At 47.5% G+C, this 144,179-nt stretch overlaps 1 protein-coding gene across 7 annotated transcripts; it reads right to left on the minus strand.

Moving 5' to 3' along the window:
• Positions 1-2,353: 2,353 nt before the first annotated feature.
• On the minus strand, positions 2,354-81,178 carry G6PC3 (glucose-6-phosphatase catalytic subunit 3). 7 transcript variants are annotated; one of them, XM_069634334.1, is made up of 7 exons: positions 81,087-81,178; positions 62,334-62,421; positions 56,574-56,680; positions 55,522-55,612; positions 6,530-6,648; positions 6,215-6,356; positions 2,354-5,415 (listed from the first exon to the last, which is right to left on the minus strand). In XM_069634334.1, exons 1-7 carry the CDS (start codon positions 81,121-81,123, stop codon positions 5,052-5,054), a joined length of 948 nt encoding a protein of 315 aa, XP_069490435.1. In that variant the 5' UTR covers positions 81,124-81,178; the 3' UTR covers positions 2,354-5,051. The 7 variants fall into 7 exon arrangements, with proteins under 7 accessions (XP_069490435.1, XP_069490431.1, XP_069490434.1 ...); XM_069634330.1 differs by having other exon boundaries at positions 62,196-62,421; positions 81,087-81,177; XM_069634333.1 differs by having other exon boundaries at positions 81,066-81,166.
• Between the last annotated feature and the right edge of the window lie 63,001 nt (positions 81,179-144,179).

Below are 144,179 nucleotides of genomic sequence, written 5' to 3' on the forward strand. Positions count from 1 at the left end.
TCTAGCTGCCAACTCGCTTTCTGGTCTTTCCACTCTGGACTGGCCCTGGAACTTCCCGCTCCCCGCATGGTGTCTGGTCTGCTTCCTTCCACCTTCCGGCACTGTGCTGGTTCCTGCAGCTCCTCCACGGAGGACTACACAACTGCTTCCTGAGTATTTACTCTGCTTGAACCAATGAGTAGCTGGCAACCACTACACCGTTCATTATGGTTCTTAAGAGTAATCTTCATGGTTATGATCCTCCTCATCTCAGTGGCTGTCAGTAATATATCTTTCAACTCCTCCCTATTCTTCCTCATCTCAGTATTTCTACCCTTGATCTACCTTGGGTCGGTTGTGCTCTTCATAGTCCCAGTACGTTCTACGGAAATGGTAGGGTGACTATAACTCATGACCCTATTAGGGATGGGGTTGGTGTTAGGGTTGAAGGAAGCGGGTCTAGGGTCAGATGATTTGTGGGGATACTGTGTGTGGGGTCACAGGTTCACAGTACTGAGTGAACCCGCACTGGTCGCTGATTACGTGTCGACTCAGCGCAGACACCTTGGGCCGATAGGGTTAACCCCCTCCCTCCCTCTTCTGAGGTATGTGTTAAGTGGGTGATGAGCTGTGCTATGTTGATGTACCTATTTGATTGTACATGTTCTTCCAGAACCTGAGAAATAGTGCAGGGAGTAATTCCGGCGGGTTACACAGTCAGTGGTTTTGAAGCTAATACATGCTTTCCTTTCATGAGTCTTGGTGTTAGACTACTTGTTAATTGTCCCAACGTTTTGGCTATGTCTAGCGTTGCTAGAACTAGTTTAATTGGTGCGTGTCAACAGAGCTCTTTGCTTAGCTTTGCTACTTATTTTAGTTAGGTGGATTGGAACGACACTTTTAATTGACAGTTTTAATTGACCCTCTTTGTGGATGGACTCCCGTCTTTCTTTTGCTTTCCCTCTCGGCTATGCAGAATGTGATAAACGTCTTCAGATTAGACGCTCCCCTCTTTACCAGAATCAAGTTGTATTCATCACATGTTGATATTGATGGTAAGTTTTACTTAGGTTATTTTTAACCTAATAACGTGAATAGAGATACATGAATAACTTTCTTCTCCTGTGTTCTCCTGTTCTTTCTCCTTTCTCAGCTGGTTGTGCTTACATCAGGTTTTCACAATCGAAAGTGGACCCAACATTCAGAATTTATCTCATCTCCACTGCAGTTGAATGACGCTTCCTGTTTGGTGTTTTTTTTGTATGTGTATAGTGGGCATCTTGGATCCCCTGATGAAGTTCATATAATTATAGTTACAAGTTGTGTGAACGAAACATGTTGGGCATATGAATACCCTGTTTATCAACTAAATTTGTGGTTACAGTCACCCTAGCTGTTAGAAGGGTAGACGACTAATGGGTAAACCACCAATAGGTGACCCCTGAAAACTGTTAAGTGTTAACATTCTGAGGTGCTACCAACCATAGTGTTGCTATACACTGGGTATATAATGTTGTTTGACAATTTTTACTATATAGATTTGTATAGGCAGGTTGCCAAGAGTTTTGAGGTGTATACGTTACACCATGGCAGATGGTTTTTATTCATTTTTTTTAGACAAATTTGGAACATTTATGATGGTGTTGTAGTGTATGTTTTAGAAAAGTGCACTAGGTTTTACACTTTTTTTTAATGTGATGTTTGTTTTATTGGTGATATTTAATATTATGTGTTTTTTTGAATAAATTATACTTTGACATTGTCCCAACCAACGACTCGGTACCTATTTGGTTCGTGGACCGGGGTTTGGCAGATAGGACTTAGTTTACACAGGAGAATGACGGTTGGCCCTCTTTTGTCTTTTATTGTCTAGAAGGCTTCAGTGGAGTTAGGACCAGATGTCGTTAAATTGCTCCTCTAGTCTCCCTTAGTTAGTTATTGATACTGTGTTCTCTTCAGGAAGTCATCCCTAGTCCCATAGGGGGTTCCTTCCCCATTAGATCCTCTGGCTGAGTACCACCCCCACCACCCTCAGGGGGACTATCAGTTAGTGGCCTGACCTCCCTGGCCTCATGAGGCGGCGGGGCTCCCCCTAGGGGAGAAGGGACAACATCAAAAGATTTGTCACAGTGGTAAAACTGACAACACTTGGCCCTGGACAGAGCCCAGTCCTGTCTCAAAATGCACATCCAATATTCCCTCTGTCTAGATCCTCAAACAAGAAGAGTTGTTTTTAATAAATGTTCAAAAGGCTGTCTTGTGTGCTGAACAGATTGCAGATTACCTCTGATATTCGCAATACCTTTATAAAGTGATTTATTTAGAACTTGTCTGAGAGAAGAACAGCTTTCATCTATCAGTAATAGCTAGACTGTTTGTTTTCATTTAAATTTGTTTTATTGGTAATTGGTTACAACATACAACAATATATCCATTCACCAGTGTACATATTCTAACAGTACAGTTAATTTCTTTAGGTATCACACAACTTCCTACAATATTCTATGGCGTGTGGGTTCTCAATGTTACCACCCATTGTCTCTACCACTGTTTACCACCCAGGTGGGGATATTCAATTCAGTAAATGTCATGCAGGTGCCTACATTGAGTCTCTCCAAAATTCGTAGTCCACACATTTCGCTCCTGTTCACTTCACAGGGGCGGATAGTTGTCTTTGCTGAGGTGATGGCTTTTCTTTTCTAGTTGTACTACGCTCCTCGACAGATTAGTCTTACTGTTCTTCCTTTTCACGGGGGACACAAATCAGGTGTGTTCATTAGCTCATTCAGCATTTGTCCCCAATCCATACTACTGTCCATCTCAGCACCTGCCAGCGTCGGATCGCTAAGTAGTTCCATCTCTGCCGTCCCCCAACGGTATACATCTTTGAGTCAGAGTTGAGTTGATGGGCCCTTCGGATTCTTCCAACAAATAGCAATTCTGCATTTAACCAATATAAGTAGAAAGGCTGCTCTCTTCCTTTTGGATATTGTTCGTTTTCCCCTAGGTAACAACCCCCACAAACATGTTTCAGGCGAACACACATAGTTACTGTTGGTCCAAGTATTAACCTTATCTACCACCTCTTCCAAAAAAACGTTTATTTTTCGAACAATCCCAGATCATATGCCAAAAACCTGCCGTGGCTCCCTTGCATCTCGGGCATGTATGTGGGTGTTGCGGGTTAATTGTGTGTAATCTAGATGGTGTCATATACACCCTATGGGTAAAGTTATATTGTACCAGTCTAAACCTAGCGTTTCTAGACACTTTACAGATATGTTCCCATATTTTGATCCACTGTTTGACAGGTATCTCCACCCCAATATCCTTCTCCCATTTTGCATTCACGGCTAGTTTCGGGAGTTTCTTCCGATCTATAATCTGTCGATAAAGAGCGGATATCCCCCATCGGCTCAGAGTTTCCTCCCATATGTTGGCTATCCTTTTTACGATTCGGGCATAATTTAGGAAGGACCCTTTGGACATATCATAACGCTGACTCCAGTCCTGAAATGGTAACAATGCCCCCCGCAAACAAGTCTCCCACTGTCGTGCACCCTTTGCTACGTAATTTGGACCAGTCCAGATTAGCTAGACTGTTTAATACCAGCAGCATCTTTAGGTACCCATCATGATTGTAATCATGTCCTTTAATGTACATTGTTTTTTAGGAAATTTACCAAATGCTTCTTGCTGAATAAACACCAGGTGCAGTAATCTCTGTGTCACCTTCATAGGCAACTGCCCATACCAAAACTGACCAGTGACTTGTACATTAATAGGTATTATAATGCTCAAAAGTGCAAAATAGATTTGTTCGCTGTTGTGAAGTGTTTGTGGTGTCTTGTTTATGTGCTTGACCATCCACAGATACTATAGTTTTGCTATGCACCAAACTCTGTTGAATGATGGGTATGTTGAGTGCGGTGCTGAATTGTCCAAGGGAAAGAAATCCCCAACACACATCATGTGTTACAATATGGCTTTTCTGCCAAGAAATGTTTATGGCCACATTGAATTACAGGTGCAAATCTAGACAGTCTATTATCACCAGGTATGTCCTAGGTCTTGCTATCAGGTCTCACACATTAAAATGTACTTTTCGGTGTCTATTCGCCATGGCACAAGCATTAGTGTGTCTGTCAGGACTCACATTTATAACTAGTCCATAAAGGATAGCGCACGTACACATGATTTTAGGCCACGTGTTCACATCAACAGGTGCTGGTTGCTTTTACAGAATGTGCACATTAAAAGTGATCTTGTGCTGGCAACAAACTGTGCACAGTAAAAGCTATCATAATGAGTTACGCATCTGCGGGTTGCAAAAGAACTTTGCCTGTGCCCAACAAAATCTATATGCACAAAATGAGCCTTACGAAACCACTCGTAAAGCATCTTTACCTTTTGTAAAATTAAGTTGTAGGCATTAACCATAGTTTAATAGTGACTCAACGTAGTACCAGAACAAGTGTAGGAATGGATGACCGCAAACCAATATTGTGTTTTGAAGCAAAATTACAAAGCTAGCAACATCATCCCAAATATGTACTGTTAGTTTAACAGTTCATTCAATCCAGCTGTGAGACTGTGCTGCAGTTCGATATACTTTGCTGAAGTTTCTACTTGTGCTACAATGATGTGCTCTACGGGTACAGATAGTGAGAGCATTTGCAGAGTCGGCAAATGGTGTGAGGTTTTCATGCTCCAAGTAGTCCTTATAAAGCTACTTGTGCTTAATAGTCATTGGTAGCAGAAGTCCTTCTGAAGATGGGTATTAGGTAGACAATCTGTAGAGAAGGCTGTGATGGAAAACTGCCACCGTTATTGGCGTGTCAGGAGAAGACATTGCTTTGTGTGGGTGGTGACTCCAGCACAGTAGAGATACCGGGGTAATCTGCTTTAGGTTTCTTTGGAGAAATACTTGGAGGTTCAGATGTAGACATGATAGTGCTTTAGATTTTCTTGTATGTGTGACCTCTCTGGGGATGCAAGGATAGCAGTGGTATTTGAATGTAGAAAAGATGTCACCACAGCATGTGCATGTGGACACAGTGCATAAATAGAAGCTACTCACATTTTGGAGTGCTTTCTCCGCGGTTGAGGGACTTCATCACCCCAGGGACTATTGCAATGACAATCAGTGGATAAACAGCATTCTTCATAAAGTTTAGAATGTAGAACAGCATATTAAAGGATGTTGGAAGAGGGATGTAATCCAGGGTGTGAAGCAGTGCCACAGACAACCCCATACACCGGACACAGTCTCTGCCTTTGAAGATCTGTTGCTTGACCTCTCTGTAAAGGGGAGAGTGGACTGTTAGCCCCAGACCCAGGGCGTTTCCAGCGCAGCGAGTCACAGAGGAAAAAGGCATGGTGTCCAACCGCACCCACTTGGGATTCGAACACCACTTGCTTGCAAACCGGATGGACCTGGAAGGGTAAACAAGAGATTAGGTGATTTTTAATGTTTGTATTGTGCTTAAAATAGGGATATCATAATTCTGCATTCTTGCTCTTGTGAAACCTGTGGAACTTTCTTCTGTAAAACCAACAAAACGGAATTTAAAAAAAAAAAAAATAGGGATATCCTATTTGTACAAGAATAATGTGGATAGATGGTGTGTCCGATAGGGTGATTTGAAAATAAAGTCTGTCAAAGTAAAGAGTGCAACATTCTAATATGTTAAAAAAAAAGATTTCAAAACCTTAAGTCAGAAAAAATAAAGAATTGTTCTGGATAGTGGTGTAGGACTGAAAGCGGTGGTCAGAGGCATATGTGTTACATGTACTCTTCCCCGGTTACTGGAAATCCTATTAAAAGTAACAGGTTGGGAGGAGGAGCCGAGGGAATTTTTCCACCAGGTGTACTTAACAGAAATTCTATATTTTCTCCTTAGATAATCACAAGGTTGATATCAAGGGACACTATTTTGCTCCATAGTCTTATGACATGGAAACACAGAGAAAAGGACCAATATAGAGTTGGCAATAAAGCAGTTGTCGGTGGGCGAGGGGGGACTAATGGGAGGTTAATTCACTGTGGGAATTAAATTAACAGTATGTGATGACAAAGAAATAACCTTCCAGCTTGGATGCCCAATACTTTTCTTCCTGTTTACTTGGGCTCCCATGAGGTAAATTACAATCCCAGATTAATCCAGGCACTAGTCTTGTAGGGTGGGCATGTAGTGTTGGCACTTGATTTTAGAGTTTTAATCTCGACTCTCACCAGGATGGATCTATTCCAATGCCAATCATACTCCAGTACAGAAAGCTTGCCCCAACCAGCAGCACAGTGGAGGCGATCACGTAAAATCGAAACTCTTTCTCATCTGGGATGTTTCTACTCAGCACATGGCCTAGAACGATGCCTACAGTTTAAGGAGAAAGACAGCATGAATGAAATGATCTTCTGCAGTATGTCTAGTATGGCACCTGGAATTCAAGGCCAACAAAGAGAACAGAAAACCTATTCTTCACAATACTCAACTGGATCCGATGGAGATTGTTTACTGGAGAAAAGGGAATGGAGTCATAAACTCACCTGCCACAATCCCAGCCAAAACCTGATGTGGAAAATGGGCCAAGATGAAAACTCGAGAAAGGCCCACAGCCAACATAAAGACGAAGTACAGCTTGATGGTGACGAGCCACACCAGCCGGCTGAAGAAAGAAAAACCAGAACGTCAGTTTTATTAACCAATAGGAAGGCACACAGGAATATGTATTTTCCTAGACATTTTTCATTGAATGGGGGCTATATGCACCTTCTAAATGTTAAATAGAATGACCAAACATAACAGTCTCAAAGTGCAGGAATATTGAAGTCATAATATAGCTAGCAGTCTGGGTGGCTGTGTCAGTAGCCCTTTTTGAAATATTAGATTAGGGTTCTACAAGTAAGGTCCTTGACCGCAACACCACCACCCTTTTTTCAGGATTACTACAGACTATGTCAAGAACTCCTAATGTGGGACATTGGATCCAATTGTATTTTGTGTGGTTATCTTGAAAATACAGAATTAATTTGGCTCTTAAGAACTGGAATTGAAGAACCCTTGTTTAGATGATCAGCAGTCTAGTTACAGGAGACTGGAAGATTCTGCAGAAACAAGCCACTCTACCACCACAACACCAGAAGAGTCTGAAGTTCTGCATCGTTCCACTGGGGAATAAGACTTATTTTTCTTTAGGTTCTTTTGATTTATGAAAGCATTTACTTTTTATTTTTTGAATTTACGAAGTGTGGCCCTGACTCCAAGGCATCATGGTGCTAAACATCTGCTTCAGTAGTATTTAGCTGTTACCGAATAAAAACATTATAAAACCCTAAAAACATCATCCAAACAAAAACACAAAAATACACAGAGTACATATAATTAATTTAAACCTGTGTTTTTAAAGCTTTCTGAAGAGCAAATGAAGAAGAAAAAGACAAATGGAATAAGGAAGGGAATTCCAAGCATGTAGTGCAGCCACTGGGAAGTCTTGTTCAGAGAACCGGGTGTACGTCTAAATCCAGAAAAAATCTGCAACTTAGTTGTCGGATAGACAGGTTGTCCCAGCCCTGCAGTCCTTGTAAATGATGTCCCAGATCGTGTGCGCATGTGAATAGGTAAACGCTCAAGAGAAACTGAAGGGGGTGAGATGTGGTCAATTTCTGTGCTCAGCTAATCAGTCGGGCTGCTGCGTGCAATACCAATTCTAACCCTTTACTAGCCCCTGAGACATGCACATAGACACGTCCTAATTTCCACAGAAAATCATTGAAGGTGAAAGGATTAAAGAGCCTGGGAATATGCTGTCAGGCCTGATGAGACAACATTAACTTCATTAAGCCTTAACAGAACTATGGCTTATACGGCCCTATGCAAGTTTGAAGGGGAAATACACATTTCAATTAATGAAAACTGAAAAGACAACATTTTGTAATTTGTGCAATATGACCCTTGAAGTTAAGATCAGAGTCAGGGAGGAATCCCAGATACGTAGAGGACACCAGGATAGGCACGATGCCTACACAGGTCAGACAATAAAACTGTGCTTAGGTTGTCAGAACCAGATGATGTAGAAAGATCAGAAGAAACTCTATCTTAATGGTGTTACGTTTTAACAAATTTAAAGAATTACAGTCATGTATTACCTTAAGGCACTCCCACAGGCAGAGGACTTCCACCAGTGGTAACACCAAGAAATCATTGAGGGTTGTTGGCAGACTGGTGTACGGAGAGGCCTGAGTCAGCATCCAGAGACTCCATGTAGATAATAAAAAGTAACAGTGACAAGCTGGAACCCTAGGGAACACCATGGCTCATAGGGAGGATGCCTGACCAAGGGGTATCTATCTCTACAATTGCACGCGATCTTTCAAAAAAACAAGGTAAGCCAAGATAGTACAGATCCGGCCAACCTCATACAGGTGGATAAGACGTTAATACGTGCCCCAGGATTCATCATATTGAAAGCTGCTGTGAGATCAAGGAGTATCAGCAGGTACCTCCATTGTTCAGGATATTGTCCAACACCTGCAGAGTAGTTGTCGTGTTAATATCTCTCCACCTCCTGGTAAATCTAAGGCGGTAATCCCTAAGGCTGAAACACCAAAACCTATTATACTAAAAGAAAGAATCCTTTTGGTCCCTAAAAGCAAATGTCTTCCTCAATACCAAGGGTATACTACAGGGAATAGCGTTGCCTTCTCTACACCATCTTCCTCTGATAAAGTTAAAACCTACAGCCCGTCTGTTAAAATGACTAGGGACATTAAATCTACCCTTACAAATACACAGGAAGTAGAAATACCTGACTTTGAGAAAGTAAACTACATGTCCCAAAATCACATATGGACTGAGACGAAGAAGAGGGCTGAAGAAGCATGTAGATGTAAAAGATAGGCAATTAGGCCTAAGAGCTTTGGCAAGGGTCTGGCAATTGACATAATGGTTTGCACCTGAAACCCATTGCCCCACCTATGAGGCATTAAATAATGCAGCAGGAGAGGGAAGAAGGAAGGAGCTGGAGCAGGAGCTGGAAGGCTGGTAGTAGTAGCAGAAGGAAAACAGCATGAGGATGGCAGTTCACAAGGAAGTGTGATCAACTAAAGGACGCCGGGATGCGGAGACAGCAGATTTCACCTGCAAGTTCTGAGAGGTTCCTGTGTTCACAACCGTTGCCTTGCCATGGCTGAACTGAGAAAGACGTGCTGAAAGTGTAGATTTTTCCAGGTGCGCCTAGTGGCTGTAATTGCCGTGACCGTGCTGAACCCTGAGGCCCATAGTAGAAAGGAAGCTGAGGGACAGAGGAGTGAAGGAGACTCCCAGTTGGCATGGCCAAACCTGAGACACCCGTGCTGCAGAAGGGTATGGGCCCCAAGTGTGCCCAAAGCCATACTAGAAGTGTAAGAAGTCGGGAATGTGAAACAGGCTGCAACCGCATTGTTCCTGGAGCCGGTGACTGAAGCTTGACGTTCAGGTTCACTATGAGACCCTTCCTGGTAACTGTTACCAGCTCTAAAGTGGCCCGCGTAAGAGTAGAAGTGAGTATTAACTGTTTGTCATTGCGAAAAGTATTGATAACAATGGAAATGTATCACGCGCACTTCTAGTAAAAGTCATAGTGCTCGCCTAAGAAGAAAAGCATCTTGTTACCCATTGGGTAACTATTAACGTTGCCGGAGTGGTGGTGTGTCCCTAATTAAAGAGGGAATGCTTGCTAAAACATTCTGAAAACCCTATAGTTGACTTTAACAATTGTTACAAGTGCTTACAGCATCAAAGGAAGGTCACGCGTGGCCAATTGTGATTCCCGACAGGCGTTAGAAAGCAACTACGTGATAATACGTGGAAATACAAGCACTTGCAGTTGGTTAACGATCTATCTTAAAGAGTGGTCCCGTGGGCCTACACCCTTTTTCTCATTTGAAGACAGAATATTGTAACATTAAGTACTCTTTAAACCCAACATTAAGTACTCTTTAAACCTAGAAGTTGTTGTACTAATGAGAAGAACAAGCAATACCCAAGCCAAGAGGCAACCCCTTCCTATGGTGAAGCAAGCCCTGTTTAAATCTATCCACCTGATTTGCAAAGTTGTCAAAAGTCCAGTGTCCTCCGATACAAATGTTATTACCCAAAGTTGGAAGTACGGCAATACAGCTTCAGGGTAGCTACTGGAACCAAGAAAGTGTGAATAAAGCTGGGGAATGGAGCTGGGTGCTTGTAAGAAGATTGAGCAAATAATATGTAATCCTGGGACTGCTGCAGTTGAGAGAGAGTTAGTCTTGAAGCAGAGGCAGATTATATTTGTGGCAGTAAGACAGACAGAAGAGGCTGCCCTTTTTTTTGGAGTATAGGAAAGAAGAGTGCCTTGCCTACCTGTAGAGGTCAAAGTGTCTTGTCTTTAAATGACTAAAAATACTGAAGTACAAAGTTGAAATTAAAAAAACAGAACTGTGGTTGTGTATAATACTGTCAGTGTATGTTACATTAAAGTTGGTTGAAGTAGTGACATACTGTGGAACAAAGGAGCTTGTTCCCACAGTAACAGTAGTAGAAGGGTGGTTGTCAGGAGGAAAGCAACACCTAATAAGAAGCATCCTCACAATTATACTAAATATACTGCAGTGGTCATAACCACTTGTGAAGTTGTAGAAGGAGAAGGTTTTAACCTATTCGCTGAACTGTGGCAAACCCATCTTTGAAAGAGGATATCCAGGTTTACCATTGGTGCTATTTTCTTGGTGGGAATTTGAAGGGGATCTTTTCAACTGAAAGTTGAAGAGCTGTTACAAGTGGATTTTTGTTTGATGACTTTTTGTATATATGGAACTTAGAATAACTGGTTCAAGACTTTACTTTTTCTTTTGAACATTTGGGGAAGTTGACTTTGGACAATCGTGGGGAAGGGGTTTACCCAGGACAGTTGAACGTCATCCAAATACTGGTTAATTGTGGTTTACTCTTTTATGTTGTTTATGAATTACTTCAAATGTTTTGTTGTGAAGAGTGAGAGCCAGTTTGTACATGTTAGGAGTTATTCGCTTATCCTTTAGATTAGGTAGGGGATTCCCTGAAAGAGTAGGATTAGCAAGGATTTATTTGAACAATTTTTCTTTAATAAAATATTTAATTTTGAGAAAACCATAAGCAGTTGTTAGCCTCACATTACGGACCCCTCACATAGGTCCTAAGAAGATTGTGATTAGAAATGTGACTGGATAGCTGATCTACTGCACACCTAAGGAATTGGCCCAAAATTGGCAGAGGCCAAACTGAACAAAGTTTAAGGACCAGTCAGATCCAGGAGAATTATTTTTAATTGACAAAGCCTAACTAACTTTTAATGCATCAGGGAATATGTCCTTCAATTAGGCATTAGCTAATTGGAGCCTATCCTTTTCATAAACACTTATGTCTCATAATGCAAATGGGCCTCTATATGAACCGCTACGTGTGCTGCTCCATTGAGTCAGATAGTTCTTATCACTCTTTGATTCTTTGAGCATCCCTTGGGCAGCAGTCTAGTGGTACTAGTCTGGAGGTTTTAGGTAATCTCTACATATGTCTAACCCTTTATGCAAGAGACTTAGTGCAATTAGAATGATTCCTCTTTTATGGTTTGGATTCTGGCCCTCAATAGCACATTTTATCCAGTACATATAAAATCAATATGCTCAATATTGTTATCCTGCACCGCTTTCCCACCTTGGGATTACTAAAAGAAGCTTCTGAGACATTACAACAAATATTTAAAAAGTTGAGCTGCACTACTAAACCTGGGCGCAAAAAATGTGCACAAGCCATTGGCTAGTGTTAATTTACTCTTGGCGAGTAAGAAATGGTATGCTGGGCAGGCCAGTCACCTGGAAGGGCAGATAACCCATGATGCATTAGAGTTTAGCCCTTAAGTCTGGTGCACCTGCCACGGCGTGCGAGGACCGCCGCTGGGCTAGGGAGCCGCCACCCCAATGGGAGGCTGGTGCCTAAGGGCCCGGGCTCTGGCCACGACACCTTAGAGCTTTGCCCTCCGTAGAGGGCCGGTGCCCCACCCTGGCCGCGCAAGGACTGGCACTGCGTTTGGGGCCGCAACACCATGTGCCTAAGGGCTGGGCAGCACCCACGGCCATCCAGGGCCATGGGTGGGACGCCTTAGAGTTTTTACTCAGGTGAGAGCTTTACCCTCCTGTGAGTGCCGGGGCACCAGAGATTATGGGGCCACCATCCTGCATCGGAGGCTGGTGCCCCAGGGCTTTGTTTCTGAGGGGTGCAGACACAGAACACCCCAGCTTGCCTCTGGGAGCCCTGGCCAGGACCCGGGACTCGCCCAGACTGCCTTCCTCACACCTGTGTGACCAGCAGCTGGGACTTTCATTCTGCTCTGGCCCTTTGTGTCCGGTCGGGGAAGGAGGAGTGGTGCTCCGGTTTGTCAACCCAGCGGGTCCCGGACTGCCTCGCTGAGCCCTGGTGGCTCTCCCCTATGACCGCCGGAGCCTCACCCCACATCTTGGGGGGTTGGTTTGCTGCCTTCCTGGGGCACTGGTTTGGGTACAGAGGAGGTGTCCACAGCCACGCCGCAGGAAGACACTTCTCGTCGACTATTAAGCCTCCACGAAGCAAGGGCTTATGGGGTACGGCCTGAGACAAATGTAGGAGTCAGCCGGCCACGACTTGGGTCGTCTGGTCCAACTGCCCCAGCTTGTCCACATCGACTAGATGCCAATGCTGCCACAAGGTTGTGCCTGCCTTAAAGCCACTATCCAGGATCTTGGGATTAAGCTGCCAGGTCCACTTCCCAGGGCCGGGATTTAAGCCACTATCTGCAACCAAAGCCCAGCCTCTCTTCCCGGCATCCCACGAGCTGTGTCCTGCCACTCTGCTCCGGCTGGGCCAAGGCCACCTGGTCTGCTAGGCTGACCAGAAATGGATAGAAGAGCATTCCACCGCCCACATGCACCCTCGTGGGTGGGAGTTTGCTGTGTGCCCCACGGTGCAGCAGGAAAGACAGGCACCCTTTCGCGCCACTGCTGTGTTTTTTTTGGCAAAAGCTTGGCTCAGAGGACGACTTTCAATAGATAGCGCAGTGAGGTAGCTGCTCTGCGCCTTATGAAATCCTGACCCAAAATCAGGCCGCCTACGAATGATTTAGCACCCGGTCCCCCACGAACATGCCGTGCACTACCGGTGGGAGAGGTGGCCCCCTTCTGTCCACATTCGAGCCCTGAGGCGAGCAGCTCTACACACTGGCCCAGAGCCTGGCGATCCTGGCCAACAGAGGCTCAACAGCTCTGCGGATCAGTACAGTTTAGAGAGTCGTTAATTCATGATCCCACAGATGGTAGCTTTGCCCCATTGGCTCCTCAGCCAAGCATGAACCTGCAGTTACTCACGTACTGAGCAGGATTACTATCGCAACAACAAATCATAAGCAGGATAAAACAAACTTTCTCACAACAGTTTACACCCATCTCACGTTCCATATCAGTGGTTGAACAATCCAATGCCTGGTGAACTCTGCTTCACAATGATAGGAAGAGCCAATATCGAATGGATCAAAAAGTGACGTTGCTATGAATGCTTAGCCGCCACAAGCCAGTTATCCCTGTGGGAACTTTTTTGACACCTCCTACGTGAAGTCCAAAAATTCATAAGGATCGTGAGGCCCCCACTTTCACGGTCTGTATACATACTGGAAATCAAATCAAGCGTGCTCTTGCCTTTCTGCTATGCAGGAGATTTCTGTCCTCCCTGAGCTCACCTTTGGACACTTGCATTAGCCAAACTCCCCACCTGCCACTGTCCCTGGAGTTTATCGTGCCCGGTGGGCGCTGAGCGCTTGGGAGCCAGAAGCGAGAGCCCCAATGGGCTCGCCCCCTGCCTCACAGGGTAAGTAAAAAATCATAAGAGTAGTGGTATTTCACCTTCAACCCTAGGGCCTACCACTTATCCTACACCTCTCATGTCTCTTCAAACAGCCAGACTAGAGTCAAGCTCAACACGGTCTGCTTTCCCTGCGGATTCTGCCAAGCCTGTTCCTTTAACTGTGGTTTTGCTAAATAGTATGTAGGGACAGTGGAAATCTTGTTCATCCATTCATATGTGTCACTAATTAGATGACAAGTGATTTGGCTATGACCAGCTGGCACGGCGGCTCAGGGGCTGGCATCGGAGAGAGGGGGCACTCAGGGTATCTCTCTGGTGTGTGATTGGGGATGTCCCGGCAGGTTAGCCCAACCCTGACTGACGTTCCCATCCATCTGCTGGGTCGCAGACCCCTCCGGTGGAAGGGATCCTGCTCCCCAATACCTAGTCCCCCATGAGATCCCAGCCACGGAATGCTCTGCTGGCAGCAGCGTGAGGGGCACCCAAGGCTGTGGGTGTGAGTGTCTGGGACACAAACAAGGTCAGGCCTGCAGCTCTTCCTCGGTCAGCTCTGCCATTAATGATCCTTCTGCAGGTTCACCTATGGAAACCATTTTATGACTTACTTCTCTAGATAGTCAAGTTTGATCATCTTCTTAGCGCTCCACCAGGGCCATTGCCTACTCTAGCGGTGTCGATCCGAGGACCTCAATAAACCATCCAATCGGTAGTAGCGAGGGGTAGTTTGTTCAAAGTGCATGGACTTAATCAATGTAAGCTTATGACCCGCACTTATTGGGAATTCCTCGTTCATGGGAAAGAATTGAAATCTCCATTCCCTATTACGAACGGGGTTCAGTGGGCTAAGCACACCTGTCGACAAAGGGTAGACACACGCTGATCCGTTCAATGTAGTGTGCGTGCAGCCCCAGACATCTAAGGGCATCATAGACCTGTTATTGCTCAATCTCGTGTGGCTGAACGCCACTTGTCCCTTTAAGAAGTTTGTTTGTTTATTTATTTGTAAAGCGCCAGACCCGAATGTATCATGGTGCGAAGGATAAGGATAGTTTAAGCTTACATAGTTACAGAATTTGACAATTACAGAGTGTGGAGTCAAATTAATGGATAGCGTTGTTACATAATTGTAGAGAGAAAGAATCAGTGTGTGTTCTAGCCAAATGCAGCAGACGTGAAGGTATTACTGAGGCTAAATGTCATTTTCTTTAAGACAATTGGTGATGTTGGATCTGAAGAGTGAGTAGGATTGGTCAGTCCTTAGGGTAGGTGGGAGTGAGTTCCATAGTTGGGCAGCTTTAACCGGGAAACTATTACCACCTATTGTTTACATTTTGAAGGATGGGACTGATAAGCAGTTAGTGTTGGATGCTCTAGTGGGTCTGGACGTGAGTCTTCTTTTGAATCTCTCTGTTAAATAGAGCGGTGCTGCATTATTAAGGCCCTTAAAGGTTAGAGATGCAGTTTTTAGTTAAATTTTGTCGATAGTTGAAAGCCAGTTGGATGGTCTTCTAATTGAAGAGATAGTTTCTCTTTTGGTCATTCCTAGGGCTGCTCTCGGGGCATTATTTTGGAGCATCTGAATTTTATTAGTGATATGTTTATTTGATCCCAAATAGAGGGGGTTGCAACAGTCCAACTTGGACAGCAAAGTCCTCTTGCCAAGGTGGTGCAACTATTTGTGGAGAGGAAGGGTTTCACTGATCTAATCAATTTACGCATGTATGCAGTAGATGATGCCATTGCGTTCACTTGTTTTGCCAGCATAAGGCTTGAGTCGAGGTAAAAACCTAGGGTTTTTACTTCTTTAGCAACCTTAATCGTGTTGCCGTCTATGTTAAGCGATGAGTAGTCAGGGCTGAGTTTGTTAATGTTTGATATTGTTCCCAGGATGATGAGTTCCGTTTTGTCATCATTCAGGCATGGACCATGTAATGCCATCCATACCTGTATGATGAGGTATATCTTATTCACCAAGGCCAAATCCTGATTGTAATCATCTGAAAGTGGGATGAGAATCTGGGTGTCGTCTGCATCGTTAGTGTAGGTGACACCTAGAGAGTCCAGACCATCAAACAGGGGCTTGGTAAAAATGTTATACATGGTCGGGGAGACACAGGAGCCCTGGGGAACACCACAATTGATAGGAATCGGGTCTGCAGCTGCTGCCGTAGATAAGACCCTCATAGTTCTCTCACTTAAGAATGATTGGATCCATTCTATAGCTGGCTGCGAGAAGTGCGCTGCTGATTCTAGGTGGTTACAGAGTATCTTATGGTCCACCAGGTCAAATGGTGCTGACAAATCCAAGAGAAGTAGTAAGGCACACTTTCCCCGGTCTTGCAACTTGTCAACCTGAACCTAAAGGTCTATCAGTGCTGTTTCAGTACTGTGCTGTGGTCTAAAACCTGATTGTCGGGTACCAAGAAGTTGATTAGTTTCTAGGAATTTCTGAATCTGTAGGTAAGCCACTCTGTTCAGTATCTTTAAAAGGAATGGCACGGTCGTGACTGGCCTGTAATTTGTAGGTATAGCCGGGTCTAGAGTTTGCTTCTTAAGGAGAGGAAGGACCCATGGTTCCTTAAGGTTGCTTGGAATGGTCCCTGAGGTGAAGGACGCGTTAATGAGCTTAGATATGAACGGTGATAAGTCTCATGCGGCGTCTTTTATAAATTGGGCAGGACAAATATCTCCACGACACTTGGAGGGTTTAAGTGATAGTATTATTTTTTCAACCTCCAGTGTGGAAACTTTGGCAAAGTTAAATCACAGTTCTGGTTTGGCAGCAGTGCGAGGTGTGCCAGTTTGAGGAGTAGCCGAAGGTATGTTAGATCTTTTCTTATTCATTTTAGTTTGGAGAGTGGCAATTTTGTTGGTAAGTGCCTTCTGTATGTCTGAGCACCACGTTTTATCTTTGACACAGTTGTCGGTACCGGGATGGGATTCTCCAGTTCCTTTAGTATTGCAAAAAGCTCCTTAGTGCCTGATTTAGCTTGCAATATTCTGTTGTCGAAGCATTCCTTCTTAGCTCGCCGTATTTGAGTTTTGTATTTTGTAGACATATTAATAAGGTTTGCTTTGTTCGTCTCCGATGGATTTAGTCTCCAAGTTGATTCGCACTTAAGTTTTTCTATTCTTAATGAGTTTAGGTATGGGGCAAACCAGGTATTTAGATGTGATCTAGGTTTACTGTTCCTCATTGTTAAAGGAGCGATGGTGTCAAGGGCATTGGCCAGGACTGTATTGTATTCATTAACTAAGGCCAATGGATCAAGAGAGTCTGGTAGCGAATTTAGAGTTGGGATTATCAGTGGTAGTAGTTTGTCAGGCGTTATGTTTTTTTATTCCTTGTTAACATGGGTGGTGCTATAGGGTTATTTTGGATTGAGTGAATTTTGGAGTCTATGGTAAAGGCTATCAGCGAGTGGTCTGTCCATACCTGTGGGCTGATAATGGTGATGGTAGTAATCAGCCACCCAGTCAATCGTCCCTTCTCGTGGGTGGGCTGTGTCACTTTTTGGGTAAAGCCAAGTTCTGAGAGGACATTCGCTATGGTTGTAGCTTGAGCATCTTTGGGGTCGTTAAAGCCTAGATTCAGGTCTCCTAATAGGAGAGCATGTGATGTATTTTTTAGATTATCCAAGAGGATCATGGAAATGGTGTATAGTAATGGTTTGGGAGTTTGAAGTGAGTAGCTTGACTGTCAGAGATTCACAAGATTTAACGTGCAGTGGTGCCGCTAGTCTCATAGACAGACTAGATTTAGCTATGATGGCTATACCTCCTCCGCAGCCATTAGCTCTGTCTTCTCTGAGGATAGTATAGTTGGCTGGCACAGCAAGCATCAAGGCAGGGCCAACTGCTTGGTGTAACCAGGATTCTGTGATAGCTAAGAAATCATAGTTGCTCGTAAACGCTGACCGCTGGGGGTTGCGTAACTAGTTAGCATGGAGGAGTCTCATTCGCTATCAGAATTAACCAGACAAATCGCTCCAAGAACAGCCATGCACCACCACCCACAGAATCATGAAAGAGCTATCAATCTGTCATTCCTTTCCATGTCACAGCCATGTTTCCCGTGTTGAGTCAAATCAAGCCGCAGGCTCCACTCCTGGTGGTGCTATTCCTTCAATTCCTTTAAGTTTCAGCTTTGCATCCATACTCCCACCAGAACCCAAAGACTTCGGTTTCCCAGAAGCTGCTTGGCGAGTCATATGACTAACACTGCAGGATCGCTAGTCGGCATTGTTTATGGTTGGAACTATGACGGTATCTGATCGTCTTCGAACCTGTGACTCTAGTTTTTGATTAATGAAAACATTCTTGGCAAATGTTTTCGCTTTGGTTCGTCTTGCGCCAGTTCAAGAATTTCACCTCTGGGGCACAATACAAATGCCCCCTGCCGTCATCTCTTAATCATGGACCCAGTTCCGAAAACCAACAAAGTAGAACCAGAGTCCTATTCTGTTATTCTTAGCTGAAGTATTCAGGCAACTGGCCTGCTTTGAACACTTAGATTTTTTCAAAGTAAACACTTTGGCCGCTCAGTCAAGAGAATCAAGTGGTGCCGAGAGGCAGGGGCTGGGACAGGCGGTATCTTGCCTCGAGGCGGAGTGCCAACCCGATCCCAATATCCAACTACAAGCTTTATAACTTTAGCAACTTTAATGTATGCTATTGAAGCTGGAACTTACTGTGGCTGCTGGCACCAGACTTGCCCTCCAATGGATCCTTGTTAAAGGATTTAAAGTGCCCTCCTTCCAATTACAAGCCCTCGAAAGAGTCCTTTATTGTTATTTTTAATCACTACCTTCCCAGAGTCGGGAGTGGGTAATGTGCACACCTGCTGCCTTCCTTGGATGTGGTAGGCGTTTCTCATGCTCCCTCTCCGGAATCGAACCCTGATTCCCCGTTACCCGGGGTCACCATGGTAGGCACAGAAACTACAACCGAAAGTTGATATGGCAGACATCCAAATGTATCATTGCTGTTTGTTTGTTTGTTTATTTATTTGATAGTGCGCGCCAAACCCATGGGTAGCCGGGCGCAGTAGGACAAGATAACTTAAGCTTGGTTACAAAGGATAGTCAGATAAGTACATATACATACATATATCATACAAGTAATATATAGTTACTGCACTACTGGTTACAGTGTAGTGGTAAGGCAGTTGGCAAGTCATGTTACAGATTAATGGATAAGGTCAAAGGAGGGTACAATGAGAGGTCAGTGGGTAATCAGGTTAAAAGTCATTTGTTCAAATCCATTTGAGTACTTAACGTATGAATGTGGGGTATGGTTGGTCTATAAGGAGGTCAGTAGGGAGCGCATTCCATGATTGTGCTGCCTTAACTGGGAAGCTAGTGCCTCCAGCTGTAGTACGTTTAAATCTAGGGATCTCAAGGGTGTGAGAGTTGGCAGCTCTTGTCGGGCGAGTAGAGGTTCTCCTGTTTATCCTATTGGCCAAGTAAGGTGGTGCTAGATTATTTAAGCATTTGGAGGTAAGTGAGACGGTTTTCACGAGGATTCTGTCAGTTATTTTTAACCAGCGGATGTCTTTTCTGAATTTAGAGATATGTTCTCTAAGGGGGATGTTCAGTGCTGCTCTTAGTACGTTATTTTGCAGTCTTTGCAGTTTATCAGTGACATATTTATTGGCGCCGGAGTACAAGGCATTACAGTAGTCTAATCTAGACATTATGAGGGCATTGGCCACGGTAATGCTACTTGTGGTGGATAGGAACGGTCTACAGGCCTGGATAAACTTACATGTGTAGGCTGTGGTGGATGCAAGTGAATTCACTTGTTTCTTAAATGTCAATGTAGAGTCAAGATAGATACCTAAGGTCTTAACAGCAGGCATCACCTTAATAGTGTTATCAATATTAAAGGAGCTGTAGCTAGGATTACGTTTCTTGATATTGATTTCCGATCCTAGGATCAGTATCTCCGTTTTGTCGTCATTCAGGCAGAGGCCATGGGATGCCATCCATGCCTGAATGAGGAGGTATATCCGGTTTACTAAAGCCGTGTCATCCGTATAATTACCTGAGAGAGGGATAAGGATCTGGGTGTCATCAGCGTAATTTGTATAGGTGATACCCAGTCTGTCCAACTTGTCAAACAGCGGCTTTGTAAAGATGGTATACATAGTGGGGGAGACACAAGATCCTTGAGGTACTCCCGCAATATATGAATTGGGTCGGCTGAGGCTGAAGGGTAGAAGACTCTCATTGTGCAGTTTGCCAAGAATGATTGGACCCAGGCTATGGCCTCTCCTGAAAAGTGAGCCGCCGACCTGAGGTGGTTGCATAGTACTGCATGGTCTACTAGGTCGAAAGCTGTGGAAAGGTCCAGGAGGAGTAGCATAGCCGTTTCCCATTGTCCCTCAGTTCGTCAATTTGAGTCTTAAGGTCTAACAAGGCTGTTTCTGTGCCACGGAGGGGGCGGAAGCCACATTGCCGTGATCCTAGTAGTTGATTTGCTTCTAGATATTTCTGTATTTGAGTATAGGCTACTCTGTCAATGATTTTAAGAAGGAAGGGCACTATGGTGATGGGTCTATAGTTAGTGGTGATGGTAGATTCTAGGGTTTGTTTTTTGAGCAGGGGGAGGACCCAGGATTCTTAAAGATTGTTCGGCACTGAACTTGTTCTGAAAGAGGCGTTGATAAGCTTAGTAATAAATGGAGCTAGGTCTCTGGCTGCATCCTTTATGATTTGGGCGGGGCAGTTATCGCCCTTAAAATTTGAGGGTTTTATGGAGAGTATGATTTTCTCGGTTTCGAGGATAGAGATCTCATTAAAGCTGAAAGGAAGAGTCATAATGTTCCCTGTCTGTAGGGGTGTTGCTGCTCTAAAGGGGTCAGTGAGGCCTTTTTTTTGGCTATTTTAAGTTGGAGTGTTTAGATTTTGTTAGAGATGGCATTTTGTATTGCTGTACACCATGTCACCGCTGTCATGCGGACGTGCGACAGTCCAGAGGTTATCTAGAACCACCAAAGCGGCACAGCAAGCCTGGATTTGTCTTTTTCTGATAAATGCACGCATTCCGGGAGGTCAGTACTCGTCGGCATTTATAAGCTCTAGAATTACCAGTTATCCAAGTAACAGATGGAGCGATCAAAGGAACCATAACTGATTTAATGAGCCAGTTGCAGTTTCACTGTAGCGGCTGTGTGTATTTACATGTGCCTGGCTTAATCTTTGAGACAAGCATATGCTACTGGCATGATCAACCAGATAGTCGCACCTGCTGGAACGTGGCAAAAGGGGAGCCGCACACCCCTCTCGTGCTGACCACCACACCCTCGGTGGTCTGCACGACGCAAGCATTAGAGCATTCCCCAATGCTTGGGGGCGGGGCGTGGTTGGAATAATGGCCAACCACATGGGCACCGGCAGCCCAGCCTGCTCTGTCACGGCGAGGAGGAGGGGGGGTAGTGTGGAGGGGAGAAGCAGGGCTCAAGCACAACTTAAAGTGGAGGGGTTTTCCATGAACCACCACCGGTGAGGTGACAGGGGGGTTCAGCACCCCACAGAACGGTCATCCCAAACTGCTGGAGAAACGTGCTTTGGGGAGAAGGGGCAACAGCATGGCTTACTGGGCCTGCACCGGGGCTAGTACCACCTGACCCTGTCCACTCTGCTCTGACTACTAGGGAGATGCCAGGCTGCTCAGCCTTTACTCTGCTCGTCGGAGAGAGCCACCCACTCAAGGGGACCATCCCCGAGGGGGCATCCCTTCGAGTCGACACAGTGCCAAGGCAGGCTTGAAACAACGGCTGAGGCCAGCCAAGCAGTTCAACCCTAGATGGATCAAGTGTCCCAAATCAATCCCGTGGAGTGTGGGGAGGCACACGGGCAGACCACCCTGCCATCTGCATGCAAGTCAGCTGTGGTTCTTTTGTTGGCCAGGTGCCCTGCTGCCCAGAAAAACATTGGCCTCTTGTAAGAGCAGCAAAGGTTTTTTTCACTGCTGTGGCCCGGCATGGCACCTTCAGCAGTTCAAGCTCTGCAGTGATATAGCTTGGGGCATGGACCTTGGTCGGCTTGGAGGTGTGGGGGTGTGGTTTCACCAACAAGCACGGTAGGGCAGCAAGAACCAAGTGGAGCGCAGACAGGACCCATACACACAGTCTACAGTAATCCGGAGGAAGATGACTATGCTTTTTTGTAATCTGTGTACCCTGGGTGACAGACGGCAGGGAAGGGGGGGGCTAGGGCAAAAGTGTCCTGCCTCTTTATAGATCCAAATGGGGAAACATTTCAAATTGGCGGCCATCCGGACTTGCAGACCATGCCAGTCATCTGGTCCTTCCATTTATTCTTATGGCCAACTACCAAATGGCCGACTAGGGTAGTGCCATGCATTCCAATGGGCCCAGGTGGAAAGGGCCCCTCATACCCTGGCAAAAGAATGGGAGGCAACTAGAGCTCGCAGGGACGTCTGCTGGGCAGGGGGACGGTCAACCCACGTGGAAGGCAGGCGCTCAAGGGAGGGGGCAGTACCCCCTGCCATCTTGGATCTCTGGCCGGGGAGCGATGGAGCTTTTTCCTCTGGAGAGGGATGGGGGCCCATCCGAACTCCACTAGGCAGGGGGATGGTCGACCCACGTGCGATGCAGCCACCCAAGGGAGGGAGCAGCCCCCCGGCTGTCCTGGAGCTCTGGCCATGGCACGTTAATGCTTTTCCCTCCAGGGAGGGAGGGAGACCCTGCTGGGGCGCCCCAGACCTCTGCAATGTAGTGCGGGGAGACCCACCTGGGAGGTAGGTTGCCCCAGCAGGCCGGCTCTGCTGTGACATCTGGTATTGCCATAGGGGTTGCGACACAAGGCCCTGATGGGACTGCTAGAACTAAGTGGAGCACAGACTGGACCTGACAGCATACTATAAAGGTGCAGAAGTAAGACTCTGACACAGAGGAGTCATATTGGCTGTTACAGACATTTATTCAAGTGAAAAAATTACCTCAACCAAAAATACTAATGTCTCAGTCAGGATGTAAAATTAAGAGTCCAGGGTCCTATGTCGGAATCCTATCTCAGTCCCTCACACTTTACACTAAACTAAATCAAAAGGATATCTTCCTGGTCCAGAGGAATGACTCCCTTCCCTTGGACAAAAGGCAGTTCTTTGTCTGAAAGTTCCCGAAGTTCAGTTTCAACTGCTGGGGAAAAGTCTCCCTTTCCCAGGATTCTTCTGTGTCTCTGAGGGGTCCCAGAACCTGACTGGCAGACCTGGTACCCTTCTGCTACCAGGCACTGCAGAAGAAGAAGAGTGGTTTGGATGCTTCTCCAAACAGTGGTGGGTCCCTGACCCATTTGGCAGACCTGGTTCCCTTCTCTGTTAGGTCTCTTTGCCTAAAACTCAGACTTGGTTTACTCGCCTCCCAAGTTCTAGGTTCATATGTATTACTCTCATAGTTCTCTTCAAGATCTCTTAATCTCACATGCAGAATTGGTTTACTCTCCTGTAAAGTACTGCATTCACAGGAATTATTCTTACAGTTCTCTTCGCCTTCTCTTCTGATATTTGACAGCTGTGGGTCACCTTCTCTACAAGTATTGTCATGAAGAACATTAGGTATTCTGGTAGCATGATATGCCCTTCTCCTGTAAGGGTCTCAGACCCCATTCTTAGCACTTTTCTTGAAGACTCTTTTTTCACTCCTCGCAGTCTGGGTTTCGCCAAGGCTGGGGCACTGTGTGTGTGCTGGTCTCGCCTCCGTGTTGGACGATCTGGCACAACTGCAGGATCAGGGCCATGTTGGTTCTTCAGAGCTACTTGACCTCTCTGCTGCCTTTGACACCCCTGATCATGCAATCCTGCTGGATCGTCTGTCTGGGGCTGGCCTATCTGGGATTGTCCTTGCCTGGTTTTCTTCCTTCCTATCTATCTGGCCGCTGTCAAACACTCTCTCTCCCCCGCCTTTTTGATCACAGGCTAAGGCTATCACTTGTGGTGTTCCTCAAGGGACCGCCATCTCACCTGTTTTGTTTAATGTCTACATTCAACCTCTGACCAAGCTCATCTCCTCCCATGGTTTCCTTTGTTACTCCTACGCTGATGATACCCAGATCCTGGTGCACCTTGCCTAAGTCGGCCTCCAAGTTCAGGGTATGCTTGGAGGCCGTGAGGCTTTATGGACTCCAGACTTTTGCCCACTTTCCTTGGGCCTGGTCTCTGTCCCTACTACTGTAGTGAAGGATCTGGATGTATAACTCTCCTCTACCCATGGTGCACCAGAACAGTGCTATCTGCCAATGTGGCTATTTCCAGCTCAAACTGCTGCGGAAAGTTCTCCCATTCATCCCGGTTCAGGTTCGGGCACCAGTGGTGGCGGCATTGGTTACCTCTTCTATTGCTATTGCAATTCCTTATTTTTAGCTCAGCATCTTCATCTGATGGTGCTTCAGGTGCTTCAAAACTCAGCCACTCGCCTGGCCACTTCTACTCCGTGTTGTGCCCACATTTCCCCTGTTTTACATCTTCTTCACTGGATGCCGGTCAAGCAGCGTGTTCTATTAAAGGCTGCCTGCCTGGTTCATCGGGTGTTGTTTTGTCAGGGAGCAGAGTTTCTGCAGGCTAAATTTACCTGTTTGTCCCGGGCCGAGTCCTGCACTCTGTAGAGGCTTGCCTGCTGCAAGTTCCTAGGGTTAGGCTCTTCCAGATTGGAGGCCAAGCTTTTTCAGTGGTGGCCACCGTTCTTTGGAATTCCCTTCCTCACGCTTGGCATTGTTTGACCAACCATCTGGCTTTTCTCCAAGCCTTAAAAATGTATCAATTCTAAATAAGGCTCCCCTTCATGCCTTGCTGTCCAATAGCACCACGATACCCCTGTGGTGAACGTGAGCTCCCCCAGCCAGCATCTCGGTTCTGTGTCTCTTGGCGTGTTCCCTTGACACTGTGCTTCTTGCCTTCCAGCACTCCAGTCTCCCTCTGCTGTTCTCTGTGGTGAGCGACCACCACGCTCTCGGTTCCTCCAGGGAGAATCTGACTCTGGTTCCACTAGTAAGGAACTCTCCAGCTTATTCCAGCTCTCTGTACTTTGCTGGCTGGCAAAGGTTGCCCCACTCTCTGGTAGGCAGACTGGTCCACAGTCCCTTTCCATCAGAACACAGTTTTCAAGCTCCTTCCTCCTCAAGAGAGAGCTTGACAAAACTTCCTGGGTACCCTCCTCTATTTCAACTACTCTAAGACCAATAGGGAGACTGTAACCACTAGATTGTTCAATGTGGTTCTGATAGATAATCTTCACGCTTCTGCACTTCTACCTCATCACAGTACTGATCTTGCGGTTCTCTTGTGAGTCAATAGAGTTCTTCTTCATCACAGTACTGCGAAAGAGATTTTCATGCAGGTCATTCCTATTCTTCCTCGTTCCAGTACTTTTTAGGGGAATTGTAGGATGACAATAACTCATGATCCTCTTAGGGAAGGGGTTGTTGTAAGGGTTGTAGGAATGGGGTCTGGGGTCAGATGATTGGCGGGTATACCACATTCTCTTCAGATAGTCGTACCTAGTCCCACAGAGGTGGCCCTCCCCATGAGATCTGTTAGGCAGAAACCTGTGCAGTTCCCTTAGGAACCACTGCAAAAGGTTTAGGACTACAGGTGTTGGCAGTAAACCCAATTGGTAGCAGTCTGTACCACCCAGATCTACCTGGTAGCTGTGGCTGAGCAGCCAGACTTCTCTCAAGAAGAGTTAGACAGTATACAGAGTATACAAAATAGGTACAGAGATACAGTAGCACAAGCAAACACTGACCAGAGCTTTGGTATAAAAGTATATATTTATTTAAAAACACACCTGTAAAATACACTAACACTACTATGGCAAGCACGTTCAAACACAGTCACTATCAATATATATACATCCTTGATTACTTATTGAACACGTCTTAGTTAAAACACCACTTATTTGCAGACAGAGGTGAGCGCTTAACCTAAGATGGCACTCCAATAAGTTAGTTAAAAAGGGAGGGAAAAGGTAGAATTAGAACAGCACAATACCAACACTTTTTAAAAGAACCACAGCAAGTCAGAAAAAGGCAGAGTCTACTGTTAGAGCAGGAACGTTCATAGGCCAGGCCCACTCTTGGAGAGAGCAAGGTGGAATGTGTCCAAGATCACACAGTTGAATAATACTTTAAAAAGTATTTGCAGATAGTTCAAAAAGGGTTGGATCAGTTCAGAAAAAGTTAGTTAGCAGGTCCCAAGTCACCCCAGGATAGAGAGTCAAGGATTTACGGGACACCTTGAACAGTCTGTTGCAAGGGAGACCAGGCGGGACACAGTACCTGAAATTGTGAGAAAGCTCCAGCGGGGGCAGTTGTTCCTGGCAGTGGGTGCAAGTCGGTGCTTCGTCCAGGGGAAGAGAAGATCTCGACGTGGAGGAAAGCTGGAGGTTGTTGCACTGCGAGGGAATAAACCAGCCGCAGAGTTTCTCGGTTAAAAGGTACTACCCTTTTATTCGCGGTAGTGGTGAAGCGTGGCTATCCGGCCGCCGGGGCGCTTGGCATGGGCGATTTGACCACGAGACGATCCAGGAAGGCGAAAAGAGGGCGAACTGGTTATCCCCACCAGTTCAGAGGAAGAAGACTCTCCGGGATGAAGATCTTCTCTGTCGTCTGGGAAGTGGTGAGGTGGTTCAGCAGGGCTCCACCGGTGGTGTCGTCGTTGCAGGTCGACTCAGCTTCTCCCTCTTCAGATTCTTTGGTCCTGTGGCGACTTCTGAAGTTCCAGTCCCCAAAGCCCTGCTTTTATGCAGAAAACCCCCATTCATCAGTCCTAGCTGTCACTCAAACATGCTAAGTGGTCCAATCACACAAGAGTGCGACTTGAGTTGCCGAGGCAACCCACTCCAGGATGCCTAAACCCCCCTCCCATACATCCTGTAGACCCAGACAGAGTGGCACCACTTTTGGAGGCTTCTGTGCAGAAGCCCACCAAAAAAGTGGAACAAAGGGCTCGTCTTGGGTTGGAGTTACAGAGGCGAACATAAACGCCATTTTAAAATCGAGTCCTGGCAAAAAGACCCAACCGGGGAATAAATATTAAATAAATAACCCGGTGGTATCTTTAACATTGCACCAAAAAAAGTGGTGCGTTTAAAATGAATGGGAAAATCCCATAGGAAATATTCTGGTGGGATATTTCGCGTGGTAACCACTGCCACCAGCCAGAAACTCGACGAGGGGGGACTGCACAGTGCCCCCTCGAAAAACAGACCCAGGGGCAATCTAATTACCCCTACCAGTACTTCCACAATACGATGGTTTGTACTGGTTCTGTTCACAATTTAAGACTAGTAAAGTCATTGGTGACTTTACATGCCCTGGGAGACAGTAGTCAGTCCCAGGGTATGGAGTCTATGTTTGGGGGTCACTATGACACCCCTGTGTTACTGCACTGAGGGTGCTGTGTAACACACTTACCAAAAACACATGAAACCCTATACAGTAAAAGACCCCATAGCCCATAAAACACATTACAAAGTCAAAGGATATCTCAAATCATGTCTGAGTGGGAGAAAAAGAGTCTCACTCTTAGCAGGAGAAAAAAAATAAACCCCAAAAATCCAGCAAAGCTGCAGGGGGACTCACTAGGTTTGGGAAATTAGCCTTAACAGAGAATTCTCCCTAACAAGATCCTCCCGCAGAGTACCATTCCCACGGGGACTATCGGTTAGAGGCCTCACTTCCCTGACCTCATTAGGAGGGGCTCCTCCTAAGAGAGAAGGGACGACATCCGAAGATTTGTCACAATAACATTTCTTACCAGTGGCAGTTGGTGAATTTCTTAACTGGAGGGGTGTATATATATGTCCTTGGTATGCCACAGCGACCGGGCGTAGCAAGGGAACCCGTACCAGATTTTTTTTTTAAATAATGGGCAAAAATTGTGCTTTTTAGAGCACACTTTTTAGAAAAATTGGGGAACTCATGAAAAAATGCAAGTCACCAACGGTGCACAGGAGCATTTCTTCAACACGTTTTCATGATGCCTTTCCCCACAATATGTGCCAGTATAAAACATTTTCACACTGTCTGTGCCCATATATTTCCATGCTGACTGCACCATTATGCCCTGGTATTCCCATATAAGAAGACACATGTTTAATGCCAGTAATCTATATGTATATAAAAGTCCAGGGACGGCCACCAGGGGGCGCAGGGACAAGCATGCTCTCTGCGTGAGCGCCGCTGCCAATGCCCCTCAAAGTGGATTGAGTCCCCACATGTGGACCCCCTCCCGTGGAGAAAAATTAGGTAACTACTGGCGGAGGAACCCCCCCTGTGGGACAAATCCCAAACAAAATCAGGATAGGAATCCCCAAGAAAAGAACACTTAAAATTAGGCCTGCCAGACCCGGGAAGAGTGACAGCAAGAAAGTGAAAGCACACGCGTGCCGCCGGACAACAGCGGACCCGCAAGAAACAACAGAGTGGTGCAGTCGCCAGCAGCGGAAGAGCCGGAGGAGTCTCAAGCGGCCGTGCGATCTGAGGAAGTAGGTGTCGCTGGCTGAAGGGCACCCAGCCCGCCGCTGCCCGCGTCCGATGCCGTGGGCTGGGAGGACACCTCGAGGGAGAGCCTGACCGCCCACAGCTCCGCTAAGGCCTGTAGCGTAGAGCGCGGGGCGGAACGGCTCAGCGGGTGTGACTGGTGCCCCTCCCCCCGCCCGACAAGGACTGACACCTGCGTGGAGCCCTCGTAGTCTCCGTGCACCCGTCGGTCCCTCCTGCAGCTCCAATAATACGAAGCACGCCGCCGACGAGCCCGCCGTGATCGAGTGGGAAGAAAGCCCAAAACAGACACGAGACAGTGAGTTGCGTCACTGGAGCCCTCTCTAACACCATAACCACTGAAAACAAACGTGAAAATATTACAAATGCTCACAACCCGTCACCCTGAGACGTGCAACATACACGGAAGGGCCCTGAACCCACTATGGTGGCTCTAGGAAGCTAATGGACAGAGTGAGGGTGAGGGGCCAAAGAAGGAACGGTGGCCTCATAAATACGAGTGAGGGGCAGGGCCCTGAAAGTACACCCAGAGGGGAATCACACTGTGCCCTCTTCCAGATGTCACCAATCTAATCACGTGGGAAAGGGTGTAACCTAAACATCCTGACAGCACCAGCCCTTGGAGGCCAGACAGACCCCAGCCAAACCAATTGTTGGGAGAAAAGAACATTGAACACCCTATTACAGCAGGTAAAGTGGAGTGACCGCACTGCGACCCCCACACCCAGTCCGTGTCAATAGACAGGAGTGGGAGAAGGCACACTTCAGGAGCCAATACTTTTTGCACCCTGTCTTCCCCAGAGTGGACAACAAACTAAAACCACTCCAACTCCACCATAAAGACAAGTAAAACGGACCCGACAAAGCCTCACTATTGAATCCAGGTCCTGGAATCATTCTTAAATCATCTTCTAACACAAGTACCCACCGTGATCCCATGGCTCATCCTCCCCTCGAGTAAGTACGGAAAGGAGAAGACCTCACCACATAAAAGGCTAAAAATGAAAAAAGGCAGCAAGGGGAGGTGGGACACTAAGCTAACAGGCTGAAGAGACAGTGAAGAACCATCCTAGTCACTAAGCAGTCACCAGCACAACGGAACACCTCCCTAAACAACACAAAGTGCCTCGGAAAGAAGCAGGACTAAGTGCCTAATCCCTCTCAATGTAGGGGGACATGACACTATCACACCTGAACCTCTACCAGACAAGCAGTCCCGCTCACACTTTGGGAACCACCGCGCAACACAAACGCTACCCCCAGAGGCCACATGAGCACGAAGCAAAAATTAGCCCCATTCGCTTACACCTCCAAACCGACCGGGACTAGCGATCCCAACATGGTAGCCAACACCACCACAGGAAGTGAATCAGCAGTTACAAAGAGTGACATTGCAGCCCTACTAGGAAAAATAAAGAACATGGGGGCCAACATAGGGGGCAACATAGACAAAATTACACAACGCTTGGACAACATGGAGGAAAGGCTTGACGGAGTGGAGAACAATCAAGCATCTAGAGGCACAGCTCGATCAGAGAATGGCGGAATTGGAACAGCATGATGAAGACTTCAAGCTCAAGCTCGATGACTTGGATAACTGAGAAAGACGGAACAACCTATGAATATTCCGGATTCCGGAACGAGAAGGTGAAACTGAAAGAGATCTTAGGAAAACCCTTCATGACATTATTAAACTCTTAGTCGCTGACGACGCAATAGATGAACCCATAACAGAACGGATCCATAGGGCCAGAGGCCCCCCGGGCGGACGAAGATCGGTCCTAGTCCAATTCCATTGTTTTCAGGTTAAGGCCAGGGTGCTCGAAAAGGCAAGAGGCAGCAAGGCGATCACTCTAGGGGGTGCCCAGATCTCAATATATCAAGACCTATCCTCCTTGACGCTGGCCCTAAGGAGGATGTGCAGACCTCTCACAAAGCATCTGGAAGAAAAGAGTGTACGATATAAAGGGGGCTACCCTTTCTCCCTCTCCTTTGAATATGAGGGCACCAAGATGAAATTGCGAACGGAAAAAGAAATCAAGACATGCATCTCCAAGCTCATCGGGCCAAGCGAAGAAGAAGGTCGAGGTTGGCGCATCCAGGGCCCCAGGAGGAAACGTGTGAAAGGCTCGAGGAAATACCGGAGGGGTAATGTCTCCCCGGAGGAAGACAACTGATCACCCACAAATCTGGTAAGATGGAACGAATTCCACTGTACTGAAAGTGACCTGACCTGGGAAACAAGTTTAGAACTATATTATGGTCACGATATGAACACAAGGGGGGGAACACAGGAGGGGCTCAATTAAGACTGAGGTACCACATTAAGTCAAGGGGCGTGAAGCAACGGCCCCCACAGGTGGTTCGATGCAGGACCAGTGCTATCAACCAGGTTCGGTCGGACGCCATCAACTGGGAAAGGGAAAGGGATGCGGAGGGAGGAGGGACAGTCAAAGGGAAGGGATCGAAGTAACATCCGTAGCGGTTCAAACTATTGGAAACAGTGTGTCACTCAATGGGAAAACAATCTACTGGTCATGGAACATAAGCTATCTCCCAATGAGAACAATCTATGGCATCGACTGCTGATCCATGGGGAAGGGACTCTCTAAGGGTGGGAACTCTTAATGTGAAAGGCCTTTACTCACCAACTACAGGAGACAAAGTATGCTAAGGGGGAAGAGCGGCACATCCTTGGGAAAAAGGCTGGAAAGGAGTTCTGGGGGTCTGGTCAACTTAGAAAAGGAGGCGTGGGAATCCTTATCAGAACTGGTATAGACTTTGTGGTGGACAAGACCTGGTCCGATGTAGAAGGGCATGCCCTATTGGTAACAGGAAAAATTGCGAAAGTAAATGTAACGATTGTCACAATCTACTCCCCCAACACAGGACAGACCAGATTCTTTGCTAAAACAATTCCTAAACTAATATTGGAAGCCTCAGGGCATATCATCTTGGGGGGTGACTACAATCAGTGGGCCGACCCAGCAAAAGACTGGAAACCCGGCAACCCTGAGGCAAGAAACCCGATCAGAGGTGATTGTACAGAACTGGCAGACATGATGGACGCATATGAAATCAAAGACGCATGGAGGATCATGCACCCAAATGACCCATGCTACACTTTCTACGCCAACCCACAGAAAACATTCACCCGAATTGACTATATATACCTGTCCAAAGATCTCAATGATGCCACTACGCACTCAGAGATAGTCCTGATTACATGGTCAGACCACGATATGGTGTTGGTGGACATGAGGTGGGAAAATTTACCAGACACGGGAGGGAAATGGCGGTGTAATGAGAGTCTCTGGAAAGATGCAGCCTTTAAGACAGAAATAGAAACTGAAATAAAAGAATACCTTACAATAATGGTGAGGTATCTAAGAAAGTAGTCTGGGAAGCGGGGAAAGCTACTTGGAGGGGCATCCTAATAAGGGAAGGGTCTTCTAAGAAGACGGAACAAAAGATCATTGAACATAGACTCAGAACCGAAATCTGTCAACTGGAGTGGGATATCAGGAAAGATGAACAGGCTGATCCTGACAAAATTAGTGAAACAAAACGAAAAAGGGAGGAACTAAAACTGTTGCAACACGAACAAAGAGCCTGCAAGGTCCGACTCCTAAAACAGAAGTTTTACGAAAAGGGAGACAAGGCTGACACATTGCTGGCCGCCAGACTAAGGGAACAGAGAGCTGAGCGAAAAGTAGCAGAAATAATCGATCATAACCCCAACAGGACCCATATTCCCCCCACCATCCCAGAGTGTTTCGCCAACTTCTACGAGGCCCTATACACCTCTGAAACAAACCCTGACCAATCAGATACAGAGTCTTATTTGTCCTCAATCGAAATGCCCAAGATATCAAGCCCTGACAGAGAACTGTTAGAATCCCCTATATCTGAAAAGAAGTCAAAGACGCAATAAAGAGGCTAACCATAGGCAAATCCCCGGGTGAAGATGGCTAAACGGCAGGATTCTACAATCTTCAGTGCGCAACTAATGCCATTTATGGCAGAGCTCTTTAATGAGCATTGATCACGGTAATCCCCAAAGAAGGGAGAAATCCCAAAAAATGTGGGTCATACCGCCCCATCTCCCTACTCAACCTAGATGCAAAAATGTACACGAGTGTTCTGGCCACTATATTAGAAACACTAATGCCCCAACTTATACACCCTGATCAGGTTGGATTCATACTGGGAAGGCAAGGAGCGGACACAATGCGCAAAACACTCCACCTCATTCACACATCACAGACTGCACCCAATGATCCTGTTCTTCTCTCTATCAATGCAGAGAAAGCATTTGACAGGGTAGAGTGGGGATTCCTTAGAGCTGTCCTACGTAAGGTGGGTATAGGCCCGAGGTTCAGGAAAGGGATACAGGTGGTATACACATCCCCCAAAGCATCCATATTTGTAAACGGAGAATACTCCAGGTGGTTCAAATTAGAGTGTGGAACCAGACAGGGATGCCCTCTCGCCGCAATGCTTTTGCACTTTCCCTAGAAGCCCTGTCACAGATAATGAGAACCAACCCCATAGTAGAAGGCATTCGGCTTGGAGCAATTGAATACAAGGTAGCACTGTATGCTGATGATATACTTCTGCACATAACCAACCCCATGGCATCCATCCCCCAAGCCCTTCACCTATTAGAAGAATATGGTCAACTATCTGGGTTTAAGGTAAGCAGAACAAAATCCACACTATTCCCTTTACAGGGATCGAAAGAAGAAAATGAAACCAGGTTCCTCTCACTTGGCCTCCAGATTGAACACACTAAATACCAGAGCCTTGACTGACCTATATGAAGCCAATTTCCCCCCTCTTCTCCAACGATTCTCCGCCGATCTAAGTAAATGGAACAGGCTAATGATCTGGTTAGGGCGACTTAACGCCATTAAAATGGTATGCCTCCCCCGGTTCTTGTACCCCTTTCAAATGCTGCCTATTGAGATACCAAAAAGTTTCTTTCTCGAGGCCAAAAAAATTATAGTGAAATTCCTCTGGCAGGGGAAGGAGAGACTCTCATATGATACCCTAACGCTTCCCAAAGACAAAGGCGGTGTAGGACTCCCTGACTTCAGGAAATATTATGAAGCGACGCAACTACGCGTCCTAATCCCCCACCTACGTAACCATAAAGACCCCCAATGGATTCACATGGACAATCATTATTTATCACCAGCCCATGGTGTTGGAATGGCTATGGGCCCCCCCAAAAGAAACTCCATAACAGAATCAAACACCACCCAATATTGAGCACCATATGGGGCATATGGAGAAAAGGAAAAGGGATGCATAAGATCTCCACATGGCCATCCCCACTGAGCCACCTTTGGTACCCAGGAATCAATGACCACATCCCCAATGTAGGGAGATTCCAATCATGGTATGAAGCTGGCCTAGAAAGGGTGGAACAACTACAGAAAAAGGACTTATTTCGCTCCCAGTCCTGACAGAATCCCTCGGAATAGGCCCACTGTATACCTTTCAATTCATACAGATAAAAGGCATCCTAACAAAACCTGAATGCAAAGATAAACAGATGAGAGACCTTACTCCCTTTGAAAAATTATTGGACTCCAGGACGGAAATGAAGGGACTGATATCAGCAATGTATAAAGAACAGAAAGGGGCAGGAGATGGGTCCACGGAACCATTGAGGGACAGATGGGAGAGAGATTTGGGGGAACAGATAAGCCCAGACTTGTGGGAACGAATGTGTAAAACGGCATCACAAACATCCATATAAAGCCAATACAAACTATACACAATCAAACTATAACACAGGTGGCAGTATGGCCCATTCAGACTCTAAAATATCTCAAACAGCCAACCCAAGATGCTGGCGGGAATGCGGGGAGGTGGCTGACTAATGGCACATGTGGTGGGGCTGCCCCCGAATATGAGTATTTTGGGAAGAGGTCCTGGGTTGGATCAAAGACATAGACGGTATCCAAAGGGTGGCTGACCCCACCTTATACTATTTGGCCTCGACAAAAATGAAGACGAATGGAATAGGATTAAAGGGCTGGACCCCATCTACTGCTAGCCGCTTGTGCCACACTGGTAATATAATGGAAATCTACAACAGTCCCGAATAAAAATGAATGGATCAATAAAGCCTTCTAACATATGCACAATGGAAATGATAACAGCGTCGTTACATGGAAAATCATCACAAAGTGAGGCTCTATGGATGGATTTTACAAATAAACACCTCTCAAGCGAACCAAAGCGTCAACCTGACGGATGCTCAGAGTAGTAATGCAACCGAGAGAAACTAAAGGGTTACGGATCGAGTTAACGAACACCCATCCAAGGGGAGATCCCCTTAACGATAAAACTGTGACCACCTATTGACACACACAGAAAAAGTTCTTGGGATGTATGCTCGACCAATAGGGGATGGGAGGGAGGGTGAAGGGAAAGTCATATTAATCTGTTGAAGCGAGGGAGTAGAAGCACGTATAAGATCTATGAACATAGGGCAGTACTAAAATGCTCCGATCTCGCTCTGTAAACATGTGTTCGTACTTTTTCATTATGTAATGTGACTGGCAATTAACAAAATTTCATAAAATCAAATTTAAAAAAAAATAAAAATAAAAATAAATAAATAATGTGTTTGTGGCAGGATTTGTGACACACCGTTTCACCAATCTGTACAAAATGTTTGCATAGTTGCCTGTTAGGACCCTCTGGACATTACTGGCTAAATGACATTTGGAGACGCCACCCCTTTTTCCGTATTTCAGCACCTTCTCACATAAGACGGTTGTCTGAAATCAGCAAAACATCTATGTGGTCCTAGAAGGACCGGTCCCAACACGAGGAACAAAACAAGGTCCAGGCCCTAGGATGCACGGTTTCCAAAATATTTGCACTGCAACTAATTGCAACATACCAGGGTAAGGTAACAGGTGGGGGGGAGCACAGAAGGTCCCAGTATGCAGCAGCACACCAACTCTCAACTCCCCACAATGTCTGCTCTGGGGTATGTCAGCCAGCCACACGCACCCATTCTCAGTGCAGTTTACTTCAGGGTGCAAAGCACATCAAGCGATAAGTGAATCGGAACAGCAACCTCTACAGTATAAGAGTTATCTTTTCTTTTGACAGAACCCGTTCAGAGAATGTGTTGTTCTGCCAGTGATGCACAAAAAGGTCTGGGAGCCCTTCTACCAAGAACGAACACTGCCAAATAACCTGTTCTATGGGAAGGTGCCCACTCGGGAGGGTCTACAACGAAGTTTTAGCACACTGTACCATTCACAGAGGAGAAACATCCATTTGCATATCAGTCTTTGTCCAACCCGCAAGGGCAGTCCAGAAGAGTACCAACAGCAACCCCAGACGAGTGTTTCGGCCTAGTCTGGCCTCATCAGTGAGGTGAAGCTGTGCCTCTCTAAGCACAATGAGCAAAGGGTTCCATGTCTGGATCACCCAGGGTAACTTAGGGTGAAACCCAAAGTTCCTGAATATGTACAAAAAGGTCTCGGCACCCCTGGTCTGCTAGTGATAATATCAGAAAACATGTCCATGTTTGTTCTGCCAATATATGGCAGAATCCCCAGGTAAGAACATACTCCAGTTGGCTTTACCATTAGAAATGCATGCCAAAGTATGAAAACATGTCCAAACTGGCTGGACTAAAATGCCAGTCAAGCTACATAGTAATGCTTACCATACTTGCTTTATCAAAGATGCCCAATACAAAATGTCATACCGCAATATGAAATGGCTAGACTGGTTGCATAAAAGTGCCTGCCAGTCTTGCTTCATAATAATACTCATCAGGCTTGCTTTACCAAAGATGCCCAATACAAAATGTCATACCACAATAAGAAATTGACTAGACTGGCTGCATTTGAAACGCCCGTCTAGCTACATATTAACACTTATCATGCTTGCTTTATCAAAGATACCCACTACAAAATGTCATGCCACAGAAAGTATAATACCACTGATCATGCTTGCTTTATCAAAGCTGCCCAATATAAAATGTCATACCACAATAGGAAATGGCTAGACAGGCTGCATTAAAATGCCAATTTACAAAATGTCATGCCACAGAAAGTATAATACCACTGATCATTCTTGCTTTATCAAAGCTGCCCAATATAAAATGTCATACCACAAGAAGAAATGCCAATCTAGCTATATAACAGCACTTATCATGCTTGCTTTATCACCCATACCCAGTAGAAAATGCCATGCCTGCCCCATGGTGCGCCAGCGCATTGCACTCCGACAATCACATTAATGATGAATGTGATTATGTGTGATTGTGGAGTGCTGGGGGGCTCAAGGGACAGATGTGTGTCAGGAGCTAGGGTCCCAGGGTACAGCCATGGCATTTATTACGGGGAATAGACTGAAAAGACTGATGCCTGCCCTCTGAGGCCCCGAACGCCTCACAGGCACAAATTAATTGTGTGCGTGCGAGGTGCCTGGGGGCCCAGTCATGGTATTTTTTACTGGGCATCTATCAGATGCCCATTAATACATGGTATTGCTTCCCCCATTGCCTTCTAGTGCCTGACATGCACAAATAATAAATTATGTGTACATGTGAGGCCCTGGGGGGCTTAGGGGTCAGGCTAGACATGGCATGTGAGGTGCTAGGAATCCCAGCGGACTAGGCTGGCAATCTTTACTGGGCATACCCAGTAAAACATTCAATGCCTGCCCCCCTGGGCCTCAGTGGCGCACACACACACATAATGAATGTGATTGTGTCTATGCGACTCACTGGGGGGCACAGGAGTCAGGCATGGTATTTATTACTGGACATCTATCATAGATGCCCAGTAAGAAAAATGACACACCTATCCTCATTGTCCCTAACTCCTCATACACGCACACAATCAATGTGGTTGTCTGTGTATGCCAGGCACTGGGAACCCAGGGGGCGGTCATGGTATTTTTTACTGGACATCTATCATAGATGTACAGTAAAAAAATACCATGTTTGTCCCTTGGGCTCCACAGCATCTAATGCATGCACACAATGAACGGGACTATATAATAATAATAATAATAATAATAATAATAATAATAATATATGTGTATGTAAGGCACTGGGGAGCCGAGGGGGGCAGGTATGGTATTTTTTACTAGAAATCTATCATAGATGTTATGAGAAACCTGAAGGATACCTAGGAACTCGGCCCCCACATACCTCCCCCACACCCCTTTTCCAGACACAAACACGTTTTCATGGACAGCTCACTGTGAGAGAAAACGAACTAACACCCGAGCCGTATACCTGACATGTCCCAACACAAGGGTCAGGCAGAGTCAGGAAATTACTGATCATTACACACACCTGATTTCCATCACACTTCCCCACACGGATAAAGGGAGGAGCATGAAAGTACACTCTCAGCAAGGCAAAACACACAAGGAAGCAGCAGTTCTGAGATGGCAGTTTAATACGAGGAGAAAGACGGCACAACCAGAAAGGGTTGCAAGGAAGGAATTGCTCATGGCCTTTTCAGAGGAAGAAAACTACTATTTTCATGAGCCCTCGAGAATAAGAATGATAAGACCGGGAATTAAAGCTGAAGAAAGGTACATTGTGTTTCGAAGGCACCCGGGGCTCTCTGGCATCGATAACCGAGCCCGAGAGGAGTGATTGCCGCTGTGGTACTGTCCTTGGCTCCTACAACAAAGCTGCTCCAATAAAGTCTGCATAGCCGGTGAGTCGGGGAGACTGATAGCAGACCAGTCTGTGTTAGAACCAAAGTTGCAAGCGGAAACAATGCATGAAGCAATCTGCAAAGAAGAGAGTGAGAGGCGTATATGTGTTGAGCGAAGCAAACATAATTGAATATCCAAGGAGTGACTGAAATTTTTAAACCAAGGCAGATGCCATATACAGAGTGGTCCGGCGCCATGTGGGTGCTCATTCGAAGTTCTCTGTTAGGTATCCAACTGAGCGTAAAATTGTGAACTGTGAAATCGAAGTGGTCCTACAAAGGGCCATGCACATTCGAAAGTCTTCGATAGCAAATGTGAACTGTAATTGGTCTGAGCCCGGCTGAGGGAGACTAATTATGGAAAGGGACCTGAGCCCAGCTGAGGGGGATCTGGGGTGAACCGATAGTCACCTGAAAAACGAAATTCTATAGGCATTGGAGAGGTGGATCTGAACCCCGAAGAGGGGGATCCAAGGTGACGATTGTGGTACAAAAGGGATCTGAGCCCGGCTGAGGAGGATCCAGGGTGAAGAGTGAATTGCCCGAATCGAAAATTTGCAAATTAACTTTTCATCTGTTTTGTACATCAGACCCTCTGAATCAAGAGACTTTTGATAACTCAAGAAACTTGGGCACAGAAGGCCCTGATGTAAGTAATGGAACTGTGTCCTCATGCCGAAGAAGCCAAGAGTGTGCTATGCTCAAATGAACTGCCTTGTCCTGGGCTGAAAACGTGAAGAAGGGAGGCTCACGGCCTGAACATCCTGGCTTATCATTTTGTGAACACTTCTTTCTTTTTCATGAACATTATCCCACACTATTTGTAACTTAGCGGTAAGGATTGGCAATAGATTTTTTAGTACAGGCCCTTTTATTTTGACAAGACTCCACTAGGACTGCATTATTATTATTTGATGGTCATAGCTGACTCCCATCTTAGATTTAGGTTTAGATAAGCGTTCATCACACCCTTAATGAATTTCAATAAACACCACTGAACGGTGGTCACTTGTGTCTGTCTTATTTTGATACCATGCCTTCCTTACAATGTCCAGTAAAAAAAATACCATCCCTGTCCCGTGGGCCCCACTGCACCTCAGAAGAAGAGCTCACTTTGGCCGGTGGGGAGGGGTATGTGTCATGATTCCTGCCCCTCATGTCCCCAGCCCTCCAAGATGTCAGGCTGGAGCCAGGCCACCATCACCTACATGGCCCTCAAGGGCTTCTCCATCCCTCCAAAGACCCACTTGGAGTCAGACTTGGCGCTTGTGGCACCAGACTCACTCACTCCCTTAGGATAAGATTGGGGATTGGACTTGTAGTGCATCGATGGGGACAAGATGGATGCCCCCACATATTTCGGTTCCCAGAACTGCATGTGCAGTCTAGTCTTTTGGGTGTGGTTCAGCCCAGAGACACCGGGGATACCCAGAGACTATTTAAGCCACGCCCAGGCTGAGAAACATGCTTTCAGGCCGATTCATGGAATTAATGTGCGCTGAAATTTTCGGCGAAAGCGTGCGAATCGCAGTGCAAGTGCGAAAATCGCAGTGAAACCCGCGCACAGCGATTCATGGAAGTTCGTGTGCATGTAAATCCCTGGATGTGCGCTAAAATTCTGCGTGGCGCACGCTGGCGCACACGTCTCCAAACAGCGTGCGCTAAGCGCACAGCGAAAGCGCACATAGCGCAGCGTACACAACAAAAGTAGGCGGAACGGGGGCGTAACACGCGGAATGGGGAACAACGCATGAAAATGTGGGCGTCACGGGGGAAGTACAGGAGGCAAATGCGCGGAACGCCCACACACGCGTCTACAACACGTATTCATGGAATCGAACAGGGCTAATGCGTGCGCCAAAAAAGACGCGCTAATCCGGAAACACGTACGCCAGCAGGAAGCAGGCGTACGTGGACCCGCGCAGCATAAAAGTGCACGCAAACAACAAACAAGCTCAGACGCCAAGATGAATATACCATTCCTAGCAGCAGTGGTCGTGGGATACCGCAGGAGGAGGAGGAGGATAGTCAGGCCCAGAATTTTTACACCCAGAACCAGCCTTTTTGGGATGCCTGATGACCAGGTGTATGGGAGGTACAGGTTTCCACCTCACATAATACTCGACCTGGTGAGTGAGTGGGAGGATGACCTCACATCACCTGCTCCCAAGCACTCAGCCCACTGGAGAAGGTCCTCAATGTACTGCAATTCTTGGCCACAGCGGACAAGTGCTATAGTGGGTGGGGGGTGTCACAGACCATGCAGTCACGCTGCCTACACCAGGTGTTGGCCATCATGACTGCACGCCCATCAGTCCGCAGGCACATATACCTGCCCAGAACACCTGCAGAAAGGCAGTCTGCCATACAGGATTTCTATGGGGTGGCACAATTCCCCAAAGTGCTAGGTGCCACTGACTGCACCTATGTGGCTCTACGTCCCCCCAGGGCATCTGAGCACATCTATAGAAACCGCAAGCATTGGCATTCCATCAACGTGCAGGTAGTATGTGATGCCAAGGGAATCATCACCTCAGTATATGCCAACTATCCAGGGTCCACCCACGACAGTTTCATTTACAGAATGTCAACCCTAAACCGGGACCTAAAAGCTGGGCGACATGGCTGCTTGGTGAGTATAAATGCCACTGCACATGCATGCATGTCAGATACTGAATAATGTCACAACCCCACTAATGATACCCATCACCACCTCCCCAGGGGACAGTGCCTACCCTCTGAGCACCCACATGATGACGCCAATTCGGAACCCCACCACGCCACCCGAGGTAAGATACAACACAGCCCATATTGCAACCCGGGTCATAGTGGAGCGCACATTCGGAGTGCTCAAGTCATGCTTTCGCTCCCTTGACCGCTCTGGTGGGCAGCTGTTATACGCTCCCCCAGTAGTGTGCAGGATCATAGTGGCAGCATGTGTCCTGCACAACGTTGCAACACACCGGGGCCTGCCGGTGGACATGTTGGTGCCCCCACATCCCCAACCACATGCACGCCGGCTGCGCATGGGAGGGGAAAGGGCATGTGGTGAGGTAGCCCATACGCAGCTGGTGGCTAATTACTTCACCTAAAATCACACTCCTGTGGAGTGCACACAGCACTTGCACATACCAGCAGACAATCAATGATGATGACATAAGGGACACTCAACTTTCACAACCATACCATCCTGAGATTGGTCACCTGGAAGTGTTACATTGTGTGCATCCCTACCTACCAAAACACCACCAATGCTGTGTCATCAAAAGACATACATCTATGCTGCGAAATTCTTACCCCCTTGCTAAATACAACATGAGAACACCGCCATGTCACCCAACCCCTCCCCAGCTCCACCACCAAACACACCATGTCATGTCATGCAATGTGAAAGCAAACAAAGCAATGCACAAGAGCGGACACAAGTCTCACAAAGTACACTGTCCCTAATGGAAACTGCCCACACACAATAAGCTCCCAGTAATGTATAACTAACAGCACACATTACCAAATACTTACCACCAACACAATGCTGCAACACACCATGGAAAAATGCAAAAACATGACAGTACTAAGTTCAAGTAGTGGTAGTCTTACAACCTGAATATGCCAGCACATCGACCCCTTACAACTGTAGAGTGTTGCTGCCACGCAAATGTCTCAGTGTACTGCATACACCATGAACTGCATCTGCAAAGTAGACGGCCTTTTCTGAAGACATGAGATAAGGAGGAAGACATGGATGCACAAGCACATATCAATACACCATGCAGTGTACAATACAACAACAATATCCACTAGGGATGTCTACACAGTATTGACTACAGACTGCCCACACAGCTCATGGGAGCCCAACGTCACTGTGTAATTCACTGTCACTTGGTCACACCCTTTGCAAGCCCATGGAAACGGGAAGCAGGAGGGGTGTGTGTCTCACGAACCCAAGCATCTAACCCAAACTCAGGACAAGCCTGCATGTGCCCCGCCAGAATACAGTGGATGCCCACGGGAGCCACACAAGGCAACACACTGTAAAAAGTTGAAAAGAAAATCAAAAATGGCCATGCGGGGGCCAGGAGGGGTTGGGGAGGCCACCCAGGAGGTTCGAGGACAGGGTGCACACCAACACCCAGCTGCGTGGATGTTGCGGAAAAAGAAATACCTCCTTGGGCTCATGGCCTGCATGGCTATGTCATTGTGGGAGAACTGTTGTCGCTCTGCTCATCCTCTGCTGCTGCATTAGTAGGCGGTGGCACTATGGGAGGCAGCCCACGCAAAGCCCTGGTATGGTCCTCCATGGCAGCAACCATGCGGGCCTGGAAGGTCTGATTCTGGAGGATTAAAGTGCAGAGATCCCCATGCAGCACATCACGGGTTGCCTGCATTTCTGCAAGCATGGCCTCGCGTGTTGCCCGGATCTCCTCACGTGTTGTATGCAGCTCAGCTGAGAGCGAACGTGTGAGCTGCTCCAGCTGCTGTTCTGCCCTAACATTTCGGGAAGCCCCAAGTTCAAGCAGACTCTGCCTGAGGTTATGGAGTTCTACCCTCAGGGCTTCCCTGTGGCCCTGGGACTCTATTGATATGGATTTGCGCAGAGTCTCCAGTGCCGCCCGTCGGTCCCTGTTGGACGCCAACATGTCTTCCCTGCTTGATTGGCAAATGGAGTCTGTTGCCTGCTGTTGTTGCTCCATCTGCCTTTCAGGGGGGATAATGGAAGTGGCCACCCTCTCCATTGCCTGAGCCATCATTTCTACTGATGCTGCCTGTTGGGTTGCCATACTGTACATGGAGTTTTCCCATACGGTATTGCCTGGTGGCGCACGGCCACCGCGTCGACGGGCACCACACCTGTTTGAGGCAAGGCGATCTGCACCTTGCTGTGCTGGCACTGCCTGAGGCTGCAGGACTGCATTCCCCCTCTGATCTTCTGGCCCAGGAACAGGATCAGATGCTGTGGAGTGTGACCCTGCATCCGTAACCGCCAAAGGCGGACCTACCAACACTGACATCCCCATAGAGGGTTCTACCCCTAGTCCAGGTGGGTTGGACAGAACAGAATCCCTGCCAGAAACACTTATCTGCGACTGCACATAAGTCTCATCATCCGACTCAGAACCTGAATAGAGGTCTGGGGAGGTGCACCCAAAGGCACCCCTGGACAGTATGGTCTGCAGTAACATTGGGTTTTTACCCACCACCACACCACGTCCCTCACTGGTGCCCGGTCGTGCCTGAGATTCCTCCTGGGTCTGCACCATCTCCTCAACCTCAACAGCACCAAGTGCATCATCACCTGCAAAAACATGAAAGACAACAAATGGAGACAGGCATGAGCACCATAGCACACACATAGGCTGTGACAAACCAGAGATCCAGTACATGAATTACACATGTCCCACATGACTATAACCCTGCCATGCATGCACTGTCAAAGAGTTGGAAGTGGAGTCAAAAAGGCAGACACTGGGGAGAGCAAGATGGATATGCAACACATTTGCAGCATGTTGGGTAGCACTGGCATCACACATCAGGCTGTGAGTGGCATGTCCAATACACATACATGACACATGCTACCACACAGATGTCATGTAGCATAGCCACGTTAAATTACAAAACTACAGCAATATGTCGGTGAATGAGTACTGTCACACATCCATGTCACATTGACATGATGCGAAGATTGATGCTGAATAGTGTTGCAAAATATGCATGTGCCACACACTGAAACACATCCACTGTCCAATAACACAGTCATTGTGGGCTGATCAATGGTTGGTCACTTTACATTACAGGAAACACCTGTCATCTTCCACATGCAAACATGCCGTAATAAAAAAATTCTGCAGCCCAATACTCCATCGGGCTGAATGGTGTAATCATTAACATAACCAGGTAAAAATAGTGACCCAGTGTGGGCTGTAAACAATGACCGAAGCATATCACATATGTTGCAATAGGGCAGAATAGTGTGTACTAAAAATGGGAGAGTGGAAACAATCAGCCTGAATGAAAACTTACAAAATCTGACCAATGTAGTTGCAAGATGACAGTTCAAGGTAAAGTGCACTAATCTGGGCGTAATTGGCAACTGTGGGCAGAAGGGATACAGTCATACCCAAATCCAAGGCACGTGAATGTATGGGAGGAAGCAAATGGGTGACCCATAACACTCAGGAGTACACACCCTCACCTGGCACTCAATCAGAACCCGTCACCCAAACAACATACACATGGATTACACACACACGCATGGGCACTCACCGGACAATGCCTCGTAATCAGGTAGTTCTCCCACACCTTGGATCTGTTCCTCTGTGACGAAGGTCCCAGCAACAGACTCATGTTCAGTGAGTTTGTTGTCCTCTTGTGGAGACCCACCGCCAGTCACCAGAGTAGCGGTATGATTTGAGGCCAGCTTGTTCTTTGCTCTGCGTTTCAGGTCATTCCACCACTTGTAGCAATCATCAGCTGTGCGCCTCACAAATAAAAGGGCACTTATGCGGTCTGCGATGGTCTACCAGTGTGCCCTACATTGACCAGGTGTGGTCTTGCACCCTGCAGTCACCAACATTTTGTGGCTATGTGCCGACACATAGGTCACAAGTGCATCAAGTTCCGGGTCATTAAAGCTAGGCTTCCTTGATGTGCCGGAGTGTGTAGCCGTGTTTGGGGTCTCAGCCTGTTGTGCCAGTGCACCCTTCTTCTTTTTCAAAGGTGGAGCGGAGCCTGAGTGGCTTACGCCGCTCTGGTCAGTAGGGGCAGAAGCTCAGGTGGACTGTGTAGTAGGAGTGTGTGAATGCACAATGACCATAGGCCTTGGTAAAGGCATTGGCAGAAGTGTGATGTTGGCAGGGGGAACGTCAGTTTGATGGACCTGGACCGACACTGTCCTGGCTGCGAGACTCAGAGCTGGGGTGGATGGAGCTGCAGCTGACCCTGCAGCCTCCCCACCCTGCCTACTTGGGGCAGCAGATGACATAGCTGCCCCAGATCCACGTGGCTTGGTGACACCAACTTGCACCGCCACACGTGGCCTAGACTTACTGACCTGGAAGTAAGCCTGGGAGTCATCCTGTGCTAGGTCAGGTGCCACAATGGGCTGGTCCAACAAGGGCTGAGCTGGGATGATGTCAGCCACGTTTCCCTCAACCATGGGGGGGCATGGGTGTCCTTGATTGGTCCTCCACACATGGGGGTCTACGGGCACCCTGCAAATCCCGGCCACGTCTCCTACCGCGCCCACCACGCCCACCTTTTGAAGATCGGCCACCTTTGCCTCCCTTATCGCTTGGTCGCCTCCCAACCATGGCACTGATGTTGTTGTGCGTATGGGAGTAGCAGTAAACTATTGTCCTGGGCAATTGGGGGTGAAAGGGGTAGGGTACTAGATGGAATTCGTACCCTAGTGCTAACAAGGCTGTCTGTGACCCCCTGGGGGAAGATGACGGGTCACGCAACGCACAGGCAGCCCAAAATAAAAAAATAACGTGCACGCAACCCCTTGTAGACCACGTGCGTGAAAAAATGAACCCGCACTACGCTGTGGCACCCAGAAACACAAAAATAAGCGTACGCGTAATACACCCAGCCTACAATGACCTCTGAACGGGTACGCGACACACAGGGCAAGCACAGTTGGTAAATATGTGCGCGACTCACCGTCTGCCTGGAAAAAGAACGTGAAAAAGACGCGTGTGTGCGCGTTGGCAACACCCCCGCCAAAAGAAGAATTGTACGCTGTCTGAGGAGACAGGACAAAAGAAGAAGTGAACGCTGTTTGAGGAAACAGGCCCAAAAAGAATAAAGAACGCTGTCAGAGGTAACAGGGAGTACGAACTTGAAACACTGTGAAGTAATCACGTGTGAACCGACAAGAAGTACAGAATTCACCCCCTCGCTCGCCCCGAAAAGCACGTACAAGGGAATGGGGTCCTACACGTACCTTTTAAAGCGGCCCACACGTACAGCGTCACTTAGGCGTGTACACGCTAAGGCCCTTTCCTCCAATTACACAAGCTGACATTCGGACGTGCAGTTTTTGGACATGTACGATGAACATGCACCCGTATTGATGGAAACGCCCGCGCGCATCACGTCACTTACGCGCCTAGGCCCTTTCCTTGGATTACATGCATCCACACGCGGACGTGCAGTTTTTCCACGCGTGCTGCCACGTCACAAGGAAAACGCCCGCGCGAGTCACGTCACAGAAGCGCTTACACGCTTAAAGGCCTTTGGTCCAATGAAACCGCATACGTGTGCTTACGCGCGAAGGGCCTTTCCTCGAATTACACGCTGACGTGCAAGATTTTCACGTGCCAAATCACTCCGTATCAAGCTGGCCACGCAACAACACACGGAAGACCACGCTGCTGCCCAGAAGGCCGAATTACTGCCCCCCAGAGCCCCGAGCACGCCCCCACCTGCCATCTGCTGCTGCCGGACTGCCTGCTGCCCACGTGCCCTGCTATTTGCTGCCTGCACGTCAGCCAGGGGTGCAGTTGCTGTGACCACCCCTGCTGGAACCGAAGACTCCCGACTGGGATACCATCGCTCCACAGCCCAGCCCCAGGACCCAGTTGCCCACCCACTCCTGCCTCTGGGATTGCCATGTCGGGCACAACACCATCTGGCACCACTGGCAACCCCTAGCCAGAGAGGCAGAGGGCCACCAGCTTCAGTGCCAGGGAAGTTGGTGTCCTGGTGTAGCAAGTCCTGGGGCAGTATGATGCCCTCTTTGGAAGTTTGCGCGCCGACAATGAAGGACGGACCAGGATCTGGATGGACATCGTGACTGCCATCAACGCGGAGGGGGTGGCAGTCCGCGACTTACACCATGTCAAGAAGTGCTGGGAGGACGTCAGGTCCAGGACCCTCAACAAGGCCCGGCGCCTCTTGAAGGCAGCGGATGCCAAGTGGCGCCGGGGCCACCTGTCCGACCACCAGATGAGGTCCTTGAGAGGCAGACCCGTCTGGAGTCGAGCGGTAAGTGTACATGCATACTGATTGGACGCTGTGCGTGTGGTGGTGTGCCAGTAGTGTGCAGGTTGCACATGTGTTTTCGTAGGGCCATGTAGGGATGTGTATGAACAGGGGCGTGAGGCTGCCACATGTGAGTCCTCTTAGGTATGAGACACATCGATGGTGTATGTGTTGGTAAGCATGCTGTGCAAATGCAGGTGTGGTAGCACACATGTTTGAATTTCTGTGTATGTACGTTGGCATGGTTGTGGTGTCACACATGGATGGTGGTTCCTGCTGCATGTATCGGCACTGTGTACATGTGTGTGTATTTGACAAGTGTGCAACTGTGATGCAACATGGATGCACGTGACACTGACATGTAGAAGGCTGAATGCCAGATGTGACATGTATGGCGATCGCATCACTGCGACAGTTGGAGATGTAGACATGCATGTAAGTGTGGTGGCGTGTGTGCGTGTCTAGTGCACTCCCTGTGTTTCATGTGATGTCAGGCTCACCTCCGGCTGTTCATGCTGTTGTATGTGTATGGATGTTGCTGCCTGGTTCAATATTGCTGTGGAAATGCTCATGTGTGTGAGTTGAAATGACATGTGTGTCGTGGAGTGTGATGCCATGTCTGAAGTTTGACACTGCCACTCATGTGTAACTGTCATGTGTGTATCAGTCCATTGTACAGTGCCCTGATGTCTGTGTTTTATCTCTCCCTGTCTGCAGTGTCAACTGATGAAGAGGGCGGAGAGGTTGCTGTGGAGCACAGCGGCAGGGATCGCACCACCAGCCGGAGACGCAAGGCCCGACTCCCCTCCCAGATTGTCATCTCGTCGAGGAGTGAGGAGTCTGGTGCCGCGTCCCAGGCCGCAGCTGCCGAGGGTAGGTCCAAGAGGCAGAGGTTGGAGGTGGACTCCTCGGCAGCAGAAGGGGCAGCTGAGACCCCACAGGGTCCAACGGAGGAAGATGGCACTGAGTCATCCAGGTTGGTGGGGGGGTTTGGTGGAGGAGGAGGCCGCGGAAGGGACACACACGGTGTCTGGAGGTGGGGACTCCACTGGTGCTAGTGGTGCAGTGTAGGGGCAGGGACAGGAGGCAGCACAGGCCGCCGCGGAGGTGCCTGTGTGTAATCCTGTCCCTGATCCTGTCACTGCATCATCTGGCACCAGCAGGGATGCCTACGTCCAGACCCGTTTTCAGGGAGGGGATGAGCGCACAACAACTGGCCTTCCTCTCCCTGCAGACGTGGCTATCTGGGACCGTGTTGAGCCTATCCTGAGTGGGATAGCATTGCGTCAACGGGGCATGCGAGGTGACCTGCAGTCTTTTCGTGGAGAGACTGCACGTCGTCTCGCATGTTTCTTTGACCACGTTGACCTACTGGGACGGGTCACCGGTGCTGGATTCCTCCGTGTGCTGGACCTTCTTGCGACCCCCACCTCACCTGAACCCCCAACACGCCAGTCGTCCTCCATGCCATCTTCCCACCCATGTGTCACCTGGGTACCCTGTGGAGCTGCCCCTGACCCAGCGGCCAGGCTGGTGGAGGACACATCCCTACCACAATCGGGAGTCGGACTTCCAGCAGGGGTGGCCACCACGAAAACTGCACCCCAGCCGGAGGAGGACGTGCAGGCAGCAAGAGCCAAGGTGCAGGCACAGGCACAGCAGCAGCAACATGGTGGGAGCAATGATGGCTCTGGGCCTTCAACATCGGAGGGGCAGGCATCGGCCATAGGGCAGAAGGACCCCGGTTTTCAAGTGTCTTCCATGTGGCAGCGGTTGGGCCACGCCATAGATGCGGAGCGGCAGCGGGTGGAAGAGGCACGGCTCACAATGGTCAGGGCAGAGAACTCCATGCGGAGGGCCCTGAGGCGGGCCGAGTGCCTCGAGGCAATTCGCAGGGAGTTGGAGGTGAACATTTCGTCGTCCCTGCCAACCTTCGGGACCATGGAAGAGGACCGCCTCCAGGACATTGAGCGGGAGTTCGATGATGCCCTGGCCTGGGACATCAATAAGTGATCCGTCGGACTAGCCCGCTGCCATTGTAAATACTTAGTGTTAGGATTCCATTCTGTTTTTGTTTATTTTGGGGCGATTGGACAATGCACCACGTTTTTGTATATAGTTCTTTATTAGGTAGTCTTTTTTGTAGGCATCATTGCATTTGTTGGGCTCATGGACCCTGGATTGGTGATTTGTATATAGTTGAACAGTGGATTTTCTTTTTTTTCTTTTCATTTCACCATGGAGCAATGGATTTCACTTATTTTTTCCCTTGGATTTGCTTTGTTGGACTGAGACTTTGGACACATTTTCATTTGGATTTCTTTGGATTCTGATTTCATATTTTTGATCATTTTCTGGACATGCTGCGTTTTATTTCTTCTTCACATTGTTGTGTGTTTTCTTTTCATTTCATTCATTTTGGATTCAATACATTTTTGTTTCATACCTCAGTGTGTGGTATTCTCTCATTGATTTCATGCATGTCATGATGTGGGTTTTCACATTCACTTGCACCCATTGTGTGTGTGTGACGGACATGTGTTCATTTACATACTTGCCATTCGGGTTGTATCATGTAATGGGCATTTATATGTGGGTGGATGCAATACTTGGTAGGGTCTTTGGGCTGGGGTGGCATGGGGTGTGATGTGGCTGGCCATTAGGCCCATGATTGAGGACCGTCATGACGTGGGGCAAGGGGACATGAGTGGGGGCCTGCTGGCAGGTGCCCCTGACTGCTGGGGGGTGGGGGTGCTGGGGGATATGAGTGGGACATGTGTGGGGGCCTGCTGGCAGGTGACCCTGACTGCTGGGGGGTAGGGGTGCTGGTGGACATGAGTGGGACATGAGTGGGGGCCTGCTGGCAGGTGCCCCTGACTGCTGGGGGGTGGGGGTTCTGGGGGACATAAGTGGGACATGAGTGGGGGCCTGCTGGCAGGTGACCCTGACTGCTGGGGGGTGGGGGTGCTGGGGGACATGAGTGGGGGCCTGCTGGCAGGTGCCCCTGACTGCTGGGGGGTGGGGGTGCTGGGGGACATGTGTGGGACATGAGTGGGGGCCTGCTGGCAGGTGACCCTGACTGCTGGGGGTTGGGGGTGCTGGGGGACATGTGTGGGATATGAGTGGGGGCCTGCTGGCAGGTGCCCCTGACTGCTGGGGGGTGGGGGTGCTGAGGGACATGTGTGGGAGCCTGCTGGCAGGTGCCCCTAACTGCTGGGGGGTGGGGGTTCTGGGGGACATGAGTGGGACATGAGTGGGGGCCTGCTGGCAGGTGACCCTGACTGCTGGGGGGTGGGGGTGCTGGGGGACATGTGTGGGACATGAGTGGGGGCCTGCTGGCAGGTGCCCCTGACTGCTGGGGGTGGGGGTGCTGGGGGACATGAGTGGGGGCCTGCTGGCAGGTGCCCCTGACTGCTGGGGGGTGGGGGTGCTGGGGGACATGAGTGGGGGCCTGCTGGCAGGTGACCCTGACTGCTGGGGGGTGGGGGACATGAGTGCCCCTGACTGCTGGGGGGTGGGGGTGCTGGGGGACATGTGTGGGATATGAGTGGGGGCCTGCTGGCAGGTGACCCTGACTGCTGGGGGGTGGGGGTGCTGGGGGACATGAGTTGGTGATCAGTAGTGCAAGGTGACATGTGGCTTGGCTGGGGGGCATGCCCATGGTGGATGGGCTGCCTGCGGGACATGACCAGGGGTGCAGGGTAGTCCCCTGTGGTGTGGGCTGCCTGCAGGGGCCGTGGAGGGTGTAGAGGGAACACCTGGGAGGACCCACACTGCCAATTCACGGGTAGGACTCCCCGCGCACCCCCGAAATTCACGTACCCCGCTCTGACAGCAAAATCGCGTGTGAAACTTCCTGCGCACCCCCGAATTACACGTTCCCCACTTGAACAGGGCCAATCGCATGTGAAACTTCCCGCGCACCCCCGAATTACACGTACCCCACTCGCACAGGGCCAATCGCGTGTGAAACCTCCCGCGCACCCCAGGAATACACGTACCCCACTCGCACAGGGCCAATCACGTGTGAAACTTCCCGCGCACCCCTGAATTACAAGTACCCCGCTCCGATCGCATGTGAAACTTCCTGCGCACCCCAGGAATACACGCACCCCACTCGCACAGGGACAATCGCATGTGGAACTTCCTGCGCACCCCAGGAATACACGTACCCCACTCGCACAGGGCCTATCGCGTGTGAAACTTCCCGCGCACCCCAGTAATACACGTTTCCCGCTTGCCGTGTGCTGTGTGGCGGCCCTGTATACTGGTACAGAATTAGCGCAGCCCTTTGTGCTGGATTAAGGATTTTGATGGCTTTTCCTTGCGCGAGGGGCGTTCTTGTGGGTGTAACTGGTGCTGCTGCAGGGTCGCTGCGCCACTGTGCGCCACAGCTGGTTTTGGTAGCTAAAATCCATGAATACGCTGTGCGCGGAAATGGATTTTAGCGCACACGGCTGGCGCAGAGATTCGCACACACACACTGTGCGCCAGCCACGTGCGCCACTTGTGCGCTGAATTCTATGAATTAACCCCCTTGTGTTTTCTGCACCTGCAGCGTGACAATCACCGTGTTTGGATCGGTCTCCAGTAGGCCTGCATCTTTATTTTGCGCTCAGCTCCTGCAAGAACAAGAACACCGTTAGAAACAGCCTTACCTTGCGGCACCTCTGCCCATCATTCATCGCTCCTTCTGTTCTGCGGGCATCTTCGGTGGTGTCATTCCCATCCCGGCACGCCGCTTCCTAAGGAAAAGGGAAAAGAACAGAAAAAAAGGCATTAGTAAGCATTCAGCAAATCTTCGCTTATTTTTAAAGACTGTACGAGCTTCAAACGCTTACGTGAATCCCAGCCGCTCTGGGGGAACTCTGTCTCCGGAACTTCTCACCCATCTGCAAAAGGGAAAAGACACTCCAGGTTAGCGTGGAAACATCTAGAGGCGCAGCATACCGTGCTTACTCGCATTTCTTCTTCATATCCGGCATCCACGCTGAAAACGTCGCGGCACCTAAAAGACACAGAAAAAGAACTCAGTTCAATACAAATACGAAAGGGTCGCATTGCGCATCGCGCTCTCACTCACCGTCAGCGCTACTCATCTCAGCAGCACGTCACCATCCCCGGACGCTGGCCATCATCTAAGGAAGGAAAGGAACGAAGTTAGAGAACAGTTCAAAAGACTCATTATACTTACCTGTCGGACTCTTGCCAGTGAAGTAACTAGGCAGCAACGAGCCCGCATCAATCAACGCGCCCCTGCGCTGAAAGCAGGACGGAGAGCACACTTTCCAAGAAAACAAGGTGAGCTGTGGATCAAAGGGAAGGGTTGGACCGCGGGGAAGAAGGGGTTCAAGCACACAGAGACAATAGGGAGTTAAACTCTACCAATCCTGTGTTTCAGGCCCAGTCTCCAGTCGAGTAGACTCCAGGGAAGGGTTCAAGGTCGTAAGAGGTCAGAACAGGCTGAGTGACGATCCCGTGGATACCAGGTGAGCGTTACAGTATGGGGACCATGTCTCACCTTCGGGCTGCTCCTTTTCAATCCCTGAGGACTCTCCACCCAGATGTTGCTCCTTCGCCTGTCCACCCCCAGGGTCTGGATCCAACAGCGATGGCTGTCCCTTGGGCACCTGAGAAGAGAATCCCCAGGGTGTAAGTAAGGAAAAGCCGTTAGGTTTTTCACACTAACCGATAATAGCCCAACCTCCTAGCTTTGGGGAACCATACAACTTCTAAAAGGTACTATGTTTATGTTCACATTCATTAGTTTTATTCGATTTTTGAGTTACATAGAGCCCAATTCACTAAGAGGTTACTGGTAGCAACTCGGATTTCCTCTTGACTTACTCCTAGAATGATACTATTTTATTCACAAAGGAATTACCAGAACTAATTCTGACTTACTTCTGGAAAGAGAAGAGTAGGTCAGAGCGCTTACTGGTAACTTAATTGTATAGCATCTCTCCAGGAGTAAATTGCATTTATTACTTGCAACTTGTTTGTTATATTGCCCCTGAATTTTCTTGTATACTGTGAAGACTGCAATGGAGTCATCACCGATTCCCCGGTGGTAACCTCCTCCCATGTGGCCATGGGATGGCAGCTGCTACCTGATCCTGACCCTGGGGGTGGCTATGTGATGAAGGATGAAATGGGAGGAGACAGTCTACGGGGAGATGTCATGGCTTCATTGAATGCGACATGGTATCGCCCATTTGCTTGTGAAGATGACCCCTTTATAACGAATACCCTCATGGCCTATTGGCATACAAACTTCCATCCCTGGTCTAAACTGTGGAAGATCCAAGACCACCTTTTCCAGTTCTAATTATTCGCCACATAGAACTGAATTATCATTTGGAACTATTGAACATGATTTTCCAAGTAATCTACATCACCCAACAACAATGGACTCCTTTTCCCACAATCACATAAATACTGGGATGAGGGAGAGGGAAAGAGCAATGTAGAATGAAAGGAGCCACAGGGCCTCATTACACCGGTAAACCCATACCGCCTTACTACGAGGTCCCTTTGCGGGACCCGACCTTAACGGCTGCTTTTACCAGCCGTTAAGGAACGGGCCCGCAAAGGGACCTTGGTGCTAATTACGGTACCGCAATTTGCGGTACCCTAATTACCTCCTTCCCCATTCCCATTGAGCCCTATGGGGGCAAGAATGGGATTGGGGAAGTGCCTTGGTGAATGGGGAATTACCGCCCCCGCTCACCTTGGAGTAGGGCGGTAATTCCACCATCCACCAAGGCGGACACGGTAGAATACCGGCGGCTACCATGTCGCTAACAGCGCCATGGTTACCGCCTACCGTGTAATGAGGCCCACAAGCTCGATGAGCGTTCTAGTTGTTTTTAAGATGCTACTGTACGTAGGAGATTTAAACACTGGAGGCCAAGTCATAGAGGCTGTTGCTGTTTGGAAGAAGGTGTGTCATTTATCCGTGAGACTTGTGAAGCCTGGAAGCACGAACCGGTGTGGCAGAGTCAGGTCGCGCAGTAGACACGCCAGGAGCCAGCTGAAAATGCCTCGATGTGCAGCAACCACAGAAAGCAGCATTTAACTACGGGTACCTTGATAGAGACAGGTATGCTGAGGCGGGGCTGCGGGAGACCAAAAACGGGAGCAGTCCGGCGAGGAAGGCAGGCGGTATACATTTACTGCTTGAGCGCGAACGGGCCCGAGAACACCAAGAAGAGCCGGTGAGTCTACCCAAACACAGTGGGGACCCTGATGGGTTTTCAGGGACTGCCATATAGAACTATAATAATTAAATCCACAGAAAGAGAGAAAGTAAAGAGACTGAATGATAAACAAGAAAGTATATTGCGAATAAGCCCCTAACAAGATTTGATTGTAGGGAATCCAAATCTAATGATGTATCAAGAAGATATACAATACCAAAAAGGATATGCACAACTGTGGAAGTAAAAGAGGAACGACGCGTAATTGTAAGAAGTCGTGGCAGTAGAGTAAACCAGGCATTTACAATTGTGTGTCAATATAAGAAGCCTGGCAGGAGAGTATACCAGGTAGTTGCAAGTATACAAGAAGTCATAAGAGGAACAACGTGTAAATATAAGAAGTCCTGGTAGGAAAGTAAACCAGGCTGTTACAATTGTGTGTGAATACAAGAAGGCTGGTTCAAGAGTATACCAGGCAATCACTAGTGACTGAGAAGTCCTAGCAGGGAAATATACCAAGCAGTTGCAAGTCTACAAGAAATCATAGGAAGAAATATAGTACTGTGCTTACCAAACAAAGGAGCTTTTTGAAAGAAGTGAAACTACAAAGCTAAGTAGCTTTGTAAAGAAAAGTAAATAACAGTACTGTTGTCGGCCAAGAAATACACAAAAAACTATTAGATAAAGAATCATTTGTATTGAGGAGAATTCCAGGGGAAGGGAGCCCTCCCCCTGGAGCCACGGCTTTTCATACTTGGAGAACTTTTGTGTTGGAGCTGTTTATTCTTCCTTTATGAACTCTTTTGCAATCACCTAAGGTTGAAGACATTTCCCTTTTTACCGTATAGTTTAGTTTATAATGCAAGAGTCAGAATAGAACTGTTGGATATAAGGACGGTTTTGATTTTGATATCCTGACACCGACAGATCCTTAGTTTTTGGTTTTAGGTAGGGAAATTCCTCTTACAGCAGGCTTAGAGAGGCCTTTTTCCTAACCCTTTTGTTTTCAATAAACGTTGTTCACCAAATGTATGACTAACTTGTGTCCAGGTTTCATTCCTGACTCATCACAGTAGATTGTGGAACTGTTATTTGCATTAACAAGCAACAAGTCTGAATTTCTTATTGTTTCACTGTGAGACGATAACCCATTTAGGGAGTCAATGTGTTAGGGAAAGAAAGTCTATCAAAGAGGGAGTTGAGGAAGCCACGCTTGAAACTCTGAATGACGTACCTCTGAGAACGCTGCCACAGGTATTTGGATGAAGCAATAAGGACAGGCCACAGGGCTGCTCCTGTGATCATGCAATGGCCGGAAGGGCTTCCTGTGATGGGACACAATAAATTAATCACAGATTACAACAGAAGATATTGGCCCACTATCTAAACAAGATTACCTATCAAAAAGATATAACCATATCCTAACTGGTCATTGAGATTAAACATATTCGGTGCAGCTTATGGACTGGACTATGCCTGGGATAACCTAAACATGAACATTGAGGTTTGGCCAATAACGTGCTGGATATCACCTCTCAATCCTAACAAGGTCTTTCAGATCACAAGGATGAACTTTATAACCAAACTGACTAGTTATACTACTGCAATTTGCAAGTGCAATATTCTGCTTTCTATGCCAAGCCATACATGTAGGGCACGATTGGAGAGGGCCGCCACTGGAAGGCAACACTTTGGAGCAAGCCCTCTCAAGACTGGATGAGAGGGGTGTGTGTGCAGCTCCTGCATGTTCAAAGGCCCCATGTGACCACTTGGAGGAGAGACTGTTGCCAGCTGTACCCAGCAAACCCCCAATTCTTCATCACTTAGGATAACATAATCAGGACAATTTCACACACAGTCCGAAAATGAACGTTACACCTTTGAAAGGTGTACACATATTTTTGGGAAGCTGTGTACATGTAGACTTTAACAGCTCTTTAGTTGACCAGAGCAGCACACGGGTCATTAATGAACACGCTTCTGTAAATACTCTCCTGTAAGCACTTCAGTTATTCTTAACAAAAGCAAGATGCACAGCTGTGGTGTGACTCTGGATGCAGAATAACTTGACCACTCCATGGCCGCACCCACCGACTATATTTTGCAAATGCACATAACTAGGTTATCTCATATTAGTATTTCAGGGTGCAGAAGCGCAAACACTTTTAGCTTTTCTGCACACCTTAGTATAACCTATTTGCGCAAAGATAGATGCACACATCCTGTTTTGTGTAACTGCTGCAAAATAATTAACACAGTACATATTTAGATGATTGGATTACTAACCTGGTCCCGTTTCGCAGGTGGAGGGAAACTGACGGACTATGAGGCCATACTTGCTCAGTGCTCCAGACTCATGCATCCACCAATAGGGTCGTTCTCCGAATAAAAACCTGAACGAAAGCAAGGAGAATTGAAAGTTGTAACCAGCCTGGTGCCAAACAATCTCCTAACATTCTAACTCAGTTCGACCACCAGCCATCTCAACTCCCACTCAACACAAAATACTGCCTATGAAGAAAGGGAAAGAATGCAGACCCACTAACAGCGCAAGCCGTAAAGAAGGTTTTATGTTAAAGTAAATCAGGAAAAATAACCCAATATATAATCAAAGAGGGAAAAATAACATTTTACACTGTGAGTGATGAAAAGATGAATAATGAAGACAACATAATGAAGAAAGTAAAAATAACACAATTAGTCTTATGGCTTCTATATTAACTATGAATGTGTGTGCACAAAGATCTGCAAAGTGTTTTTTGAAAACAAAGATATCCCTTGAAAGTAGATTTTTTTTGGGTCGGGGGAATGAGGGGGAGGAGGACACAGAACATGCCATCCAGTCCCTAAAGCTCATCATTAAACACCTCTTCGTTAACGAACATAGTTTCAACGTCGAACTTGGGAATCCCTCCCTTACCCCGCCCTGTACCCACCAAAATGTTCCCTTCAGGCAGTCGTAAGAATGTCAACTTGCAAGCTACCATCAGGCATACAATCTCACTCCGCCACCTCAGGTATTCAGATACACACTACACACCATTTCCTACTCGCAAAGAGTCGATTATCACTAGCCAATGGCTAGTGGCAAGTGCAAATTCTAAGGCCTGCTTCAGATCCACAAAACAAATTGGATTTCCTTTTGCCTTTTCATTGAGCGTCTAGCATTATCAACCAACATTTTATGTCGAAAGATATCAGGATAAATGCAAAACTGTGCTCTCCCCACTAGAAATAACAATCCAGATGCCCTTCTCCAAATGACTCTTTCATCAAATGTAAATAACTAGGCTTTCAGGGCCCATGTTTGATTCAACAGATTTCTTAGGAGGTTACTTCACCGCTCCTGCTCTGACATTGTGGGGTCTAGTCTAAATGTGGGCTTTCTGGGGCCCCTTAGCTCGTGACTAACTCTGGCACCTAGACTTGTGCGTAGACTGGTCCGTGGTGGGCAAGAAGATCTAGAGACGGATCCCTGGCTCTGGCTGAGCGCGTACCCTGGACTACTCCTGTTCGTTTCTATGATCTGGCCATAACCTCCTAGGACACACGAGGCCCACAGGAGCCTTCTTATTTTTGCTGTCTATGCCTACATCTTTTTCCCCCTCTCTCCTTCACTTTCCACCTCTGATATGACGGCTTCAGTGTCACTCGCGGGCCCTACTTTCCACACCTCCATCTTCTACCACCTCTGTGGGTCCTGATGTTCTCATCCCTTCCTCGTTGACCTTCCTCCTTCAGATATCACCACCACTGCCACATCCATAACACTCACTCCTCCTCTTGTCGTATCTGTTTCTATATTAATACCCCTTTCCTTCTGCTTTCTCTTTCTTGCCATCCGCCTTCTGTCACTCTTTCCTCCTGATGTTACCACCTTCTCCTTCACTTTATCTGATCTCACCCCTCTCCTTTGGTTCACTCAGTTCCTGATTTTACCATTACCTACTTTACTCCCACCGCTTCCTTTTGTCGACGCTTGCTTCTTGCTATTACCAACTGCTTTTGTCCAATCATGCTTCCTGGTGTCACCTCCTCGTCCTGGGCTTTCACTGCCACCACCTCCTTCTGCCTGCTCTACCCGCCTTATGTTACCACTTCCTCTTGGGCTTTCTTCACCACTACTTTCTTCTGTCCGCTAACCCATCCTGATGTTACTACCTCCTGCTTAGCCTTCTCTCCAGCCTCCGCTTCCTCCACTAGTCTCCAGCCTTCTCTGAACAAAAGCCTCCTGCTGCCCGATCGCTGCAAAAAGGGCTGGTTGCATTGATATTTGTTTCCATGCTTCCCCAGGATGGACCTTTCATTGAGGGTCTGCGTCTGCGAGTGGTAACCGAGTGAGGGCTGGGATCAGATAGCCTCCGTAGGTCCACTTGGAACTATGTTCAGCTCATGGGGTTGTACCAAACCTATATCTGGTATGACTGCCATCTTGGATTTCGCCTATATCTGGCATGACTGCCATCTTGGATTTCAGACTTGTTCATTTGACCTTCTTGGAGGCTGCCTGCATTCGGCTGAGGGCTGTGTTGTTTCCAGTGTGAGCATTGCAGGCTGGAAATATGCTGGGTAAAGGTTCTGTACTTCCACATTCATTGGGAGTACTGTGTGAGCAAGGAGCATGATACTTTGTTTCCATTGACTACCATCATGCTACTGGGCAATACTGGCATTGGACCACAGATTCCCTTGTCAGATATTCCACGTTTCTGAAATCACAAGCTTCGAACACTATCAGAGGAACCACAATCCTTTTTGTGAGTTCTGCAGATTTCCAAACCTAACTTCTTTGATGAGCTGGGCGAACAGGCAACAGTAGTACTATATCTGCTACCTTTGTAGAAAGTGTTTCCCTCAATGAGAAAGCTGTTACTTTCAGTGTTGGAGATTTGGGTCTAGTTAGGGCAAGCTTTAGGGTCTCCCAATTGGGGAGGGGAGCCTTGGATTCCATGGGTGGTCTACCTTGATGGGCCATTGGGGTGGGGACTGGCCAGCGGTGAAGCAATGTGGTTATCCTCTGCCATGTGTGAAGTAGAATAGTATCCTAAGGTAGTGTATACTTCTGTCCCCTGCACACCTATTCAACTGACATCAGTCAAAGACTTAAGAATAACGTTCAGAATAGTGAGTTTTCTCAATAGAACTTAAATATCAATATGAGATCTAGATATTTGATGTTTATCCTCTGCCATGCACCAGGGACAAGGGCAAGGTGATCAGGGGATCCTCCCTGGATCCAACATCTGCTTGCTTTGGGTGGCACCCAACTACCTGAGGTACTACCTTGGCGATTCCCAGAACTAAGCAGTGGTCTCAATCACAATAATGATAGCTTGGATTCAATATCTGTGGCTGCCTTTAAGCTAGGTCACTCTTTTAATTTAGTTCTGGGAGATCATGCAAATGGCATTGGCGATCGGTATCAATCCAGTAACATAACATTTGAACATATGTTTGATTTTCTATAGTTTCCTGCCCATTTTGAGTTTAAACTCTTCCCGTTGGTACTGTTTTTTCATGGAAGAGCTTTCATAAATATCGCAGATTTAAATTCATGTACTTTTATGTTATTTTAGGCTAACCCACACTTACATTGGGTTGTATAAGTATTGCTGATGTCTAGGGTTACTTCTAATCAGGACACATGACTAATTAGACCGCCTCCTTTTCTTTCTCATTGCCTTTCTTTGCCAATACATTTGTGTTTTTACAGGAACACGGGTAGCAGGGAGTATTTTATTCATGAGTAACTAATCACCCCGAAGGAGCAACTGAGCTGCTGCTTTCAGATGTCTTAAGTGTTGCTTTGGTGCATGCTAATTTGGAGGAAATATTGGTGCCAATGTTACAGTCATAATTAGACAGTGTTCATTTTCTCTGACAGAATGTTTTCTCTCAAATAATTTTGAATAAAGATGGCCCTGATGAAGGATTTCTCCCCTCTACAATAAGAAATAGACGAGGCCTCAAAGTTTGCACTTGTCAATAGCCAATGGCAAGCAATAATTAAGTCTTGCGGAGTAAGACATTGTATGCTGGAGAAGATTGATGTTTTATGCCTTGCAACTTCAAATGTCTACATCCGATTTATACACTAATTGATTTTGATATTGTAATCTGACCCAGATCTACTAGGCAGACGGTCTGTGTTTTTTTTTTTTACATAATATATATTTTTGTAGACAATGAGTGGACTGCTTTGCTTACTGATACTTTGTTTTGAAGAGTTGCATTTGTGGTAGTGTAGTATTATCGACCATGGAAGCACCCTATGGAACTTCCCTGTTTCTCGGTGTGATCTTATTCACATTCTGGGGTTTCTTTCCTTATCTTTGGTAATCCCACAACAACTGGAGTTTTGGTCTATAATCGCACTTTCAAGAGGGACGCTGCGTCCAATTCTTTTATAGTTCTCCCCGTCTCAAGGCTCAAGCTAGTTAAGCAGATTTCCTTATAATGTAGTCTGCCTGTGAGTGACGATCCATAGGCTTTATCAAACGTCAAATGCACACTACTGTGAATTATGACCTTTGAAACGTCTCTTTACATTTCATTAAAGTGGTGTCATACAAACTTCGTTTTATGCCAATTGTCATTTTCAATGCTATGTGTGTACTGTGGGCTATTGCCCCAGTTATTCTGTGTACTGCAGAAACTATCAGCAGCATCTGAACATGGTTCAAGTGGGGAAATACCTACCCTCACTGCTGCCACCAACCATCACACTTCCCGCCCGCTCTCATTCACAGCAAGAACAGAGACGCCCCAATGCACACGGGTAAACCAAACTCAAAGATGGCGGCAGTGAAAATAAAATCAAGCAATCCCGCTAATACTGTTAGAAGCCTCAACTCTCCCGGACATGATCGGAAAGGACAGGGAAATCACACAATCCCAATGCTGATGTCAGATGCCTCAGCCCTTAACTAGGATGTCAGATGCCTCAGTCCTTAACTTGGATCTCCCGAACGTGATCTGAAAGGGTAGGGAAAAACACAATCCCAATGCTGATGTCAGATGCCTCAGCCCTTAATTCGGATCTCCTGAACATGATCGGAAAGGGCAGTGAAAACACACAATCCCAATGCTGATGTCAGATGCCTCAGCCCTTAAATAGGATCTCTTAAACATGATCGGAAAGAGCAGTGAAAACACACAATCCCAATGCTGATGTCAGATGCCTCAGCCCTTAACTAGGATGTCAGATGCCGCAGTCCTTAACTTGGATCTCCAGAACGTGATCTGAAAGGGTAGGGAAAAACACAATCCCAATGCTGATGTCAGATGCCTCAGCCCTTAATTCGGATCTCCTGAACATGATCGGAAAGGGCAGTGAAAACACACAATTCCAATGCTGATGTCAGATGCCTCAGCCCTTAACTAGGATCAAAAACAGATCAATGTGGAAACGTTAAAAAACAGACCATACTACGGAATGTCCTTTCTTGACCAGCTCTCAACAAGCCTCTTCAAAACGACATACCTTTTATACAGTAACCAATCAAACAAGACTCACCTAGTCCTTAATGTATGCTTTTAAGGAGATTTCATACATACTACTGGCAGCCTGCGTTTTGCGGTAGCCCAAATGCTTACTTCAAGCAAAAAACAAGGGTTCAAACAACACTTGTCCAATTACTTGCTCCGGTAGCAAGCCATCCTCTTAAATACACTTATTTTCAGAGTTGTCTTCTTTATTTGAGATTTTGGTACTTGTGAATGTGGTACACACTTCTCAACCCATGCTCAGCCCCACACCAGCATTCACCAAACTGAATATTCTAAGATACTACCTGATGGCTCCTGGGCTCAGTGATACAAAGCTAATGGCTTCCCAATGATAGTTGAATTGGTGCCATAGCTACCTAAGCTGGTCAGCGCACATTCCCTGTATCGCCCACATCTTACCATTTGAACACCAAATTCAACCATTCTGAAATTAATGCTATCCATAATACTGCCACTCCGACCTTCTGGTTCAAAAAATATGCCACTGGGAAGAACATGCAGAAGACTGATTTAGGATCACCAAGAAAAGTAGCCCACAGCCAGAAATTCTCCAGCCACATAAGCCTGTCTTGGAGCACTTCCGCCACAACAATGCCATTCTTGTGTAACGCCTCCATAGAGAAATCTAAAAGAAAAGGAGAAAAAGATGTTAAAATACAGCGTTTGCCAAAATCATTCATACCCAACTTTCGGTTTGCCCCCTATGGTAGTCTGCATCAAGAGGTTGAAAGTGGTCTGGTTTGCTCTTAAAATGTATATAATACATTCACACCACCCATCTTCAGAGCTTGGGGGGCGCTTTTAATGTTATGTATCCGCCATACCCTCTGACCCCCCTCAAGTCCCAACGCGCTCCATACAAATATTCGTGAAGTACATGGGGCAGATCCCCAGAGAACCCGTAGCAGGGGAAGTTTACGCAAAATATCTACTTCCTTTTCCCTGATGAGAGATTATTGTTGCACTTGACGTGGTGCTAAGAAGCCAGCCACATGGTACTGTGAGTACTGCCTGCCCTAAATTCACTGACTCAGTGGAACTCTGTGTGGACTAGCAATACACTTCCTCTGAAGTCCATCAGAGAACGGATGTGCCAGAACTGGTTTAAACTTAATGGCGATGAAATAGAGGTCTTGATCATCGGCTCACCATCTGCCGCTTGCCTCTGGACGCCTGTATTTTTTTAAAACCGTGCTACGGTCAGTCCTTTTAAGTACTGCACTCTAAAGGCCAAGCTGCCATGAGGCCCACCTGAAAAGAGCAGCTATCTCGGTATGGAGCTGCTAATAGATGGAGAATTGCAAATCCAGCTTGCAGGTGCATATGTTGGATTTTATATACTCTGGTGAAATTTGGTTTACAATGTGGATGTGAATGCAATTATCAAGGCTGCTATTGCACTATGCACTTTATGAGTCAATGCTGATAGGCTGCTAATGCACTATGCCCTTTAGCATATTTCCACATGCTGCTGGCTGCTAGTATGCATATTCTGTATGTGTAGTTTATGCACTTTTTCCAATCGTGGCAGTTGATTATGCAACTTAAATTGTCGCCATTGCACTATGCATGGATATGCTGCTACTACATTACGCACGCTATATATCGTGGTATGTATTATGCACTTTAGGACATGTTGATAGGCTGCTAATGCACTATGCACTTTAGCACATTACTATATGTTGTCTGCTGCTAGCACACATACTCCATATGTGTGAATTATGCAACCCCCTTCTTTTTTTTTAAAAGTGCAGTAGCTGATTATGCACTCTATGACATCTCGATATGCCGTCACTGCAGTATGCACTGTCTGGCTAAAGTAGACCAAATACTCACCTCGATATACTGCTATTGTATCACGCACGTTTTTGGCCATTGAAAAAACATGGTGGGCATGTGGCTAATACGATGTCCGCATTATCTTTGCCCACAAAATATCGGTGGACGCAGTGAGTGGACGACCAGGGTGAGCGGATATGTTAAGTTGACTGCATGCAATATTTATGTAAATTGTAGATATTGGGAATGGTGGGGAGAGGGCGAGCTGCAAACTCCTCTGCACTAGTGGGTTTAGCCGACCATGAGCGATAGGAATGCAATCATGCAGACAACAATGTGTGTCTGATGTCAAATTACTTGAAATTGACATAGGAAATATTGATATCCCTGAAGGGGGAGATGCTAGGCAATGAGAATCGACGGGAAACCGCACAATAGTGCAGAGAAAGTTTTGCAGCCCCTATTCATTCCACCACTAACATAGATATGACTGATACCCCACTAGATTACAACCAAATTGGTAAAATGCACTGCACAAAGCTAAGCCCATTAACTATTGCCCATACAGGAAATGATGTAAAGATGGCCAAAGTGTTATACAACATATGTGGTTAGCAAAGCAACTCAGTCTTCTTTCCACCTCTAACCACTCTTGTTTTTAAATGATTCTTTTGAGAGGAGACACTCTGTTGTGAACAAGCTGCAAGTTAGCCGCGAAACGCGTAAATGCCTTGGAAAAATTATTTGCTACATTTTGGGAGGACCGCAATACGATTTTTTTTTGTGTGCCGTGATTTTTCCCTGATTTTGATGTAATAAAGGAAGTAATGGTTACATGAAGTAATGCAAATCTGGATTGGTGATTTTATCCTGTGAAGAGTGCTGCTCACTTTTTCTTTGAACGAAGGAGTCAACACACTTTCTATATGTGTATATGTGTGTATATATATATATATATAAATAATGAAAGTAGAAAAATCCATTTGAGCCGAGTCACACACTCCACAGCGCCCCTAGTAGCCAGCTGTGGAGTGTGTGACTCGGCTCAAATTGATATAATGCCCCAACATGGTTTAGAGGTTTTCTATGTTCTCAGTGCACTCTGAGAGACCATTTTTGGCCTTTTGCTGAATTGCATTCTGTATTTGTAGTCTTCCAGTCAAAATGGGAGGAATAATGCCACAATTGTCAAACATAATTCTATAAGGATTTATATATTTGAGTGACACTATGGTATATGTACTTTTCAAGTTATCTTTATAAAGCATAGTATTGTTCCAATCCAGACATGGGGGTGAGGAGGGGAAATTATGAGAGGTGTTAGGGAGATTTATCAGTTGTATGCGTAATCCCCTCTCTCAGTGAGACCCCCAGCACTTTTTGCTGGACTTCTGGAACTTTTTCTTTCTATCCTGAATGAGGGGAGCCGTTTTCCCCGCATTCATTTTTATTTGCTCTGACTTTTGGAACTCTGTTCTCTGTGTTTTACCTTTACTATGGATTCTGCTTTCCTCCATATCTCTTTAAAGGCATCTGTGCTTAACTTTTGCAGCACACTGCACCCTAGGTGCAGTGTTGCTGGGACCACTTTGGGTTCTCATTTGAGATTTTTTCACTATCCTTAACAACTACTGTTCTTAAGGACAGAGGGATACTTTTTATCCTTCCTAAAGAGTTATCATGTGAGAGATTAGTACACACCACCTTATGTGGAGTTCTCTCTCTGCTTCTGTGACTTTTTAGTGAGTGACAACCCTACAGTTATGGCTAGTAACAGTGAATGTGTTCTACCAACTATGGTGCTTTTTTTTTTTACCGCAGACTGTATTCACAGTCAAGGTTGTGCACAATAGGGTCATCTATGTTCTAACATGGTGGCTGCTTTCTTTTCTCACCATTTCTCATGTGGTTGTCCTTCGTTAGCCCTTCTTCTATAATTCTGGGAGGCGGAGGTCTGTGTGTGTGTTTTGTTTTTGGCGGGAACCCTTGGGTGTCCCTGTCTAAGTTACAGTGTGTCTGCGAAGGCAGGAAGTGGAGGAGGAGTTTAAGACTCCCCTGCCCTTTGTCTGCCACAGTGCCTGAATGGAACCCAAGCCCACTGGGGGAATGTCTGTCCTGATTGGGCACCCACCCGCCCCTTTCTGTAAAATGTAGAGGGAGTTTGCAGAGGAGTGGGAAAACCGAATATAAGGTGAGGTTGCTGAGGCAGACGGCAAGTCGACCACTGGAACAGAAGATCTGAAGCTGAAGACGACCAGAGATGCCTGCAGACTTTCCAGTAACTGTGAAGCGACCACTGCTGTCCTGACCCTGTTTTCTGATCAACTGAGGAGCTCCGAAGAGGACGACTCCTTCCCTTTGACTGGTGGGACCAACTAGCCTCAAGGCGAACCACAGATCGAGACATCTCCTGAGGTGCTGTGACTCTCCAGGGCTGCAGACCGCGAATACTAGGAGACCTCCGACCCATTTGCACTGCAAAGTCTTGGCATGGACTAATCTGCCCAGAACTTTGGTGAGCTCCTCTTGGACCTCCAGAGGCATGATCCCATTCATCCAAGTCCCCTCACCAGAGTGCCGGACGACAGAAGTGAGGAAGATCGACCAGGCAATAACCGTCCTTTGTTGGAGTTGATAAAAAGGTGCCAAAACCGCAGACCGACCAGGGAGACCGAGAAAATCCACGCCAAGGGCCCTCTCTCGAGACTGCTATTGTGAAATCCCATTTAGAGTCCTTCCTTTTGTCACCAGACTGAGGAATCCGGAGACTGGGTCCGTCGCTGCTGCACAGAGGAGAATCCTGCTACATTTGCTTCTTCTAACCTAAAGTACTGTGGAGCTAAAGGTAGAACTTACCTTAACATGAAGAGTCGCTCCAGTGTGACTGGGGTGCATTAAGGTGTGTGCGGGTGGCCACCCTATCTCTGGCCCAGGTTTGACAGCTTGTGTCTTATCAGGGAGTCCTTTGCAGGGTCCCCCTACTTTGAGTTATATTGCTAGACCTTTCGATTTGTGTGACTAAAGTATCCTTAGGAATTTTTAACTGTTCTGCTGCTACATAAGACTTTGGTTCCACTCCTACACTGACTTTTTGGTATAGTTAGGGATTGGACTGTAAAAGCATTTGAAGCCTTGAAAAGTGTCACTACAATGCCAAGAATTGTTGAAGTATCTATAAACAACTATTTTCCTTCCAACAGACTTTATTTGATGTGGTTTTACTAAACAAATACAATTACTGTATATGTTGTAAATCAATGTAAGTGTGCGGTACTACTGATTAATACGGTAGAGGTGTCATTCTCTGTAACAAATGCAACCACGAGCCACTACTATTGAATCAAGCATCTCTAAAAAGTATTGCTATTATTTCCTGTGTGTGTTGGTTAAGTGAAACAAGTATTTATCTATCTTCCTTGTGTAAATAAGAATACATGTATATTTTTAAAATAACTTTTACTGAGTAAGAGTTTCTTTGGACTATTGTATTTACTGGGTTCAGTGTGCTTACCTACAGCTCACATCCTCCTCATAAAATATGCCTGGCTGCTCTGCCATTCTACCACGATCCTTTGGGTAGTACAGACTTATACTAAGAGTTGGTGACCTGTACACCAAGGGATAGTTTTATAGTCTTACCTCAAGTGGACTTACTCCCCTAGCATGAGGACAAGTAAGTCATTAGTATTTGTCCAGGATGTGGCAAGTGAGATTGCAATCCTGAACATTGGTGCAGTTATTTTCCCCTGATTGTGGCTGCTTTTCAGGGCAAAAGTAAAGGACACAGCGCGAGGAATGCATAACTTTTATTCAGAGGGCGGATACAACCCCTTGTTTTAAATGTGTTATGTTGCTATGGGCTGGCTCGAGAGCATTTCTCTAAGGTTGAGTAGGTAAACTAAGTTACTCGACCTGCAGGTCTAGCGGAATAAAGAATTTGCATTGTCTGACTCCTCACTAGTTTCTAACTTCAGTGGTACACAAAGCTGCTGTATTGCTGCTCATTTTATGTCTTGAGTACAAATATCCTCTGGTGACAAAAATATGAGTACAACATTGCTACTTAAATAGGTTTGTTTGCTAGCTAATCAAGAACATTTTAATTAGCAAACTCTGCTAATCAATTTTTGAAAACGAATTTATGCCTTGCATATGCCAACAAAGATTATTTAACTAATGGCACCAGACATAAGATCACTCTAAGTAGTTACACATATTTAGACTACCCTAAGTTTCTACATATATGATTTTAGCATTTTACAATAGTTCATAACAATGACTACATTGTGAAAAATAGTCCACAGCTAGGCATACATCATATCACTACTTCTGAAGCTTTCAATTGTAGTAGTTTGGTAAAAGATGATATCTGAATGATAAGTATGAAGGAGTGAGAGATAGAAGAGACCCACTGCCCCCGGGTGTCTTATCTCACCACCCAAGGTGAGATTAAAGGGAGTAGGACAGTTAAATTGCAATAGAGGACCAAGCGAATCCCACACCCAGGGCAGAAACAGGGCGCAACAACGTCAGAAGCATAGAGTCCAGCATGGAGAGAAGCATAGAGTCCAGCAAAGACACAGCACCAGCTGTCCAAGAACAGGGTCTGCGATTGAAGGACCATCCATAAACCAGAAGAAAACAGTGTACGTGTGCAAGAGTTCTACTCTGGCCGCTGATGAATGGAGAGCTGATGTCACAAGTGATGTCATCAGTGAAGTCATCATTGCAGTCATAAGCTGAGCAACAGGGGGCACAAAGTTAAGGTGGCTTTAGGTGAATTTCCAGGGTTTTGTTATGATACGTTTTTACCTTAACTGAGTAACGTTTTTTACTATATATGTGACTTTGAAGAGTGCCACTCTTCACCTGTTGTTCCTTCAGCAGTTACATATATATATATATATACCAAGACAGTTATGGTGGTTTACAAATGCTTGGTAAAAAAACCTTTCACCTAGATATTAAAGTTGCAAGCTACTAGCCAGGCATAACATTTTCTTTCCCCAAACTAGCATAAATGCCTGTCCTTGTGGGAAATATCCTTTAATAACAAATTGCAGTCAGTCCCGATAAGACCCAATTGGTAACTATACAGGTTGATCCCCATGTCCCCGATTCTGGTGCTGCTGGAGCCACAATTGTGGCCTAAGCCTAAGGAGGATAGAGAAAAGTACGGACCCATTAGAGGCATTTAAAGTGACAATACCCACCCCACCCCCCAAATAGCAGGTAGAACATATAAAAACCCAGCTCTTAAGTTGAAGGGTAGGCCAGGGAGTGGCTCTATTGAATATCATAGCCCTAGAGGGCGCTAGAGAGCCGACCAAGATGGCAGCTCCCTAAAAAGCTCCGTGCAGCTCCTGAAAAAATCCTGAACAATCTGCGCTTCTGTGGTGGCCTCTATAACTTTCATGCTGCTGGAAGTTTGCAGTATGTGCTATCATTCATAACGAGCCCATTGTCATGGCTGATGGTGCTCCCCCTGACGAAAGATCCATTTCGAGAAGGCCACTGTCGGAGCCTGACGGCCCTCACACACAGAGGAGGGGCCTGAGCGTGGTCGCACTGCCGGTGTGGCGGAGGAGCTGCCGATCAACTGTGGGGATCCTAACAGCTGCGTATGAAGGTTCGCCGAGCGACCCCGGTCGTGTCGGCTGTGTCGGTGAACGGAGCCAGCCCAGGCGCCCAGAGGGACAGAAATGTGGGTGCGCCCTTTACTGGAAGCGGGCCTCGTCCGCCGATTCAGCGCGGCGGGGGGAGGAGGGGCTGCCGCTCGCAAGCGAACCTCACAAGACAAGGAGGTAAGAGCATTCCAAGTCGAGCGTGGCGCTGATGGCTGCTCACAAAAACACCTCGAGTGCCGCGTAAGATTGCCTGCAGACCTAGCGCCATGCCTTGCTCCATCAGACGTCGCCCCCCACCACACCCCCTGGACAAAATCTGAGAGATGTCCGTCGCTCGCACCAGGACGAAAAAAAGAACGCAAATCAAAGATTGAAACGCCGGCGGGCGGGCAGCAGAAAACTGCTCCCCACACTCTCTCGCACTAAGCATGGATAACTGGTTGGGTCACCCCTACCTCCTAGATCAAAGTGGTGTGCGGTGGGCAGCGAAGAAAAGGGTACATCACCATCCCGAACCACACGGATCCGTGGCTCCCACTGTCGTCACCCGTCCCATTCCAGACCCCAGCGCCGGTCTTGACAACCGGAACCAACGGCGAACAGTTTGGACACCCCCCCTCTAATGCCACAGGGTTAAGAATCACTACCAAAAACTCGATCCAGGGCCACCAAAGACACCCACCGGAGCAGGGGTAACCCCCCTCACCACTCTGGCATTAAATCTCCGCTTTGGCGATGGCACTGTGAGCCCCACTAAAGTAAAACCTATGGACAACGCCAGTCAACAGGGTTGCAGGCCTCACGGCACCCCCCCTAACAACGATACCGCAGAGCTGCGTACCCTAAGAAACATTCACCACAGGAAAACAAAACTAGCGGCGACGTGTGGCAAAAAATACCCCGTGGGCGCCGAGATTCCTTCAGGCGCCGACCCATCACAGTATTTCGTAATCGCAAGTCGAACCCTCCTGAATGCCCACAACGCATGGGCAGTACGATGTATGGTGCCGACTCCATCGTGCTACCATCACTAATACCCCCAATAATAGACGATCACTACACAGCAGTAACACCTCAAAGCCAGCCATGGGAAAGACCAACAAGTCCCAGCAAAAACTAAATTTCGAACCAGGCTCCTCCACCAAATCAGCCAAACCAAATAGCAGACCAAAGACGCCGGTACAGGAAATTATCCACAAAGAAGAGCAGCCTCAGAATTCTGACATTAGAGAAATCTTACTAGACCTGAAAGCAGGCATAGGAGGTCTTGGCTACAAACTCGATACGCTATCCTCAAAGGTCGACCAAATGCAGCATCGCCTGGATAAACATGCGGATAGACTGAATACAGTCGAACAACGCCTATCAGACCTGGACGATGGTGCAATGTCTCTGGTCTCGAGAGTGTCGGCGCTAGAGACGCAAATGAAGACTGTGTGCGCAAAAACTGAAGATTTAGAAGGACGATCCCGAGGAAACAATATTAGGATTGTTGGGGTCAGGGAGCAACAGCTCGGAATCTGTGGAACTGTTTGGAGCTGAAACCCTCTCGCAGCTGTTTGTGGTGGAAAGGGCGCACAGGGTTCCCAACACTAAACCGATCCCAGGAGCAAACCCACAACCAATTATAGTGAAACTTTTAAATTATAAGGATCGTGACTCGATACTCAAGTCAGCCAGGGAAAAAGGGGACCTCCATTACGATGGAGACATTCATTTCTATCCGGATTTCTCCCCAGCTGTCCAAGCACAAAGAAAGTCATACACAGCCGTCAAACGCCGACTGCATGACAACCAAACATTGTACTCAATGCTCTTTCCTGCAAAATTACGCATCCAGCATGAGGGCAAAACCCAATTTTTGAATTCACCCGAGGAAGCCAGCCACTACCTCGACCGAGCTGGCTGCAGACCTGCTTCTAACAACCCGAGGCCACAGCGCAGAGACCGGATGAGGAGAGATCCACCATAAATTACCACTAGAACATGGCAAGATGTAAAATCAAGGCGCAACCACGACCACAAGAACGCTACCACAGAATCATAACTCTACAATTCAAGGCAGCCCTTCCACTTGGAAGGCTACTAGCACCCCAAGCACGGCACTGTTAACTTTCATGTTCATAAGGGGGGGATTAACGTGGGCCTGTTGGGGGTTGCCTACGCAGGGGAGGGATAACGGTTATATAAAGATGCCTTCGACTATCATAAGTCAACCTCAGGTTCCCACCACGCCACCCAAGAAATCAAACAGTTCCTTACACACCATCATGATACCACCGAGTTCCGCCGTCCACCATATAATCATAACCAAGCATCCAGCCATCATCCGCCAGAACAGCTTAAAGTAGCCACCTGGAACATCCGGGGAGGCAATCAACCAGCGAAAACGCGGGGAATCCTCCAATATCTCAGGAGACACAAAATTAATATAGTCATGCTGCAAGAGACCCATCTCCTCCCAGAATCAGATCCTTACTGGGACAGGCTTTGGGGTTGCCACAGGTACTTTTCATCATATACTTCCTAAGCGAGAGGGGTAGCTATCCTGATTGACAGAAAGGCCAACTTCAGCCTGATAGATTCTAAGAGAGATAGAGAAGGAAGAACACTATTGGTGAGGGGGATCCTCGCAGGGAAAAAGTAGTCCTGGTAAACTCATACACCACCAATACAGACAGCCCAAACAACTTCAACTGGGTCATGTTGCACTTGGCAACGACCAGCTCAGCTACAATCATCTGGGGAGCAGATCTTAACACACCATTGGCCCCCCAAATAGACAAATCACACAACACACTTGGTCGTACTTCCAAGTCTAGTCTCCAGGTTAAAGAAATCTGCCAAACATTTGACCTAATTGACATTTGGAGATACTCCAACCAGGACTCGAGAGAATACACGTTCCACTCAGCCGTCCACAATACCAGTTTGCGCATCGACTACCTGATGGTGTCGGCTCAAAGCCCATTCCGATGGGGACCCAGCCAAATTCTCCCCAGATCCTTCTCCGATTACTCAATGGTAACACTTGAATGTACCTATCTAATGCCAAACCAACAGCACGTAACTGGAGATTCAAGCCCGGATCGCTTTCGGACCATGTGTTCACAACCGAACTACAACAAGAAATTACATCCTTCCTAGAGGTGAACCAAGATTCCGTCAGCTCTGCAGGAACTTTGTGGGAAACACTAAAATGCTATATACGTGCCATATACATGGCGAAGGAGAATGCTATTCTGAAATTGATAAGACGAGAACTGACATGCAGCGAGCTTTGACTAAAGGAGCTTGAACGCAAATGCACCATCTCTGAGGAATCACAGCCCCAAGCCGACCTAAAAGAAGAGCTGCTGAAGTTTAAAGAAACAGCAAATTGAGAGCTAAAGTTTCTGGGGCGCAGACAGCAAATCCGTCAATATGGCAAAGGCCAAAAACCAGGCGCACTGCTAGCCCGCTTAATAGCCATTGACAGAAAGCCTACGCACGTAGAACGAGTCTGCAACGCACAAGGGACTCTAGTATACACAGAGGAAGAAATTGTAGATGCGTTTTGTACCTTCTATCAAGACCTATATAGCTCACACCCCAAATCCTGAGATATTACAGGACTTCTTAAATGAGACTGAACTCTATTGGGTGGCCAGCGAATTTCGTGAACCTTTAAACGCACCAATATCATTGGAAGAAATTACAGCAGCCATTAAAACTCTCTCGAATACCAAGGCCCTGTATGGCCTTACACGTGAATTCTACAAGGCCTTTGCGACCACCATAGCCCCGCTATTACTGCAAGTCTATGAGTAAGCTCTAGACCGTGGAATTCTCCCACCAATGCTGCGTGAAGCCAATGTTACCCTTCTACAAAAAGCAGGCAAACTCCCGGAAGACTGCGCCTCTTATAGGCCAATCTCCCTGATTAACCTGGACAATAAAATACCGGCCAAAATCCTAGCGACACGACTACTCCCTCTTATGCCCGCATTAGTACTAGGCGAACAGGCAGGTTTCATTCCTGGGCGCAGCACAACCTATAGTATCAGAAGACTGTTCGGCGTTATAGGGGCACTCGAACCCTCACAACAAGCGATAGCTGTCCTACTCGACGCAGAGAAGGCCTTTGACTCTGTCGAGTGGCCCCATCTCCTTGCGGTACTCAAACAAATGGGACTGGGGAACTTCTTCATCAAAATGGTCTTGCTGCTCTACAATGAGCCTCGCTCCTCCATCACGGTAGGTAATACGAAATCCTCCAGTATAAAATTAGAAAGTGGGACCAGACACGGCTGCCCTCTAACAGCACTCATTTTTGCTTTAATAATGGAACCCCTCGCCTCACGGCTGCGCGCCCAACAACCCCATTGGGGCCTCACTTTTGGATCTCATAAATTAGTGGTCTCACTTTACGCAGACGATGTGATCCTTTTTGTCCATGATCCCCAGACCAACCTCAGCCCGTTAATGCATGAAGTGATTAAGTTTAATAACATCTCCGGTCTCAAAACTAATCATTCCAAATCAGTGATATTCCCCCTGACACAGCATACTACTAAATTCTCAGATGACCAGGGGTTCAGGTGGGAATGCTCCCATGTCCGCTACCTGGGTATTCATATGTCCCTTAATCACGGCGATATATATAAAGACAACTACGAGACTACACTGGGAGCACTCCAAGAGCGTATACACAGGTGGAGAACACTCCCGCTAACACTCTGGGGCAGAGCCTCACTGATCAAAATGGTGATCCTCCCCAAACTCCTCTACCTATTCACGAATATACCACTACTTCTCCCACGGTCCTTTTTCAAAACAATTAAAAGCCTGATTCTGGATTTACTATGGGCGGGAAAACCAGCGAGAGTAGCCCACGCAACATTGGTATAACCAACATCACACGGCGGCCTCGCACTCCCTGACATCGAGAGATATTTCTGGGCAGCCCAGGCACAATTCTTAAGCCACTTGTACACCACACATTTTATACGACCACACGTCCAGATAGAAAGGGCCCTAGCATCTCCTAATTTACTACGAGCAGTCATCATTGCCCACATTCCGGTACCTCATAACACAATGAACACTGTCCTGTCCACCTACGCAATTTGGAAAAAAATGGCACAGAAATACGGGGTACAAACCAGATTTTCTCCCTTGCTGCCAATCAAATTCATCCCGGGTGTCCCTCTACCAGCAGAGAAGGTCTTCTATTAACGGCTCAACAAGGTCAACGTCCAATCCCTCAGCGACCTTTTCCCCAAAGGCACATTTATAACGCCCCAGATGGCCAGAGAAAAAGGAGGTGACTCATCACTCGACACGTTCATCTACTTTAGACTACGATATACCCTGCAAGCTCTTTTTCCATCATTCCCTCGTCAACCAGCAACATGGGATCTACTGCACAACCCAATCCAAGCGAAGGGCGAAGGGAGGTTAGTCTCACTGATATATGTTAAGACGGATTTCTGAACTCTGTCCTGGTGGCGCAGAAGTTCAGAAGGCCAACCTAATTACTTGGAACAGGGTAACCTCTGGACAAGCCAGACCAATCAAGGTAGCGATCGCGGCGGTCAAGACTAGGTCTCAAGAGGGGTGAGGGTGACTGAAAGCCCGCAATGAGCACACAAAGCAAGAGCGCTTACAAACTACTCCAAACAGTTGTTATATCAAAAATATAAACACATTTATTTTAAGGCCTTTAAAACAATGACCGTAGCGAGAAAATCACAATATCACCATATTAAACCAACACATACCATATCAACACAATATATATACAAATACACAGTCGCAAGCGTTTAAAGCACGAAATATGTAGTCCACCTGAAAGGAAAGGAAAACAGGCAGTGCGATAACGCTTTAGACTCAGTTCGCCTTCAGAGGCACCTAACTAGATGGAAGTCCGAGCCCTGCGAAGAGTGGAGCCTTGTGCTCAAAGTACCTGCCACGCCGGTGCCAACGGGCAAAAGGGGAAGCTCTTCGGAGGAAGTCAGGCAGTTCGGGTTAGTGCACAGCAGAAGGAGAACAGGTTCCGCAACTCAAGCGCAGCCTCCACAGCGGGCAGAAGCAGAGCGCGAGTACGGCCAAAAGGGTGCTGTTTTTACACAGCAGGGAAAAGCAATGGGATACTGCAGGAGGGTGACCAGATCCTAGCTAAACTACTCACCGGTCCCCGAAGCAAGCAGACCCAGGCTTCTCCACGTTAGTTTCAGCAGCTGGCAGGTTCAGAAGAGCAGGGAACGCCTCGTAGTCGTGTAGAGCAAAAAGACGTCCCAATCGACGAAACCAGCACAGTTTGTTGCCGCAGCAGGACAACGGAGCGGCCGTGTGTATTCAAGCCAAATGTACACTCCTCCCTTCAGACTTGGGAACGCCAAGTGTACGAAGCGTGGGAGAGTGACAAGGACTCGAAATACAACACAACCTGGCGGCAGTTACAGAGCAGGACTCCCTTGTAAGCTGGTCAGTCAACTGGATGGCCCAGAGACACTTCCGAAGGCTTACTTGGCAGGAGATGATGAAGTCGCCGGGAATAGCTGTTCCTGCTATTCCAAAGGTCGAAGCACCAGTACAGGCCTTCTGGTTCGATCCAAGGAGGAAAGGGTTTCACAGGACGACAGCAGTGCAAAGGAGGATTCCTTCAGCGGGTCACCAGCGATTCCTCGGTCCAGCCTCTTGGTTGCAGGATACTTGGCTCCTGTATTCCTTCGTTCGTGAGAACTCAGGAGATTGACATGGTAGTGGTGTTTCCAGCTCCCTCTTATCCACGGTTCCCTTCGCGCCAAAACGGAGGGGAGCCAATGGGAGATCCGCTCATCAACACACATACCATACGTGGACCAATCACGGACCACGGTGGTCCCAGGCATTCACACCACCCCAGACTCTCTGGCACCCAGGATGTGTATTGGGACCAGACATCCCAGCCCACACCCTGGAGGCACACAAACGACATGTAGAAGCCCGCGAAAGCAACCACGTTTCGCGGGAAAGTACATGCCCAAATAAGGAAGGCCCCGGGTCGCTCGACCTGGGGAAGGTGAAGGGAGCAAGACGGTCAGTGGACAAGACAAAGGAGCCTCGTGGTCTGGCCATTTTGGGAGCCAGGCCACCATTTTGGGTTCAGTGCGAAAAACGTGCTCAGAACGCCAAAAGGAGCTCAAAATAAACAAAACGATCGCTGCCACCATTCGAGTCCCTGAATGACTTGCACCGATCAAATACCATCCTAAAAGAGTATCTAGGGCCTGTAGAAGGCTAGAGACCCAAGAGAGCTGTAACTTAGCTTACAGTGCCCTCTTGTGTCATGTTGCACTAAAGCCGCAACACGATAAAAGAAACTACGGGAAACAGCGTTCCCCGGTACTGACTGTCTTAAGGGCATGTCAGTTTCCCCGTAAGAAAGGAGCAAAAGCCCAGAGGAGTGCGGCAGAAGGCTGCACTTCTCTGGCAAAGTCAAGAACAAGGTGAAAAACAACAGCAAAAAGTTTAGGGGTTGCCACATGGAAGGAAAATTACCTACAATCATGAAATCTTTCCTAACAATATACAAATCCCTTCTAACAGACACAGCAACCATCGACACTCACATGAAAATACGATGGGAAACAGCCATCCAAGCCACAATACCTGAAGAAGATTGGACCTATATCCTGCGTCAAACCCAAAAAGTAGTGATAAACACACGGCCTAAGCAAATCCACTTCAGTTTCGTGCATCAAACCTACTTTACACCAGCCAAAAAACACAGACAACACCCAGAATCAGCAGCACAATGCGAAAGGTGTGGTCTTGTTGCCGCTGTCTTTTTCCACCTCGCCTGGGACTGTCCCGAGGTATCCCAATTCTGGACGCAAGTCCTAGAAACGACAGCCGCAATAATAGGTGAGGAGCTGTTGCCACTCCCTACAGTCCCCCTCCTTAGTCTGACCAAATACTTACACTCCTCGAGAAGAAAATTGGCGGCCCTCCTCCTGGTACTCGCACGCAGGAGAATCGCTATGACGTGGGGCCAGGGACCAGTTCCCACTCTAGCAGCCTGGAAAAAAGACATTTTGTACTGTCAAGGTCTAGACACTGAATTCCTGCGAACGCTACCTCTGCACGCACGACCCCCGACATATGGGGATCCTACGTTGCATATCTACTCTCGACAGCAGCTAACCCAAACTCACAATTGCAGACCCCATAAAGTCTGAAAGTGGACATGAACCAACTTGAAGCACAACTAACCACGAACTGTGAAAAAAGGGAACGAGCCATCAGAAACGGACATTCGATACACAGGCATGGGTGGGAGGGAAGCATGAGCTAAGTAGCGCAATTGTTGTTGATGCACCCTATTGGTGCATTCTTGTTTGTTTTTATGCAGAAAATCTAAAAATAAAGTTTAAAAAAAAAATGAATATCCTAGCCCTCTGGTCCCTCAGCAGACACCTGCTAATGCATCAACACCACAGGTATTAGAATTGACATATATGGCAGCTGCTGGGGGTCTGGAGGACCCTATGAGGGTCAGGGCGGAGGGAGCATGGGGGACAGATAAGGTGGTATCCCCCTGCCTGGGTGAGCTGCCTGTAAAGGAGTTGTGCTGCACATATATGGGGCTGAGGAACAGGGTGATATGAGCGAGCAGGGCCCCCAAAAGAAATTGGTGCAGCTTGCTCCCCCCAATGATGTGCAGATGGTCCCCACAATACCCGCCCTTAATCGTTTTGATGGACTGAGCTGGGAGGTGGATCTTGAGGATAACCCTATCCCATGGATTAAAGTAGTGAAAAAGCATAGGAGAAAGAGAGCCCCTAACACTAATTTAAGATATCCCTGCATAAAGGCAAAAAAGGGGCAATTCTGCAAAGAGGGTGGATGGGGAGGATCTTGAGACAGATGATCTGACATATGTCAGCTACTGTAATTGCCAGCGTGATATGCTGGCTGTCCTCTCAAACATAATGGCAGAGGTAACTCAGTTAAAAAACCCGGTTGTCAAATTGACCAAGCAGATTGAGGTTGGGGGAGAACAGGGCGGGCTAGACCAGACCTAAGCAGTGCATTGCACCTGAACGACCCCGTATGCCACAAGCAAATTCACTACTTGACCTGCAGATACCCGAGATTAAGGCTATAGACCAAAGGCCTGAGGCGGGCAAATTCTGCGACCAACCCCCCAGGGACAAAGGCCTTGTATACTTTCTTTACTAAACAAAGTGGGAATGCAAAAAAACAGGGGCTGGGTAAACGGGGGTGGTTTGATAAGGACTGTACAACGGCTAAGAATGAACTTGCAAAATATATAAAAAGAAGGGAACAAAGATTGACGAACTACATCCAAGGAACTTGAGGGCTGCCTATAAGGCAGTGCAGGAAAAGAAAAAGGTTGAATTTAATAAGACAAAATGAGATGATCTATGGCTTTGAACCTTATTTTGATTTGGTAGCTCCTGCTTATGCCTGGTGCTTATATATTCAATTATGCACCAGCACTCTTAAACTGGCAAGCTATACGGCAGGGCGGTCTTCTACACCAGAGTTGGGCTGTAAGGTTTGTGGCAACCCTGAGGAGTCTAGCATGAATTTTTTACTATTCTGTCCAGGATATTTAAGCCTGAGAAAGTGTTATCGGCTCCCAGTACTACGCTTAAAGGGTGTCAGATCGTCTACTGAGGCTGTGACCTTGTGTAAGAATGCCACAGACCTGAATTTGGTTTACTATATTGCTACATTTGTACACAGAGCTTGGCTGCATAGGGCTAAATGTTAAATATTGACTATACAATGGGACTGGATGGTGAAAATCTTTGTTCCTGTAACGGATGAAGCTTATATTCTTCTGGATCATGGCTTTTATTAATTGCAATTTTACTCAATTTGATAACTGTGATTCAATGAATTTGCATATGATGATATGTATGTGATTGTTTTTATGCTTTTTTGGCAAAAAATAACAAAAGTACATTGTTCAAACCACAGTTTTGATACTGGCCCTATACAAAGCTTCTCAGATTCTGTTTAAGGACTAGATTGTTTTGTCAAACTATAAGTCCCAGAATTGCAAGCAAAATAGTACTGGATGGCCTATCTCATGCAGTATGCGGCATAGCCACAGGAAACTTGAGAGCAGTCGAATATAAAACGATTCAACCATCAACACAAAATATGGAAGTGGCTTTATAATGCAGGCATTTTAGGGCCACAACTGATGACTTTACAAATAGACGTCATCACCCTTCCATGCTCCTGCCTCTGTGTCCAATGAAGCTGTAGCCACCGAGCTAGATGTGCTATACACTATTCATATCCTATCAAAGTCTGAAATTCTGTTAGAAATAGCTATGACCATAGAATGGTCCATCTTTCAGGAGATTATTATGGAAGTAGACCATTTTCTATTCATCAAGCTAATTAATGCCTCAGAAACGTTCCGAACTTTTCCAACTGCTCTTTTGCATTCTTAAAGAATATAACAGTGAACTATAATCCTGCTTTCCATGTTTCCTAGCAGTCTCAAGCGTCTTGCAAAACAAAAAATCATTGAGAGATGTATCGGAAGAAAAACTCCTGCTATGGCCACAGATGATATGATAGGTTATTTATAACACACTTAATACCCAGAGGTTTCTAAGCGCGGACCCAGGGATCGAACCTGTGTTGCTCTGTCGTCTTGCGAGCACATTGCCCGTGAGCTATCCTCCCGAGGCCGATGTATCCGAATTTTCAGAAAATTAAGAAACGTTGCTGCTACTCATAGAAACATTTCAAATTTTAATATGTATGGTTAAGTAACGTGACACTAAATGTCCAAATGATGGTTTATTGAAATAAATAATAGGTATTTTTTCTCTAGCAATGTCACACAACTCTTGAAACATCCTCTCACTAAGGCATGCTTCCTCATTTGCAAGCGCAACAGAACGCAGACACTTGCGGCTCTATTCTGGACAGACACCCCATGTGCCACTCACCTAAAAACCAACCAGTATACAGAAAACAAGTTATTTCAGTATGCACACATCAACACTTCAGATGCTCAGTACTTGCTCGTGCTTTTCTCTCAATAAGTGAGGGCGCCAAAATGGCAGAAAATGCACTCAACAAAACTACTGTATATTCCATTACATAAACGAAGCGTAATTTCCGCTGTCATAAGCACGAAGTGTCTTTGAATCTTGAGTGGGATAGCCGCGTGGTTTACAAATAAAGTGGATTTTGGGTTATGAATGAGTTATGGGTTATGAATGATGTTTTGTGGTATAAAGAAAGGGGATTTGAAAGTTTGAAGAACAGAACTTTGGTATACGTGTTCAGGACATTATTGTATGTTACAAATGAATACATGAGCTAAGTGTGTAATTCTAATATAATGAAAAGAATCATGCCACGATTTGCTGGGTATCCATGCATGGATATTAGCGACATGCATTATGGAATTTCCTATTTTAAACAAGCAGCATGTTGTAGAGCTTTGAAGGGGGGCATTTTTGCACAGAGAACGATGGCCGTTTGGGGGCTAACGAGTTTATGTGTATGCCTTTTGAAGTATATGCAATTCGATGCTACTTTTGCGTGAATGCACACCCAGTTGTGTGCTGTATATTATATTTTGAGGTATAAACGATGAAGGACATTTTAGGGATGCATCGCATGTTCTTTCGGGGCTAAACTAATTCGGAACTGTCATACACTTCAGTCGTTGCACACTCCCATGATCCGGTGACTTCAGCAGTGAGAGTGCTGACGAGGCGACAGCTCCTCCCCAGGACCGTGACCCAGTGGCCACTTCCGGGGGAAAAACGCAGGCGACATTTCATGAATCCCATTCACCCCCAGTAGTATCTCCATTTACAACTAAAAATGTTACCGGCTATTGCAGACCCCTCACCATCCTCCTGAGACTTTAACTCCTGCCGGTGTACCATCGGAAGATGAAGCCGTTGTGAGTAAATCCGGCAGCCATCTTAGAGGTGAATGAACTAACGTTGATACAAGTGGACTTCTGAGAAAGAACAACCCTTTACATTAATAAAATTAACAAAACCAAAACTACCAGTATTCACAGCCTAGTTTCCAAAATGACTTTAGACTATGTTTACGTGAGGCTAATAATGAAATAATCGGTTAAGGAAAAGCCTACTTAACGTTACTAGAAAACCTTGATTGCTTCAAACATTCATAATTAAAACAGATGTCTTATATTGTCAATTCGAATTTGTAAGCATGGCATTCTGGCTCCCGGTTCAGAAATGTGATGTTATCTTCCGCATCCGGTTTGTTTGTCCTTCTTTTGTATCTATGCGCGTGCACCTTTCCGCCTTTGATGATACTGTGGCAAGAGGTTAAATGAGGACCCACTAAGTGAAACGCACGCGCCATTCCTTTTCGAAGGACTGGAAGCAAAAAGAAACTAGCATTGGCAAAGCCAACAGTTGTGGCTTCTGGATGTTGTGACGTCAGCACGAGCATTGTGGCTCGTTCCAAGCCACATGTTGGGCAAGTGGCCTGCTCTAATAAAAGAGCCGAGCGCTCTGCCACTTGGAAGTTACACAGAGAAACAGTGTCTGTGTTCCATAGCTCTGAACCGTTTGTCTCGCAAAGGCGGGTGAAATCACCCGATTTTGTTTTTGGCGGGTGAGACGACCATTGGAATGAATGGGCGTGCAGGAGGCTTGGCCAAAAGCGGGTGAGTTGAGAGCTATGGTGTTCTTCCTGCCACGCTGCGGAGTGCGTGGATCATGGGCCCATCGGGCCGCCCCACCAGTAGGAGCATCCACATAATGGCGGGGGCCGGAGACCGCAGTCCCATAAAAACATGCAACAAGGGTATCCGGCCCCCAGCAATGCTGCCGGATCATCGTAAAGAAAAAAAAAGAAAGGCATAGCTTTCAATTTACACGCTTTTGGTGTGTGTCACCCGCCTTGTAAAGAGCTGACTCACCTGCCAAGCCTCCTGCACGCCCATTCATTTCAATGGGCTCTCACCCGCCAGAAATAAAATGGGGTGTTTTCACCTGCTTTTGCGACACAAATGGTTGAGAGCTATGGAAAGGAAAGCGGGACGTAGTGTCCCCGCACCCTGCAGGAGGAGTTGGGCCAAGGCCAGCACGGCTGAGAGCCTCTGCCGGTAGTGTCGTCACTTAGGGGGGCAGGGTGTGCCCCCCATCTTAAATCCCTGGCCCCCCCTGCCTGGGCTACTCTCTGCACTGTCTGTAGTGCTGCCTGGCGTCTGTCCACAGGCACACACACACAGCCGTATGCTGCCGCACAACAATGAAAACCAATAAACTTTTAACTTCATCCTGCAGCCCTCCCATCAGAATGTAGTGCACGAAACCGCAATCATATGTCATTAGTGACTTAATGGTTTCGTGCCTACATTCTGATGGGTGGGGAGATGCAGTGGGGTGTGGTAGTTGGTGTGTACAAAACCTTACTGCAGGAGTGCTTGTGACGTCACACATTCCCTTTTTATAGGCGGTCCCATACTTTTGTCTGTGGCCCTCCTACTTTTGTCTTTGGCCCCCTCTGTGCTCCCCCTAAAAATGATTCCTGGCGACGCCACTGTCTGCCGGAGCACATCACATGGCCCCCTGGCATCCCACAGCGGTGTGGATTAGCAGTTGGACATACTCCCGCAGGAGGAGCGTAGAAGCGACCCACCGCCGCACCGAGGGAGGCAGCGTGTGGCGGCAAGAAAAAAGACTACCGCCTGCCTGGGAACGTCAGCGAGCGGCTTTGCCTACGCTGCCACTTGCAAGACAGAGGACTGCCGCCAATCCTCAGTCTTCCTCCTGGGGGACAGAGAAGCGGGGCGCATGAGCCGCTGCCACCGCATGGTCATGGTAACTCTCGGCTCGGGGGAGCAGAGGACCGCCGCAGTGACCGACAAAACTTCTGCATGGGTGAGAGAGCAAAGTGCGGCCTCAGCTGCCACCGCCAGGGGATAGAAACTAAAATATAAAGTAAATCTCCCGCCCGGGGGCAGAATGCTGTCTCCCGCCCAGATGCAGGGAGAGAAGCGGCCTCTGTTGCCACAATGAAAAAAAAGTTTCTCCCTCCAAGAAATGCCACCATCTGTAAGGATATCTCCCGCCTGGGGGAGTGTTATGCTTGAACTAAAATGGCGCTGGTGCGCAGTGCATTCTGGGAGCATTAGGAGCCATGATGGATATTTACTTCATGCCGCAGTGAAAAGCTGCACACATTTTGCTGAGTGTTAGATTCACGGTGCTGAGGAAAACATGCTTTCCAAACCTGGTATGCGGTCAAGGACATTTCTGCTGGGAAAGCTAACTTTGTTATGGTTTGTTACGAGCGTGTTTTTAGAGAAGGGAGGCACTCTGCTCCTTGGGGGTGGCTGTCGATTGACCCAGCTGGCAACCGACGGCTGCTCATCAACTGCGCAAGTGCCATTTCCAGAAGGTTCGAGAACTGCCACCCCTTTTCGGAGTGTTTATATATGCGGAAACCCGGAGGTGTTCAGGTGAGACTTCAGCCGGAGGAGGACGCTTACGTCCGGCACTCCTGTGAGCTGTAGTGCTCTCGGCCTGGCTGTTCCCGGGGTCTTCAAGCCGCTTCTGGGCGAGATGAGGAATCCAGTTATGCTCACGGTTATGTCTTTCCTTTTGAATTCTTTGCTTCTTCTATGATTTATGTCTATGTTACTTCTGTGAGTTATTTCTATGTTATCACTGGTTGCTTCTAAGCTTTGAATAAATAGCCGTATAAGTGCTCATTATTTCTTTAAGAGTGTGTGGTTGCGAGTTATTGAGTCTTTCTGCGTTCAAAGTATTTGCTCTGTAATTGCATTGGTGATTTATGATTTTCCGTGCACTCTGGGGAGAGCAATACATTTTTGGCGTCACAAACAGGATACTTGTGATGAGTTGTTCCGAGTATTCAAGAATCTGTTTGAACGTAGATAGGATTCGGTTATCTTTCAAGTGAAAGTAAGTGGGTAGTGAAGTTTTTGAGTAGTGAAGTTTTTTCCTTTGCCGGTGTGTGCGTGCCTGTGGGAGTGATTGCAGTGTAGAGAGAAAAAATATATAGATATAAAGAGGTTTTGTTTTGTTTGCGATAACGAGTAGTTTGTTCAGGAAAAAGAGCGTTACCGCTGGCGGTGAATGTTCTGATGTTGTTATTCCAGGCTGGACTAAGAGTCCATATGATAACTTGGCCCAGGCGTGGGCATGTGGTGCAGGTCTAAGTGAAACATGGGATCAAGGATTGGGAGATGCCGATCCGTCTGATGTAATGGCATGCTTGCAACAAGTTCCAGTGGAACATGGCAGAGAATGTGCAGCATTAGGTAGGCGAGGTTGGGTTCTTTTGCATGCTTATAGGAAAATACATCAAATGAAGGTGGAAATGAAAAATGAGGTTTTGCGATTAGAAAGAGAGCTGGCTGCAGAAAGGCAGACTGCGTTAATGCAGCAGATTCAAATGACACTGTTCAAAGATAAGGCTGACACATATCAGGCTGTGGCCGAGAGGGCAGCAGTCAGAGTAGCCCGGTATAAGTATAGGAAAAGACGGGGAGGGGTCAACCAAAGAAAGGTGGCAACTGTAATCGCTACCGCTGGTGTGGACTGGTATCCGGATAAGTGGGATGGTGATATTTTTGATTCAACCAGTCTAGACAGTAGTTCCGCAAATGAGTCTGACTCCAAAATGGAAGTGAAACAGAAAAAAGTGGTGGCTAAGCCCGTTAGAAGACGGCGAGCCGGACTCCACCCGCAGAATCCTGCTGGCGGAATGGTGGATTTAACCACGCTGGAGGATTACACACAACAGGAGGTTGAGGAAATTATTACCCGTTTGAGGCAAAAATCAGGGGAAGCTTTATTGACATGGATGGTGAGATTGCTAGATGGGGGTGCTGCAGGTTTGTTGGTAGATTCTACGGATTCACCGCGTTTTTTACCCTTGTCAATTGACACCAATGTACAGGAGGTCTTAAGGGCAGGACCGCCGCCTGACGCAAATGGTCAAGATACACAGGTGTCTTTGTTGCACCTGGTAGCCCAAGCATGTAACCGTAAATACCCCATTACCACAGATTGGCCTAGTAAAGAAACGAAGTGGTACACGTTGAGAGAGGCAATTCAAAAAGTCAGAGAGCATGCTATGAAAGAGGCTATTCACATAGATGCTCCTGATCACATGGGAGCCGTGCCACTCTCAGTTCCAACTTGAAACATGGTGATTAGAACCTCGCCACCCGCATACAAAAGTGTCATTATGACTTTGCTCGTAGGTATGATGGGCAACGCTACTGATGAGGTAGCGGATGCCATTCGGCAACTTGCAAATTTATGGGCGTGGGATAAGAGGGATAACAAGCCACGGGAGAGAGAGGGGCGTAGTGAGAGAAGAACCGAAGGCAGAAGGCAAGATAGCAGAGACTCCCGAGTGTCCCGAAAAGACATGTTTTTGGCTTTGTTAAAAGATGGTGTGCCACACGAAGAAATTGATGGCATTGAAACCAGAGTAATGTATGAATTATACAAAAAATGAGGACTTGCAGCCAAAGAGCGCTATAAACAGGTTAAGAAGTTTGACTAGGGCTTCGGCCAAGCTACGGCAGAGTCTGCCCGCATAAAAGTTGATAGGCGGCCTCATGTTGATGTGAAGATTTTTTGGGGGCCAGGAAATACACAACGGGTGCGAGCATTGATAGACACCGGGGCGGAGGCCTCTTTGATTCATGGCAATCCAACACGATTTAAAGGCAAACAGTTTACTATTACAGGTCTAGGGGGAAAGGAGACCCCAGCAGTACAAACGAAAGTGGAGATGAAAATAGGCAATTTAAATCGGCAGAAATACCAAGTGTTGATTGTCCCGATACCTGAATATATAATTGGCTTTGACATTTTGGAAGGGTTAACCTTGGGACTTGGCGGTAAAACGTACTAATTTGGGGTGAGTGCATTGATCTGTACACCCATTACCGTAGGCAAATTTAAGATGCCCCCAGTGCAAGTGCCGGTGGCAACCAAGCGGGTAGCAATGAAACAATACCGCATTCCTGGGGGGCACAAGGACATTTCAGACGACATCAAAGAGTATGTGGAGACAGGTGTATTACGCCCTATTACCACCGCATGGAACAATCCTCTCTGGCCTATTAAAAAGGGAGATGGGTCGTGGAGGATGACGGTGGATTACCGGGAGTTGAATAAACACACTCCTCCCTTAGTGCCCGCAGTCCCAAATGCCATTACCTTGATTGAGAATGTCCAAAAGGTCGAGGGAACTTGGTATGCAGTGATCGATTTAGCCAATGCATTTTTCTCTGTGCCAATTGCTGAAGGGTGTCAAGAGCAGTTTGCATTTTCATGGAGTGGACGTCAGTATACCTTCACGAGGCTACCTATGGGGTACACACATAGCTGACTATCTGTCACCGGCTGGTGGCAGAGCACTTAGACAAGATACCGTGCAAACCTGACATACAAATCTCTCATTACATTGATGATATTTTGATTCAGGGCAAGGATGAGCACAGTGTGCAAAGCCAGTTAGATGTCATTATGGAAGGATTGAAGAAGGAAGGGTGGGAGATTAACCCGAATAAAATTCAAGGTCCAGCTGAAACAGTGATATTCCTAGGGATTCAGTGGCATCATGGACATCGAGAAATGGTGCCAAAAGTCTGACAGAAAATACTTGAATTCACCACTCCAATGAACAAAAAGCAAGCTCAGCAGTTTATAGGGCTGTTTGGGTTTTGGAGACAGCACATTCCCCATTTAGGGCAGATATTGCCCCCCCTCCACAAGGTGATACGAAAGAAATATGAGTTTCAGTGGGGGGAAGAGCAGCAGAAAGCCTTTGTGCTGGCGAAAGACACCGTGCAGCAGGTGCTTGATTTATGGCCATTGAAGGAAGGCGAAGTGGAATTAAATGTGTCTGTACAAGACAATTATGCTAACTGGAGTGTGTGGCAGAAACAAGACAGGAAACGTGTGCCATTGGGGTTTTGGAGTCGTAAGTTGCCCGATGCTGGTAACTCATACACTCCGTTTGAGAAGCAATTGCTGGCGTGTTATTGGGCCCTTGTTTATACCGAGCAAATGACGGTGGGCCATGATGTATTAATGAGACCAGAAATACCAATCATGCAATGGGTACTGAGCTCTCCTAAAACGCATAGAATAGGACATGCTCAAGAAGCCAGTATAATTAAATGGAAATGGTATATTCAAGACAGAGCCAAATCAGGGAAGGGTGGAGTGGCAAAATTACATGAGCAAGTAGCCAACATACCCCCCTCAAATTACATACCACTGGAAGTGCCTGAAAAACGTGAGTCTTCCGTGAAATGGGGAGTACCTTACAGCGATTTGACCGTGGAGCAAACAGAACATGCTTGGTTCACGGATGATTCAGCTCTATATGTGGGAACTGAGCGGTACTGGAAAGCAGTGTCGTATAATCCCAAGACAAAAAAGATGTTGACAACGTAAGGGAAAGGGAAGAGCAGTCAGTTTGCAGAGCTTCACGCAGTTTACCAAGCATTGAAACAAGAGACCCCTGGTCAATGTTATGTGTACACAGATTCATGGTCAGTGGCGAATGGATTGGCAGTGTGGTTGCTAACTTGGCAAAAGAATGGGTGGAAGATTCATTCAAAAGAGTTGTGGGGAAAAGAACTGTGGCAAGATATTGCAGAAATGTTATCACAAAGTGAAGCCACTGTGTATCATGTGGACGCGCATTGTGCCACAGACTCATTAGAACGTTGGTTTAATTCTGTTGCAGACGAACACACCAAGATTTCATCTGTGGATGCAGAGGCTCAGGAAGACGATTTGGAGGGTTTGGCCAAATGGGCTCATCAGAAATGTGGGCACCTTGGAGAAAAGGCTACTATCAGGTGGGCACAAGCTCGAGGAATCAGTCTTCCTTTAGAAGTAGTGAAAACGATCATTTTGCAATGTCCAGTGTGCCAACACCAACTGCATAGACCTATCCCTCAGATTGTTCAAGGTACCTTGCGAAGAGGAAAATTACCAGCTCAAATTTGGCAGATTGATATCGGTCCCATGCCAATCAGTAAAGGTTGTCAGTATGCATGCACTATTGTGGATACATACTCAGGATATTTAATGGTTTTGCCGTGCAAACGTGCAACACAACTGAACACCATCAGGTTGTTAGATCAGATCATACTACATTATGGAGTGCCTTTGCAGATTCAAAGTGACAATGGGTCACATTTCAAAGGCAAACTAATCCAGGAGTACTACCAGGAAAAGAGCATTGAGTGGTTGTATCACATACCTTATTATCCAGCTGCTTCCGGGTTAATTGAACGAATGAATGGGTTATTGAAAGAACAGTTGCGCAAATCTGGAGATGGCAGTTTGGCAAGCTGGCGTGATCGTGTGTTTGATGCGGGCGCAAGTATTAAACAATAGACCTGTGAATGAGCATGAAACTCCTTTGATGCGATTAATGACTCCTACTTTACAGGTTCAACCCAATTCAGTCAGAGAAACACTATTGTACTGGGAAATTACTCTGGGTTCTTTAGCTCCCTATCGAGCAACTCCAGAGTCAGCAGGGATAAACTTGCATTCCCATGAAGACATCAGATTAGACCTGAGAGGGATGGTTGTAATTGAAACAGGGATTGGAGTACAAATTCCCCCAGAGCATATGGGATGGATTGCCCCTAGATCTGGTCTAGCATTGAAGGGAGTTCAAGTGTTGGGAGGGGTAATTGATGCTGATTACCAAGGCGAGATTAAAGTCATCCTAATGAATAGTGGGGACCAATTGTTATCAATCCACAAGGGTGATCGGGTGGCCCAATTGATCATTATTCCCGTTAAGTTGTCCATGATTAAGAAGGGGGAGGCTCCTACAGTGTTAACTACCCGTGGGATCGAGGTTTTGGCTCTTCAGACAGTATGGTACCGGGTGCAAAGGTGTGGGTGGAAAAGCCAAGTGGCCCACCAGTGCCCGCAGATGTCATTGCATCAGGCAAAGATCAAGTAGTTTTAGTCATGGAGCCTGGTAGAAAGAAATGGGAATATGTGCCCGCAGACAAATGTTACCTGAGAGAGTGATGTACAACACTGATATCTCTTTTCTGGGTTTGACTTGTAGATCCTGTGTCTGGCTGGTGTAATTGTGGTACTAAATGGACTCCTTTTGGGAGAGTTAAACAGCCTGCTGCTACCAACGAAAAATGTCACATCTGTGTCAGTGATCAAGGGGATACTGATAGTGATGAATAATGTTGTCCCAAAGCAGCCTTATGCCGATGCCGAAAAGCCAGCCAGACCAAAGACATGGATTCGTGAAATGCGGCAAACACGTCAGGAGCAAGTGAAAACAACCTTGATGCCAGTCATGCGAGAAGCATTTTCAGGACGGCGAAAACATTCTCCTATGATCACCCAGACCGAGAATATGTGGATATATCTGGCACAGCAGGTGCTCAACATATCGCACTTCTGTATTAGTGATGTGCCCAATGCTGAAGCTTTACTGACTACGTGCTTAGTAGCAGTGCCGACACCTGTTCCGGTTTTAAAGCATATCTTTGGCGTCACACACAATGATTCTTTGGTTCAAGATTCTGATATTAGGCAATCTTTTTCCGTTTATGAGTACTGTCGTTTTTGCCAAGAAACCGATCGCAAACAGAGAAATTTGACACGTGTTATTACTTATAATATAAACCATGGTGATGTATGTTATTTTATGACCTGCAATGCACAAGAAATTGGCAAATGCCAACAGATCGATTTAACCAAACAGCACAATCATACAAGATTTGAGCAGCGACTGTGTCTGCGAGTGCCACGCACATGCACCAGTGTAAATAATACTATGTCTTGTAATCATACAGTGATAGCTGCCAGTCATTTGAATCATGTGAAACTTCCAACAGGATGGCTCTTTCCATGTGGCAACATCACATACACTTATATTCCTGCTAACATTTCCGGAGGTCGATGTGCCTTTACTCGATTAGGACTAATGATGTTTCCTTTACACCCAGCGATAACTCGAGGTAAAAAGTCAACTTTCGAATCTGTGGGTCGATCTCCTGTTTGTGATTCACATGTACACTTGTTATCAGAAGCTGAGGTTCTGGCTCTAGAATTAACCCTTTCATTAGTGGGTGTCTGGGGTTTAGCTGCTGGGGGTTACAAATCTTTGATGAAATTAGCATGTTTAGTAGTCAAAAGCCTTAATCATACTTCTCAGGCATTAGAAGAATTACTCCTTGATTGTCAAGTTATTAGAAAAGCAACTTTGCAGAACAGAGCTGCTGTTGATTATCTATTGCTAAAGCATAATTTAGGGTGTAACGCATTTGAAGGTATGTGTTGTTTCAATTTAAGTGACCATTCACGATCCATTGAAAGTCATATTCGAGGTTTGAGGGATCTCATTTCTCAAGTGTCTCAAGATCGTACTGGGAATGGGTGGGATTGGTTATTCTCATGGATACCTGATATTGGAGGTACACTACGTTACGCTTTTGCTTGCATTTTCATTATATTAGCTATCATAATAGCTTGTTGTTTTTGTATTCAATGTATTCCCAATTTAGTTTTAACGTTTCGTAGGTTTCAGAGACCGGCTCCTTTGCCACCGGGCTATGGAAGGTAAATATCCAAGGGTGTAATTGTTATGCTTGAACTAAAATGGCGCTGGTTCGCAGTGCATTCTGGGAGCGCTAGGAGCCATGATGGATATTTACTTCATGCCGCAGTGAAAAGCTGCACACATTTTGCTGAGTGTTAGATTCACGGTGCTGAGGAAAACATGCTTTCCAAACCTGGTATGCAGTCAAGGACATTTCTGCTGGGAAAGCTAACTTTGTTATGGTTTGTTACGAGCGTGTTTTTAGAGTAATGAGGCACTCTGCTCCTTGGGGGTGGCTGTCGATTGACCCAGCTGGCAACCGACGGCTGCTCATCAACTGCGCAAGTGCCATTTCCAGAAGGTTCGAGAACTGCCACCCCTTTTCGCAGTGTGTATATATGCGGAAACCCGGAGGTGGTCAGGTGAGATTTCAGCCGGAGGAGGACGCTTACGTCCGGCACTCCTGTGAGCTGTAGTGCTCTCGGCCTGGCTGTTCCCGGGGTCTTCCAGCCGCTTCTGGGCGAGATGAGGAATCCAGTTTCGCTCACGGTGATGTATTTCCTTTTGAATTCTTTGCTTCTTCTATGATTTATGTCTATGTTACTTCTGTGAGTTATTTCTATGTTATCACTGGTTGCTTCTAAGCTTTGAATAAATAGCCGTATAAGTGCTCATTATTTCTTTAAGAGTGTGTGGTTGCGAGTTATTGAGTCTTTCTGCATTCAAAGTATTTGCTCTGTAATTTCATTGGTGATTTATGATTTTCCGTGCACCCTGGGGAGAGCAATACAGGGAGTGCCGAGCGGCAAGGGCAACTGCATGCACAGTAAATAAACATATCTCCTGGCTGGGGGAGAGAGTGCAGCTCGGCATGGGCTGGCGCTATGAAACAAATGAAAACGACCTCATGGAAATGTGGGAAAGTGCATAAAGAAGGAAGGTGCACACCTAAGAAATGACTATCATGTCAGAGGAGAGTGCAACCCATGCCCCTGCATCAGTAGTAAGAAGCTCCAGCCAGGGGACAGGCACAGTGACTGCATTAGCTCATGCATGGGGGATAGACAGTGCATGCAGCCAAGTGAGCTCCTGACTGGGAGAAGGAAACACAGCCAGCAGAGGCATAGCCTACATGCGAGTGGTCCTGCCTGGGAGAGAGCAGGCGGCCCATGCTGCCACAGTAACTTTAAGTACTCCTACCTGGGGGAAAGGTACACTGCCCATGTTCTCCTGCATGGGGAGACGAGCGCCAATGCTGCTACAATTGACAAACACTCCTACCTGGGGGAGGACAACAGCTCTGCAAAAACCGATGCCACTGTGGCTTACACAGGAAGCCACCACTGTGACTCTGCCTAACCTTGCTGCCAAAGTGCCAGGAGCAGGTCATGCATCGGGGTACTTCCCCAACAGTCAAGTGAGAAGAGTGGCGTGGCAAGAAGCTCTGCCGCAGTGGCTGTACCCCGGAGCCCACAACAGTGACCTCCCGCCTGGAAGGGAGCCTACAGATGCCGCAATCTAGACCACTGCCTATCCTGTAGGCCATCACCTCAAACTGCTCCCGCTTGGAAGGGAGGCTGCAGATGGCGCGACCCTGACCACTGCCTATCCTGCACCCAAGCACCAGAAATCCCTGCCACAACGCTGGCATGACCACGGCTCTCCCCTATCAGAGTGCTTGTGAAGTCAGACAGAAAGTGAGCGATGAACGAGCACCTGGCCCAAACAGGCTGCAGTCTGCTCCTGAATGAGGGAGGAGAATGGCTCTGCAGGATCCGATGCTGTCGCGGATTACACAGGAAGTCACCACTGTGACTCTGCCTATCCTTGATGCCAAAGGGTCAGGAGCCGGTCATGCAGCGGGGTACATCCCCAACAGTCAACTGAGAAGAGTGGCGTGGCAAGAACCTCTGCCGCAGTGGCTGTACCCCGGAGCCCACAACAGTGATCTCTGGCTCGAGATGTCCGGCACTCCTCTTCTGGCTTTCCAAGACTCCTTTCCCTGGATGGCAGGCACACAGGACTGGCTTCCAGGATACTTCAATGAAGAGCAGAAGCTTTGCACGATGGTCCCTCGTAGCTCGGGAAGAGGTCTCCTTCGCAGGTCCTCTCTGGATCAGTCCTTGGGAGACTCGGCAGCTTTTGGATTAAATTGAAGAAATGCAGCAGCGGATTTCTATTTCAGCTGGGCTTCAAGGAACAGTTTCTTCTTGCTTCAGCTTCAACTTCAGCTTCTGAACAAATTGCTAAGTGAGAGGTCCCCAGATATACACATCCGTCCCTCATTCACTCTGGCTGAGCTAGATTCAGTCAGCCAATCACAAAGAAGGGCATTCGTGCAGGCAGGCAGCCAATCATGCTCACAGGCGTTCAGGCCATTCACTCCACTCAGACAACCATAAGAAAGAATGTGGATTTGGGCAAGTTCCCAGCCTTTCAGCACACTACACTGCATTAATTTCAGTTTCAGTCAGGGCTATCTCATTCATTGTGTCACACACACAGAAACCAGACACCCGCAACAGAGAATGTGAGTTGACTCCCAACTCCATTCCCACAAGTCCCACCCCTAAAGTGTACCCACAACACACAACACCTGAGAAGGCTCCAGTCAGTCTAAGAGGAGGCAGCCCCAGAGCCACATATGGTATTTCCACCCAACATTCATTCAGGAGGAAGGGCTAGAGGCAGGGCTTCCCAGGACATTGGGAAACAGGGTAAAAGGCAATAGAAATCAAGAGGTCACGGGGGCCATCTTGCCTTTTATAAGGAATCCATTGATTCCTATGGCAGGGACTGGGTGTTCCAAACATGGAGGACACTCAGATCCACTGCCAAGTCAGCATGTAGCTGCCACCAGCCCGTACCCTGCTCTGTGGGCAACATACAGGTGCCCAAAAACACACTGAAGGGGTACAAGGGAGTACCCCCACCCATGGGTGCCATAAGGGTATCCCATGGGTGTTCACCAAAAGATAAAACAAGGAGCTGCACTGCAAGAGGTCCAGGCTGGACCTCAGTGGCATAAAACATAGAGTAAACACACACAGAGAAGCAGTAGGGCAAGGACAGGAGGCCCTGTCCCCATAAGGCATTTCCAGCATCACATGCACCCCACCCCCAGACTGAGGTTAGGGCAACTCATCTCCCACAAGATTGTTACCCTCATCCAGATGGTCAATATACCTTCTGGAATGGCCATCTGCATTATCATGACTCTTCCCTGGCCTATGCTCAATGGTGGAGTCTAGCCCTTGCAGGCTAATGGACCACCTGAGCAGTTTGGGGGGTTCACCCTTCATCGGTATAAGCCACTTTAAGGGCTTATGGTCAGTTTGGACCTTAAAGGCAGACCCTGTAAGGCAAGGTCTAAAACACCTAAGTGCCCAAATTATGCTGAAACACTCCTTTGTAACTGTGGCCTACCTACGTTCCCACCCTTAAGTTGCCTGCTGATGAAAATTATGGGGTGCTCTCTCTCTTCGTCGTCTAACTGAGACAAGACAGCTCTGAAATCGGTAGCCAGCTTCTGAAATCTGGAAACATAAGTTTGGACGTCCGCACCACCCTGCCTGACGTCCAGCATAGCCTCATATGAAGCAAAAACCAACTCAGGGCGATCGAATCTTGCTTCAAACTGTTGCGAAAACTGATCAAAATTCTGTAAGACCGGGTCGTTATTAGTCACTAATGGAGTGGCCCATGCCAACGCATTCCCCACCAAGCTTGAGATTAAGAAACCCACCTTCGCCTTATCTGTCTCGATGGTCTTTGGTCTGAACATGAAGTACACCTTACAGGCATCCATAAATTCCTTCCATGACCTGGGATTTCCATCATACTTGCCAAACGACAGGCATCGGTGGGAGGTCACCTCTATCCTCATTGCGGGTGGCCACTTGTTGTCTCAAAGAGTTGTTCTCTGCCTGCATGTTTTGCATTTGCACTGTGAGTCCCTGGATGGCAGCCACCAACTCTTGATATTGTTCTAGGGTAGCCATGGGTGTTTCTGGGCGTTGTATACTGTCGTGATTGCTAACGGCTAGGTCTCTCTCCCGTGACCCCTCCTCACCTGAGGTTCCTGAAGATGTGCTCCGTGTCCGTGAGGTCCCTCTACTTCCTTTAGTAGTAGCCTTCTGGATCTTCTTTCTTTGGCCCTTTACCTTCTTATCGTGGAGGTAGGGATGGGCTCCACTGGAGGCCACCTTGGCAACTGAGGAACTCCCCGCCAAGAGGGACCCCCAGTAAGCCCGTCCTAAAATCCAGGGAAAAAGCTTCTGCGGCACCAAAAAACCCTGCAGCACACAGGCTGTACGTGGAGCTTGATCTGACTGGCGGTAGAGATTCTGCAGGCAGTAGAATTTATCCAATTTAAAGGGGAAGCTCCTTGGAAGGTAATTGTAGATAGGGAAAGGCAGAAAGAAGAGGAAGACAGAACAGAGCGAGGTATAGGGATGAACGCCTAGAGGGGCTATAGTGTGTGCAGAGGCACAGGAAAGGAAAGAAATCCTGCGGCCCGAACAGAGATGACACTGGAAGCCGCAGGCGAGCAGAAGGAGAGCACTCAACCGAAGCCGGATGAGAGAGAGCGGGAGCGAGGAGAGAAGGCAAGGGAAGGAGCCGGGCGGAGAGGTACATAGTGAGGAGGGGCGGAAGCCAGAGAAACTCCCGCAAGCAGGACAAGGACCAAGAGCGAACAGCTGGCAACGCGAACGAGAGTTCCAAAGCCAAAACAGGAAGTGGGAGCGATACAACGCACTGAACGTAGGTTTCAGTGCGTTGTTATAGAAACGCCGCCTGAAGCGGCCATCTTGGAAGAAGACTAGACCGTATGTAACGGTTCTAGCCATAGATCGATCACCTAAGTTGGGAAAGGGACCATCTATGCCAGACCTTCCATGGCCGGAACATAACAACTGTTCTCTCTGTAGCTCCAATTTCAAGAGTTCAAGTCTTAGGATATTCCCCTGAGGAGCAATGCTGGGTTTTGGAATAGAAGTGGCAGGAGAGGTGGCAATCCCATTGGTAACAACTGTGACTTCCCCAGGGCCAAGGTCCTCATCAGAGCCCCCCCATCTTCATCATGAGTGTCACAATCTGTCTGGAAATCCACAAAGGCAGCTATAAGCTCTGCCCTAGACTTATCTTCAAAATCTATTTCTCTCACTTCACAAGCACTCTGGAGATCCTCTAAGCTCATCCTAGTCAATTTACCATTTGCAATAGTTTCCATTGTTTGTAGTGTAGTTATCAGTATACACTAAGAGAACTGATAATGTTGTCCTTGATAGTTCTGGAGGAGCAGTCGGCACCAGTTAGGAGGCAACTTTCATAGAGAGCACAAGTCTAGAGACCTCATCCGGTGCTATGGATGAGAAAGAGGAGAGTGGGAGGGAAGTGGGGAGGGGGCAAAGGGAGGCCTGAGAGTTGGGGAGAGAGGAGGGAGGTTAGTAGAGGAGAGTGAGAACAGGATGTCCTGAGTTTTAGTTAAGAAGTGGGAGGCCAGAAAGGTACAACAGGGCAGGGATGGCAGGGGAGAAGTGGAGACTGCAGAAGGATTGGCGAGTTCCTTGCAGATTTTAAACCGTTCGCCTATGTTGTTAGTGGCTGCAGAGATGCAGACTTGGATATGGACTCATCGTCGAGAGGGCAGAGAGTCTGTATTGCCTTTGAAGCAGGCGGCAGGCCAGTCTGTCAGACTGTGTGCCTGAAGCCTGCCACTTGTGCTCAGCAACTCTGCACTTGTGTTTCAGAGAGGCACGGTCAGATTCATACCAGGTATTGTGCTTGGAGGCAGGCTTCATGCGGATCGTGGCAGGGGCAAGGGTGTCAAGGGAGTTGGTAATAGAGAGGTGAAGATTGGCAAGGGCAGAATCAATATGGGAGTTCGTGGAAGGAGTGGGAGGGTGAAGGAAAGTGGTGGCAATGGCAGCAACTGACACTCACTTAATTAGTCAAATTACAGAGAAGGAGGCTGACAGTGCAGGCGAGAGTTTTAGCAGGGGTACCCAAGAGATCCAGGTGAGAGGACAGGAGAGCATGGTCAAACCAGGAGAGAGGTGTAGTGAGAGGGCTGGAGATTGGGATGTCTGCTGAAATTAGAGCATCCAAGGTATGTCCAGATGAGTGCGTCAGACCGGAGGGAAAAAAAGTCACAGAGGATGCAGAAGAGTCCAGTGGTCGAATCATGAGAGTCAAGGTGAATATTGAAGTCTTTCTTGATGGAAACAAGCTTACTCTCTTCCGGTGATTTGATAGAGATCCCCCCTACTAAAGATCTTTCCTCAGGGCATTGCTTATTGGAATGGTCTGTTCGAAGAGTTGGGAAGTCGTGTCCCAATACACGAGAAAGTGGATCAGCAAGGGTCTCAAGTGTAGCAGTGCCCGCGTGATCACAAAGGCGCAAGAGGCCATGTGTCTCTGTAGTGTTAAGATCTCTCTGGCCTTCACCATGTCCTCTCTCAATACAGTTTTCAGTAAGTGCTGTAACCGGATCCCCCTGGCCAGAGGAAAACAGTCTCTTCCTTCTACTGTGCAAAACTGTACTCCTATCTATTGGAGTTCCCTGAATTATATGGGATTTGCCTTTTTTGATCAGAAAAACCATTTGCTCAATGCTTGGCAAACCATGTCTGATTGCCATCACTCCGTCTGCTGCTTTCACCATCCAATCATCAAGATAGGGGTAAACTTGATTCCCTTCCAGATGGAGGACTGCTGCCAGAGAAGGCAGATGTTTTGTGAACACTCTGGGGTCTGATTTCAATGCGAAGAGTGGGACTCTGAATTGGAAATGGTTCAATCTCACTTGAAACAATAGAAACCTTTGGGAATGTGGGAATGGGTAAAGGGGAATGTGGTAGTAGGCATCCTCAAGATCAATCAATGCCAACCCGTCCCCCTTCTGCCAGAATGATCGTATGCATTGTCTCCTTCTTGAAGTGGCATGCCATTACTAACTCGTTCAGAGCTTCCAAGTCGATGATGATACAGAACTTGCAGTTCAGCTGTGGCACTGGGAACACCTTTGAATAGAATCTGTGCCCCTTCTGTAGCCTTGGGACTCTGACAATAGCTCTCTTTGCAAGTATTTCCTGAACTGCCTATAACATGGCACCCTTTTTCGTCTTGTTTGCTGGTACCGGGGTCTGAATTGTCCATGAGTCATGGGGGAGGGATGTGAATTCAAACTGGTAACACAGGCAAACTATTGTCTTTGCCTGGGCGTCTGAAGCCAACTGGGTCCAAACCTTGGAAATGTGTATCTGCCTTCTGTAAAGCAGATACACAGATTACCCTTCTAAGATGTTTATTAAACTGTATACAGGTTGGAAAAATGCCTAATCTAAACCTAAATCTAAGATGGGAGCAAGCTTCGACCATCAAATGAAAAATAAGGCAGCCCTTGGGTGTCTTGTCAAAGTAGAAGGGCCTATACCAAGAAAATCTATTGCCAATCCTTACGCTAAATACAAAAAGTGTGTGGGCAGGGCTGCCACAAGGTGTGGTGAGGCCCGGGGCAAAACATTTGGTGAGGCCCCCTTATTATTTTTTGTACTGGGCCAGTGGCAACCCGAACATGGTTTATTGCTACAACTGCAAATCAACTACAGCAAAGTTAGATTTCTCTACTGACGAAAGGTTTAAGCCAGACAAACTTTTATATTGTATACATAAATATATATAGGATGGCATGATGGCATGTGGTGCGTGATGCCAGCATTAAGAAGCGCTCTGTCCCTGTGCGTGCATTAAAAAACTCATCATACAGTGACAGATGATGTATAGTGGAGGTTGGTGAATTTTTGAACTCAAGAAGCTTAAATGTTTGTGCTAATTAAGCAGGATCCACAGAGCACAGTGGGGGAGCCCAGTCCAAACAAAGGGTGCTTGAAAGTGTTTCCCACTCCCAAGAAAACGTAGTTTAAAATGGTGCCTTTACAGCACTTTCTTTGAAAAATTGGGTAAAAGCCACACACCGTTTGCAATTGGTGTTGTATGGTAGCCCATGGAAAAACCCAATAGTCGAAAGTCACCAACCGTGCCCAGGAACATTTCCAATGCATTTCATGCTGCCTTTGCCCACAACATATGCCAGTATAAAAATATATTCATGCTGGCTGTTCCCATGTATGTCCAAGCAGGCTGCACCAACATATGCCATTATTGACATATAAGGACTCCCAGCCAGTATGCCACAGAAAGCATACCCAGGCTGGCAGTGCACCACAAGTGTTGTTACTGGCTACACTGGCCTACTGGCATTTCTTCAATTTAATCCAAAAGCTGCCGAGTCTCCCAAGGACTGATCCACTGGCCTACTGTTTCTGCAGCATAAGATGCATATGTATTTTCCCTCATGGCTAGGCGCGTTCCTGTGTACATTTTTTCAAGACAGAGACCCCTTTATCTACACAGTCTCTAACGGCCATTACCCCTGCAGACATAAAGAGCCTGCCCCCAGGCTAGCCAGAATCTCATCCATTTCAACTGCTACTGGAAGCTTCTCTTCTTTACCCTTAAGAGGGTACAGCTTTGCCATGAATCTCGGTATTGAGATGTGCTCTAATTCCTTCCATTACCGTAAGATCTTATTCTTTGTGTCCATGATGTTAAGGAGGTCTGCTTTGGATATGTGCTTGTGCTGTGGTATTTTAAACTCGACTTTTAAGGCAGCCTGTGGTTGTTCTGAGAATCCTATAGTCTTCCGGATCTGTTCCAGAACCATGTCCACTTCCTGCCTGTGCAAGTACTTTCCTGTAGCTTTATCATCTTCATGGGAAGATGGGAAACTAGTGAAGGAAGAGGATGAAGCCCTAGAGATAGAGGCAGGTGAAGAAGAAGTAGAACAGGAAGGTTTTCTTGTTCCCCTTCTTTTGGATTCCCTTTGTGCCTCCAGAATCTCTGCAAGAAGATTTTTCAATTCCTTTTTGGAAACCTTCACAGCCTTATGTTTGCTTTTATGCGACCGTTTCCTTGTCCCAGGAAAAAGTCTGGAAACGTTCGGGTGCTTTCTTTGCTCTGCCGTCTTGCTCATTGTGGAATCAGGATGCTTCTTCCCACCAGAGAGTTGCTATCAACCACCCCCTGTCATGCACACAGTATCTGTGGCTCATATAAAGGATACAGGTCTATGCCACTTACAGGATACAAGTGATGAGGATATTCTCGGATCCTTGCCTAGACAGTAACAGCTTGATTCGTGAATTCAATTTAGACCTTCCAAATGATGTCACTCTCTGACTGAAATTCACAGCCAGACAGAGGAATCACTGGAAAAAGTGTGGAGCAACAATTATACGCCAACCTGTGAGAAAATAAAATATAATGAATGTATGTGTAACGCTATTGAATCTTCAACCTATTGAAGAAAGTTTAACACCACTAACCTGTTGACGTGGAAAGAAAATGACCAGTTCCGCCAGAAACTCCAAGCAATCCAGGAATATAACAACGACAAGGAGGGAAGGTTAGTATGTGATCTAATCCCGAACGGCACGAGGGTCGCACTTGATATCGGGTTGGTGCACCCCCGGATAGCGTCCATCAGTCTTATGCACTTGTGATATTTTGGAGACAAAAAAAATGTGGAGTTTGATGGAAGATTATCTTTGCCCTTGATATGAGGAGTAGTACTGCAGAATAGACATCCAGAACAGAATAGGCTGGCTTATAAACCTATAAGCACAATTTATAATTGGAACCAAAGTCTTGCAATAATTGGACGGAGGTCCAGTTAAACTACCTTGGTGTTCCAGTAAGAAAAAGATGTGTGGATTATGCGGAACCCGTCATGCAGTTATTAAACTGAGTCCAGCTGGGAATCACGCGAGCCTCCAAACAAGTCAAGGAAAGCCGACGTGTTTTGGAGACACGTGCGGCTACACACGAATACAGGAGTAACTGCCGCTTAGGAAATGAACACTGCAATTGGAATCCAGGAAAGCTGCTGCGTGTTAGAGACACACGCGCTGCTACAGTGAAGTCCATAGCGTGGGCATCCCAGTGCCTTGTCCTCCCCCCTCTTTATCCTGCCCCCTCCCTCTTCACCCCCCCCTTCCTCCCGGCATAAGTCATACATTACATGTTGAACCAAAGAATGACACCGACACTTTGTTTGAGATTGGAAGATTAGAATGCCTCAGCAGCTTTATTTTTGCATAAAATCTTGGAGTTATCTTACAGGCGATCCGTAATTCACCACCACTGGTATACTACTCAATGTGCGGCTACCTAGGTATTCCTTGCCCTCCCCCCCTCCATTATCGTCCTCGTCCGATGGACGCCTCAGATTGAGCCCGGCCCTTGCTAATAACCTCTCTCTACCCCGGCCGTTTGTGATTTTATTTTTCCCATGCCCGTGTTTTCCCTAGGCCCCCTTTTTTCTCTAGGTCTTAGTTGGGAATGCCCGACCCCCCCGCTCCTCCCCTGACACTTCCCCTGTGTCCTGGTCTGGGTCTAGCTAAAACCGGCAGCCACGCGGTGCCTCGCTAGTGTTCAGGTTCCTATACCGGCACCACCTCAAGTGCCCCAACATTACACATATTCCATATCCGTAGTTAAGGCCGACACCGCCCTCCGGTGCCGGCCCCCACTTTCTGCCTGCCTAGTTGGTCATCGCTTTGCGACGTCCATCTAACATTTTCCTTTCTAACTCTACTCTGTCCCCCTTATGTCCCCCAGTTGCTGCTGGTACTGGAATCCCAGTCCTATCTATGCTATGCAACCCCCAGGTCTCCCTTCCGTCTTCCCGAACCCACAAGAACTTCCCTGTTCCCTCTCTCCCAAGGCCCCCCCGGTGAAGTTTTACCCAGTGCCCCCCCTGCCAGCGTCATGTCTCTTCCGGATACCCTATCCCTCCTTCTTCCTTCCTTTCCCAACTGGCTCCTCCATTCCCCCGGTCCACCCTCTGCTGCGTCCCGCCATGCCCCCTTTTTCCTGTCCTTTCTGGCCCTCCATGTCCTGGCTCCCTTTCCCCCCAGATATTCTTCCCTTTCTTGAATCCCCCCACCTCCCTCCCCCTCATGCCCCCCCTCCTTCGTGAAGACTTCCCCTTGCTGTTATTTTGTCTCCGTTACCTAACCCCCCGTAGTCTCCTCTTGTTCCCCCCCAACCGGCTTCTCTTGCTGCCCTTGTTTGAGTTTGTTGTTCGTCCCCCCCCCCCGCAATTTTGGTCTTGGAATTGGCTCCCAAGTCCCCTACATCCCTCCCCTTTTTCCCAGGGCCTCCCCCAAGCCTATTGCTCTTGGGGCGCCGTACATCTAATCTATTGGCTGATCATTCTTCATGGGTCTGTCAGTGCTTTGTTCAAGGGATTGACCTGTGACTCCTCCAAGACTCTCTGCTGGCTGCCGGCGGCGGAGAGTCCCCCCCCCAGCTTGCTTGCACAGGGCACTCCCTTTCTTGGTTCCATGGAATTGTGGGTGGGAGCGTACGTTAGTACGGGTGTGAGGGGGGACGGAACCTGCCCGAGGAGAGATAGCCTCCCCCTTTCCGACCCTGCCCGAGGAGAGATAGCCTCCCCCTTTGCCCCCCACCCTCCTGATCCGTGCCCCCTCACGCGCATCCCGCGTTCTTTAGTGCTGTCCTCCATTCTAAGGACATCATGGCTGTGCCCACCTCGGACAGGTGGGTCCTGTCTTTCTCGAAATACCCAGGTACTTTTAAAGTGATGAGGGGATGCCGAATCCATACCATCCCCCTGCTTTTTAGGAAACTCCCCATGCGATTGTTCGTTTTCCTCCTTGCTTCCTCTATGGCCCCGTGGCATAACGCACCCCTCCATTCCTGTCTTGCGATTATCTCGGACCACATCACCTCGCACCCCCTGAAAGTCCTCCCTATTCTGGTTAGTAAATTTCTTAAAAGTTCTGACAAATCCTTCCTTCCTTTAGTCACCAAATCATTTCCCCCTATATGCAACAAGATAATGTCAGGCGAAGGGTGTTGCTGCGCCGCCTGTTCCAATGTCGCCCATACGGACGTGCCTTTCAAACCACCTTTGGTGATCCAACTAATCTGCGTGTTCCGTAGGCCCAGGTTCCCGTCCCAAAATGCCATCCACGCTCTGGCCGCTGCCCGGGCCGAGAAGGAGTGGCCCACGACTCATACCCTGTTGGCTTCTGTGGAGACATGATTGGTTGTATTAGCTTGTGTGGTGTATTTAGTGCCCCCTTGTCCCATATTCTGCCCTACCCCCTGCCCCCCTGGATGCCAACGCGTTGACTCCGTTAACGCACATATAATTTGTATTTGTCAGATGTCCATCTCCCTATCCTTTTGACCCTGTCCTCCCCCAGACCTTCCCTGCTCGCTGTTGTTGCTGCGCCTATGCGGAATGAGTGGGTTGAATATTGTCCCAGATCCACACCCGAACTTGCCAAGGCCCCCTCTAAGACTCGCCTGAATTGAAACTGGGTAAGTGGGGTTCCGTCCTTGTGTCGGAACAAATACCCCGGCTCACCCCCCCTAATTGCAAAATATGCTGTTGTGCTCTCAACCGGACAAAACGCCTCCTGTCCCAGTCTGGCCAACACCAGCTCGCTTCCCTTGGCCTTCTGGTCTGTTTTTGATATCCTGATGTTGACTGATATCCCCCCCTATCTGCCGTACATCCCCCCATAGTAAGGCTCTGAAGCTCTGGTCATTCTTGGCTTTCGCCACTAACTCACTAATCCGTAGGGCCCCAAAAAAGGCCAATGCGAAGCATGCTTTGAACATAATGCTTTCATATTGCGAGTAACACACCCCTGTAGTTGCCGTCATGACCTTCTGTAATAGTTCAAAATCAATGGGTTTCCTCACTAGAGTTGATGAGGTTGTTGCCGTGGCCACCCCGCCCCTGTTCCAGCCTTTTATTGCAGCTCTTACCAGAAAACCTTTCGTTGGGTCTTGCTGGCCTGCCAGCTGGCTATGAAATGCCACTGCGCTAAAATGTCCCGCCAGCCATGATCTTGATTTTCCCGCCCCCTCTGCCCAGAGGACAAAACAGTCCACCCTCTCTACCATGTTTCCCCCCCCCAAATGTTTGGTGTGCTCCAAGAATGTATCATAATTGGCCTTGTATCGACTCCAGGTGCTCCCCGCTAATGCTCTGGAAGCGAGCCTCCTCATTCCTTGACCCAACTCACTAGCTGCCATAGTTCCTTGTCGAACAGAGTCATGATGAGCTGTGCTTGGATGTGCGCTTTCCTGAATCGTGTCATCTGTGAACGAGAAAGTGCATCAGCCGCTGTGTTATCAACCCCCGGTACGTGCCGCGCTTTGACGGCTGCATTCATCGCCAGACATTTGCGAACCATGTGGCGTAGTAGGCACAACGTGGCCGGGCATTTTGCCGAATGCGTGTTCACCGCCTGTACCACTGCCATATTGTCCGACCACACCACTAATCGTTTGTTACACAATTCGCGCGACCAAATGTGCATTGCTGCCACCACTGGGAATAGTTCCAACATGTTGATGTTTTTGCACAGCCCCTTCCTTACCCATGCCTAAGGCCAGTCGGCCCGGCACCATTCCTTTCCTAATATTGCCCCGAATCCCACCCTACCTGCCGCGTCGGTGAACAACTGTAACTGTGCGCATGCCATCCAAGGGGACTGCCATATTCATACCCCATTAAATTCCCTTAAAAAGGCGCGCCATACTTTGAGGTCTTGCCTCACCCCCGCCCTGAGGCGTATCTTATGCCACCCTTTTCCGTGCCTTCCTGTCGCCGCCGCCAGACGTCTTGCAAAAACTCTTCCGGCCGGTATCACCCTGGCGGCAAAATTGAACTTGCCCACCAAAGATTGTATGGTTTTTATGGTTGCCTTCTCCCCGTATAATGCCCTATCTATGTCGCCAATGAATTCCTCTATCTTCTCTGCCGGTAATCTGCATGTCCCTTCAACCGTGTCTATTTCTATCCCTAGGTAAGTTAACTTGGTACAGGGTCCCTGTGTTTTGTCACGTGCCAGAGGTACTCCCAACTCCTCCGTTAATACCAAGAAATTATCGAGAAGTGCTGCGCAAATATTCGTGCCCCCTCTTCCTGCGAACAGAAAATCATCCAAATAATGCGTTTTCCCCCCCCTGCCCTCCCTTTTATGGAGTGCCCATTCGAGGAAGGAACTAAATGCTTCAAAATATGCGCATGAGATGCTGCACCCCATTGGCATGCACTTATCTACATACACCTGACCCTCAAACTGGAAGCCTAGGAGGAAGAAACTGTCCGGGTGAACAGGGAGCAACCTAAATGCCGCTTCTATGTCCACCTTCGCCAAGAGCGCCCCTTTTCCCGCTGCCCGTGCTAAGCTTATGGCCTGGTCAAACGATGCGTAAGTTACTGAGCAAGCCTCTATGTCCAATCCATCGTTCACTGAGCCTCCTTTGGGGTGCGACAAGTTATGTATTAGGCGAAACCTCCCAGGTTCCTTCTTCGGTACCATCCCCAATGGGGAGATGATGAGGTTGCTCAATGGGGGACTCTGGTAGGGTCCTGCTATCCTTCCTAATTCGATTTCTTTGTTAATCTTTGCCCTGGCCGCATCAGCCCACTCTAAAATAGACTTGGAGTTATTCGCTGTTCTGGCCCCCATGCGTCCTTGGTAAGGAATGCGAACCCCTCCACGAACCCCTGGGCTAATGTGTCCCTCCCTAGAGAAGCCGGGTACTGTGCCAGCCATGTGAGCAAGCTATCGACCTTGATGGGGGAAAACCCCTTGTTATTAAGGCCATTACCCGGCTCCCTCTGCCCCCACCCCCTCTTGTTCCCCCTGTCACCATCATTACCATTGCTGGCTCTTGTGCCTGCTCCCGGTGCCGTGAGTGCCCTTGCCCCCTCTTCTCTTGATGAACCAATTGTCGAGGCACCTTAAAAGAAAATTGTTTATTTTAGTATACAGAGTTTGTTTTGATACGAAACGACCGCATAATTGACATCAATCGACCATTGTCCCAGATGTTCCCTATTGAAGCCCCCCCGGCACTTATTTTGGTTGATCGCTTACCGCTGGCCTTCCCCTGCACCACCGTGCTGGGTGACCGTGGGTCCCGCACGCAGAGCAAGCATGTCTGAATTTGCAAGTCGCGCCCCAGTTGCATACCCCCTCATTGTAAAATCTGCAGCAAGCCGGTGTCCTCGCGCTCACGGTGTTTGTTCGCCCTGCCCCAGTTGGCCTTGATATTGCTTCCGTGAGGACCGGCTGTACTGTACTTGTATTACCCCGGACCGGTTGCGGCCCCATGTTATTGGCCCATGCTGTCATTTCCATCCTCCCCTCCCTTGGTGCCACTGGTCTGGGGGCCGTAATTGCACTGTTTAACCCTGCCCCGACAGCCAAGTGTCCTCCCCCTGCCTCTGCCCAGGGAGTGATGCGCCCTCCCGCCAGTATGATTGTCCCATCCGCTTGCTCTATTGTCCCACTGGAAGACTCCAGCCAGTCCTCGACTGACTTATGATTCCATTTCAGTTTGGGATCATGTTCCATTCGTAGACGAAATCGCTGGTCTCTCAAGAACCATTCATTTCCACCCTGTTGATTATATTCATGTATAACACATGCCCTGTATGCCATCAAGTGTGGACCCAGGTCTGGGTCCTTTTGATTGAGTGTCTGGGACAATATCTTAAACGTTGCGAGCCAATTTTCCAGGGTTTCTGCCGGCCTCACTCTTTTCCTGGCCTTGGCTAATTCCCTCCCTCCTGTTCCCTGCAGTGTGTCATTGCCCTTTGTTTCGTGTTCCAAGAGAGATAATATGTCAATGAACTTGCCCTCCCAAATTTCTTGCTTCACCCACTCAGGCAGAAGCCATGCTGAGTAATTGCCGCCTGTTGCTGGCGGTAATTCGGTGTTTGTGCCCTCTACCCCGGTGCTGAATGTGGCGTCAATGGCTGGGGTGCTGCTTATTGCCCCGTCTCCCCCCCCCTGCCAGACCTTGCTTGCTCCCGTGGCGGCCGCCCCTGGTGCCCTGTTTGCTATGGGGGCCGATGTGGCTGTTGCCCCTTGCGCTGCCAACACTGCCCTTACGATTTTTTGTATGAATTCCGACTCACCATCACTGCCCACAGGCACGCTGCCTGGTACCGACCCGTCCCCCCGGTCTGGCGGTGTTATCAATTTCGGTTGGGCCTTTGACGGCGGGGCGGGCGGCTGCGCAGGCGTTGGCACATTTGGCGCGGTTGTGGGTGGTGCCGGTGTCGCCCCCAACTTTGCTTTTAAAGCTGCCAGTTCTTCCTCCAAGTCCCTTTTTGTCTTTTTTACGTGTCGGCCCCCACTTGTTTTCGCCATACGCTTCGGAGGGGGGCCCCCTCCAGACCCCCACCCGCAGGTGAGTTCTCGTGGCCCCCCCGCGCCTTCGCCACTTGTCGAATCCTTGTTCTGCGGCACGGTTCTGCCCCCCTCTGGGTTGCATCCCGGGATGGCAACTATGTTGGCGATTGTCGGGCCCCCCATCCTTGCCATGGCGGCCTGCCACCCCAAGACCTCGGTGAGGGCTAGAAATTCAGCACAAGATTGTGCGTCCATTCCTCGCCCCGTGTTTGATGGTCCGGCTGCTTCCTCCACTGTCTGGCCGTCTTCGGATAACACGAGCTCTACCACCTCAAGCCCGGTGTTAACTGCACTTGCGTGTACCGACATGTTGACCTATGTAAAAACCAAATGTTTAGGTCACTGTGGAGTACATAAAACTTATTTTAGCTGTGCCCCCCTGCGCCAATGCTTGTCCCTTGCCGCCACTTATGTACTAATTACCCCTTTTATGACCCTTTAGCACCCATCCCGCGATCTGTCCGTCTCTGCCACCCATTCATTCCCTCTATGGGACGTTGTAATGGCGTTCCTCCTGCTTCCTTTTTGCACAAGACCCCACAACAACTTTATACTGTGAAACCCAAATGCGCCTGTACCCCCAAGAGGCCCAGAAAGTCAAATTAACTCAACCCATTTTCCCGTGTCGTGTTCCGGGGGCGTTCCTGCGAGCCTTGTTCCCACGCCCTGGTGAAGCATAACAGGTAGCACCAAACCCCCACCTATGAAATGCCCTTTACTCCGAGAGGAAGAACCTTCCCGAGTCCCCGGACTGTTTGGACACTACCTGGCCCTTGGAAAATGCATATTATTCATTTACAATTTACTCATTTTTCAGGCTTGGTGCGGTGTTGCGGGGAATGTGATCCCATTTACCTACTAGGTAGCGAGATAGAGATGGAGCGAGGTAGAGAGAGAGAGAGAGGGGTAGAGAGCCACAGAAAGAGGGATCGAGAGAGATAGAGAGAGAGAGATAGTGAGAGATAAGGAAAGGAACTTCCTCCCCCACAGCTGATCCAACCCTGTCATGCCTCTGCGTACCTTGCGTACTGAGTCACATGCAATGAATTGCTCTAAGTGACTGCAGCTTCCCCATCAGAAACAGATGCCACTGTTTGCAACACAATAAAACCTTGCCTGAGGAAGCTGCTGTATTAACCAAGCCATATGCGCAGGAGCGTGCCAAAAGGCAGTGCCAGAGGCTGCCCACACCTATTTATTTACATAAACCGCACACTGCCCTGCCACACATGAGGGTGTCCCCCAACCTGCTATGGTATTTACCCCTACAACAGTACCATTCTGCCCTCCCTTCCCCCCACCCCACGTAGTCCTTCCAACAAAGGCCTCTCATGCCGAGCAAACCCCTGAGACTCCAGCAGCGCTCGGAATGATTGGGTGGGGAAGCGCGGCACAGGGCAGACCAGCAGCTGTGCCGGCGTGCCAGCCCGCTCACCCCACTCAACCCCGCAAACCTCAACCCCGCAAACCTCACCCAGATAACAATCCCCCGATCCCGAACATTTTTGGGGCCAAAAATGCCCCCATCCGACCACCCCGAACACAGCTAGAATCATCGGAGGCCCTGCGAGTGTGCCTTCAGCTATAAAAACAATGTATAATAAATAACGCTGGGTCGCGTATCATTGCTATGGTGTGGGCAACGCTTTGTCACCATTCCCATGGTAATGCTATTTTTTCCATATTGGCCGGCTGCCATTGCTGGCTTATATATATATATATATATATCTATGACTGTTTGCGATTGTTTCCACTGAAGGCCCCCGGCCGAGGCGCCGCCTCTCGGGTCGCCCGGTTCTTTATATTTGCAATTCTTTGCATTTCTGGGCCATGAAGTCATCGGTTTGCGAGGAGCGTGTAAGTGCGGCGTTTGGCCAGCAGAGCCCGCCTCGCACCAGCCACGGGCTTAGGATCCTCAGGCTGCCAGCCCACACACCCCCCTCAACCCCGCAAACTTTGCCCAGCGCGCCATCCCCGTCCAATATGGCGGCCCCCACAAAGGAAAACACACTCCTAGGCACCCCCCCATTTTCTAATGCCGCCCCTTGCCCCCCCCTCCAACGGACCCACGCTCGCGTCCCGCAGCCTTTAGGGCCTGACACGCTTCTGCCTTCCAGAGGAAAGCGAATACCTGCCCGAGCGCTATTCACCCGTCCCCACGTGCCATCTACTAAGCCAGTCAGCAAACCACAGCAGCATCACCTGCTGTCGGTTCGCCATCCGGCCGCCGCTCAGGCCTCCACACGCAACAATTGTGGCCGCCGCGCCGCAGCAACTCGATGGCCTCTGCCACCACCCCATGGGCGGCCACGTGCAAAAGGCTCAACCCTCGAACACATGGCGATGCAATCTTTAAAAACACATTGTTTAGTACGTTTTTCTATGGATGCATTTTAGTTGTTTAGTTAAATGGCCGCCGTGCCACACTGCGTTGGCAATCATCATTCAAGTGTTTTGATCTGATGACCGTAAAGGGTAGAGAAAGTCACAGCACCCACAATGCCCGGTGATCCATAGCCCAGTCCATAAGCAGATGTCCCAAAAGCCAAGCACCCCGGACGGATCCTACACAAACCAGCTGATACCCTACCCGACCGCTCAGCCTACACGACCGCTCACCCCTCTCAACCCTGCAAACTTCGCCTAGCGCCATCGCGCAATCCCCTGCCAATATGGCGGCCCCACAAAGTAACAACACCCTCCTAGGCACAGCAGCGACCCTCAGTTGATTCATGCCCCCCCCGCATGCAACCTAACAACGTGGCGAGACCACCTAACTGTCCCAACCCGCGCCATTTTCTAATGGCGCCGCAGACCCCCTACCCCCCACACCCACGCTCCCAATAAGGGGCGGCGCCCGCCATGCCAGCTTCCCTGGCGCGTTCGCCCGCCAGGAAAGCTGCTCCGTGTGAGAGACACACGCGCTGCTACAGTGAAGTCCAGGAAAGCTGCCACGTGTGAGAGACACACCCGCTGCTACAATGAAGTCCAGGAGAGCCGCCGCGTGTGAGAGACACACACACGACTACAATGACTGCAAGGTCAGCCGCTGTTGCACGTGAATCAGGATGAGATTCCTGCTGCCAGTGATTTTCTGGAGTGAAAGCAGCAAGAAGGAATCACACTGTTGGAATACCATATGCAGCAATAAAGGAGGAATACCAAAGGTATGCGAGAACGTAGATGACAGGAGCTTTAGCCTCATAGAAACAAGATCAGAAGCAGCGAGCGCGGCCACTCACACTGCTAATAACGTAACTGAGTAATTATGTGACAGAAGTCTGGTCACGTGACTCTAACGGCGTGCATAGTGTGAACGCCATTTTCCAGGTAAAACATAAAATAGTCTCCACTTAGAATACAATGGCTTTGTTGTCCTGTAAGCAAAACGCCTCCCATGAGAATAAGGAGACTTAAGGACGGGAGCAGTCAGACCAGGCATGACATCCCTGAAGAGGCGATCCTAACATGGAGGGATTTTCTTTTCTTTACCTTTATTGTTCCTGGCACGGGCTGCCCTACCCAGCAGGGGGGCCATGCAGGGGAAAACCTTCCTATTGCCACATTGGAGGCCCCTGTCCCATGCCGGCAGAGACTCCCTCCATTTCCCTGCCTCCTAAATACAGGCACAAAACCCATCCCGCAAGAGATGCCCAAGGCAGCGCATGTCCCGTGACATCGCTGCCTGGGATGTAGAGCTGCCAAGTCCCTCAGCTCTGCTGGGGACCTTCATGGCTTCTATGTAATCCAGGCATAGCGATCCCTTCAATTTCCGGACAGCTCACCCGGTGCGGAGCCCGTACTGGATCCCCTCACCCCGCATGCATACTCTAGTCTCTTCATTACCAAGCTCTGCAAGGTAAGGAGGAAGGCGAGGGCAATGGCTTTCCCACCCCCACGTGCCCTGCACAGGAAGGAAGCCTGTGACACCATGTTGTAACTTAAAAGGGAACAAGAACAAAACTGAGAAACATAGGCTACAGGTGAGGTTCCACCTCCCAAGGAGGGGCGGGTACAAAGGGAAGTTGCTAAGGAGAAGTTAAGGCTTATAGGTACGTACCTGGAAGAGGAAGAGCGAAGTGGGAATGGCCATGAGGATTAGCATGGCGATGTGCAGTCAATGGCTAGGTAAAAAAACAAGCAGCAGCCACAAGCTGTGTGTCTCTACTCACATACCACCCTTCCCTCCTATCTGTACTCCAATGCTATATTTTCTTTTTATAGCCACTTAATAGCCAAAACTGAAAACACACCACTCCCATATCTGGGATTTGCCCATATTGGAAATGGATCGCTGATCTCTCCCTAAGCTCTTGCCCTTTGAGACAGGAAGACCTAGATTTGAAGAGTAGGCATTACTATTCTAATGCTACTTGGTCCATTTTAAAAGTCAATCTGCTCCATAAATCATACTCAATGCTTATTTTCAGGCATCATAAGAGAAGTCTATTCAAAACACAGGTTACGCACTAGCCTCTCATTTTAACAAGGAAGAAAAGCCTACTTACGCGCCATACTGATGTGTAAGTAACACATTCTTAGAGCAATTTACACGGGATAAGTAGTTGAGCATTAGAGGCATGGCTCTCAACCTTTTATGTTGCCAGTCCGGGTGAAACCAGGCGATTCTGCTTTTGGTGGGTGAGAGCCCATTGACATGTATGGACGTATTGGGTGCTTGTCGGGAGAGAGAACCGATTACATGGCGGGTGATATCTGCCAAAAGCTTGTGAGTCAAGAATTTTATGAGAGGGCCTGCCGAACAAAAAGTCTTCCTCATCTCATCCCTCTACCTCGTCCCAGTCCTTAATGTGTGAGCCATTTTCCTCCTGCGCGAGCTGGATTTTTATATAGGAACGAAGAGACAGCTGTGCTGATATAACACAGGGTTTAACAGCTAATAGGTTACAATCATAGTGAAAAAAGCTTATCTGCATGATTTGTGGAGTGTTGGTCAGTGGGGAACACTGGCGAAGGCTTCCCCTCCACTACAACTCAGTGCACTGGGGGCTTTTTGTGCACTAGTGTAATGCACATGCGTGTTCATGCACTGCACGCCCCAGCGAGCCTCCATGTCATATAACATCTGATACAGATGCGCATAGAGGCACATGCCATGCTACCACATACCTCACCTTCAATGGAAAGGTACTGAGTCTCTGCAAACAGTTCAAATCATAGTCACTGCACCTTACAACTAATCTCCGTGTTCTTCTGGGTTGGCCTGCAGGCTCATCTTGAATTTCAGGCTCAGGGCATGTGTTGTCAATGGTTGGCTCCACAAGGGGTACCTCAATTTGATTTTGTTGACTTGGACCTCCCGTTGGCCACCGTACTGTTCTTCACCTGCCATTCAATCAGATTCAGGTGCGTCGATTGACAGTTTCCAACCTGACAGGGTTTCTTCAGGAGCTCTTGGGTCGTGTCGCTGTGGGGTGTGGTAGCGCTTCGTCTCATGTTCTCATGACATAGGGCTCCACTTTGTACGTTCCACATGCGTTAGTCTTCTGTGATGATGTGGTTGGTATCTACTCGTTTCATTTTATGGGGGAAGGGATCATTAGTTTGGTTATCCAAAGTCTTGTGATTCTTGTTGACTTTGACCAAGGCTCCCACTTTAAATGTAGGGCTTTTTCCTATTTTCCTCTCATCATAACAGAGCTGTCTGGGTCTTTGCACATTCTTCGTCCTCCAAGGCATGTCCTCAGCTGAGATGGATTTGTCTTGTCTAATGTCGGGCAGCTAGGGTGGAATCAAAGTAGAGTATGCCCTTCTTCCCCTCATCAGCTGGCATGGGGAGACCCCCGTTATCGAGTTGGGTGTGAGCTGATGCGCTGCTAGGTTTTCTAGGGCTGTTACCTTAAGGTCCTTGCTGGACGCAGCAAAAAGCTGCAGGCTGCATATTATAAATCGTTTAGCCCTTTGGGGAGGGAGTTAAAAGTGTGGAGGATGTCATCTCCCATGTTGAGTAAGAGGTGGGACCTCATTTTCCTGGTGGTGATGATGTGCTTGCAGTCCATCACGAGTTCGAATTTCTGTAGCCACTGATGAGGGATCAATGTATGTGTCAAATGGGGGCATCAGGGTCCCAGACTCACTTTGGCCCCATGTTGGGTTGAGTGGGCTGAACAAGGCTGCCAGCCTGGTTGGGTTGGCAGTGCTGGTGGGCTGGCAGTGGGCTGCTGGGCTGTTTGCTACTTGTGTGGCCATAGGTTCACCCGGGGCCTTCACTGGCCTGCGTGTTAGGTGTCTTGATTGCTGGTGGTGGGGCTCTGGGCCAGTTGGCAGCGTGGCTGTGTTTTGATTTGCCTCAGATGGTGGCTGGGCCACGTGTGTAGCTTACTGCTCGTGCTGCTGTTATTGGAGGCTGAGAGCACGGATGAGTCAAATGTGCTGGCTGCCTATCGGATAGTATCTTCCGTTCGCTCTCGCTGTTCGGTCTTCTCCATCGGATCCCGTCCTCCATCGCCAGTGTTGTGTTAGCAGGGGCCGCCCGACCTGTGGCTCATGCTCCCCTGCAGTGCCAAGAATGACACAGAAGGCGGTGGATACATGTGTGACGTGGCCAGCTCTGTACCCTCCCGGATGCCGCGGGTCAGGCCTTTTATTCTCCTGCATCACCATCCATGCTCCTTGACATTTCGGAGTGCTTGGGGAGGGGGTACATTTGGACATAGCAATGTTCCTTCCCCCAAGCATAAGGTCACACGTATTCCTTCTGTTTCTGTGGCAGGGTCGCTCCAAGGCTGTGTACGTGTAGCTTGGCAACTATTCTCTGCACAGGGACCCACTCAAACTCTTGTCCTTTCTTCAAGAGTGTTCGTAGCAGTTCTGTTTTTTTGGAAAATGTAGTCACAAATTTGGCTTAGTACGTAGCTAGGCCTAAGAATGAATTTAGCTAAACTTTGCTTTTTGGTGCTGGGGCAATCATGGCTAAACCGAGGTGGTTGTGCTGGGGAACGAGCCCTTGCACTGAAAGGGAGTAGCCTATGTTCTCTACTGTATCTACATGGTAAGTGCATTTTCCTTTGAACAATCTCAACCCTGCTGGCTTCAGCCTCTGTACCACAGTGTTTAAGATGGTGTTGTGAACTTCTTTGGTCTTCCGTAAACTAGTATGTTGTCCTGAAATTAGGCAACCTTTGACGCAGCTTGAAGCCGCTGAGCAAATTCCAAAGTGCATAAATGTAATTGGAATGCTCCAAAATGTGTGATCAATACTGTGAGGGACTTGGACAGTCGTGAGGTTTCACCTGATGATGGGCGTCCTTCATATCTAACCAATGAGGATATGTTCGCATCAGCAATAGATTGAGCACCAAGATTCGTGGCAGAGGGCTGGTAAAGGTTACCTCCTCTTGGTTGAGGCTCTCTAGGTCTACATACAGGCGCATCTGATTAGATGATGGACATTTCCAAAGGACTACTTGCATCCACTGCTTCCATGGTCCCATAGGTTAATTGCTTGGATAATAATGATTTGAGCTACTCTTTTGTCGTGGCTGGGACTGGCCTCAGATTATGTTTGACTGGCACAATTCCTTGCAAAGTCCTAGCTTGTGTTATGTTTCCCAGCAACCTGTAAAATGCTCTATTGTCGTCAAGGAGGGTTTCTAAAGAATGAGCTTGCATGGGCAGGACGTGTTCTTTGTTTTTGGGGCCAAGAACTATATCCAGCTTCGCTTGGCCATACCTTCCCAAAATGTATGGTCAGGTTCAGCCAGGTATATAAGGGCAGAGTATGAGCACGTTTGGGGAGCAAGCGTGTTTTTATTTACAAACGCCATTTCCTCCAGTGCCAAACGGGTATATAGAACATGACCCCATAACACATTATTAAAAAGCTATGCAGCCTTACATCCTGTAATTCTATATATATATATTTTTATTTGAAAAAAAACTACAGTTTTAACTTAACGTAAAAACGTTTGTTTCAACTTCCTCTAATACAAGTTATTATTTCATCAATCCTAAAAAAAGAAAAACATTTCTCTAGAGCAGAAATTTCACACAAATCGATTAAGACAAATTAAATGACACCATCATATGTTAATACATCTGAATATCCTCTTGTTGTGCACTACTCAAGCGGGAGATTTTAAGAGCGCATCCAGGTAATTCACGATTGCACAGACGTGTTTTACATTATTATCAGAGGAAATTGTACGCCACCAGTCAGCCATATCTTCGTCAATAGAAGCAAATTGTCCAAGATGTATGGAACGTAGATTGCAAGTTTTCTCACACTCAGTAACTAGATGTTTTAACGATTCGACTGACACATAGCAAAAGCGGCATAGATTATCCTTTACCAATTTGTCCTTTCTTTGCCACAAGACTTCCTTGGTTTTCAAGGTGTTTATACGAAGTCTCAGGAATTGCTCACGAGAGGAGCGAGAGGAGCAATGCAACAGGTAATTCGACTGGTTATTAAATCTTTTTTGTTCATTACCTAACCAGTGTGTAGAATGCAGTTATCTCCCGTTTCTCTATATTAACAATCCACGCCCAGGACTCAAATTTCTTTTTTGCATGTTGTGGGCGAGTTAAAAGATTGTATTTACTGATCACCGCTGCATTCACCCATGCAAGCAATCTGAGCCACCAATGGTCTAATAGAGTGGCACTTCTGTCATCACGATTTTTTTATGAATATTTGATAGGCAGGCATCGGACTGTCCACAATCATCTTTCGCATTCTATATAGTTGGCACTTTTGCTCTGCCCTCAAATTGGAGGGTAAAAGCCATGGTCGCGCCTATGCGCTGCTTGACCGTGACGAGGTTTTGCTCTCGTTGCTGATGATTCAATGCCCCATTAGAGGTTAGACGTATCCCCAAGTAATCAAGATGGCTGACCTGCATGAATGGAGCACTTTAAGTCCAAGTTTGATTCCAATAGGCCTACGATGGTGACAGTGAGTTGCCGGTCATTGCTAAAGCGATGTAAGGGCTCCAGCTGTCCCTTGATAACCTCCACCAATTTAGAAATAAGTACCACATCGACAGTGTATAAAAGGATTCCAATTTTCATCCCCCCACCCCCAATTCATAGGCGTGTGGCATGCCATATTGTCGATTAGTAAAGTCAAATTGTTTAAATATAACTAAAACAATAATGGCCCCAAAATGCAACCCTCGAGGACTCCCTTATCAATCACAAAGTCAGTTCAGCTTAGTGCATTCCCCGCCTTGACCATAGCGCATGCATGCAATGTTATTACTATACAGTAATTGAGCCATGTTCATCCAAGCCTCCGCTATGTCCTTGTTTGAGAAGACTTCCAATAATTTGTGTCTATCAACTTAGTCAAACACGGTTTTAAAATCAATTAAAAGCATAAATAAATTAGCTTTACATTGGATTACAACTTTCTGTAAAATGGCAACAAGTAAAGTAAATAACATTTGTCTATGGTACTCCTATTTTTCCTAAACCCTCCATGGAGAGTAGAAATGACCCCTTTGTGCTCTACTCAGTCTTCCAACTTCGAAAGAAGTAATTTCCAAAACCTTTAGCCAGGCAATCAATTCGGGAGAGAGGCCTGTAGTTTGCCAGGATTGCCCTGGCACCTTTTTTTTAAAACAGGCACTATTTTGGCCAAAAGCCAGCTTTTTGGAGTAACGTATGTTTGTTTATTTTGTTAAAATTGTTTACCAAAACCTGCCCCAAAAGGAAAGATTTTTATGGAATTAATCAATTGGCATTCTCCCCGGACCTGGGGCTTTTCCCCTGTGAACGAATGGCAGCTGTAACTTGTAGAGAAGGGACCCATTGCTCCTTGGTAGAATGGACCGTGTAAAGAGTCCCAAAGTGGGTAATTCATTAAATCATCTTTTTTGTAACATGCTAAGCACCAGAGACTAGTCTCAAAGTGCGTGACCAGGATTCAAACCTGTGGTGCTATGCGTTGTTTTGCTTCCAAGACAAACACATTGCCCCTTAGCTATGCCAACGTTGGCCAGTAATTGCCTGATCTAGTTCTCCTGGTACCAGGATAATTTTCTCTGTAGATACAATGTGCCAAAATCATTGTTGGTCCCCATCTCTTGTAGTTTGCATTACCGAGGACCAAAGAGTATCTTGGTAATCTATTTTTAGACTGTATGTAAATATTGTTATTATACATTTTAACAAATTGTATTGCACACTGGTTGGATGATAATTTTATGTATAGTATGCATTTTATAGTAGTCACTCTGCTGACTGGGATTTTGCTTTTTTCTATTCTTGCTTTTGCATATTGTATATTGTTTAAACATTTTATTATTTCTTAAGGCTTGTTCAATAGCAAATGCAAATAAATAAAAGAAAAAAAAGAGACAAAAACGATAAAGTAGCTAATAAGTACCTGATATAGTACAGTAGCAGCTACCTATTTTAATACAATTTTTGCAATTGTAATGTATTTTTTTATAACGGTCAAAAAGAGAATCTCCTTCAAAGCCCCATGCACAACCTGCAGAGCAATACACAGCCAGGGAGCAGACTTTATCCAAAAGAAATTCTCCATCTACAAACCAATAAGAACCCTGAGATCCTGCAACAACTTCTGTCTTGAGCCCAAATGGTACCGGAAGAAAAAACTGGGCGGCTCAGCATTCTCCTGCTTAGCTGCGAATCTGTGGAACTCCATTCCAAGGGAAATTCGAAACGTGGAGGACCATACAAAATTCAGGAAATTGCTGAAAACCAGGGATGGAAATTAGAAAGGGAGGGTCACCCCCAGGCATGCCACAATTAAGGGCAACAAGAGGGTACTGGACCAAACACTAACCACGCCCCTACTAGAACTTAACCCCCAAGGGAATCTAGTTAAAGAACTCCCCACACCGCTGATCACTCCCTGGGCTAGGAACAAGCATTTAATCAGAAATAGGGACTGCACTCAGAATTCAGCAACAGACAGAGTAGCAAAGTAGTGCAAGAAGCCTTCAGCCAGAGGGGACTTTACGGATACAACTAGAAAGGGCACACGGAGGAAAGGAAGATACAACTAATAAACCGGAAAAGCTGAAGATCAGCCACGGCCACTGACAACCCAAACTGTTAACCAACTGTTACCAACAATTAACCCTCCGCATACACCACTCACATACGGCACTAAAACAACCAGAACTCCTCAGCACAGCAAACCGCACACCCTTAACAACACCGCAACAAAAAGACATAGCACACAGAACCGTGCATGACATCACATGACGTCCACCTCCCGAATCTCACACTCAAGTTCAGTGAACAGTGCATCAAAACTGAAGCTGCCAGCAGAACATCACAACTCCCTTGCTCTTTATCCCACTAACCTACCCCCCTTCTTATTTTTCCCAAAACCGCCAGAGCACCGAGAGGCCTGAAAAGGCACTTGTGTGTGGTATAAAAACCTTTAACATTAACATAACACGCTTAATGAGTGGTTTCTAAGTGTGGAATAGGTATTCAAACCTGTGGTGCCCTATATTGTCTTGCTTCCAAGACAAACACGTTTCCCCTGAGATAGCCTTCCTCCCCTGGACTCTTATTAAGGGTTTGAAGTAACCAATATTCTGAAAACTGTATGTCTTAAGTTTATTATACCTTAATGGGTGCTGACAGTAACGCGCTGTATCCTTTCTTATTCACTGCGCTATGTTGTGGGGAAGTAGTGGCAAACCAGCATGCATGCAACAACATACGCTATACATAGGAATGCTAAACTCGTCACATGCATGCAGTATAATTCTTACTAGCAAGCTGCGTAAACTGGCGGCCATCTTAAGTTGGCTAGAATGGTAACGCTGATATAGCTTTCACATGTTAGAATAGAATTAAAGCTCCACCCTAAACATTTAAGCTCTCACTTATCTAAACCTACACTCTTAACGAAAAAAGTAGTTTTTATGATTGAGATTATGAATATGAAAAATACTTGTAACGTTGGATGCCATCTGTATTATTAAAAAAGAACATTGTCTTATCTGTTAACGGTGCTGTTATACACATTAAGTACTAATGTGTACACAGGCTACTTATAGTAAGACAAATGTTGACAATATATGTAATTCGTCCAAGTGTCAGAACTCTCGAGGACTGTATAAAACACACCAGTGATGTAATTAAGCTAGTGGCCACCTTGTAATGACCAAAAAGAAGGAATAATTAGAATCGTGGACATACAGGAGAATAGCAATGTGCACTTTCTATATACCACAATAGCTAGACACGTTTATCTCATGATATGTTATTATTAGATCTTTAGTAGAAATGTAAGTTAGCAATACAAACTGCGCAAGTGTTAATCAGTAATGTTCTAGAACCGGACTAATAGAGCAGTACATATTAGTATCACAGAACGCCAGTGCTGCACGATATTTACCTAAATGACAGCTACCGTGTTGAAGGATCTTAGGTCATCAAGTGATTTAGATGGAAATTCGTATGGAAACGAACACACTATATTTGACTTTCCACTATTTACAGTAAATCTATATAAATAGGGGTCAAACTCACATCAATTTCCTCATGTGAACCAGTCTCTACACGGTTTCTCAGGAATATGATACGCTGTTCGTTCTCATATAGATTTTTTTTTTAAATCCCTGGCAGGATAGCCACTTGGGAACATTTTAAGTAAAATAGTCCACTCAAGTGATTCACTGGTATGGTTCATTGCTACAAAGTGTCTACAAGGGGTGCATTAAGTACTGTTTTACGAATGCAGCTCGTGTGTACTGTGACATGCACCTTAATTTTCCTTTCGGTTTTACCCATGTATATCTTTCTGCAAGGACACCATATAGCATATACTACCATATTGGTGTTGCAATTAGTGAGGGCTCTTTGAGTCCACTTTTTTTCTGAGGCCAATATTTACTTCTTTATTCCTTTTGGTCTGAGCGCAGCAACTAACTTGGCCACTGGCAGTATGGCCGGTATGTTTAGTCAAGCCCCATGTTTCTGTGATACTCAATTGTGCTTCATTAGGTAAATAGATATCGTTTCTGGTTACCAGATCTTTCAAATTCTTGCCTCTTCTAAAGGCATGTATGGGCCAATGTAGAGGTGCTGTGCCTCCTTCTAAAACATGCAAGTTCTTTTTGATGGTACTATTTATTTTATTGGATAGGTGATTAAAGAAACTTACAAATACGATACCGTACGTTTTGGTCTGTTTTCCCTTTATATATAGGCACGTTATAAATGCCCTATCATATATCATATTGTAAGAGCCCTTCTCTGTGGTTTTTACTTGCTCTCTTACGAGCTGTCTTAACTATGGACTTCGAATAACCTCTTGTTCTTAATTTTGCACTTAGAATTTCTGCTTCTGACTCAGCTGTTATGGTTGATTCTTTAAAATTGTCCTCGGGGTGTGTTCCCCCTTGTGTGGCATGGATGATTACCCGAGAACATTACGCAAGGAGTTCCTGTCTGTTGGCTTGTGGTATGGTGTAACTTTTAAGATCTTATTCAGTTGGTCTGCCCTTATCGTAATATCAAGATAATTAATTTCTGATGAACTATAACTGGCAGTAAAATCTAAAAACTGATCTTGTTTGCTAAGCCAAAGGAGAAAAACGTAAAGGATGCTATATCGCTGTTCCATATTCCATGTTACCAGGATATCATGCAGGATAAACCAGAAAACAATAGTTAGAAAAATGCCCTGTCCATTATAAAAAATAAGGGTTTATAGTGCTGGGAAAAGGCGAGCCAAGCAGGGGGGCGTGGGCATTGGTTTGTCCCATGTGTTGGCTCAGGGGGATCTTCGATGGACATGTGTCACTTTGAGCCAGTCTTAAGGGATTGCAGAAGTGAAAAGGGCTGGGAGCACATCTTCTGGGTAATGAGCCTCTTGCTAAACCATCTCTTCAGGGAACTGCGTAGAACAATGACGAATCCTATCAGTGGAAGAGACCTGTAATCGATTGGCAACAGCTCTTCTGCTAGGCTTTCTTTAGTTAGGGTCAGTGGTGAGGATTCCCAGGGGACACGGCACAGTCTAGGGACATTACTACTGAAACAATATACTGAAACTAAAAAGAAACTGCAGGTGTGCCCCATTTCCAAGTGCCCATAAACATTTATATTGTAAAACGCTAAATTATGCCAGTTTTGCAACCACAGTTGTATTCTACTTTAAAGCTTTTTCATAAATTGCAAAATTTGCTAACTATTTAAATGCATTTTGGATGGCTTGCAGGGGCCCAGAGCATGTCCGAAGGCGAGGGCCCAGGCACAGTGGCCAATGGCCATGACTGCATGCCATGACGAGTGGACACTTTGGGTAGCTTCCAGGGGGCCCGGGACAAAGTGACCACTGGCCTCAGTGGACACTGCAGTTGGCTTGGCGGTGGCATGACAAAAACCCATCCCAGCGGCCAAGCAGCAGGCAAGGGAGTGCTCATCGTTTCCACTGGGCTGACATGGCTCCTCGATGATGGACGAGAGTTCTGTTGGGTGGGCGCCCCCTCGCCCTGACTCGCGCCACTTTATGAGAATCTTGCCCAATATCTGCTGAGTTCAGAGATTTTAACACTTATTTTCAGTTAACAAGACACAGAAGAAAGATGATCAATCAGACTTATCTTTTCTTCATCATACAATACATGAATATTCACTCCGCGCACCGCACTTTACGTAACCAAGTAAAATGAAAAAAGCACAGGCATTGTAGGGGAGGATAGGTCAATAGGACGCCCTCCCACTGCATCTCCCACCCTGGTGAAGACTCATGACTCGTCGTCAGCCCACCGGCCCCCGGGACCAGGCGGCAGGGCGGCTGCAGGCCGACACGTGAGGCTGCACCACCACGTTATGTGGCAGAGCACAAGCGCCATCTTGTACTAAGCCAACTCCATTTTGATAGAAACGTTCAGATCTAACCCAGGCAGAGCCAACGTGCACACTGAAAGCTGCAGCTTGACCCCCACTCGACCGCGCTCACAGAGGCCCACACTTCCCCCACCCCCCGCCGCATGGCAGATCCGCTGAGGACTTGTTCTCACGAGCCACCAGAAACGAACAAACAACAAAATAAAACACTGTAGCTGTTAATCTTCCGCAGTACATCATTGCCCCAGCCATGAACGGGAACATTAGGAAGTAACTGAAACCAGCCCAAAACCTGCATGCCCTGACCCTGTACCAAGCCCCCAGCATTAGACTGTGTGGCGCCCTACACCCCTGCCTACCCCGAAAACTCTTGTAATGTGTAGAAACCATTTATGTAATATATGTCATGTTGACTAACGTTCGCTGCTAACGTGAAGAAGAATGGGTAAAGAGTAATATGCAACTGATATTGTTTATAATGTTAAGATGTACGAAGACTGACCAGCTGATGCAATAACATGTGTTGCCCTCTTTATACATACACCTGCCTAACACTACCTCATGTTCGTATGTCAACTATAGATGTGAATTGTTGTGCTAAAGGGTATGGCCCCCAGTTAGTATCCCTTCTAATGCAAATGCATACAAATCATCCTAGAGACCCCAACGTGTTGTTATTCGCCCCTCACCCAAGGGACAATACACCGCCCTGTGCAGGATGCCGCGCACAGAGCTGCAAGGCCATCTCCCCCTCCTCCCGCCCAGGCCCTCCGGAGATAGCTGATGTACAAACAGCACAGCCTCACCTTCCCTCCCGACCCTGCCTGACCCATTTCAAGCATCCGCCTCCCCCATGTCAGAGGCCGCCACAGCCTGACTCCATGATTTACGAGCTACCTGGTCCTAAATCCCACCGTCTCTCAGGCACTAGTCACATGCCCCCCACGGGCCAGTGGTATCTCCGCCGACCCCAAGATAATGGCCCTCAAAAGGGGGGCGCCCACCCTTTTACCAACAGATCGTAATACCATCCCTCACTAAATCTACCAAGATAGGGTGGTCAAGTGACCCCTCCCATGCCCCTGACTATGCACATGGGACCAGATTGTTTGAGCCTAAGGTATCCTCAAAACTGATGTATTGGGACACTTCAGATTGCATATCAATGTTCCTGGCTCCGTATTGATCTAAGGTCAGTGCTTACAAGAGTTACAAGCCAACGGAAGCACAAAGTGTGACGAATGGGTGTGAATGTGTGGCCAAAAGGGCAAATGTCAGTTTAGTTACCAATCATCGCTACAAGGCTTGTCCGGCCCGGCACTCCACCCCGATGAGCCCAGCTGACCTTCCAACCCCACGTGACGCAGCACCAATGTCAGCCAATCCTGGAGGAGCAGCTCTCTACTGTGTATATCCCCTAGACATCACCACCCAATCCCCACGATTATGTGTCCCCTATAGCTTGTGTCACCCATGACGTGTTCTGGAAATAAGTAGGCCTGTCTTTGCTATTGTCAGACAGAGCGCTCTCAGAGTTTGCAGAGTCCTTTGCATGCCCTATATTGATTTATATAAAGCCCTTTTGATTTCACCCGCACTTGGTCCTGGTCTCATTCCCCTCCTGGGGTGTGTCCTTTATTGCCTCTCACTAAAGGGGGGTGCGTTTTTGGAGACGCTTACATTCAGTGGTGACCCCATAGACGCAATTTATTTCTTAACTTTAAACTGTCCCCTTGGCACGAGACGGCCCCGGTCGCAGTGGAGACGCACGGCACGCCCGCTCAACTGAGCCGCCCACCTACGGCAACTGGTACGCAGAGACGTGCGCACGCAGTTAGGAGAGAGGCTAGGCCGCGCCGCTTGGACGGACCATGTCCGGAGAGTCTCGGATCAAGACGGGCACGTGAGTATTAAGTGCGAGTGATACTAAAAGGGGAAAAAATCTAGAGGACAAGGGGAAACAAGTCGGGGACATAGAGGGGACTTTTAACTTCTAATACTTTCTCTTTCTTTGCATATGGCCATTAGGATACAAAAGTGAAAAAGGGAAAAGAGGGCGGGAACCTAACTCTGCAAGGGGGTAGAAGGCGGCACCGCGTAGTACTATCTCGACTAGTGCTGGGAATAAGTAAAAACAGTGAAAGAATAAATTAAGGGTGTCTGAGTGAAGAGACACGGAAAATACGTTAGGACTAGCTTTTCCTTCTCTTATTCTTCTCTAATTCCTCTCCTCTGGGGTAAAATAAGGTCTAAAAAAAAAAATTATATATATATATATATATATATATATATATATATATGACAAAAGAAGCTGTGTGAGGTTTAGAGGGGGTTGCCGTAGAAGGCGAAGGGCAAGGCAGGGAGGGTAAATGCTATATGTGTATGCTGAGGTATGATGAATGTCTGTTGTGTGTTGTGCACATCGTGTGTTTATGGTTTTTTGCAATCAATTGTCTCTATATAATAATACTGATTTAAGTGCTTTTCTAGGGGGTACGGTCAATGTAAGTGTGACCTGCTAAGATTTGACAAAGCAGTGTCTTTTGTTGAGTAAAGGTATAAATTGATTATTAGAACCTGAAAGTGACTAAAGCCCCAAGCACACAGTTACCCACGCATAGTGACAGAAAAGATTGACACAGGATAATAGAGTAACACAGGTCTAAGCATGGGAGCGGAGACACCCTTAGCGCACATTTGTAAATGTTTGCCGGGACATGCGGAAAGAATAACTAAGTACCATGACCAGTGGGTCACGGAACTGAAGGGGGGAGGGTCTCCCCCAGGTTTGGCCACAAGGAGGGTCCTTTGATAAAAGCGTTCTGGACATGGTAGCCACCTGCATATTCCTAAAATACAAAAGAAAACACTTTCATAACAGGAGAGAGATACTAGATCTATGGCGATTATTCGAGGAAATACCTCCACCAAAGAAAATAGACACCACACTTGATCAACCTGCCCTCACGGCCACCCCATCAGCACGAGCAGAGGGTGGCAAGGAGGACGGGGGAAAGAAGGAGTGATAGAGGTGACTCGATTGTACCCACTCCTGAATAAGCCCCCACCTGCTGAAGGATATAGTGATCCCACATACGTGCCCACTAGTACCCCTGCCCCCACAGCACAGCCAACAGCACCACCACCATATGAGGGCCCCCGATCAAATGGACAGGTGAGTACCCCCTCAGTAAACATATGTAAGTTAACAGAAGACTTAGACGCCAGGCTCTCGATAGCCAGAGAAGAGTTGTCGAGGATACAAAGCATATGTGAACAAGGTGAGCCCGGTACGACAAGGTCAGAGCGATTGTCCCGGTCCCACACCTTAGATAAGTCAAATGTGGAAGGGTGGAAAAAAGGGGAGATACTATTCAGGATACAAGAGTAGCCCACCCAGATAGTAGAACTGGGAGCGAACAATACAGGAGGAAGTGTAGAGGGAGGAGAAGTGGAAGGTGATGGGAGAGAAGAGCTACGGTGTGAAATAGAAGAAGACGAGCAGGAAGCTGGGAGAATGGGAATGGCAGCAGGAGATAGTTTAGTGGAATTCGGGGAGACACTGCTGGGGAGGACAATGGAACAGGAGTGGATAGGGAGATTAAAAAACAGGACGGGAAGGATAGCTATGGTGGGGAAGAAAGGACCAAAGGTGAGTATTGGGAAAGCAAGCAAGGGACGATTACAACTCCCACTAATACATCGGGGGGCGGGAAGACCAAATTATATACCCTGGGCACAGATGGATAAGGCAAACTTACTAAAATCACTGCCCCCGCTATCAGGTGGAGCTAGCAAGTGGCTATATGCCTTCGAGAAGCACACCGCAGGAGTGCCCCTGGCCATAGGAGATGTTAAAAGTTTACTTGTGTCAGCAGTAGGAGACCAATCAGACCGGGTGTGGGCAAAAGCACGTTCCCGTGAATAACACTGGATAGTGACAGACATGATGGCGCTGCCTTCAATACAGTGCGCGCGCGTTTGGGATGCATTAAGGGAAACATTCCGCCAGATTTACAGTCAGTACTGCAATGCACTATGAACGATGGGGAAGAGGTTATGGATTACATTTTTCGAGTACAGGAGATGTGGAGAGCGAAATGGGCACACCATATGACCAGGCAACATCGTTATTTTACTTCATAATAAAGACGGGGCTCCCAAAAGAAGTGCAAAAAGCGCTTGACAAAATAGCAGGGATTGAAGCGCAAGGATGGCCAGAGATACAGAGCACAATAGCGCACCATTGCAAAAGAATCAAGGAAAGGCAGAAGGAGGTGGCACAAAAAAGGCTGGCAGATGAGGCCAAGTTAGTACAAACGAAACTGGTGAAGGTCACTGCAGCTGTAGCAGCACTCCCACACGATAGAGACACGGAGGAGGAGGAGGGACTGGTAGCGATACAGGGGAGGATGGCTGCAAATTGGGCAGACAACAGGCAAAGACAGTGGAATGGACAGGAGGAATACAGAGGGCAGCAGTGGCAAGTGTGGCACCCCAGCAACAGGAGAGGTGGGTACAGAGGGCAACGAGGAGGTGGACAGGGATACAGAGGTAATGGTGGAAATGGGGGGCCGGGACCCAGAGGGGGACAAGGAAACTGTTGGAATTGTGGAAGGGGGGGACATTTCTCGCACGAGTGCAGAAGCAGGCCTAACCCAGGTTACCAAGATGACCAATATTACGGGCACCCCCATCCGGGGAGCCCATACGGATTGCCCCGGGACGGGGGAAGAGAACAGCAAGACCAAAGGAGGCAAGAGCAATACAGGGAATGACCACACAGCGTTCAACAACATCCACAAAGCAGTGAGCACCTTCCCTACACTCAAATCAACCCCTTCACTACAACATGAAAAGGGCTCGCCTGCCCCATATGGAGGAGTAGCGGTAGTTTCAGGTAACGTTTTCAGCCAGGGGGGTACAACCAGGCATCCAGCATAGGACAGACCACAGAGAACACTCGCGTGTCCAATCCTATCGACAACCTTCAATGCAAGCGAGGAACCATTGATGGGGCAGAGATAGGAAATAAACAATTCATCTTTTTGGTAGATTCTGAAGCCGAAAAATCATGCATACGTGAAGGCCGGTTTCCGCTATCTAATCGTAAATTGGAGATGCAGGGGATCTCTGGGGCGGTGGTCGAAGTTCCTTACACAGAAGATTTGGATGTGACAGTGGGGGGAAAAACAGTAAGAGCACCCCTATTGTATTATGAGCAATCCCCTGTCAACCTGCTGGGAAGGAATCTCCTCAGCAAGCTCAACATGATTATTTCTTTTACCAAGAGAGGAGGGATTTTTCCTCAACCCCAGGGATGTGCTCTATGCGTGTGATGCTAGTGATATATTCAAGAGCAACATGCCTAGAGGTGCGCGGCATACCCGTGCACCCAGATATGTTCATCCATGGGTTAAAAACATTGGCACGGGTGGTCCCAGAGTTGAAAAATCTAGAGTGGAGAGTACCAGCAGAATTTGTTTTCCGCCCAATAGCCCGCTCCGAGATAATGCCAGGGACAGTGATGTCACTGGACATACATGCAGTACAAATTGCAGCCAAAAGAATAGCTGTAATTGCAATGGACATACATGGCTGTGAGTGCGTACAGTATTATGCATAAATGCTGACATTGCACTCCAAGATTTGTCAGACAAGGAACTTTTCACAGATTCAGAGAGTCATGGAGAAATCTTCATGGAAATAGCCATCCCTTGTGAAATAATGATACAGCAGAGACAGGTGCCAGTACAGTTAATGGCGGTAGTGGGGGCCCCACCTTCGTTCTTTAATGATGACATGCAGTGGGTGCCCTGGCAGTTGTGGACAACAGGTCCACATGACGTAGGACTGCTACGCAGAGTCACACCAGTGAAGATCAACCTTAAGCCTGGAGCAAGCAATTCTGCCCCGGGTCAAACAATACCCTCTGTCCCGGGAAGCAGAAGAAGGAATAAAAGAAACAATAAATGACTTACTTGCACAAGGGATAATAGTACCCTCAAACTCCCCGTGTAACACGTGTATTTACCCAATCAAAAAAGCTAAAGGAGGGGCCTGGAGGATGATCCAGGACCTACGCCCACTAAATGACGTCATTCAGAAGGAGTTCCCTTTGGTCCCAAACCCAGCATCTATTCTATGCAGCATCCCAAAAGATGCATCTCACTTCACCGTGGTGGATTTGAAATATGCATTCTTTTCAATACCCCTCGCAGAAGAATGCAGATACCTGACAGCATTCACCCTAGGGGGGAGGAGGTATGAACACTGTAGATTGCCCCAGGGTTATTGCAAAAGTCCCAGCATATTCAACAGAATATTGCACGAAGATCTTGGGAACATGACAGCCGACAGCACGATAATACAGTACGTGGATGATTTGTTGATTTGCAGCAAAAACGAGGAAGAATGTAGAAAAGACTCCATTGCCCTTTTGACATTACTAGCCCAAAAGGGGTACAAGGTGGACAAAGAAAAGTTGCAATATTGTCAACGTGAAGTGCTATACCAGGGCAATTGATCTCAAAAGATGGCAAGAAAATAATCCCAGACAGAGTAGCAGCCATCTCAGCTGTAGGGAGACCAAAGACGGTGAAAGACATGCAAAAATTCCTAGGGATGTGCAACTATTGTCGTGCATGGATATTAGACTATGCTGCATACACACGCCCATTGCTCCAGGCACTCAAAGAAGCCCAGAAGGAAAATACAGAGATACAGTGGGACTCAGAATTGTGCGATGCATTCACATCACTCAAAGAACTCATTTCAAGCGCACCAGTGCTCGCGAACCCAGATTATGAATGCGAGTTCTACCTGTTCTCGCACTGCAAGGGAGCACTCATGATATTAGGAATCATGGCACTACAATGTCCGGTTCCAAAATACCTGCGGAAAGAATTGTGCTGACACGTCCGATGCCCAAAAAGAAATCCTTGGGACTTCGTTTGTTACACTCCCAACGGCACCCTAGGCTGCAACAGCGAGCTTCGTTTCTCACTCATTACCGGTTACCCTGGCAACGAGGAGAACGCTTCTGCCGTAGACACGCAACCGTCACCACGACACGTGACTTGGCACGTGACTTACACAGAATAAAGCCAGCCCCCAGACTACGGCACAACGCTTCTGATTAAAGTATTTTGGAATCTGCCGCGTATCTTTGGAACTCTCGTTTTCTGGACCTGTGTTTTGCCTCTTGCGTCTTAATTCCTTCTTGTCCCCGCATCTTGCCTTCTTGCTTACTTCTGTTCCTGTTTCTGGACTGCCCCCTTGTTGTTTTTGTCTTGCTTTCTGAACTTTTGCTTTGCCTGCTCATTGCCAAACCTGCTCTGCACATTGGACTGCTTCCTGCTTGCGATTTGGTTTTACACTGCCGGTCCATTGCCGAACCTGCTTTACACCCTGGTTTGCTTCTGCCTCGTGATTTTGTTTGTTTAGCCTGCACGTTGCTGAATCTGCTTTGCATCCTGGATTGTCTTTGCCTCGTGATTCTGTCTGCTTAGCCTGCACGTTGCTGAACCTGCCTTGCACAATGGACTGCCTCTGCTTTGCGATTTAGTTGTACCCTGCCTGCACGTGACTATACCTGTCCATCCTACGAAGTTTGTTCTTCTGCCTTCCCCAGCACCATCCTGTCTCCAGAAGGACATATCCGCCTGGACTCTCTATAGGGAACTCCTCGAACTCCACCGCATTGGATCTCAAGGACTAGAGACTCTCCTTGTTTTAGGCGTCCTCGTGCCATCAGGGTAGTCTTGGACATTGGATTGTTGGGACTTCTAGGCGTCCTTGTGCCGTCGGGATAGAACCTTGGACCTGGATCATCAACTGGGACCTCCAATTAACTACAAAACACTGAATGGTAAGAACCATTTCTACTTTCATGTTCTAGTACCTGAACACTCCCTTTTGCTTAGATTCCTCATTAGATTCTTGCTTTGTTCTTGTGTTGATTGGCTTAGGAACTTCCGGGCTACCGAGGAAATCTTTACTCCCCTTCTGTAACATCAACGCTGTGTACCATCGTTCAGGTTGGTGTAGTTGGTATTCTGTTACTTTCAGTTTCACTAAGACCACAACTATACTGATTCTGATATTCTTTCTATTGCTCCTAGTTGGTGCAATCGGGTGTGTGTGTCTCCTCTTCCAACTATTTGATCCCTTTGTCTGTAAACCTTACACAGCAGAGGGTTACAATTGTAGGAAGAATTCTTCAGCGACTCTGGAATCTTTTGCTATCGAGCTCCTACCGCCCTTGTTACCTGGTTGTGAGTGCTAACATAATCAGAAGCCTAATATGGAGACCACTGACGCTCTGGAAAATCTAGTCCGCCTAGTCTCAGAATTAAGGGCTGACATGTCAGCCGCACATGACGCTACGCACCAGCGTATTGATGCCTTGCAGGCTGCGACTCAACCCACTGGTTTTGGTGCTGATGCTCATCCGGTAGCTTCAGGTTCTGGGTTTCCGGCACCCCGCCAGGAACCGGTTCCTGTGCTCATGTCTGCTCAATTCCCTTTAGCTGCACCAGAATGATTTCATGGAGATCCTAAACATTATCGTACCTTCATAAACCAATGCCGTCGCCACTTCTTATGTCGACCTGCTTCGTTTCCTGACTCCACCTCTAAGGCTGCCTTTGTGTTGTCTTATCTGGGTGGTACAGCACCAGCTTGCGCCAATCCTCTATTGGAGGAAAACAGTTATATGTTATATGACTGACGCTCTGATTAATGCCATGGCTCGTGTCTTTGACACCAGATACAAAACTCAAGCAACTGATTTAGAACTCTTGAACCTCCGACAAGGGGATTCGCCGTTACTCACCTATTTGGCAAAATTTAATCAGCTAGTGGCAGAAACTAGTTGGCCGGATGATAAGAAGGCAGCAGTCTTTTATAAAGGGTTATCAGAGTCATTAAAGGACACTCTAGCTACCGTTCCTGTAGTCCCCACTGCTTTTCCCGAACTTTTAGACCTGGTACTGCAAATTGACGCCAGAAGGGCAGAGAGAAAAGGTGAAAAAAGATCTTTGCCTCCTGTAACCACTCGCCCTGACGTACCAACAAGCAGTGAACCTGAGCCAATGCAGATCGGGGCGGTTAGGGGCCCCCTCACTCCCAGCGAGAGGGAAAAGAGGAAACAAAATAATCTTTGCTTTTACTGTGGGTCCTCTGACCATTTCCTTAGGTCATGTCCTAAGAAACCAGCAAAGAAGGCGGGAAACGCCAGGACTCGACAATAGATGGGGTCCGTCTGTCGAGTTTTTCAATTCCGGACCTCAACCTTGGTACTGGCTTTTCGCCGATTTCTATTAAGGTCACCCTTTCGTTCGGAGATGAGAAATCATGGTCCGCCCTGGCCATTCTCGATTCGGGTGCTACGGGCAATTATATTGATATACAATATGCCCGGGACATGGGAATACCTGTCACCACCAAAGACAAACCAGAACTAGTACATGCAGTGGATGGTACTTCTCTTGTGTCAGGACCCGTTACTGAAAGCACCATAGATCTGCAGATGATCACAAAAGATGGGCATATGGAAACCATCATTTTTGACTTGATTGCCGCTCCACAATATAAAGTAATATTGGGAATCCCTTGGCTATCTCTGCACAATCCTTGTGTGGACTGGCAAACACGCGAGGTGTGTTTCACATCAGGGTATTGCAAGCTCCATTGTTTTGAGAGTAATGGTAACCAAGCCTGCGGTCCGTGTTGTCAGCTTTCTGATGCCGCCATGTTTGTGGGTGCCATCTCAAACCACATTATCCCCACAGAATATCAGGCTTTTTCAGATGTATTTGACAAAGTTAATGCTGAGACTCTATCCCCCCACAGGCCATATGACTGCCCGATTGACCTGGTTCCAGGGGCTAGCATACCCAATGGGAGGATATATTCCCTTACACATAAGGAGAATATCGTTCTTAAAGAATATCTTGACAATGCACTACACTCTGGGTTCATCCGACCATCTCACTCGCCTGCAGCATCTCCTTTGTTCTTTGTCCCCAAAAAGGAAGGGGACTTAAGACCTGTATAGATTATAGAGCACTAAACGGAATTACCATCAGGAATCAGTATCCATTGCCTCTGATAAACACTCTCCTGGATCAATTAGGCTCATCAGTCCTGTTCACAAAATTAGATTTGAGAGGTGCCTATAATCTGGTTAGAATCCGCAAGGGGATGAATGGAAAACCGCTTTTAAGACAAGGTATGGATTGTTTGAGTATTGTGTCATGCCTTTCGGTTTGTGCAATGCACCAGCCACATTCCAGAACTTCATCAATGATGTGTTTAGAGATATGATTGATCATTATGTATTGAAATATCTTGATGACATCCTGATTTATTCTCCCTCACGTCAAAAACATATTGATCATGTTACCACTGTCCTTCAGCGTCTGAGAGAGAACAAGTTATACGCCAAGGCGGAGAAGTGTGTATTCCATGCCACTGAAGTGGAATTTCTAGGCTATGATCTGACGAACAAGGGGGTACGAATGAACCAGACCAAAGTTAGGGCTGTTTTGGAATGGCCCGTACCTGCTAATGTGAAGGCTTTGCAGTCTTTTTTAGGATTTGCAAACTTTTACCGTCGCTTTATTCGTTCTTTCTCCAGCTTGGTGGCCCCATTGACTGCATTAACCAGCAATAAACGCCCATACCTCTGGTCTGCAACACAACAACTAGCTTTTGATGGCTCTTAAAGTGGCTTTTACATCTGCTCCAGTGTTGCAACATCCCAATCCTTCCTTACCCTTCCATGTAGTGGCAAATGCATCTGGTGTTGCTATTGGTGCCATACTATCTCAACAATGTAGCGACACGGGGCTCCTTCACCCAGTGGCGTTTTTCTCTCGCAAGCTCACACCCTATGAGCGTAACTACACCACTACTGAGCGGGAGCTTCTGGCCATACGTGATGCCTTCAAAGAATGGAGACATCACCTTCTAGGGGCTTCTCATCCGGTTCAGGTCTTTACGGACCATAGAAATCTGCTTGCCATGAAGTCTGTCAAGTGTTCTACTTCACGACATGCTAGGTGGCATGAATTCTTCTCAATGTTTGACTTAGTAATTACCTACCGATCAGGTAATCTCCACTCAAAGGCCGATGCTCTTTCACAAATGCATGATCCGATCAAGGCGAAAAAGAGCTCAGTCCTCTATTGTTGCCTACCCAAATTGTCTGTGGTTGTACTCCGCATCCGTCCTTGAAATCTTCTCTTGCCGAGTGGGTCCGAACCCAACCTAGTGAGATTCAGGAATACAATTTAGACATAGTAAATACCCTGCCTTATATCCAAGGGCGTTTATTTCTGCCAGGCGAGAAGACCCGTCTAACAGCCCTACAATGGTGCCATGATACTATGTTCTCCGCACATCCGGGTTGGAGAATAACCTTAGATCTCTTACAAAGGTGGTGTTGGTGGCCTACTATGCGGCACGATGTACAACATTACATTGAATTGTGTGCTATCTGTGCACAATGTAAAACTGTGCCTGGCAAACCTGTGGGGTTACTCCAACCATTACCCATACCCCAACGTCCTTGGACCATGTTATCCATGGATTTCATCGTAGAATTGCCTTTAGTGCAAGACTTCAATACAATCTGGGTGGTTGTAGATTATTTCACGAAGATGGCTATTTTCGTACCCTGTCATGGCCTACCCTCTGCACCGGTTCCCACAGATCTGTTCATGAAAAACATCTTCCATTACTTTGGTCTTCCCTCTATCATAGTGTCTGATCGGGGCACGCAGTTCACGTCTCATTTTTGGAAATCTTTAACGTCTTCTTTTGGCATTGAGGATCGGTTTTCTAGCGCCTACCATCCCCAAATGGATGGCCAGACTGAGAGGCTCAACTCAACCCTTGAACAATATCTGTGTTGTTTAATACTCCAGCATCAGGAGTCTTAGCTATCCGTCTTGGTAGCCGCGGAATTTGCCTATAATAACTCATTGCATACCTTAACAGGCACCTCTCCGTTCTTTGCTCTCTATGGACAACACCCACGTGCTTTACCTCATGATCCTATTTTGTCATCAAGCAACCCAGCTGCCTCTGATTGTGTGAGGGAAATGACAGCCATTCATATGAATATCAAATGCCGTCTTCAGGAAGCCCAAAATCAAGCTAAACTCTTTGCAGACAAACATCGTTCACCAGCTCCCTCATATCAGGCTGGCATGAAAGTATGGCTGTCGACCAAACATCTACGAATTCCGGGTCGACGGTCTTTGTTGCCTCGCTTTGTAGGCCCCTATGTAATCACTCACGTGATCAACCCCTTGGCTGTCCGATTGTCCTTACCCAAATCGTGGAAGATTCACCCTGTCTTTCATGTATTTTTGGTCAAGCCTTTTCATTCTGGAATGCGTCTCAGTGTTGGTCCTCCTCCTGTTTTGGTACAAGGATCTGAGGAATACGAGGTCAAGACTATACTTGACACCCGCCTACAGAGGGGCGTCTGTATGTATCTGTGACGCTCACCTGGTTCCCTCGGAGGCGCGGGTCTTGACTGGGCGGTGAAACCGTCTTCAATGTCAGGCGTAGGATTCGTTGGGCTCCCGGATTTGGCCCCTTTCTCACCGAAAGTTTGACCTGAAGGGTGAGGTGTCTGCAAGTGGAAAATCAAGGTATTAGTGCCTGGAAGATTGGGAGAAGTTCCAAGCCCCTCTCTCCCTCTCTCCCAGTGGTACTCGGTCGATGGTTGTGCTCACCTTAAATAGGTGAATGCTGGGCTCTCCATCCTGCGTCTCATGCAGGGGCGCTAGGTCCAGTTACTTCACTGGATATGAGTTCAGCCTCTTAATTGCAGAGGGTAAGTTGAGAGCGATGCCGCCGTGTGCTGCACGAGCGTGACTTGTAAGTATAAAAGTTCCCTTTAGATTGCTCTCTTCAAATGTCTTATCTCCTTAATGTCTGTCTTTTCCCTTTCAGATGCTGTCGGTGCCGAAGAAGATGCTCCCCCCAGGTTTGTGGCAGAGAGCGTAACAAGAAGATGGTGCATACGAAGGCACGTAAGTAGAAAGGCTGCTCTAGGGCTGTAGAATGCACCTTAATGTCTCTTTTGTCTTTACAGGTGCCGGAATGCAGCGCGAGCAGAGTTGGAGCGAGCGTAACACAGGTAAGCAGTTTTGTAACTAAGCGTTACTAACCAATGTTCTTTGTCTTTGCAGGCCCGATGCCGTACGAGATGTGCAGAAAAAACGCCTTGAATGCTGCCGATGGATCGGGTAAGTTGAACCGCTAACTTTGCCTTTGCCTAACCTGTGCCTTTTGTTTTGCAGGAGCTGCTGAAGACTGAGGATTGGTTCCCAGCAGGTAATTTTCGTATTCACAGGATCCGGAACTGAAGATTCACTGGAGCTGACACGGTGAGCGTCCTGCTGCAGATGCAGAATAACGCGAAGCACCTTGCATCAATCGGGTGTGGTTTAAATAGTCCATAGGAGTGCTTAGGTGTCTTCTTCCACAGCCTCGCCCAGACAAAAGAGTTCCTGCTTCCAGAAGGGGTCCAGCATCAATGATCCAGGGAGTGGTGCCTGCCCCACCCAGAAGGAAAAGTAGTCCCTGCCAGAAGAGAGTGAAACATCATCTTGCTGGTAAGTAAGCAGCATGGTCTGCTGCAGGTAGGTCCACCCAAGCACTCTCACACTTGTTATGAGCCCGGCGCTTCCTGTGCCGGGACGGGCCCTGCTATGAGCCTGGCACCACCGGTGCCAGGACAAGGTCCAAAAGGTCCCTATTGGGACTTGCTGGTGCCGATAGTATATGTTATGAGCCTGCTTCCAAGGATGTTGGGTAGGTCCTGACTCTTTGGAAGCAGTGGTCATGACAGCACCCCCCCTCAAGGCCCCTTCCAAATTCGTCTTCTCCGGGGGTTTCGGTTTATCAGGAAAAGTTCGATGAAACTTCTTAACCAGAAGGGGTGCATGAACATGTTCCGACGGTTCCCAAGATCGTTCCTGGGGGCCATAACCTTTCCAGTCAATCAGATAGTATAATTTTGATTTGGAAATCTTGGAGTCTAAGATGTCTTGTATTTCGAATTCCAGTTCTCCGTCCAAATGAATAGGGTCTGGAGATTTCGTCAAACGGGTTCCAGGTTGCAAGGGTTTTAGTAGAGAAACGTGGAAAACTGGATGTATTTTCATATGGGCAGGTAGGCCCAATTTAACTGCCACTGGATTAATTATGGCAGTGATTGGGTAAGGTCCCAGGTATCGCAGATTGAAAGTACGCGGTCCTTTTAGCGGTAAATGTTTGGTGGATAGCCAGACTTGTTCTCCCACAAGATATTGAGGAGCTTCCTTTCGATGTATGTCCGCACACTTCTTGTATTGTTCCTTGGCCCGCTTAAGGTGAGACGTGGCCTCTTTAAAGGCTTGAGTGATTGTAGAATGCAGATGATCTACAGCGGGTGTCCCAAGATTTTGAGGTGGATCAAAATTTGAAGTGCGAGGGTGGAGTCCATATAAAAGAAAAAAAGGAGTTTTTCCGGTTCCGGCATGGACTGAATTATTATAAGCGTACTCTGCAATCCAGAGAATGTCTTTCCAAGTGTCCTCCGACTGTTGTAACATGCAGCGCAGATACTGTTCCAGAGTTTGGTTGGTCCTCTCGGTCTGCCCGTCGGTCTGGGGATGATGGCTGGTTGAAAGCCTTACGTCAATTTGGGCTAGGCGACAACAACTCTGCCAGAAGTGGGAAATAAATTGACTTCCTCTATCTGAGATTAAAACTGAAGGAAAGCCGTGCAACCGAACGATGTTTTCGAGGAACTCTCGAGCCAGAATTGAAGCTGTAGGTAACCCTTTCAATGGGATAAAATGGGCCATCTTCGAGAATAGGTCCACAATCACTAAGATTGTATTAAATCCGGAGCATGGTGGTAAATCCGTGATGAAGTCCATGGAGAGAGTATGCCATGGGTGTGGAGGAATGTCTATTGGATGTAAGAGACCTGCTGGCTTCTCCTTCTGGCTTTTGCTTTGAGCGCACACACCACAGGAATTTATGAAATCTTTAATGTCCTTTCTCCAAGACGGCCACCAGAAATGTCTTTTTATCTTTTCCGACGTTTTGGCAATGCCGGGATGTCCTTCCATTAAGGAGTCATGGTAACAAGAGATCACCTGTCTTTGTAAATCAGTGCATGGTAGCTATAATCTTCCTCGAAAGTATAGTAAGTTCTTATCCATTGTGAAATCTTTTCCCTTGAGTTGCCAGTCTTGCACTTCTGCTGGAGTCAGAAGTTCTTTAACTTTAGCTTCAAGGTCTTCAATGGTTTGTGCACTTATCAAACCCAGGATTCTCTGTTCTGGAATTATGGGTACTGGTTCAGGATTGGTTGTGAGTTCACCTACTCCAATTCGGGAGAGAGCATCTGCTTTACCATTCTTGTTGCCTGGTCGGTAAGTTATCACAAAGTCGAACTCGGCAAAAAATAATGCCCAGCGAAGTTGTCTAGATGATTGAGCTTTGGCTGATTTAAGGTACTGTAAATTACGATGATCCCTGATGACGGTGACTGTGTGTCGGGCTCCCAGGAGATAATGCCGCCAGGCTTTAAAGGCAGACTTAATAGCCAAAAGTTCCTTATCTGTAATAGTGTAGTTGATTTCGGGAGCCGAAAATTTGCGGGACCAGAATGCTACTGGGTGTAGCTGGTTTGTTTCTGGGTCTCTTTGCGAGAGCACTGCTCCCATTGCGAGACTGGAAGCATCAGTCTCCACGATATAGGGAAGTTCCGGGCGAGGATGTTTTAAAACTGGAGCCGAGGTGAATTTTGTTTTTAGTTCCTGAAAAGCTTGTTCCGCCTCTGTAGACCACTCGAAACGTTTATTCTTTCTGAGAAGGGCAGTAATGGGTTGGACTACTTGAGAAAAATCAGGAATAAATCTACGATAAAAGTTGGCAAAGCCCAACATGCTTTGAACTCCTTTCACAGACATTGGTGAGGGCCACTTAATGATAGCGTCCACTTTTCTTGAGTCCATGTGGACTCCATTAGGTGGCAAAATAAATCCCAAAAATTCAACCTCCGTGACATGAAAAACGCATTTCTCCAGCTTTGCAAAAAGTCTGTGTTTTCGGAGCCTCTCCAGTACTGCTGTGACGTGTTTTCGATGATCCGCCTCAGAGGACGAGTAGACCAGAATGTCATCAATATAGACAACTACACATACGTCGATGAGCTCTCTGAGGACGTCATTCATAAAATACTGAAAAGCAGCCGGTGCGTTGCATAACCCAAAGGGCATTACTTGATACTCGAACAGTCCATATTTAGTACGAAAGGCCGTCTTCCATTCGTCGCCCTCTTTTATTCGTACTAAATGGTAAGCTCCTCTGAGGTCCAGCTTTGTGTAGATACAGGCACTTTTAACTTGGTCAAGAAGTTCAGGGATCAATGGTAACGGATATCTGTTCTTAATCGTAATCTGGTTCAGGGCACGGTAATCTATACATGTTCTCAGGTCTCCTTCCTTTTTTGGAACGAAGAACAAAGCTGAAGAGGCTGGGGACTTCGAAGGACGGATAAATCCATTAGCCAGGTACTGGTCCAAATACTGCCTCAGGTGAAGATTTTCAGGTTCTGTGAGGGCATAAATTCGACTGCACGGAGGAGTGGATCCCGGAACCAAGTCTATCTGGCAGTCGTATGATCTGTGAGGAGGCAGCGAATTAGCTTGATCTTTTCGAAAGACATCCTGAAATTCCCGGTATTCAGGAGGCAGGTGATGACTCTCAGAAGTAGTTGCTACTAGCTTAGTGGTAGGCTGAGGATAACAGGTAGGAGCACATTCTGGAAACCGGATTGTCTTTGCTCGCCAATCGATCTGGGGATTGTGTTTCTCCAACCAAGGGATTCCCAGGATAACTTGAAACTGCGGAGCCTTGATCACATCAAACACGATCTTCTCTTGATGTCCATCTTGGCTTACCAACGTCACTTCCATGGTGGTGTGAGTTACTGGTCCGGAAGCTATTTCCGTACCGTCCACGGTGGTGATGACGTCTTTCACCGTCTTAGGACAAAGAGATAGATTCATCCTGGCGGCCAATTCACAGTCCACGTAATTGCCGATTGTGCCACTATCAATGTATGCTTTAATGGCATGCATACGATTGGGTTGTTCTGGACACACGAGGACCATGGGCATGATGAAATGCGAGGTCAAAGAACTGGTTTTAACGCTCGGCAAGCGGACCTCTACACTTGTCGGGCGAGGTCGTTTTCCGATCTCTGAACCTTTGGCACCTTTATCGGAAGCTCCTACTATCTTCTTTCTTGGTTTCACGGGGCAATCTTGAAGGAAATGCCCTGAGTTTCCACAATAGAGGCACAATTGCAGTTGTCTTCTCCTTTCCCTTTCCTTTTGAGTTAGAGGTCCTTTCACAACCCCAATCTGCATGGGTTCCACGGTATCATTTCCTTTAGCGGAACTCTGTGGTCTTGAAAAAGTTCGAGTCTCAATTCTGGAACGATCGGCTTTTCGATTTTGTATTCTATGATCCAATTGAACCACCAGATCGATGTATTCGGAACAGTCTTGTGGAGGATTCACCACCTGAGCCAGAACGTCTTTGAGTTCTCCACGCAGACCTCTGTAGAAAAGGGTGATCCTCTTATCCTCAGGCCACCCGGTTTCAACCACTAGTCTGTTGAATGATGCAATGTAGGCCAGAAGATCTTGATTGTCCTGTCGTAGTGAAAGGAGTTCATTGTCCAGGGCCTGTCCCTGAGAATGTCTTGCGAACAATCTTTCCATACTAGCTTGGAAGTCCTGGAAATTGTAAAGAATTGGGTTATCCTGAGTCACTAAAGGAACAGACCAATCTGCGGCACTGCCACTAAGATATGAGAGCACGAAGGCCACCTTAGCCTGGTCCGTTGGGAATGCGGCAGGTCTACACAAAAAGTGCAAACGACACTGATTGATGAACACAGCATATCTTTTCGGATCACCTGAAAAGCGTTCGGGCGGGGCCAGAGGTACATTTCCTGGTAGATTAATTTGCACCGGATTAGAGGAAGTCGTTGGAGCATGGCTCCCCCCAGGGGTAGGCAGAGGAGTTTGTCCCGCTTGGGCTTGCAACAATTGTCTAGCCAAATCATCTGTTCGTTCCTTAAAAACCACTAACTCCCTCCTTAGAGCATTTGTTTCCTGGCGCGCTGCGTGTACTTCTGCTCTCAACTCCCCGAGCAACTGGGCCAATTGGTCCGTGTCTGAAGTTTCCATTGTGCCCGGGCGGGAAATATGTGGTAAGGCTTCGCGTTCTGTGACGCTCACCTGGTTCCCTCGGAGGTGCTTTGTTTGTTTGTTTATTATTTATAGCGCGCACCAAACCCGAGGGTAACCGGGCGCGTTGTTCAAGGATACTTTAAACTTTACAGGTTACGCATGCTTACAGATGGTAGTTATACATAGTAGAAATTACATAATGCAGGACAATAGGGAGAATATACATTGTGCATAATATAGACATATAGCATAGTATATACAGGAAATATGCAGTAGGAAGATAGAGAGTATTTAATTATGTACATAGTATGACTGTATGTCAGTAGTTATATTGGTGTAGGGCGGGACTATCGGTCATTTTCTTTGATCCAGTTGATGCAGTTAGATCTGAAGAGGGCGTAGGATTGGGTAGATCTCAGGCCGGGCGGGAGGGAGTTCCAAAGCTGGGCAGCTTTGACCGGGAAGCTGTTTCCTCCGGCCGTACTTAGTTTAAATGGGGGGATCACTAACTGGTTGGAGTATGCTTCTCTGGTGGGTCTGGTGGAGATTTTTCTGTTGAATCTAGCGGCTAGGTATTTGGGTGCTAGATGGTTGATACTTTTGAAAGTTAGAGAAGCTGTCTTGGTCTTGACTGGGCGGTGAAACCGTCTTCAATGTCAGGCGTAGGATTCGTTGGGCTCCCGGATTTGGCCCCTTTCTCACCGAAAGTTTGACCTGAAGGGTGAGGTGTCTGCAAGTGGAAAATCAAGGTATTAGTGCCTGGAAGATTGGGAGAAGTTCCAAGCCCCTCTCTCCCTCTCTCCCAGTGGTACTCGGTCGATGGTTGTGCTCACCTTAAATAGGTGAATGCTGGGCTCTCCATCCTGCGTCTCATGCAGGGGCGCTAGGTCCAGTTACTTCACTGGATATGAGTTCAGCCTCTTAATTGCAGAGGGTAAGTTGAGAGCGATGCCGCCGTGTGCTGCACGAGCGTGACTTGTAAGTATAAAAGTTCCCTTTAGATTGCTCTCTTCAAATGTCTTATCTCCTTAATGTCTGTCTTTTCCCTTTCAGATGCTGTCGGTGCCGAAGAAGATGCTCCCCCCAGGTTTGTGGCAGAGAGCGTAACAAGAAGATGGTGCATACGAAGGCACGTAAGTAGAAAGGCTGCTCTAGGGCTGTAGAATGCACCTTAATGTCTCTTTTGTCTTTACAGGTGCCGGAATGCAGCGCGAGCAGAGTTGGAGCGAGCGTAACACAGGTAAGCAGTTTTGTAACTAAGCGTTACTAACCAATGTTCTTTGTCTTTGCAGGCCCGATGCCGTACGAGATGTGCAGAAAAAACGCCTTGAATGCTGCCGATGGATCGGGTAAGTTGAACCGCTAACTTTGCCTTTGCCTAACCTGTGCCTTTTGTTTTGCAGGAGCTGCTGAAGACTGAGGATTGGTTCCCAGCAGGTAATTTTCGTATTCACAGGATCCGGAACTGAAGATTCACTGGAGCTGACACGGTGAGCGTCCTGCTGCAGATGCAGAATAACGCGAAGCACCTTGCATCAATCGGGTGTGGTTTAAATAGTCCATAGGAGTGCTTAGGTGTCTTCTTCCACAGCCTCGCCCAGACAAAAGAGTTCCTGCTTCCAGAAGGGGTCCAGCATCAATGATCCAGGGAGTGGTGCCTGCCCCACCCAGAAGGAAAAGTAGTCCCTGCCAGAAGAGAGTGAAACATCATCTTGCTGGTAAGTAAGCAGCATGGTCTGCTGCAGGTAGGTCCACCCAAGCACTCTCACACTTGTTATGAGCTCGGCGCTTCCTGTGCCGGGACGGGTCCATGCTATGAGCCTGGCACCACCGGTGCCAGGACAAGGTCCAAAAGGTCCCTATTGGGACTTGCTGGTGCCGATAGTATATGTTATGAGCCTGCTTCCAAGGATGTTGGGTAGGTCCTGACTCTTTGGAAGCAGTGGTCATGACAGTATCTGATTGATTGGGTGGGTTACGGCCCGGAAGATCGTACCTGGGAACCACTGGAAAATATCCATGCCCCTCGCCTCCTGGCGCGTTTTCATGCTTCCAGGGGATTAGATATTGCATCGGGGGAGGATGCTGTTAGGAATAACGGCTCTACAATGTCCGGTTCCAGAATACGTGCGGAAAGAATTGTGCCGACACATCCGACGCCCAAAAAGAAATCCTTGGGACTTTGTTTGTTACACTCCCGACGGCACCCTAGGCTGCAACAGCGAGCTTCGTTTCTCGCTCGTTACCGGTTACCCTGGCAATGAGGAGAAAGCTTCTGGTGTAGACACGCAACCGTCACCACGACACGTGACTTGGCACGTGACTTACACAGATTAAAGCCAGCCCCCAGACTACGGCACACCGCTTCTGATTGAAGTGTTTTGGAATCAGCCGTGTATCTTTGGAACTCTCGTTTTCTGGACCCGTGTTTTGCCTCTTGCTTCTTGATTCCTTCTTGTCCCTGCATCTTGCCTTCCTGCTTACTTCTGTTCCTGTTTCTGGACTGCGCCCTTGTTGTTTTTGTCTTGCTTTCTGAACTTTTGCTTTGCCTGCTCATTGCCGAACCTGCTCTGCACATTGGACTGCTTCCTGCTTGCGATTTGGTTTTACACTGCATGCACATTGCCGAACCTGCTTTACACCCTGGATTGCTTCTGCCTCGTGATTTTGTTTGTTTAGCCTGCACGTTGCTGAATCTGCTTTGCATCCTGGATTGTCTTTTCCTTGTGATTCTGTCTGCTTAGCCTGCACGTTGCTGAACCTGCCTTGCACAATGGACTGCCTCTGCTTTGCGATTTAGTTGTACCCTGCCTGCACGTGACTATACCTGTCCATCCTACGAAGTTTGTTCTTCTGCCTTCCCCAGCACCATCCTGTCTGCAGAAGGACATATCCGCCTGGACTCTCTATAGGGAACTCCTCGAACTCCACCGCATTGGATCTCAAGGACTAGAGACTCTCCTTGTTTTAGGCGTCCTCGTGCCATCGGGGTAGTCTTGGACATTGGATTGTTGGGACTTCTAGGTGTCCTTGTGCCGGCGGGATAGAACCTTGGACCTGGATCATCAACTGGGACCTCCAATTAACTACAAAACACTGAATGGTAAGAACCATTTCTACTTTCATGTTCTAGTAGCTGAAGACTCCCTTTTGCTTAGATTCCTCATTAGATTCTTGCTTTGTTCTTGTGTTGATTGGCTTAGGAACTCCCGAGCTCCTGAGGAAATCTTCACTCCCCTTCTGTAACATCAACGCTGTGTACCATCGTTCAGGTTGGTGTAGTTGGTATTCTGTTACTTTCAGTTTCACTAAGACCACAACTATACTGATTCTGATATTCTTTCTATTGCTCCTAGTTGGTGCAATCGGGTGTGTGTCTCCTCTTCCAACTATTTGATCCCTCTGTCTGTAAACCTTACACAGCAGAGGGTTACAATTGTAGGAAGAATTCTTCAGCGACTCCGGAATCTTCTGCTATGGAGATCCTACCGCCTTTGTTACCTGGTGGTGAGTTCTAACACATGACAGCAGTCCTAACACAGAAAACATCACTAGGTCACAAGCCTCTGGCGTACTACAGCGGGACATTAGATGCAGTAATGCAGGGACACTTCGCGTGCGAACAGGCTCTCACAGCCGCCACGTTCGCCATTGAAAAAAGTGCCACCATAGTAATGGGGTGCTCACTGACACTGTATGTAGAACATTCATTGTTTGCCATACTAGAGCGATCAAAAAGCATGTTACCACACAGAGAGCCACTGCATATGAGATAATACTGTCAAGCGTCAATATACATGTAGTAAGGTGCAAGGTGGTCACCCCCGCAAGATTCATCTCAGAACCATGCACTGTGGAAGATGTACAGGCACATGACTGTGCAACATATCAGGGCGAGGAAAATGGAACAACTGTAGTAAGTGAGAACGCACTGGCTGAAGGAGAGGTATT

Source organism: Ambystoma mexicanum, chromosome 13 (genome assembly GCF_040938575.1).
Source record: "Ambystoma mexicanum isolate Mex_15411 chromosome 13, UKY_AmexF1_1, whole genome shotgun sequence".
In the NCBI taxonomy this organism is placed as follows: Eukaryota; Metazoa; Chordata; class Amphibia; order Caudata; family Ambystomatidae; genus Ambystoma; species Ambystoma mexicanum.

What these genes read in the sequence shown, in the direction of transcription:
- G6PC3 (XM_069634329.1), bottom strand. Translation starts at nt 81,123, where the DNA reads ATGGTACACCGGCAGGAGTTAAAGTCTCAGGAGGATGGTGAGGGGTCT. An exon ending in CACCTGCGAAACGGGACCAG is followed by an intron (nt 55,613 to 56,573) that starts GTTAGTAATCCA and finishes GTCCCATCACAG; the next exon opens with GAAGCCCTTCCGGCCATTGC. An exon ending in ATTGGAATAGATCCATCCTG is followed by an intron (nt 5,416 to 6,214) that starts GTGAGAGTCGAG and finishes TTACCCTTCCAG; the next exon opens with GTCCATCCGGTTTGCAAGCA.